This window comes from Symphodus melops, assembly GCF_947650265.1.
Source record: "Symphodus melops genome assembly, chromosome: 4".
Lineage (NCBI taxonomy): Eukaryota > Metazoa > Chordata > Actinopteri > Labriformes > Labridae > Symphodus > Symphodus melops.
The window spans coordinates 12761025-12882920 of record NC_136694.1 but is presented as its reverse complement, the minus strand read 5'-3'; the positions used below and the strand labels follow the sequence as shown (position 1 = coordinate 12882920).

The 121896-nt window shown below is 39.7% G+C and overlaps 6 protein-coding genes and 1 long non-coding RNA gene across 10 annotated transcripts; 6 read left to right on the top strand and 1 right to left on the bottom strand.

Moving 5' to 3' along the window:
• Positions 1 to 1230: 1230 nt before the first annotated feature.
• Positions 1231 to 5752, top strand: LOC306822922 (ubiquitin carboxyl-terminal hydrolase 12-like). Of its 2 annotated transcripts, none has more exons than XM_079342223.1 (14): positions 1231 to 1404; positions 1541 to 1593; positions 2063 to 2138; positions 2256 to 2339; positions 2443 to 2720; positions 2846 to 2968; positions 3090 to 3213; positions 3311 to 3462; positions 3713 to 3815; positions 4154 to 4230; positions 4808 to 4916; positions 5020 to 5080; positions 5223 to 5380; positions 5667 to 5752. In XM_079342223.1, exons 1-14 carry the CDS (start codon positions 1384 to 1386, stop codon positions 5670 to 5672), a joined length of 1425 nt encoding a protein of 474 aa, XP_079198349.1. In that variant the 5' UTR covers positions 1231 to 1383; the 3' UTR covers positions 5673 to 5752. The 2 variants fall into 2 exon arrangements, with proteins under 2 accessions (XP_079198349.1, XP_079198348.1); XM_079342222.1 differs by having other exon boundaries at positions 1232 to 1404; positions 2253 to 2339.
• A 2717-nt stretch (positions 5753 to 8469) lies between these two features.
• On the top strand, positions 8470 to 17329 carry LOC306822957. The gene is made up of 2 exons (XR_013778973.1): positions 8470 to 10200; positions 14552 to 17329. It is a non-coding gene; the product is annotated as an uncharacterized lncRNA (long non-coding RNA).
• A 40-nt stretch (positions 17330 to 17369) lies between these two features.
• Positions 17370 to 34218, bottom strand: dnai1.2 (dynein, axonemal, intermediate chain 1, paralog 2). Its single transcript, XM_079342445.1, has 20 exons — positions 34037 to 34218; positions 33840 to 33905; positions 33599 to 33688; positions 33322 to 33402; positions 33006 to 33111; positions 32671 to 32726; positions 32392 to 32538; positions 32112 to 32171; positions 31887 to 32015; positions 31586 to 31670; positions 31363 to 31480; positions 31133 to 31176; positions 30712 to 30959; positions 30346 to 30435; positions 29891 to 29975; positions 29655 to 29734; positions 26513 to 26661; positions 24715 to 24814; positions 21123 to 21302; positions 17370 to 17538 (listed from the first exon to the last, which is right to left on the bottom strand). Exons 1-20 carry the CDS (start codon positions 34058 to 34060, stop codon positions 17437 to 17439), a joined length of 2040 nt encoding a protein of 679 aa, XP_079198571.1. The 5' UTR covers positions 34061 to 34218; the 3' UTR covers positions 17370 to 17436.
• A 188-nt stretch (positions 34219 to 34406) lies between these two features.
• Positions 34407 to 46097, top strand: fam219aa (family with sequence similarity 219 member Aa). 2 transcript variants are annotated; one of them, XM_079340675.1, is made up of 6 exons: positions 34407 to 34973; positions 39515 to 39611; positions 40049 to 40142; positions 40785 to 40865; positions 43553 to 43628; positions 44151 to 46097. In XM_079340675.1, exons 1-6 carry the CDS (start codon positions 34914 to 34916, stop codon positions 44307 to 44309), a joined length of 567 nt encoding a protein of 188 aa, XP_079196801.1. In that variant the 5' UTR covers positions 34407 to 34913; the 3' UTR covers positions 44310 to 46097. The 2 variants fall into 2 exon arrangements, with proteins under 2 accessions (XP_079196801.1, XP_079196802.1); XM_079340676.1 differs by having other exon boundaries at positions 34413 to 34973; positions 43553 to 43607.
• A 1403-nt stretch (positions 46098 to 47500) lies between these two features.
• LOC306822941 (BOS complex subunit ncln) lies at positions 47501 to 53699 on the top strand. 2 transcript variants are annotated; one of them, XM_079342254.1, is made up of 16 exons: positions 47501 to 47651; positions 47900 to 48083; positions 49143 to 49333; positions 49503 to 49647; positions 49749 to 49846; positions 49969 to 50046; positions 50206 to 50309; positions 51460 to 51548; positions 51641 to 51780; positions 51856 to 52034; positions 52121 to 52208; positions 52299 to 52337; positions 52655 to 52827; positions 52927 to 52980; positions 53062 to 53140; positions 53291 to 53699. In XM_079342254.1, the coding sequence occupies exons 2-16, from the start codon at positions 47939 to 47941 to the stop codon at positions 53345 to 53347; spliced, it is 1659 nt and encodes a 552-aa protein (XP_079198380.1). In that variant the 5' UTR covers positions 47501 to 47651; positions 47900 to 47938; the 3' UTR covers positions 53348 to 53699. The 2 variants fall into 2 exon arrangements, with proteins under 2 accessions (XP_079198380.1, XP_079198379.1); XM_079342253.1 differs by lacking the exon at positions 47501 to 47651 and adding an exon at positions 47703 to 47774.
• Positions 53700 to 54264: 565 nt separating this feature from the next.
• LOC306823077 (uncharacterized protein) lies at positions 54265 to 56952 on the top strand (the record flags this gene model as incomplete). The annotated part of the gene is made up of 4 exons (XM_079342443.1): positions 54265 to 54712; positions 55635 to 55948; positions 56652 to 56765; positions 56862 to 56952. The coding sequence occupies exons 1-4, from the start codon at positions 54593 to 54595 to the stop codon at positions 56950 to 56952; spliced, it is 639 nt and encodes a 212-aa protein (XP_079198569.1). The 5' UTR covers positions 54265 to 54592.
• A 744-nt stretch (positions 56953 to 57696) lies between these two features.
• On the top strand, positions 57697 to 64473 carry myorg (myogenesis regulating glycosidase). The gene is made up of 3 exons (XM_079342036.1): positions 57697 to 57822; positions 60425 to 60793; positions 60915 to 64473. The coding sequence occupies exons 2-3, from the start codon at positions 60531 to 60533 to the stop codon at positions 62704 to 62706; spliced, it is 2055 nt and encodes a 684-aa protein (XP_079198162.1). The 5' UTR covers positions 57697 to 57822; positions 60425 to 60530; the 3' UTR covers positions 62707 to 64473.
• Positions 64474 to 121896: the final 57423 nt, after the last annotated feature.

The following is a 121896-nucleotide window of genomic DNA, read 5'->3' as shown; positions in this document are numbered from 1 at the left end:
GGCTGGGGCCATGATACACTACTGACTCCCAACATGCCCTGCTGCTTCTGCATCACTCACTGTTTGCTTCTTGGAGGGTTGTACAGGAAGGTTCAGTGCTGTCATGCAGAAGATTAGAATTGCTTATTTTTTTCTATTTCTACTTTTGTTTATCTCTGTGTGTGTCAGGCTGTATAGACCCTCTGATGTGTGACCTGCTGTCCTTAGCCAAACTGCTGACACCAGGTCAGGTGATGGAGGAGCTGACAGAAAGGCTGATTCAGGAACAAGGCAGGATGCCTCTGGACCTTGGGGCCCTGAGCAGAGGGGCCCACAATCATGACCTACCAAGTACTATTCCTCTTCCTGTGATGCACTTTAGTGTTACTGTTACGTTTTATACTGAAGATTTTCTGCTGGCTTTTTATTCATCATCTACCAATCTGTTAACTTTACAGAACTCTGGATCAGTTTCTTGAATATGCTTAAGTTGACCAATATTATGCTCATCCCTTTTTTGAACTCACCTATAATTTAATTTAGTTATAATACTGGATGCCAAAACTAATGTATATCATTTTCTGCCCATCTCATTGCGTGGAGAGAGGTGAAAGGACATATATTGTATACTCGTATACTCTTTTCTTTCTCTGCCCTCCCCTCCTCACACTCTCACACTAATAATGGGACTGTACAAGATGATAGGTTGGCAGTCTTTTGGAGTTGATAAATGAGGGCTGTACAACAAGTCATCATTTACTGTACAATACTGATACATCAGATGATAAAATTCTTGATTAATTGTTTATTTCTTTTGTCAAGAAATAAATCAAAATTTCAAAATAAAATGGTCTCGCTCATTTGATGAAGTAAAGAACTTCCACGTGTTTTAGCCATGTGAACATTAGCTAAATAGTTATGAAAATAAAAGTATGATCTTGCCCCACCAGAAAACCAAGGTACCCAAACGATGAAGTTTAAAGTATAGGCTTAATAAATGTTCTCAAATGTTAAATGGAGGAGCAAAATACTGGTTAATAAGGAAACTCATAGATATAACCAGACTCAATGTGTTCTGTGCCTAATGAAATTGATATTGTGATTAAGGTGTCCAAGTGATTTCACATTTATGTAAATCCATACATATTTAAGTGAAGTATCAGTTTGATAACATATGTGTCACTATAATTTGAAAATATACATGTTTGGAATCAGAAGTGCGTCCCTGTTTGCTCACAATGGCAACATTCCATGATAGTGTCTGTGAGCTGCAACTGATGAGAATTCCCTTTAATCAACCCTCAACAGTTCATATCATTTAAGGACACCGTCGGGATAGACACAGTTTACTGCTCACGTCAGTTTAAGTTTTAGTTCAATCAAATATCTACAAAAGTTTCAAAGATGGGCCTCTGTTGTGGAAAGGTAAGTTTTGTAGATAAATTCCACTACACCTTAACATCACTTCTAAAAAACAAGATTTGAACACAACTTTACAGTTCAATGTAGAAACAGGTTTTGAAGAAAGTTTAAATCAGATTTGGTTCATTCTTTTGTACAGAGTTCAGTACCTGTTGTGGAGGTAAAAAGACCAATCAACAGCTCTCAGAACAGGTAAGGACATCAGTACCCAAACACTCATTATACATTTATCTGAAGATTTCATCATCTTCATGGCCTGGTTGATATCTTCATGGGTTATTTTGATGAAAAAAGGAAATACAAAGAGCTGTGGTATGACCACCTTTATGTAACAAATAAATCAAAAGACATTGGGAAGCATATTGGCCATGAATCAATTGTTGCTTGTTATTCCAGACCAACTTTATCTTCAACACACAAAAAACAACAACTTGAATTTATCAAAAATGGTTGAAAAGTGAAAAATGTGTTGAAAAAAAAGTGACCACAATGCAGTGGATGTAGTTGATCTCAGCACTTGGTAGAAGTTAAAGAAATGCAAATCTGAAATGAAATGGGACCAGACAGTTATCAATTCCTGATTATGATCTAAACATTTTTTTTCCAATGCATTCAGGCACAACTAAAAAAACGTGTTTCTCTCTCTCTCTTTTTAAACCAGTGGCAAGCTACCTGAAGCCCCACAAGCCTCCCTCTCAAAGAAAGAAAAGACGTCTCAGCTCTTTGGACACGTTTCAGTATGTAACATGAAATTGTTTTTTTAAGAATAATGTTTGAGCCATTATTTTGTAAATGTCTTAAACAGATATTCAAGGTAGGTGATTCTCATTTTAATATTTTTTTGTTCCCAGAAGAAGAACACAGTGGACGATGAAATCGCTGCTGGCCAAACGACAACTCCTAAAAAGTTCAAGACGCCTTTTGGGATTTTTAGCAAGGTACATTTGACACAAAGTGCAGCATTAAAGATGAACCAAACATCCGTCGGTTGATTAGTATATCTTTACATGATTTAACCAGAGTATTTCTTTTCTCCAACAGAAAAGAAATCAGGTCCATCCACATAAAATTGACATTGCCCCTAAAAAGCCTTTGCACCAAGAAAAAAAAAATCAGGTCCAGCCAATTGATAAGACCGTCACCGCAAAGAAACCCTGCCTGGCCACCCCACACCAGGATGTGGCAATGAAGATGAAGTCCTCTATAAAAGAGGAAAAAAAGGAGGCTGAGGGTAATCACATCATTCAAGCCATAAAAATTCGTATTGAAGAAGCCATGATGACAAAGTTCTTAAGACATGAACAGTTCAAGTGTCTTGGGTAAGTACATCTAAGCAATCAGGTTCACACAAGATCCAAGTTTTAAGATGAACATGAATCCATCAATGTATATTCAAAAGTTCTGACTATACAGACATGTTTGTATTTTTCTGTCTGTTTGTCAGGCTCCCCAACCCAGCACAGTTTTGCTATATGAACTCCTGCCTGCAAAGTCTTCTGACACTCGAGGACTTTGTCAGCTGTCAGGAGCAGGTTTGGGGTTCAATCCCAGAAGCAGCACTGCTAAGGTACAGCAACCATCACATGCAACCAACCATTTTTTTTTTTTAAAATAATTTGTCTTTTAAATTCCTTGGCATTTGAAATACAGATACAATGCCTCTGAACTATTTTCTTTTCTTTGTTTAGATCCTTTATGGGTGTAAAGAAGGCCTACACTTCCCCGGACCTTAAAAAAAAGATACCACTTGTCTCTGCCTTCAAAGGCGCAGTATCAGTCCGCGCTCGAGAGTTCAAAGACCTCAACCAGAAAGTAAGCAAACTGGTTAGATTTGATTTACGTTTATTATCACTTGTTTCTGGTCTGTGTGTACTAACTCCTCTGTTTGATGGTATTTGGGTATCTGCAGGACGCACATGAGTTCCTGACCTCCATCTTCCAACAAATAATGGATTTGGCTCCACAGCTGCACATGAAGGCAGCCAGCATGCATAAAAGCTACAAATGTCCAGTGGAAAGCCAAATGATGTTCAAGATGGCGAACACCAGGGTCTGCAGAGGGTACGACTTCCCAGATACACACCACACAGGGTGTAATCTTTTTAAGGGACAGTTCCCTGTATTAAAAAACAATAACCTCCAAACTCAAAACAAGCACTAGTATCAGGCCATGTGGATAGTAAGAACAGATGTTGTTCTGAGGTTGTGATGAACTGATGTTTTATAATGAAAGGCCAACAGAGACATCCACATTAGGTCTTTAGATAAAATCTGTTGCTCTATTTTAACACATTATTTGTATAACTGGCAGATGTGCTGCAGGATCTAACATAGAGGAAGTATTCACGAACCTGTCCCTTGACCTGATCCCTGGATGCAGGACCATCGATGAGTTGCTCTTAAGCTACCTGAAGGTAATATTTATATTCATACAATATGGTACATCACAAAACGACGTTTGACAGCACAACACGTCACTGCACAACGCAACGTGAAACATATATACCTTTATGATACGCATTAGACCTTAAAAAAAGGTCAAGTTGTAACCTGCATTGGGCCACCTGCTTGGACTACTATAGTCTTCATACATGGGGCATGTGCACTAACCACTAGGATACCGCTGCCCAATGAAGCTCAGTTTGAACTGCTCAAACAATTCCAAATGTCACTGATATCCTCATGGCTTGGTGCTGTCAATTTTAAAATCCAATACAAAATGAAAATATGTTGGGTTTTTTCTGTTTTACAGGAAACAGATTTGGAGTTCAGATGCGAGTGTGGTTCTATTTTATCAGGTCGGCGCTCTTCATTCGCAACCCTGCCAAGGTAAATGACAAAGTTCATAAAAAAAAGGGCCACATTGATACACCAAGTTTCAAACTAGGGTCCACTAAACCTAAAGACTAAGACTGTGTCTGAAACCACATACTAATCTAACACTTGCTTCATACACAATAGTGCATACTAACCAGGTGCATTGTTATGATCTTACTTTCAAAAGTCCTCTTTGTGCCAAATCATTTCATTCATCCCAAATTTGACCGAGATAGCTTAACCGAGAATTTAACATTCAGGACTTGAACAGCTGTGCTCTTTTTTGGATATTAGTTGACCACATTTAAAATGTGTAATAAATGTGTTGATTTTTATTAGAATGTCGCTTGCTGAGCATAGAGCTGCAATGTATTGTGGGGCAGTTGAAGGTGATGAGTAAGCCCCAGTATCATACTTAGAAATGAATCACTATTAAGTCAAGTGTATATTCTGGGATTTTATACATGCACAAATAAGCATTTTACGTTTTCAGAACAAACTAAAGATTAGCTTTAGCGTGACAGGTTTTTAACAATGTTCAGTCACCTGGTGCTTAAATATATTTGTCTTTCTTTCTTGCTTTCTATAGAGTGCTGGTCCTGCACCTGAAGCGCTTCAGGTATACTCCATTTTACACACTTCAAAAAGTCTGTGACCCAATCCACCTCAACAGAGATCTGGTTGTTTCAACAAACCAGGTAAGTAAAAACTAAATGACAAGACTGTAACAACTTCTTGAGAATAGTGTTGATATAAGTCAATGTGCAGACTGTGTGAACAAACTTTAACTAACCTTTTCAGGATGGTTACTGCTACAGCCTGGTTTGCATGATCAACCACATTGGCAACAAAGTAGGAAGAGGTGAGATAATTCATCATTTTCAGCAAACCCAAAATTCTACTGCTACAACTTCGTCACCAGTTTTTCACTCTTGTCAATTAATCTACATACCTTCAGCTGAATCTTTAGACAGCCCCATTAACAATGCTGTCTCATCTGCTAGGACACTACATCTGTGATGGGATGGACCCAGAGCTGAATGTGGAAGATCCAACTGACCGCTGGTTCACCTATGACGATGCAAGGGTCACCAAAACCAGCGGTGCCTCTGTGTGCAACCGGCGGCAAAGAAGCGCATACATCATGTTTTACAAAAGACAAGTAAGAGCTTGATACCATCATGTTTTTGAAATGTATTTTTTCATATTGTACTGTATTAATCTCCAAGGGTTTACACTCTCTTATTTAGAAATATGCTACTCAACCACACCAACTTCAATACTTTGGTATGGTCAATTGACTTGAACCGGGGACCTTCCAGTTCCCAACCAAGTCTCTGCAGACTTTACTATGCAGCCCCAAATCTATTCTTAGCATTGCACCAAGAACAATAAAGGTTGGCTTACACATACTTTAATAGTAAGTTGACCAAATGATTTATTCGCAGGACTAGGAGAAGGGCTGCTCCATTGGGACTCTCGCTGGAAGAGGACAAAGGACCTAAAACATCAAACACCAAAGTCCAAAAGAGAAAAGAAAAGAGTTTCTTTTCTTGCAGGAACCAGGAGGAGAAAAATTTGCAGATAAACTATATTATAAGAATTGGACAGGGTCACCCCGTGCAGAGGATCGGTTGTAAACCCTGCAACCAGCAAAAGATCGGATTAACCATCCCCAGCGGCTTGGTCAGGATCATCCCCAGCGGCAGATGGATGAGGACCAAGCTCAAGCAAAGGATCGCTCAGGATCTTACCGAGCGGTGGAATGGGGATGACCATGCCCAGGCATCACAGCAAAAAAGGTTTCTCTATGAATCTTTGGTTTGATAGAGGCCTTTCTGTGTGGAGTGTTCTCCCTGTGCATACATGTTCCCTCTGGGTGCGCCGGCTTCCTTCCAAAGTCCTAATACATGCACATCAGGATTATTGGGGACTCTAAAGTGCCCATAGATGTACAAGATATTTATTTGTAAATGTGAAAGAATGTTGTATAAAAGTAAATACATTTGTAATAAAATGTAACAACCAAAATAAAGACATGATAAATCAATCATCTGTTGTTGAAGTTACAGCTTCTGTATGAGTGTAGTTGCAATAATATATGCTCGACTTATTATTGCTATTGTTCGCTTATAACAGCTATTCGTAACTTAAAATCAAAAAGGTACAATGTGCACCAATAAAAACAATTATATATAATAGTCTTAATTAATGTGATTATTTCATTCTAAAAAGAATGATTTAAAACTGTATATTTTACCCATTTCTGTAAAAATACAAAATTTAATAAAAACATAAACCATGTCCGTAAGTGAAATAAAAAGTATGTTTAACGTGTAAAATTATTAAAAATGTGGTTTGCACATGAAATCGACAATGCATGTCTTTACACATAAAGATGGACACATTACCTTATCATTAAGCCTTTTATGTCCACTGTGCTGGTGCTAAGTCTAAACATGGACATATCCTGTATTCTGGTTCTACGCTTTCCTACAGTGAATTACTATATCACAATATATATTATATTGTGGTTTTTTGAATTGTTGGTACTGTTGTTCTTTTCTGAATGAAGTGGGCATGAGGATTTCTAAGAAAATATGCCCAATATCTCTCAAACCATCCTCTATAGCTCTTTTCGACCAAAGATAGGGGACTTGAAGGTTCTTATGGCCCTTAGTTGTCAGCAATTCCACCGCTGCCTGAGGTGCTGGGAATATAATTCAAATCAGGCTTGGCTAAGACTCACCCTTGACACCCTTGGTTTGGGTTGGCCTACAAGTCATATCAGTGGAATTGTAAATCAGATTTGCACTTTTCACTATCAAATATAATATGTTAATTCTTAAATGGTTGCCAGGTATCAACTTGAAAAAGTGTAACTATTTGTTTACCTCTTCCCTTTATTGAATTGACAGGAACTCTCTCAAACTTTTACAGGAAATTTCCCAAACTTGCAAAGGATTTTAAGGGATTAATTTTATTTTTTTTTAGAAAATGTCACTGGCATTTACAGAAATACATACCGGTAATTTATTGAAAGAACAACACATCCTACTTTCATGCTGGTGAATGGGTGAATGTATTGAGCTGTCTGTTCTGTTAAGGCTTTACTGGAGCTTTAGGTTCAGTGCCAATATATTCACTCCCTCAAAGTGAAACTGAGAAACTTGTGAAAAACTGTGAAAACTGTGACGGATTCTGATCCGTGTTTCACTAATTTTTTTTCAATCATTCAGCTAAATCGATACGATTAAAAACTTTGCAAGGACATTGCTAATAACACTTCTGTCTTGGCTGCTCACTTACCATGCCAGGATGGAGATATAGAACATCTTTTCATGTGAGGACTATTTGACAAAGAGACCAACTGAACTGTCTTTAGATCATTGTAATAAAAGTTCTGGCCTGTAGAGGGGCCTCAAGTAAAAGTTTTCCTGATACAATCCCTGTCTTGCTGCACGAAAAACAACAGAAAACAAATGATGGTTTCAGTACAAAAAATACATGAATGTTTTATGATGTTTTATGACTGTGAATAACAAATGTTGGTATTATGTTGGGTGTCTGTCTTTGTGCTGTGTTGCAGGTGCCTACATAGATGTATATAAACATATCTATGGGTGCCTAACCTTGATTGAGGAAACGCTGACAGAGCATGCTGGCTTCGGATTGGTGGGACGCGGTGCGCGTATTGGATGATCATTATGAATGAGGGCCTGCCCTCAATGATTCCTAGAGAATAAATAAATGTAAATGAACGAATGAATGACCTGAGGACGCCTGATTTTAAAAAGAGAGCTGCTACTTCTTCAAATCCAATGACAAACGTGTTTGCTTTAGGGATAAATTGTTTGTTTCTAAACTGAGAGAATTATTGTTGATGTTGTGCAGTTCTCATTTTGTAGGGGAGAGAAGCCTTTTTCTTTTCATTAATCTTTTCTCTTGTTTTTTTTTTTTTTTCTGCTCGGGAGTTAGGCAAAATGCCTGTATTTCCTTTTCTTTATTTTCGGCAAGGTAGTTTGGATTTGACTCAGATTTTCTGTTTAAAATTTTGCCGACGCTCATCTTGAAGTTTAGCTCATGTTGTGTTTATTGCTAAATAAAAGAGCACATTGTGGACAGCAAGGTAACTGTTTTGTGATTAATCATTGGGATTGAGGAAGGAGGGGGTCACGGCTGGTTTCCCCTGGTCGTAACATGGTCTTCATAAAGAAGGCAGAACGTAAGCATAACAATAGCCTTGTCCTATATTAGCTCTTTTATAGGATAAATACAGTATAGGATAAATTAACTCTACCCTTGAATCTGGAACTTCTCTCAAAAACAAAACAAAACAAAAAAAACTTTTTTATTCAAACATCTATGTTATAGGTATATGCATTTTTTTTTAGCATTTAAAGTGTACTTTAAGAAATATTGGAAAACATGTCTTTCAAACTGCATTAATCATCACCATAGATTTGACTTTTTTTTCTGTCTGACACATTTCAGACACCAGCAGTAAGAGTAAGTCAAAATAAATCCTCAAAGTCATCCTCATTAGACAGTGTCATTAGATTCCCTAAAGAGCACCAATCCTTATTATTTACCCGATTATATTACAATAATAAATTATAATTATTCAAAATCATACCTTTATCACCATAACACCATGATCACCACTGGGGTTTTATTTAGATGAAATCTAACTATTTGTATAAAATCTGAATATAATTACTTTGTGGAGAGTTATGAAATTACTTATTAAAGTATTTTTTAGCTTTCTGCACACCAGCCAGATGTGAGTTCATGGACTAAGGCATGGATTAAACTCTTAAACTGACATACTCACAAGAGCTGTGGACATTGTGGATGGATATTTAACACAGAGAACTTACTGCTCTTTACATTTGCCCTCATGTAACCTGGAAGTAAGCTTAAGAAGATCCAATGAGAGGAATCATAACTGATCATACATCCATAGCACATAGCACAAAAAAAAAAAAAAAAAAAAAAAGACAAAAGGCCTCCCAGTGAAGACATTTATGTGGGTCTACTTTATGTATATCGAAACTGTCCAATGGTGAAATACCAATTGCACCTGCTGTGTCAGCTACTTCCAGTCCTGAGGACATCTCTGCACTGGAAACATTGTGAGCAGCTCATTTAATGGCGTGACTCACTGGAAAACCTGCCTCAGGGCTGACTTTGCTGCTTATTTTGATGTGGAACAGGCCTTTAAATTAAGGTATTGATAAGAGTACGTTTAGATCAGATAATTGAATTACTGTGTTTTAATGAGTTAATCAGTTTTGGATAGGATGATTTCCAAATACATAGTTTTTTCAGATGGAAGTTGCATCAGAATGAAATAACAAGTCAAAGATAACCAGAGACGAGCAGCGATAACTTCAAATGTTTAAATTGTGTATAATTTTGAGAATTTTTTTTCCCTTTCTTATGATTTCTGATTACAGTTCCTCTCATAACACCGGCTTCTCTCTATCCATTGTGTTGAACACCGAAAATGATCTGCACTGCAGCTTGATGTGAAAGTCTGTCTTACAGGCAGCTTAGCTTGTTGTCTCTAACAACCTCCATCCCAGCCAACCTCCCTGGTCTGCAGCAGAAGCCCTTTGTAATTACATCCAAACCTGTTCCCCTCTTTCTATACGCTTGATATCACTGCTGACATCCAGCAGCACAGCTCCTCCTCCTCCCCTCTCTCTCTCTCTCTCTCTCTCTCTCTCTCTCTCTCTCTCTGTGCTTATTGGAGAGTTCTCTCACAAGCGAGTGTGCAGTCCTGCCTCGTCTGGTGCTGTGCACTGGAGCAGATTGAGGAGAGGAAGAGGGGGAGACGAAGAAAAGAGCAGAGAAGGGGAAAGAGGGTTGTAGACAGATGAAGAAGAAACTGCTATCCATGTTGACTGGAATATAGGATGACTGGGATGAACTGAGGGATAATTATTAAGGAGAAAAACTGCTGGCTAAGTCTGCTAGGTAAGTGAACAAGTAGTATAAATCTAATACTTTCCATTGGTATGTGAGAGCACACACAATTTTAAAACATTTGAGTGAGTGCTTATGTTAACAATAAGAGGGAAGTGAACAATGTCTTTCACCAACAGGACACGAATATGTCTCATTTAGCAATGAGACCTAAGGAGATCTGTTAGTGTGATTGGGAGAACTTTTAAATGTAATGAAAATAACTCGACTTGAGAGGGAAAGAACGGAGACACATGTCCACTGAGGGTTATGGCAGCACCAAAGCTAAATCAAATCCTCTGTGATTCTATCAAATCCACCTGTCACACTCTGTGGACAGAAGGCTTTACGATTAAGGATTTAGGGGTTTGAAGTTCACTGAAGCAGGAGTCTAATAGAGATCAGACTTTTCTGAAAAGTTCTTAGGTCTGTGAGTGGTTGTGCCGTCTCTTGCGTTCGGATATTTCAGACACTGCATGTAGATCCATTTGTGTGAAGCTGCAAAGTGCAAACAAGAATATTCAGCAAATATTTTACGGATTGACTGACAGAAGAGAAGTATTAAAACACAGGAGATTTGTCTCTCACAAGAAGTGGCTATTACCATTTAAATTCGAATGAGGTGCAAGAGGCCAATGATCTACAATGCAGCTGAAAACAGACAAGACATGAGGCGCATGTCTTTAGAAAGAGCAGTTCAAATAGCTTACACTGTATTGACTCTGGCTCATTTGAAAGAGAGGGCAGGTCTTATCAAATTTCAGTATCAATTTAGTGGGGATTATAGGGACAGTTCATTTTGTATTATGAGGACCCCTATGCATGGACGTGATACTTCAGATGCCTTTGTTGATTCTTTCCTATCCAAACAAAAACAATTCTTTTGGGGGAAACACCCTGTATTCTCACTGCAATTTTAAATGTGGTGTTTTATGTCTGGTGTGACCTTGTAGCAGGAAACACAGGCAAACACAATGTGGAAACAATCTACAATGTTCTTGCTGATTGTCTCCAAGGATACACCGAGGTACTAAGTTCATTCAATTTAGAAGTAACTAAAAAATGAAGAGATGTGCTTGATTAAATGACAATTTCTAGTATTCACTTAGAGAAAAATACAGCCAGACAAAAGGCAAATGTAGCCAACAGCAGGGAAATTAATGGTAGTTTGAAGGTACAGCTGGCTCATTTAAGTCTTAAAGTGTATTTGCATGAATTCAAAACAGGAACATACAGTCACAGACAGAATCTGTGCAGTCTGAATAGGAACTTGTGTAAAGCAGAACACCAAAGTACTTTCATTACACAGAGATGAAAATACTGTTGAAAAACAACTTTGTTCATATTATTATTAACATATTACATTTACTCAAATGTCTACAACTAGCAGAGGACACATTATGCAAACACTCAAAACGTATTTTTAACGGGCTCAGCACAATATGTCAATCAACGTTTGGATTTGAATTAGAAAAGGGGGTCACCATACCTTTAACATATTTCTAGAAATAAAACCTCCTATACTCTGGCCCTGCGACAGTTTGACTTGCTGAAAGGCCTTACTGTTCGATTTGTGTGAAAGTTTGACAGTACACCGAGGCCACGCCCTTCTGTGTAGAATTGTGCGGAGGACAACAGGAGGTCGTAAACACGTCTAACACACTGACACTGAGTTGGAAGTTATTAAATGAACAGGGTCTCAAGGAAGTACGCTCGGATAAAAAGTCTGAACATGCAAAATTGGGTCTTTAGTTATAGATTCAAAAGATGATGGTGGACTTCCTGTTGGGTTTTAAAAATGGGCACCCTGGCATTTCATTTGAAGCCTGAAGTAGTGAATGTGCATAAAAATTGTCATGCGTGTTGGAGTACAAACATTTATGAGGAGGTTATGAAAATTTCAAGGGGGTTGCCACTGAGCCATTTAACCACGCCCACTCATTATACCCATATGACAAGTTTTACTTTCCTACTGGGATCATGAGTGTGACTTTTGGTGAGTCTAGGACTATATTTTACTTTTAAAAAATCCTAGCGGACTTCATGTTGTCATTACAGCTCAATGAATTTTTGTAGGTCTTGGCACAATTAACATGTAAAAGAAATGCCATTTATTGTAAAAAACAAACAAAAAAAACAACAACAACAATCGCTTGCATTCAATGGGGGATGCCCTTGAGCCATTTTGCGAACTTTTTTAATGAAAATATCAATTTTGGTGAGTTTTCCCTCATAAAACAAAATTGGATCTGCTGGATTCTAATAGGAAATGATCCCTTCATCACACTTTTTAAAGGCGTAACTGATGGTGAATGCATGCTTAATGAAATGGAGCATAATTTGGTGTTTAGTGTACAAGTCTGTGTCTTAGTGAGTGTCTTAATGAGGTAAGGACGTCTATGTTCATATTTCATAACACAGATCATATCTGTCGGCAAATCCTAAGACGATGTATCCTGAAAAAAACTCAGCGAGTATCATAATTGTTTTTAGTTAATTCAAAAGTCTCTAAGTACTCTCAAGGTGAACACTGTTGACTCACTTGTTTACTACTTACATTGTGAGTGATTCAAATGTAAATTTATGGATATGCTAATTTAACAAATGGGACAATAATGGAAGGGAATTATAAATCTGGTTTGCGATATTGTGCGACCGTATTAGCATACGAGCTGTCTGCACTGCAGATGTTAATTTAAAGTGTTGTGAAGAAAGATGAGCCCTTCGAATATGTAGACCTGGGAGGAAAAGTGGGACAGTGCGTGCAGGAAGAAAAAGGAATGCCAAGTGTGGGTGTAGATAAGGCTTTGAATTCACCAGGGGTGCAGGTGGAAACAGGATGGGATTTAAAAGAATCACTTGTCATAGCTGATCAGTTTGAGTGAATAACAACCACAGACATTGATCTTGTCTCCTTACAATCATTGTGTGCTGACAGATGTGTTAATGGAGTTGACAGTCAACATCAGCATCTTTAAGGGAAGGTGTGACTGGCAGTGTTGATTGTGTGAAAAAGGCGCTCATGAAAACTGTTTTTGTTTTCGACTGCCTTGTGGTGGAAGTGTGAATTTTAAAAAGCTAACCGCAGTGGATCTCTTTGAGTCAGATGGCTTTATAATCAATACATACTACAATACTTTCACAACTAATTCAACTTTACCTAGGTAGGTCAACCATCATGGCTGGATTCATCTTTGCCGAAAAGATGTGTGCTGAGATAGATAGATAGAGAGAGAGATAGATAGATAGATAGATAGATAGATAGATAGATAGATAGATAGATAGATAGATAGATAGATAGATAGATAGATAGATAGATAGATAGATAGATAGATAGATAGATAGATAGAGAGAGAGAGAGAGAGAGAGAGAGAGAGAGATAGAGATACTTTATTGATCCCGAGGGAAATTCAAGTGAGATGCGCTTCTAAAGCAGCTCCAATATTATTTGTTATCAATACAATCAATCTTGAAATTATAAATCAAGGTTTTTATTAAAGAGTATCAAACGTGCTTCTTTTTCCCTAATAGTGCAGGTAGAGTGAGTTGTGGCGTTATAAGTGATTATATACTGGGAACACTACTGATAGAGGATATTTGTCAAGTTATCAACCATTATGCTCTCACTGACATCCTAAATAACCAAAGTATCAAAAATGGCTTACCATACTCTGACAGTACATGTGAAGTGAGTAGGGATCTGATAGTTCTGATAGAGCATTATTTGATAAGGGACACACAGGCCTTGTTCACATTGCACCTCCAAATCAGATTTTTAGCACAACCAGATTGTATGTAGTTAGTTTTTTGGCAGTCTGGACACAAAAAGCTGCTTAAGATCTGATTTTTACAAATCTGATTCAAACCACATACGGAGGTGGTTTCCAATGCGTTTTAAATATGATTCATTTAGATCTGACTCAATCTGAATGTCTCGGTCGCTTCAGAGTATCTTCTGCATCACTCGCAACGCGACACCATCAACAATAACAACAACGTAGATCCAGCAAGCCGGAAGTCAACTTTGGTCAGTGACAGTAAACAGAATAAAAACAAACATAGTAAAACAAGCCCGTGGACGGACCGCTCCACGAGATTGTTTGAGTCAGAAATGTGGACGGGCAGATCAGAACTGGTCACTTGCAATTTCTAATGTGGACAGCCAGTCAGTTAGATCAGATTCTGATTTTGTGGAAAAAATCAGATTTGGGTGGCAGTCTGAACAAAGGCATAGAGACTCTGTAATAGATGCTCTGAGGGTAGCATTTTATTTTGACAAAGTAGCAGGTCAACAGAACAGCCCCTTCCCATCTCATACTCTGACTTTGTTTCTAATCGTTCTCTTTGTGTTTCTCTCTTGCAGATACTGATAGGAATTCACTGGAATCGTAGGCAGGTGTCTACAGACTACATTGAAATAAACATTGCCAGTAAATACTTTGTACTTATCTGTTAGATGGAAAAAGAAACAGGGCCTTGAGGTGGACAGATTCATCTGTACAGTGAGAGGTGCTGCTGTTGACTGAATATTCAGCACAACATGATGTGCAATGTGCCACTATTCTTTTTAACAGTCACAAAGGAAACATAGTTAGTGATCCACCAATTACAATCATACGGATGAACCAGGATGCTGGTGATGTTCAGTCCTGCTCATTCCCTGAACAATGGAAACAATGATACCAACTTAGAAACTATTTTTTAAGTTAACCAACACAGGAAACTGCAGCCCAGTGCACATTATGGAATCTGGAAAAAACGTGACAGGATTGTCCACAGCTGCATTGGTGGCCATCGCGTGCAACACATTTGTTGCCATCCTCATCCTTCTCCTCTGTCTAATCCTCTTCCGAGCCTGCAGGGTCCCCTCCAGCCCGGAGAGGCAGCCTGTGCTGACTCCAAGTGAAGCTGGAACCCAGCACATGAACGAGCACAAGTACCTGTTAACCTCCTGACTGCAGAAGGATGAGTCAAATGTAGCAACTAGATGCACTCCTCCACAGGGGACTGAGGGGAGTACAGGGACCAACAGCGAGTAATATCAGGATTGTTCTTTATTGTTCCGAGACACAACTGCTGATCCGATGGCAGCGGCTCCTAAAATAGCAAGCTCGAAGAGTGAGGGAACTATTTTTAAGCAGCCGTCACTTGACAGATATAGTCCCTGGTTTGAAAAAGTCTACGGAGAAATGCCGATGAAAAAGGACACAGCAACAAGGATGGATGCTGGATACAAAGAGAAAGAGAATGAAATGTTCAGTACACAAAGAGCGACGGGTATGTTGTCGGAGGTTTCTAAAAATATCCTCTTATTTCAGACTCACCTGAAAAAAAAAAAAAAAAAAAAGAAGACAACCAGTCTACTGCTGAAAACAGGCTCTGCGGAGTGTGTGTCATTGTCACTCGTAAACACCAGCGATGTGCGAGGCACAGCTCTCTCTGAGGGTGTTACATAAGGACTAGAGAGGCTTAGTTCAGATTTGTGTCCACTTCAACTCGACCCTCGCACCGACATCTGCTTGTGGCCGGTGGTGCTGGCCCACTCACTCTGCAATGAATCACAGGATGCTCACATGCAGAGGGGTTTATCTTATTGAATAGAGATTGAAATGTTTACCCTACTTGCAAACACAGCTTATCAATACTGAAGAATTTAACCTGTATACTCTTGTGCAACCTCAGACTCAACAAGGCATGCTGTAGAGGAAAGGTAAATTATGATGTGTGTATTAAACGTTATATAAAACCTTGTAGACTTTAGGTTCTTTTCTCAGTAACACTGAAGAGATAAGTAAGAAAAGCGCTGACTTTCGAAAAAAGGCAAGTTTTAAGTGAGTGTTGAACTTTAAAATGTCCAGTTGTGACACCAAAATCGCATTATGACAGTTTACAACGCACAATGCAACATCTTTTCCCACACTAATATGACTATGCTCGGAATCTGAAAACAATGACACATACGGAAAACTGTACCAACACTGCACCAATTTACATTAGATTGTTCCTTTTTTATATAAAAAACCCCCCCTATGATAATCAGAAAGATTTACACTTCTCACGCAACCATTCTCCAGATCCTTAGTGTTTGAAAAAGGGTTGGAAATGTTGCATCCGCTCAGTTTAGGCAGTTTCAAATGAAAGGAATAGGAGAAAAGAGGAAGTCCAGGAAGACATTTCAGTAAAATAATGACTAAAATAAAGGTAAACAAGAAAAAGAATCCCATGGAGGTAATTGGCTTTCACCTAATAAAGATACACATGATTAATATTATGCAAACGTGTGAAGAATAATTCAGCTGGGCTTTAACCCTTAGACTTACAGACTACAGACCCAAATGTGAAACATGCAGCAATGACTCTGTAAAAGTTCAAATGAAACAAACAAAACAGTGGAACAAAAGCTTCTTTGGCCAACTCTACAGTGTACACTCTATCTCTGCATTAATGAGGTAACCTTTACATCTGTGGTCCCACTAATAACCTGTTTAAACAATGTGATTGAGCCACCCTCTTTAACTTGTGAAGAAGTAATGATGAACCCCATCTAGGGGGGGTACTGCATGTGTCTGCAGAGACTATGAAGGGCAGAGGGAGTCTCCAATGTACAGAGAGGATGAAAGAAAGCTTCAGAACACTGTGGCAGTATTTGCTTCCAGCAGGGCATCAAAGCTCTGGGTGGTTGCTTTTGCTAAAGGACTAGTTCATTAAGACAGAGGTAGGTAAAAAAAAAAAAAAATAGGTGAAATAAAGATGAACAACGCCCCGACTCACAGCAAAGTTCTCCCTGTAGATGGGATCTTTAGAGGCTCCAACATCCTCTCTGGACCGATGCCCAGATTGACGTGTGCCAGTTTATTGTCTGACTGTGGTCATTAAAAGCTCCGCCTATTACTCTTCTTTATGTCCCCATTCACTCACAGTTACACTCCCCCTTCACAGTTCAGCTTAGCCAACTTGTACAATACATTTCAGAAGGGTTTGATTATTCCCTGCAGAAAACTTCAGTCAAGTCAGTGAAATTCTGATGTTGCCTGTTTAATATGTATCAACTACTGCAGTATAAGTAAATGCATTATTAATTGACTATAAATAATTAAAGACGGATCAGAGGAAGATGCTTTAATAAACATGTACAAATGCTTTTCTTGTTATGTTTTATTACTGCAGAGCCAAACGAGCGTTTTAGTGAATGAGAATAAAAGTGTTCACCAGGTCTCTGAGTCCAGGGAGGAGGACACAGAGGCAGCTTTAAACCGTGCTTTGATCTGGTTCCCTCAGCAGACTGAGGAGCTTCTCCATCTTGGCCACTTCCATTTCTGGACCGTTAGACTGCACCTCGCCCTTCTTCATCTACACACACACACACACACACACACACACACACACACACACACACACACACACACACACACACACACACACACACACACACACACACACACACACACACACACACACACACACACACACACACGCAGAGATAATCAGAAAACCACAGGCTGAACTGAACAGTAGTAATAGTGATAGTGAGTGAGTATGGTCGATATCAGCAGAGGGTTATATTACTCTCCTAAGAACATTTCTGGTTGCCATATTTTGTAATCTGCTTTAATGAAACAAAGCCACATCCTAAAAGTCCCCAGTGACAGAGCAATTCCAAATGTTGGGGTATGATTTCATTAGCAGCATATTATCCTGCTGCAGGAGTTTATTGTTCTTCTGTCAGCTCATTTACATGACAGGCTTTTCATGAGATTAATTTAAAGCCAGATGCAATGTTTTATAATTTAACCGAGCTCAACTGATTTCGGCAATCTTCACTGTTTTACTGTTAGGGATGAGGTTACATACATTACAGCTTCAGCATGCTACTGTTACAAACATTGATCATGAGATACATGTACTGTACAGATGAGGCAGGTTGCTCATCATGATACGCATTGTTAGATCTAATGGTCCATTGATCGAGAACAGAAAGTGAGAGGAAGGTGGAGTGAGTTGAGCAACTTAGATGATTGCATAAACAGCAGAAATATCAAGAAAACGTAACTACTGTCTACATAAACAAAAACGTTTTTCTCACTGAGATATTTGACAAAATACCTGAAGGATGTAAAAGGAATTGATTTATGATTGAAGACCTCTCTGAGGATGCATCGAGACACTTAGAATGTTCTTTAAACCTGAAATCCGATCCGACTAATGCACCTATTTCCTATTTGTCTAAAACGTATCCAATCAGTGAGATCATCGGTGGATCTGGTTTTCGACGTGACGTATTTCTGACATGAAAGAAAGATCAGGTGAAAACCATGGGTGGAAACGATTTTCTACCCTACATTTTTAAGAGGGCTTCATGTTTTTTTCAGTAACAAGTCTGAAGACTTGAGAGAATCGACTAAGAGCTACTGTAGGTCAGAATCTGGAATGAAGCAAATGTTCTTAAATCTGCATGATACAAATCCTGCAAAACACCTTTTCAACAAAGTGTTTACATATGGTTTCCTGATAACGCTCCCTTTTCAAACGAGAGCTGACTTGTAACTCTAACTTGGAATCTTATTATATTTATATACGTGTATTTTGATACGAGTGTGAAGCTGTTTTGAAGCCGAGGGAGCTGATCCAGACTGACAGCTGTGTTCCCTCAACGGCTGAGTGTCAAATTTCAATGCAACATAATATCTCCACCATGATGAATGACTCAACAACACTTCTTCCCTTCTTCCACAGCGGAGACACCGGATGACTGGTCTTATCACGAAGGAATCAAACTTCAGAACTAATCAATATTGTGAAAATTGATGAAATCTTAAAATGTCAACGTGTGTCTCTATGTATGCTTTAGACTCCACACTTCAGCGTTGTTTCAGGCACACATTCATACAAATGTAATGTTATGACAAATGTTGTGTTCTGGGAGACTGTAGTGATTAATAGACCCTCAGAAAATATTGCATAATGCTGTTTTTATAGTGCAACCGCCTCTTGTTTGTAGTGGGCAACAGAGAATGAGGCAAATGAAATGAAAACAGACAGATGAACACATCCATGCAGAACACGGTTGAACAGAGCAGCGTGTTGTGTTGAACTCCAACAGGCCGAAAACTCCTCAGTCCTGATATACATGATGTTTGTTTCTCAACATCATAACGCCTAAAGAATCAAAGTGTGGCACAGGTGAGTCAAATGAGACACAGCTACTTGTTACAACTCAGACCCTCCATGTTTGACGTGTGCAGGGTAACAGCTTACACTCAGTACTGTGCAGCAGTAGTGAACGGAGCGCTCAGGTGCACTGGGGAAATGACTGGAAAAAAACCCATCTCCGAACATTACAGCGATTAGGGTGAGTTATAAAACACAGTTGAAATGGTTTGTCTGGAAGCTTCAAACAATCAACAAAAGGATATTCGGAGAACCAGAGAACAAGGAAGGAGTCAAGAAGTTGGACTGCCTTTTAAATGCCCTTTCATTTAGCTGAAAATGAAAATGTTGTATTGTTCCAATTTAGACTGCTAGGCCACTGTGCCGGTGTTTTTAGATATTTCAATGAGCAAAAACATACCCAGAGCGCTGCTTGTGGTGGGCTGCTGTGGCCATATTAAAAGATATATCACTGATAATATCTGATGTGGGCGTTTGTGCCTCGTGCTTATTTGCCACAATGGGTCCCTAAACACTCTAAGCACTGTCAGTGTTGCTGAACTGTGCAATTATTTCCAAATTGTATGCTTAAGGGCTCCATTCTGAGGTCTCTAATGAGCTGGCACAGGATGTATGTGTTGTTATGCTGTACTCGCCTGTGCACAACTTCTCTATGAGAGTGGGTGAAGAAAAATCCCCGTGCGTTCGCTGTGTTGCAACCCAGCGCAACATTACAAGTTGTGATGCAGAACAACACGACACAAAAGAAAAACATGCGGAAAATTCATACCACTCTACTAATGACACCGTCCAGTTTACCTGCGGCATTGTGACGCGCACAAAGGGAACCTGGAGAGGCTGAGAAGCTGATCGTAAACGGGCCCAGATTAAAGTGACGTGACTCAGTGTGCCATTTGGTGTCCTCCAGTGTTTAGCTGGACCGCTGTGAATACTCTGCAGCTCATTAACCAGTGTCATCAGTGGCAACCGAGTCTTCAGTGACTCATCCATTGTGTGAATGGACTGAAGTGGATTTTGATTCACTGTTAAGCTACAACCCTCTCTGAGCGTGAAATAGTTTTCTCGCTTGTTCCCCCGTTAGATCTTGTCATATTACCTGTTCGACAGCAAGAACAGCACATATATATACAACACCCTTAAAACCAGAGGGGCTGTAGTTGGCCACCATACGTTTCTGTTGAATCCTAATTTTCAGGTCAATTTTCAGCGAGAATTTATCCTCTGCTTTCAAGTAATATGTCTCCAATGTGCTTATTCAATTACCAAGAATACTCCACTGCCCTAAGGTTATTTGTTACCTGACCCAAATGAGAAAGACAGAGAGAAAGACCGGTGATTAATGTTCCTGATAATGAGGACATTGTTACTTGGTAACATTAGCTTGAGGTCAACTCTCTGCAAACAATAAATCATCTGATCTGTTTCAACTGACATGGAACAAGTGGCAGCAATGAACAAAAGAAGAAGGCAGGCATGCATTAACATTAGTTACAGATAAGATGTGTATAAGGGGAAAGAATACAAAGAGGCACAGTGCTTTAAACTGAATAGAGACTTGAGACCTCATTTGTAAAGTCAATAAATATTTGTATGTGGCATAAAGTCGATTTATAGAGACAAAGAAGTTGGAGAAAAACCATGGAGTGGATAAACAGCTACGTTTGGAAAGGCCTTCTTAATCTTTTTGTTCTTAAACACGGACTTTAAAAAGGTGTGGTGAAAGAGTAAACTCGAGTGCACCCGGGGCAATTCAACAAGACTTTTACCTTCTGTTTCTTTCGGAGGTTGGGGGAGAGTTTGTAACTGGTGGCGCAGCCTTGGTCGTCGCCCAGGATGATGATAGGATAGATGGGATTAAACTCAATGTGGGTCAGCATCCGTTTCTCCGTCACTTGCACCGTGCAGATGGACTCAAGCTTGTTGATGCGGAGGTCAAAAACATACACCTGAAAAAACAAAGTGAGCATAAAGAAACGAATGAAGCTTTCGATGTATCTGTGCGTCTTTTTTCACTGCTGGCCGTCTTTTGGAATTGACGTCTCAGAAGTTTTTCAAGTGGAAAATGTATCTTATCTTCCTCTTATTTAGACTGATGGATGTGATAAAGTCAATCTGATTTAAGAAGCTGCCTTTTCAAACCTGGTATGTTGTTGTCTTTCATGTGAGAAGGGGAATGATGGAGCACAAGCCTCTGCAGGGATGTGAGCGTGACCATCTGGTGAAAGGATGGGGAACTGAAGGAGTGTGTATTCCTATCAGTTTGCGCATAGACATGTTTTTCTGTGTGCTGGCAGCCCAAACACAAAATCATAGGTGTTGTTATCCAGAAGGAATAGGATCACATAGATACTTCTATGAGCCTTGGCTTATTTAGAAAAATCTGTCGACCATAAATGAATCCACTTCGAATCCCCGTCCTCTCCTTTTTAGCAGAACGGAGACCATGCCTGCGCTGAGAGTTCACGCCAGCAACACATTCAGCACTCACAACAGATCATCATATTTTAAGAGCCTGTGACTTCTGTAACCCTTCATCACAACACCCTTTAACTGCAGTGTTTTGTGTCGAAGCTAATTTCATTTTGACAACCTTTGTTTCCTAAGCAACAACTAGAGGGAACACGTTTGTCATTCATCAAACAAATGGGACACTACATCTTGTTTTCTTTATTCACTTTGATCTACAGAATGAGTTCAACGTGTTGAGGCAGTGTTAGATCTTTGCGTTGATGTTGGGTAGGGTTGTTAAGATCCAGCATGAGCTGACGCAGGTATACTAACTGCTGCGGGTCGCTGCTCGTGAGGTCGACCGCTCGGAGCACAGAGCAACGTTTAGCGTTATTTAGCATTTATTAAGTTTTTCTACTTTTTTTTTAATGTATATATTTGTTGCTTTTCAGTTCTCCCCCTTTAATGCCACACACGCCAAGTGTGTTTTTCTAACTTCCTTGAATTGCCCCCCGTGGACAAATAAAGTTTTTTGAATTGAATTGAATTGAATTGAAATACATAGCAGTCCATTTGGAGGAGGTTGAACGATGCTGCACTGACAGCATATGGATTTGGAGAGTAATCGCTGAGGGATAGGCCTGGACCGCTCATTATTTTTTCACTTTTTTTCCCTCTCAAGAGTCAGGTCGGATGGAGAGGCAAGGATACAGAAAAAGTAGGGATATTTGTCTTCACTGCACAGTGTCATTCTTACGCCTTAAACTGGCAGGCCAGTCACTGTGTACACAAGCACGTACAAACACAGAAGACAGAAACACGTGGGTGGCAGTGTCTCTGACATTTGTCAGCGTGGCCTCAGCAGGTTGTCATCAACAGTAAATACACGTCAAGGAGCTCAGAACTCAAGCTGAGTCACTGAAGCTCATCAGACTCATCACCGAAGACAAAAAATGTACTGCAATGAGTCTGCTGTCCTCGGGCAGATTAGAACCATTTAAATCATGCACTGGGATGGCTTCAGACAATGTTGGATTCCTGATTATATTCTGCCATACTGTATGTCAAAATTTGACAGCAATCACATATCAAGGGAAGATTAGTCTGTCCTCAGACAGCATGTAGAAGAGTTATTTAGAGGATCTTGTTTACTCATCCACGTCAGTTTACAGCTGACATTTCCACGACCTAAGATTCCCTTTCTTCTATCTACAAAGTCCAGACCGGGTCACCTGAGCACATCATGGAAATCTCCCTGAAATGATAAATTAATTTTTGAGTTCACACACTGACCCGGATTGGCTCCAGTTTAATATTCTTGTCCTTCCTGCTGCTCAGAAAAGGGAGGATATTGTGCGTGTGCAATGTATGCCAACTGACGAGCTTTTAATGAGTTTTTTTAATGACTGAAAGCTGCTTTGATCCAGTTTCAGAGAGTACATTATCGAAGCAACAAAAAGGACTGGGAGGTAGTATGCTGTCCAGCAACGTCTTTTAATTAGATTTTTTTTTTTTCATGAAAAATGTTTATAATTACACAAATGGATGTTTTTATTCTTGGTTTTTAAATCAGCCATATGCATTACCAATGATTTATTTCAACATGTAACATTTAAAAACTGCTTTTCTTTTATTGCTGTGAATACCATTATTTCATCTGTTCCATATCTAATCAACACTGACATTCGGTTGTGAAAGGATTTGCATAATTACGACTATACAACAGCATGTTTTGTTCCCGTGGCGACTAAATCCTGCTTTTTATAACACACGATAACATAAGGTGTCTCTCAAATTGCTCATTTCCTCTTTGTCACTCTCACTTGACTTCCCTCGGCATACTGGACAGGAAATGTGTCAGACATAACACTCTGGATTTTTATAGCGTGGCACAGTCTGGTGCGGCATCAAACAGATGGGGACAGCTTGAAGTCACTCTAAGAAAATATGTGGAGATAAGCAATGTGGCATCCTCTGTAATTACTTCTGGCTGCAATCAATAACCACTGGCAGGGCAGGAAGCTGGCCAACTTAGTTAGAAGAAGGCGTGTTTGAACAAACTCAATTGCCGGAGGCAGTTTTTCCCTACGGGTCTCGTCAGATTAAACTACAACTATATTATGAGAATAATAATGACGTTGGGGACAGACAGTGCTGCAGTTTGTAATGTTAAATGATCTGTTTGGCTTGAAAGAGTCATGTTATCTTCGGTACAGTGCAGATATAATATGGTGGCGATAACTGTAGCATTCAGAAAAAAAACAAAAAAAAGGATCCAATAGGTTTGCATAAAGGTCGGAGAAAATCAGCCAACAGGACTAAAAGCTATGAAAATAACTAAATCCACCACATCCTGTAAATGTGTCTTTTTATCTCTGATTTATAAGGTGACCTCGAGTGTTTTGAAACACACCTTTAAATAAAATGCATGAGCATGATTTAAGAATAATAACACTTGACATTGCATTTTGACACAGCTCCACATGAACATGTTCCCTCTTGGTTGGGGAAAAAAAAAAGACATTAACATTCAACTCATACTGTCAAATGCAACATCCTACAAGTCCTGCAGTAAATCCAATCTTTGCTAAGATTGTTTTTGATGATGCTGTGTTGGATTTTCTTTGACTCTTTCACATTAATTCAGCTTTACAGTCTGTGATGTGACATTGGCTCACATTTTTGTGTCCATTACATCAGTCACATGACCAGAGTCACACGGAAAAAGGAATACGGCTTTCTTCAACTGTGACTGTTAGACGCTTGAATAAAAAACAAAACAGTTGGAATATTTTGAATCAATCTGGTAATAAAGAGACTGTAGATTGAACCAGTTTATTTTGAAGACCAGAGAGGGCGAAACTAAGTGAAGCTGCAGGCTGTAAAATCTAAGTTTATAGGGACACTTACTGTTCCTTCTGTGATGATAGCAGCAAATACAGTGGAGGAGTATGGAGCCCAGGCTACATCAGCGACAGGTGCTTTCAGGTCAAAGGTGAACATTGGAGTACTAAAAAACAGAACACAGACATCTCAGGTTGGACAGGGATTTTGTAATTTATAATAATCTTGTTTAAAATGCAACTTCAAATCATCAGCCTACATTTAATTTAGAGTCAGAAATCATGACTAAAACTGTTCACTTGATCTATTTTCATTATAAATAATACAGTGACAGATACAGTCTTTACACTGTCATCTATGGCAATCTGTTACAATCTGTCCTGGCACAATGCATCACCAGAGCCTGGCAGAGACAACAGGTGGAGATAAAGCAGAAGGCTCTTGCACACCGTTTCCTCACATTATTAACTTTTGAAACCTCACCGGACGCAAGGTGAAGAAAAGAAATATGAAAGCAGACACTTACAGGTCTTCTTTGAATAACAATACTCAATAAGGATTGAGTGTGTGTGCGTGTGCGTGTGCGTGTGTGTAAGAGACAGAGAGACAGGGTGAACAAAGAATTATTTTCAGTTGGTTGAAATTTGCACTGACGGAAAAATCTACATCTGTGTTATTTTTTCATGTAGTATATTTTCACAAAATAAGCTGAAGTTAGCACAAATATATTAAAGTGGTAATTACTTAATGTGCTAAACTGGCCTCCACAAGTAGCAGGACTTTCATAAACAAACCAGTTTGTATGTTTCTCAACTGTGTGCCCACGTCGTTGTGGATTTGTGAGAAGTAACACGCCCTCTGGTGGCCATTTAAATGTCAGAAAGCTGACCAGGAGGGAGTGTTTCACAGAACATTCTGTACAGTCACTCACTGAGACCGAGGAGCAAATGTACCGAGCTAAACTTTGTGTGATTAAGTCTCTTCCATCACTACGAGCTCCTCGACTCCATGAGAACTGTTGAGTTTTGCAGTTGGGTGTGTGTAGTGTAAAGCCCTCACTAATTTCTCACTGTGTGGTAAAGTTTGAGGAAGTTTTCTCGTCAAACTCTCTGGAAACATTTATGTCTGGTATGCAGGGCATATAATTGATCATTCTTGATAACTCAGTGTCTCATAATGCGTGGATGATTACTATCATTACTCAGTTAAATTGCCCTTGATGACAAGAAGTGGGAGGCACTATCAGTTAGGAAAATGATGTTGGGTCCATAATGATTATAGGAAGACAATAATGACAAAGGACCACATTTAATATAATGAGAGAATACAGGAATGCTTATTATCGAGAGCCTTCGTGTATATAAGTATATATATATATATATATATATATATATACATACATACATACACATACATACACCTAAACGAAGAGCAAAGCAGAATGTCCTCGAATAAATAACATAAATAGTGTCAAATTAGTTTGAGCTCTTCTGTAACTTGTCCTAGTCCTTACCTTGTCCCGGTGCTGTCGAGCTTCACTGGGACAATTAAAGACGGGATGGAGAGCTTTTCTACAGAGGTGTCACTCTCTTCTTTAATAGAGAGTCGACCACTTTGGATGTCTACGACAGCAACAAGTACATTGAAGATGCCTCTCAATAATAAGATCAACGTGCTACCTTAAGTCATGAATTTGCTGTGCAGTCAGTATATCTTGAGTTATAAAATGAAAATCACGTTGAGCTGGATATAACCACACAGGCTGACATCTGATGATAAAGAAAGGGAGAACTAACAGTGTGAATGACTGCAGTGACGCGCTCACTCTTTGTGCTCACTGTTCCACTCTCTAAAGCCGTCTTACTTGATGGTGTGATCCCAGATCTTGACTGTCCAGTCTGAACTGCAGGAGATGAAAACGTCCGGGTGGAAGTGGTTCCATTTTACAGTTTCCACTGTCATGCTGTGGGCATCGTAGGTCTCCAGGAACTGGCTTGAGTGAGTCTTGGAGCACTGGGAAAGAAAAGACAGCGTTGTGATTTGGAAACAAAATTATGTTTTAGTATTAAAAACACAGTTGGTGACATAACAGTGAAAGATGCACATGTAACTTAACTCTGAGGAGGAGTGATATTTCTAATAATAGCACAGGATCATTTGTAGGGCTGGGAATCTGTAGATGTCTCACAATTTGATTCAATTTCGAATTTTGGGGTCACGATTAGATTCAGAACAAATTTTGGGGAATTTTTCTACATTTCTTGCTGCTCTACTTGTCCATTAAGTTAAACAGCAATATCTAGTGATGGCCACTACCACAGTGTACAAACTATTAATTGCTTCTGTCTCCTCATTCCCAGAGGATTTGAGTGGTCCAACCTGGAACACCTGGGCCTGCCGCTCTCACCACACACACTGACTTCCACTACATGCTTCTTTGTGCTGCGGTCATTGTTGGCGTTTTGCGAATGAATCATTGTCATTTGCAACTTAAACTGTTGTCCTTTATCATTTTTGCCATGGCCATTGAGCCAGTTATGACAATATAAAATAATAATAATTATGTTAAAAGTTAACAATCAATTTTAAATCTTAGAAGAGAAGAACCTCGATTTTTACACAAATTGATATTGTCCCACCTCTCATCATTTGTGTGCTGCTTACCTTCTCATAAATTACTTCTTTCAAGTTGTCAGTTCTTCACTCAAAAAGATAAATAAGACCGTAGCTGACTCTGTTTAATCAGATCGAGACACAGTACACTCAAGTGTTATTGTTGTTGCTCAGAGAAAAGTGAGGACAAATTAAACATCACCACGCCCTGTCTTCTAGGACGCCATCAACACAATCTCAGCAAGCTGAGCAGAAGTCTTCATGACCAGTAAACAGATGGCTTGAGTTGACGTTCTAACGTGTACTTTGACATCTAAAGCTGGAAAAGTCTTGCTGAGCTGTTTCTGACTGAAGAAAGCTAAACGACAATATGGCTGAAAGTATTATTTCTAAAAAAGAGTAATGTTATATCTCCTATGGTTCAGTGTGGAATTACCCTGTACAGTTTGCCAGCAAGTGACAGGAAATGGTTTTAAAAGCACCAATACGCCAGCAGAAATAGATTGAAGGGATAAGTTAAGTGGACATTTCAGGATAAAACATCGAGTTGGCTTGTGGGGACAGCTGTTGCTCTCTTACATCTCTGACAGTGTGATTGTTGACCTGTAGCTATAGGTGAAGATTATTAATCGCTCATCTCCCGGCGCTTCTGTGGCTCTTGACTTTGAGGTGACAGACAGAACAAATTTGATCACAAATACAGTATGTCTACCCATATATGTGTATATATCTGTAAGGTGACTTTTTGTTTTCTTGTAAAGTGTTTGTGTTGCCAATCAGGCAGAACTTACTAATCTTTTCCACAACCATGAAATAAAGTAGAACATCAGTCTTCTGCATGACTGATGGTCTTACCTTTAGCCACTATGATGCAATCAAAATCATTTCAAAAGTTGTTTTAGGCTAAAAGTGTATTACATCAGGCTATACTGAGGTGGAGCATCACAGAGCAGGTATTAACAGATGTTGGTCTTAGTTTTAATGGGTTTGTCCTTGGGGTCAAATGTCAATAGGGATGAAAATATGAAGTAGAAAAATAATGCCGGAGCCCCTGTCAGTGTTTGACGTTAACTACAGAGAGTCAATCGATAGCCACAAAAAATTGCTTAATTGCAACCACAAGTTACATTTGGGTGGATTACATTGCCTCGACTGCCCGGTTTTACACGAAATAAGTTTTTATTACTTTTCATGAAGCCCTCTTTTTTTGACTCAATAGACACCTTAGAATACTGGAGAGGTTCCTTGTTCCATTCCTGAGCTTTGCCAAGGTACCTGTGAGCAAGGCATCAAATCCAAACTGCTCGGGCCTCTTTAATGCTCAGCACTAGTGCATGTCCACAGGATCCTGTGTGTACTTCAGCCTATGCATGTGTACAGTAACATGTGTCAACAACAGAGAGTACAATTTCATTTCTCCTCCAAGGATTAATAAATATCTTCTCTCTTCTTAGATAAAATCTTACATTTTGGTCAATATCCAAAGTAGCTATTTTTGTATTACAGGTTCCTATTTTGGGACACCAAAATTCTGCATGCTCTTGCAATCGAATGTACAGTAGAGACTTGTTAGCTCATGAGGTCAGTGGTTAAACATAGTATCTGTCCTGCTGGGGCTTCAACTGTACTTTGTCAGTGTGTTCGGATCATTGTGTGCACCAGTCTAAATGGGTGCTCGACATTGGGTGTTTTTATTTGGTCTTCCATGCTAATCAGGGAAGCATGAACCTGAGGTCCCAAAATCTCATCACCAAACTATTTTATCTCCTTACGTTCATTAGAGACAGACATGCCTCAAGCACTTGGTTTACTCTCATAAAAACACGCCACCTTTAATGACGTGTGCCGGACAGTTAGCTGTTTTAAAACGTTCTTGTTATTAAATTACTGTTACAATGGGGCACAGCAAACAAATGATTCATTTGTGTCTTTCCGCCTGTGGAAACAAGAGCTTGAAAGAAAAAGCTGAGAGGAGGGGGGAAGCAAGCCAAACACAAACATCTGTCTGATTCTGTGGAGAGAGAAAGCCTCTGCTTCAGGAGACCCATTAAACCCTTAATGTCAGCCTGAGGTGCTCCAATCAGGCCACACGGTCAGACAAAAGCACATGTGCACTTTCTGGAATACACACTAACAAACTCAGCAGGATATCTATGAATGCATCAACACATCATTATGCTTCAGTTTTTACAGGATAGATATTGGGGGTGACAGTGTTAAGCTAAACAAGGAGCCTAATGTTGCTTTGGTTAAGTATGGTATGAATGTTTTTTTTTAAACATCTGCTGTGTTCTGCTTTCCCACTGAAACTACAACTGTCTGAGTTACATAAACAACATGGCTGATGAAAGTGTAGGAGTGACCTTCTGCCTATGAAAAACCTTTTATCATACCTTGTGTATTTTCCCCTCCTCTGTACCAACAAGGAAGAGATGGTCAATCTGTTTATGGAAGTCAAAAGCTGTTCCACAGGCTGTGGATCAAACACAAATTATACATACAGTATAATCTTAAAGACTGAGGAAAAAGGAACTGAAATCAGAGTGTGATTATTATTAGGTGGATTACTTTGCAATAATAAGTGATATTTCATACACTTTGTCAATGCAGTGAGAATAAAAGGAATTACCGAGGATTTCCTGCAGTGCACTTTGTTTGTCCTCCAAACATGCGTTCCGTGACAGTCTGATAATGTTGGTAAAAAACAGCTCATTCTGCAAGCATGCAAACATACTTTGTAAAGTCATTGAAATACACACATTTAATTTATAAATGGAAACACAGGCATACGTCAACAACCAATTGCAAATATCAATAGACATACAAATTAGTACACAAATAAAAACAAAAGTTGCATGACTTGCATGTTTGACATTAAGCCCCCATAAATTGAAATTTATGGGGGCTTAATGTCAAACATTTTCCCAGTTTTAATTCACCACTCCTGTGTTAAATGTGCATCTGCCATTATCTGCCTAAAGTTGATAAGGCCATATCTGTGTATTTTTACATCAATATAACTAATACAACCCAAGTGTAAACGTAAAAGCAGGAAAACATGCGTTTAATATGATCTTTGATTACCTTGATGAGTGTCCAGGACACAACTCTGCCATCAGAGGACACAGAATAGAAATTGTGGTTATTGTCCATGTCGTCTTTCTGCCAGCAAACCTGAACGAAGAAATAAATGAATAAATCTACTGAGGGAAAAAGGTGAGAAAATATCATTTTGGAAAAAGACACAATTATGGGAAAGCTTTCTTTTTCTTCCATCACATTATTTTGTATGAGGAGTTATTAAAGCTCAGCACAGTTGAAGTCTATTTCTACTTCCCATGACCTGATTTGTGATAGCTTTCAAAATAGCAACAGTTCAATGAGAGTGTAAGTGAAGTTAGACGCACAGCCTGAACGCTAATCACCTTCTACCTTTCGCTTAACTCTCACCTGCCACACAGGGTCTGTGTGCTTGCCAGTCTTGGCTGTGCTCTCATACACTGGCTCTTGCCTCTCCTTTTTCAAGTTATAGACAGCCACACAGCCATCATAGAAGCCTGCTACCACTAGGTGAGAATGCTGCTCATGGATGTCTAGACACAGGACGCCTGATCTGGTGCGGTAGATGTACTCGGGGAAGGAAGAGTTCTTCAATGAATAGAAGAGAAGCATGCCATTCCTCTGCTTGGTGAAGTTGTCTGGTCAGGAGGAGATTGCAAAAAAGGCAAAAAACAAACAAACAAAACAAGGTCAGATACAGAGTTTGCTACACAGATTAACAATTAAAAATCTGATCAAATAAGATCAGAGCAAAAATTAGATATTTTACCCAAAGAGCTTACTGATGAATCCTTTGTATTAATGTACTTACATGATCCCAGTCCCACTCCAAAAAGGTCTGGATATTTTGCATTCCTATTGAGGACAGATGCATGAATCAGCAGAGCTTTGAAATACAACTAATGATAAAGTCAAAAGTTAATGTCTTTACCATTAACACACAAGATAGTGTGGTAGTCGCAGTATGTGTCTTCTCTCAGAATAACCATCAACTTTATTCTAATCCATGGGACTGTTGGCTGAGCTGTTACACAAACTTACCAGCAGAGGGAAGTGACAGAAAGTTCCCTGGTTTTGCTATATTGGAACATCCACAGAGGGAGAATAGTCCCCTCTTGACCCCTTGACTCATCAGATTCATCTTCAAAGTATTTGAAATCTGAAAGTACAAAGAAGTAAATGAGGGAGGAAATAGGAGTGTTTATTCCCCCAAAAATGAGATTTATATTTTGAACTGTATCTTTCTATTTTCACTAGCATTTACCTTGTGCTATCTCATCAAATGTATTCTGGTTTACCATTCGTTCAATGATCTTGGCTACCTTGCCCACTTTGCTGACGTCATCATTCTATAACACAGAATGACATGACAACATTTCGTATGGAAAGAGTACAGCAACCTCTAAGCAGTTAAGAAGATACATTTTATGATTGTTACTGTTATTTCTTGTACTATTGGAATAACCTGTGTTTGTGTACATGCAACTCAAAAATGTACTTTCTGTTTTTGTCTATTCCAAAGGAGCCAAACATGAGGGAGAGAAGTAATGGAGTAATCCATTTACCTGAGCCTCCGTCTGCAGCATCTTTTTCTTGCTTTTGTCACTGTCTTTCTTTAACTGGATGGTTTTCTGCTTCTCTTTATTTTTTTCTTGTTTCTGCAGCTCGTCCACATATGCATCATAGATCTCCCACTGCAAAAGGAGTAGAAATATCACAGTTTGTCCTTGCGAGTGCATGTATTCAGTGATACTCAGCTGTGTTTGGAAAAAAGTCAGAGAACACAGTACCTGATTAGCGTTGGCAGAGAAGGTGCAGCGTGGAGGAGGTTCAGTCTGACAGCTTCTTATCTACAGGTAAATGACATTGACTCAAGTTAAAAATTAAAGGGAATATGGCTATTAATATACACACACCATTATTAGTATGTGCCATATCATCTAACCATCCAATATTTAAACGTTCCCTGATAAAAGGTCAGACATTTGAGATTTTCTGTTAAAGTTGTTTGATGTGGTATGGGACAAGATGCGTCTTTGGCACGAGACTGTTAATTCTTCTTCTTATTACCATTTGTGGGTTATTGAGGGTCTGGGAAGCCCTTTCACTGAAGTTGAACTGGTTTGTAACTTTTGGCTCCTTCTTGTCAGCAGCACTGTCTGGCCTGTCCTCATCTCCAGCTTCCTCTGCTTCCCCTCCATCTTCTACAGGTGTAACCTGTGGAAAACAAACATGGGGGATTTCTTTAGCTCTTGTAAGAAAATATTAAAAAAGGGTCACGCATCTGTAAGAAATGAATATATCTTTCAACATAGAAGGCACTCTGATTTAAATAAAGAATATATTTACAGGGGTATCTGGTTTCTCCTCATCAAGATGTTCCTCAGTGCTGGCTTTCACAGTCACTGGAAAGTAACAAAAATTAAATCATGAAATGAGCATCGAAAATAAAAAGATTCTTTTTTTTTTTTTTTTTTTTTTTGTGACAATTCTGGACACTGCTTGTTTTTCAGGACATATGCTGACAGTGACACCTTGTGGCACCCAGTATGCACTACAGCAGAGAAGAAAACATTACTTTGACAACATACTATGAAACATTGTGTGCAGTTTTTACTGCAGGGAATAGCATTTTAACTTTAAATACAATGTTACTGTGACCTGAAAAATGTTTAAGTAAGCACCCTCAAGTCTTTGAGCTTCAGTTGAGTCTTGATAAACGAGGCTGCCCTCCATCTCAAAGAGAACAGCCGTCTGATCCACAACACTGGTAGGCTTGTATGAACGTTCCTAGGGAAAACAAGGAGACTTATATGAGGAATGCAGCAGAGAGTTTTGGTATGTTATTGTAAGGAAAACAACCTGAAAACTAATATAATAAACTTGTTACCTGGTATCAAACTAACTTTCGAAACAATAAAGCAATAGCTGGGAATAGTTTAGAAACGTTTAAAGAGACAATATAATGTAAAGCAATCACCCTGTATAAAGGGTTCTTACCTTGAAGCTGTAACGGACAATATTTTGGGGGGCATGTGGGTTGTTTGTAGTCAATATCATTGTGATTTCCTCCTTCAGCTCCTAAAGATATCAGTAAAGCAAAGCGCATTAAAACACAATGTGTCAATGTAATTTAATAGGTAGTGATGCAAACACTGAGTAAAATATGATAATGAACATTTCAAGTTGGAAAATGAAATTGAGTGACAGTGGAAAAGTCTGAGCCAATTCCCTCAAGACGCTTTATGTGGATTTCTTAAATCTGAGATATACTTACAGCTTCAGTTAGCTGCAGTTGTTCTGGAGGTTTTAAAAGGGTTTTCCCGTCATCCCATCCCTCTCCAGTATCCACACCCTCTTCCTCATCCTGTAATGTCAGATACAGACAAGATTTATGTTTGTTCATTTGAAACTATAATCTACTGTAATAGTAAATGTTTCTCATTCCAACAGCAGCCACATTGAGATATTCAGAACTTAATGAACTTATTTCTGGTATTTTGTTGTTATACACCCACCTTTTTCTTACTTGCAGCTTTGGTTGACCTCGCACCAGTTAACTTTACCTTCTGAACAGTTGAGGCCTGTATCCAAACACAAGTAAACCAGGTCATCGGTCAGATGTTACACACACATAATGATCAACACACTTAAAGTTAATCAAAAGTGCTAGGTACTGTAGCTAGTGCTAAGTGCTAAGTAAACTGACATTTACCTTTCTCACATTATTTTTACGCATTGTTATCTTCAAGAGCGCGGTTTTATGATCTGACTGAATGAAAGTAGAGCGTCTAAAAGAAAACAGAAAACAGTTTTAGCTAAACGTAACTCCTGACTAGCTTGCTTGCTGCTGTATATAGGTTGCCATGACAACCAGCAGTCTCGGTCGTCACAAGTATAGGTACAAAAAAGTTAAGATAATGATCACACGGATCACAGTCAATATTAATAATTGTTCCTTGACGTTCCCTGCAAAACTAGAGAACATTGTTTTTGTTGGGTTTTTTTAGCCACCATTCATTGATTTTAAGAAGGAATTATTTGTGTATATGAAGAAGAACGGAGTATTTGTCCCGAACAACGTCTGTAATTAATTGACCAATTGTTATTAAATGTGTAATTATTCCTTTGCTAGAAAGCATGTTTCGTTGTATTCATACATAGTTGGATAGTTTTTTTTTGTATTATTATGCGGGGTCAAAGGGGTATACTACTATATAACAAACACTTATGGAAGGACACTGGTACATATGATATAAGTTTAAAAAAATAATGCAATCAAACGAATGTAAAAGTAAAAACTTCAAATTACATATTCACAATCAGAGAATGGATTTCCTCCACTACGCATTTCAACATGATCTCCTCTCTGATTGGACGAACGTCTCATCATTATTCAACAGACCCGGAAGTAAGGCGGTACTGCTGTTTTGCTGTCGAGTCACCTCTGTCAGGATGGAGGAAAACGAGCTGCTATCATGCTGAACAACGACGGACACCGACAACCGAGCATCACAAAACCGAACAATTAGTTAGTTAATTAGTTATCGTTTGTTTAGTCTCCTGTACCGTTTCTGTACCACTTCGCCAAAATGATGGAAGAAATCGACCGGTTTCAAGTACCTCCAGTCAACGGAGAGACGCAGCCTTTGGTAAGAGAGGAAAGGCACAGAAAAACAACAGCTTAAGCAAACATTTATTTTAAGATCAGTTTTTCTCGTTTTGAGGGGGTTTATATTGACAGCTGTGTCACATGATCTAACGTGAGAGCTGGCTAATATCTCCGGTCTGCACAGACTGGGTTGGGTGCAGATTGATTATCTTAAGATGAAAGCTGCTGACGGTCTGTGCTTGTTCATAGACCGGCAGCATCAATCGGAACAGATGAGTATTATATATACATATATATTAACGTTATTGTATTACAGTAGTTGGACTAATTAGTGGACTTAAATTCAAATTTTATTTATTTTCTATTAACACGCCTGTGAACGCTTGTTTACTCCATTAGCTGACACAGCTCTGTTTTTACATTTCGTCATTTGGTGACGTGTTAATTTGGGTCGGGCCGGCTGTGATTGCGTTAATATGAGGAGATAACGGTCCATACCAACATGGTACACTGCAGCCCTAAAGATAGCCGGTCTGTACAGGCCCACAATAAGAATAAATAGCCTCTCTTTTAATGGATCATCACAAGACCTGCCAATGAGATTAGATATAATACAACAGAGGCCATTCATTTTCGGATCCAATGCTATATATTCTCTACATTTCATTTTGAGTGTTGTTGTATTACCATGCATTATTGTAATCAGCAGGCCTGTTTCTCAACACATCAAACAAACAGTCTCAAACAGCGGTCCCTCCCCTATTTTAGGGTTTCCCTTTGGGATTCAAGCAAAAATCAAAAAGCTCCAAGTTCTACTGATCGTTAAAATACTCGAGCTTCCTCGGCCCCACTTCCCCCTAGGCTAAACTAAGACAGGAATCACAGAAGTCACATGCAATCTCCTGTATAGAAAGTGTCTTTTATGTGCAGCTTCAATTGCCTCCCCTTATGAACATTTGATCAATCTGCGCTCATGTTTCAATCACTGACAATTCTGCTGTGGTGCTTCGTTTGTGGCTACATGATAAAACTCTTGGAGCTGTATATTTTATTCATCGCCTCGTATTATTATCATGCCAGAGCGATACAACTCTGTGCCTCTCATTAATGTCACCTCGTATCTTTTGCAGTCCCCCATCCAGCATGAGTACCATACTTTATTGTGTCAGGATCACAGTGGCTGTGGCACACATGGCTGTGCATTTGAATGCTAATAGCGCCATTGTGATTCCTAAACCGCTTGAATGCACATGGCACCTGCCTAATTGTTAAGGTTTGGATTTCTCACAATAAAGCTGCTTTATAAAGGGTTTTTGTTCTTTTTAGACATTTGAATTGCTAAATTCAGTTCCATAATTGGTTACATGTTTTAAGCTTTATACTGTGATCACAGCTGTTTGTTTACTCTGTGATGAATATATTTATAATAAACTGAAATCATTATTGATTGAAACATGATATCCCTTAAACAACAGCGACAATTTTAAGAGACAACTGAATACTAAAACTCCTTATTTCAGAGTTACTGGCATTGAGATTGAGAGACAGCGCCTTCTCTCCTTGCTATGATGATAGATAAGATATAATTGGGTTCAACTGTTTAAATGGTCACCTGATGTACCAGTCTACTATTGGCCAGCGTCAGACTATGATGTGTAATCCTACCAATGGCCTGGTGTCTGTGCTGTGTCAGCGAGCTTGTGGCTCTTTATCATCAGAGGAAGTATAGGGACTCCTAACAGAAGCACATGGCTGATGAAACTAAGAGGTCATGTCATTTATATGTGTGTTTGCGTAACCTTGAGTCAGTGCTTGTAGCTGTTTGTGAATTCATACTGAAGGCCAGGGCCTCAGCGGTCACGTATGGCTGTGTTTTATGGTGATAATTCAAAATCAAAGTGCCACCCCTGATGTCAAAGGTCCTCTCTTCATCATTTGTCAGTGGCTGTCAACGTGTACACACACACACACACACACACACACACACACACACACACACACACACACACACACACACACACACACACACACACACACGAGGGAATGATGGGCTTTAACTGTAAACTTTATGGTCAGGTTGACATTTGACAACTTTAATTTATGGTTGTTTGTGCCTTTTCAACAGAATAAGGACATAGAGAGCTCACATAAATGTGGCTTTGGCTTTATTTCCACTTGTTATTCCTCGTATGTGTAAATGTACTTAGCAATACAAAGTGATTGGGATTCTGAAGGACTAGGCCTGCATGACGGGAGAAACATAATCGGCTGTGCATTAACGTTGGTTATAATATTGTGGTAATGTTGTGATGTGCGATCAATAAACACATATGTTTAACACAATACCTCAGATTGCTACATGTCCCTCCTGAATACAAAAGTTCAAAAAGTCGGCCACATTGAAGGTAGCTGCTAGCGTTAGCTTCATCTGACCACATCACAATAGTATGAAATCATGGCTGTTATGCTCAGGCTTTTACTCAAAAGGTAAAATGTTTGCATGCTGAGAAGAGACAACGTAGCTTTTTTTTTTTTTTACATAAAATACTACTACTTCTACTTTGTGTTTATTTCTGTTGCTCCTATCAAAATGACATTGTAATTTATTGCTTTGCCTGAATACAGAGTTATTTTGTGTGTTGGAGCTTCTGACCGAACCTAAGACTGACTTATTGTGAGCTGTAATCCTTTAAAAAGGAGTTTGAACTCGTTTATTTTGGGGCTCCTGCTTCTCGCTTCCAGCAACTGTGCTGTCGAATGTTCAAGTCGTGCATTCTGTCACAGACAGCTTAATACCGAGTCCCTTTTCAGAAGTCACTGTCAGCGCTGCTGAAACATTTCAAAGGGATTTGTCTGACCCTACATCGTCACGGTATCTTTTCATGGTGGAAGAGAAATGTGGATATTAAAAAAAGAAAACAAGAATAAAAGCAGAAAGAACCAGTTGGGTAAGCCTAATGATCCAAGGGGAAGGAGCCTGTCAGAGAACCGAGCGCGCTCATGTTTGTGCTTGTTTCATTGGGGATACCTCATCTGTGTGCTGTGCTTTCACTGCTCCTTCAGTAACACTGTGCATAATGTATTCACTGTTTCAGCTCTCATTAATTATTCCACCTAAGTGAACAGTGCTTCGACACCAGATGAGGATGAGAACGCCTATGTAGGTGTATTCTGCCATATGTGACCACTCAGCCTGTCATTTCTTGTTATTGTTGGGCACAGCATGGAAGGAGACACATTCAAAACACATGAACACCAAGATGTTGTGTTTCGGGCATACTGTTTTCCGAACAAGTTTTGTCGTAAGCTTGTTTTTTAAACGACACACTACACCACATGCAAACACATGCATATGCAAACTAAGCAGCTCTGTTAAATACTCGTGATTTTTTTCATATGGCCTCAAGAGTAGCTTTATCTGTCTCATGGTATTGGGCTTAATTGTTGCAGCGTTTCAGGTTTGGATGAAATAAATTCAGTCGTATCTGTGTAGGGACCCATTTATTTTATAATCACATCATGCACTCTTCAAAGACACGTTTTTTTTTCATAGCCTTTTTTGAAGCCAACCTGACGAAGCCAGTCATGTTTTTTTTAAGGTTTCCAACACTTTTCAAAATGTGTACAAGTCACACTCTTAATCTCAGTTTATAGCAGTGGGACGTGCAGTCTTAGCTTCAACTCTTAAAGTTCTAAAATGCTTGATCCTTTGAATGTAGCAGCCATTTCTCTGGACAGATTATCAAGCTTTTGAAAGCAAGTACCCCTGGAGGCCTTCTCCCATGTGGCCTGTAGAGTCCCTCAGAGGGCAACAAGGAGAAGCTTGTAGAATCAACATAATGTAGAGCTCTGTCAGTCGAGCAGGCCCAGCTCCCCGCTCTCTCAAACCGAGGGAAACCAAGAGGCTCCAACAGCAAGCCCCTCTGTTCTCCCGTGGCCTCCTCCCAATGCCATCACTGCTCGCTCATAAAAGAGACATAGGCAGAACACTCGAGCCCATTGATACTGCAAAGCAGGCAGCTATAGTCACACATAGGCTTGGGAAATGTCGCCATGGTATTAAACGCAAGCAGGTCCTAAAAAAAGGAGCAGATTTTCAGGGCTGTGCTAGCCGAGTGATGAAAAAAGTGTGTGGTTCTGTGTGCTGAGTAGATTGTGCCCTCAATGCCGTGTTGAATTTTAGGTGCTCAACAGAAGTATAGTAAACATGGATTGAATATCAGACAACTGATTTATGCTTATTTATTTTTTCTTTTGGTTAAAAAGAAAACATGCTCTTCATTTGAATGTATAAAAGGGATCAGTAATGATATAAAATCATGTCATTTTTTTATTCTGACTTGATCTAAACATGACTGATTGTGTGAGATATTGCCTTATATAAATCAGAGGCTCCTGACTTGAAACAAAATCTAAATCTTATTGTTGCAGACTTTTTTCGTGTCATATCCTTTTGGATTGGATTGTGTGGTTTAAGGGTGAAGCCTGTGGTCACTGATCGTGAGTGTTGTCATATTAAGGTTAACATGCTCTCTACTCTGCTTTTCTTTTTTTCTTTTTTCTTCTTTTTTTTTTCTCCAGGACCCGGCAGCATCCTCCACCTCAGAGGCCGACCCTGACAACAAGGGAGAGACTGTGGCCATGAACTACAAGCCCTCACCACTGCAAGTCCAGATAGGTATTACAACGATCACGTTCTGGGGCGTGTACCATGTACAGAGGTTTAAGTCCGCCAGAGCAGACAACCCAGGGTTCAAACCTGACCTGAGGCTCCTTTTCCTGCATGTCATTTCTCTCTCTGTCTCTCTGTCTCTCTGTCTCTCTGTCTGTCTCTGTCTTCATTGGCATTTCATTCCAAAATATATCTTTTGTATCAAAACATAATAATTGGGTGGCTGTTAGGCTAGTGGTGGGTGCATGCACCCCATGTAAAGAGGCTGTAGACATCCAAGCAGACAGCCCGGGTTCGAATCCGACCTATGGCTCCTCATCACATCTCTAAAATAACGGCATAAAAATCCACAAAAATAAACCTTTAAAATTCACACAACAATGACTATCTATCTGTACACATCTGCAACACTACTGATGACATCACATCTTGTACTTGCTCAGAGAAACAGAGAGACCTCGCCAGGAAGGGTTCAGTGAAGAACGGCACTGTGGGAAGTCCTGTCAATCAACAACCCAAGAAGAATGCCAGGACAAGGTAACTGCTTCCACTTCTTTTTTTTCTTTTTTTCTCCCAAAGTGACCAAGGTCCATAGCAAATTTGACTCTTACTCCTAATGAGCAACATAAGCAATATGTGTCGCCTAATGTAAAATACTACTGACCAGGCAAAATGTAAAACATGAGGACTTCATGTCTTGTTCCAGAAAGAATGATTATTTTGGATGCCATCTGCGTTCACAATGCAGCTTTTCTTTCTGAGATGGATTTTTTTTTGGTTTGTTTTCTAAGTGTGAACGATGATAAAGGAGTCAGAGCAGTGAGCACAAGCACAGTGCAGCACACAGTATTGACAACTGGCTCATCTGTCTAATCCCACTTCCTGGTGGATTAGTGGAAATATAAGAGAGACAGGCGGCGGCCTGGTGTGGACCCCCGAGTCTCTGAGGGGCAAAGATAATCTGGAAAGGCCTGCACTCTGAAGGCTAAAGATTAGCCCCAATTTTTTGGGTCATTGTCGCCTGTAAGAGGAGCGCCGTACTTTGGGACAAATATCCTGTTTAGCATGAAGCTATTTTACATCGCACTTCATGCATCTTTTGAAATGTTTGGAAGTATCGTTCCTGGTGTTACATGCATTACAATACTTGGTGATGGATGCTTGTTTCCTGTGCTTTAGGTTGGTGGTGCCAAACAAGGGATACTCCTCTTTAGACCAGAGCCCAGATGAGAAGCCCCTGGTAGCGCTGGACACAGACAGGTATGAATATTATTCAGATACTTCGCGTCAAAATCTGTTACACCTATGAAAAACATACAGACAGGAAACAACATTTCAGGCTGACCTAAGTGGCGGGTTGATAGTGTTGTCATTTTGCATCGCATGTGGAGTGATTAAACATGAAAAACATAAATCAACTTGAGAGAGGTCTTACCAGAAGGGAGACCTAAAAAAAAAAAAAAGCCTCTCCCTGGGCGCAGGATTAGAGAATAGCAGGGTGAGGATTTGAAGAGGGAAAAGCGGCTCAGAGGGAGGGCCTCTGTCCCAGCAGGTCTGGATTTGACACAGATGAGCCCCACTCTTTGTGCCCTGTGTTTGCGACAACAAGAGGGAACCCATCTCACGTCAAAATGAGCACTCAGCTCACAGAAGCCAACCGAGCTTATATCATCATTCATTGCATCATACACACCCTCCGACCAGCCTCTGACTCGTACACACAAACAAACAAGCACACAGCCGTTTTGTTTATTGTCCGCGGTTTAGATCCACGTCTACAGCCTTTGCACAATTGCTCTGTTCTGTTTGCACACAGAGTATGAAAGACAGATTACTCATTCGGGTGAAAAAGATTGCTAGTTTGCTGCAAAAGCATTTTATTGCTAATCTTTTGATTTAAATAATCTATAAAATAACTTGTATGAGTTAAACTAAGAACGCTAGGAACTGAAACTATAGCACTCACACTAATAAAGTTGTCCTGTTGTCATGCTTAACCATGATTGTCCCGCTCTCCCCATTCCCCCACTGCTCCAGGACTAACTAGGCCTGAGCATGGTTAGTTTGGTACATAAAGTCGTAATTGGGGCGGCAGTAGCTCAGTCTGTAGGGACTTGGGTTGGGAACCGGAGGGTCGCCGGTTCAAGTCCCGGCACGGACCAAGTCCGGAAACTGGTCTGGTAGCTGGAGAGGTGCCAGTCCATTTCCTGAGCACTGCCGAGGTGCCCCTGAGCAAGGCACCGAACCCCAAAAACTGCTCTGGAGCGCTCGCTGTGGGCAGCCCCCTCACTCTGAGACCTCTCCATTAATGCATGTCACTAGAACCCTGTTTGTGCATGAGTGTGTATCTCGGCCTATGTGTGTGTTAGACAGAGTGTAAAAAACTGAATTTCCCCTCGTGGGATTAATAAAGTGTAAATTATTATTATTATTATTAATACATCACATTCATGCCTTTAAGTAATTATGAAGCGTGCTTAGTTCACAAGACAGACTGAGTAGATAAAAATAAGGACGCGCCGTCGAGTCCACGTCCGCAAGTAGGCAGCTGTGGCTCAGTGGTAGAGTCGTCGTCTCTTAACCGGAAGTTTGATGGTTCGATCCTCTGCTGCTGCAGCCACATGTCCGATGTCTTCTCAGGCAAGACACTGAACCCCGAATTGCACTCGACGCTTTGTTGGTGGCATTTGAATACGTATGAATGGGGTTAGTAGCTTCTGATGGTCTGACTACATAGCCACCACTGCCATCAGTGTGTGAATGGGTAGATGTGACACACAGTGTAAAAGCGCTTTGAGTAGTCAGGACTCAAGTCCATTTACCATTTTACAGCAGGACGACAACACAGACAGCATGATAGCGACTTGACTGACCTTATGGCTTATTGTGAGTCATGTTCGTCAGAGACAGCCAGAACACTTTGGATTTCTCCAAAGGATGAAGACTGGCCACTCTGTCTAACCGCATGCCAAAGCCCACCTCTTCAAAGCAGGCTAGGGCCAAGGAAGTGTACCGGGCTTGATCAAAGATCGGCGTACTCACACTAGGCAAACGGACTACACGCTACAGACTGCCTTGTGTCAGTGTGCGCCCTGAGAGATCTTGTCCAGCACAAACAAGAGAGTCTTCGGTTGGCAAACATGATCAACATAATGTAAGCAGAAAAACTGAGATGATCAGTCTGTCCTAGACTTATTAATTACATAAGCCTGACAGAGACAACTAATGTTAACCAGAAAATCTGCATGATATTCTGGGTCCATACTCTTTTTCATGTGCTTCTTGGAGTCTCAGTAGGAGCCTATCCAAGTTTTGAAGTAGTTTTTCTGACATCAGTGTTTCCATGAGCTTCAAATTAGAAAGTGGAAACAACACGGTTGCTATGAAGACAATGTTTAATTGCTCAGAATTAAGCTTGTTTACTTTATACATACAACAAATATTATTACTACCTTTATATCTAAAGACATGCAAAAAATTATAAGTGTAATAAGTTTATAGCCATCAAAATAAAATGGACTGTGGTCTTTAAGTGTAAAATGACGTCAGGTTTGTCAGCTGGCCGGTTTGTTCACCAACATTTTCTCCGACTTTCCAAATAGTTACACCGACTTAGAGAGATGTCCATGCTAACTTTCTCAATCACCAATAAAATGAAGTAAGCGAAGAACAGCTCCTTAGAGGGTTGCATTATGGGAAACGTAGGCTCTCGGAAAAATTGGGAGGAGAAAGTGGGGAGTAACGTTCAGTAAAGGGCAGGGGTCAGAACGCGACATAACTGCTCGGCTGTCCGTTGCCTCAGCTACTTTAACTTGAACCAGGAAAAATGGAGCACCTTATTCCTAGACTTCCCCTTTAACGATTCAGAATTTCTTTTTGAAGCATGTTACTTACATACCCATATGTTGAGAGTCTGTGTGTAACAGCCGGTGTCTCCTGTCTTTCAGCGATGATGACTTCGACATGTCCAGATACTCCTCATCAGGATACTCCTCAGCCGAGGTGAGATGTCTGAGGGACCAGGTATCTATAAACACGTTATACTGTTTCACAGCCTCATTTTGGTGAATCCACAAACATCAACACTTGATCACCAACTTCCATTGTCACACCACCCGCACCAGGTATTTGTGTGCACCCATTTAAAAATGTTAAGTCGGACTTTGATTAGTATTTATGTTCACAGTCATTTGTAATCAGCTATCCATGATTGTCATCCAAACTCCTGATCATTTCTTCCTCCCAGAGTGGAAGTTTCTGTGTTTGACTTTTCTCTTTACCCATTCACACCTGAATGTGCTCTAAGATTCTTCCTCCTGATTATATAAATTATATACATTTGATATATTTACAAGTTATGCTCAACTATCATTTTCTATTTAATTTGAAGTCATTATTCTCCACTTTTTGAAACTCTTTGTGTTTAAAAAAGTTCTTTTTAAGGAAACATAATTTCCACTCTAACTTACAAAGTTACAAGTTAATCTTCTCATAAGTTGTCCTGATGCTCTACTGATACTGTTTTCTGCTCTTCTCCTCCTGCAGCAGATAAACCAGGACCTGAACATCCAGCTCCTGAAGGACGGGTACCGCCTGGATGAGATCCCGGATGATGAGGACTTGGATCTGATCCCACCAAAAGCAGTCAACCCAACCTGCATGTGCTGCCAGGCTGCTCCCTCAACAGCCTGTCAAATCCAGTAGCACCATTCCCACCCCTTCAAAATAAATGTACTCCCTGCTATCTGCACCGAGGCCAACCACTGGCCAGAGTGGCTGCACGCAGGAAAAACTATCTTCTGGCTCTGGCACAAAGGGAAAACAAGGATATAGAAGCTAAAATAACAAATGGTAAATGGGTAAAGTTTTGAGTAATGAGTTAAAATGTACAGTACCTGTGCACGTTCCTCCTATGGTTGGATGTGTGCATCGTTCTTCTGCATGGTTGGATCAACAGGGACTCGACTGATGGCAGAAACATTACCTCGATGGGAAACGTGTTACTTTTGATCCTCTTGTTTTGGACTTCCATCTAATGCTTGTAGATATTTGGTTTACATGGACCTTTTTAAGGATTCTGAAACGTTATGGGAGATCAAAAACAAAATGGGACGACAAAAAAAAAAGAAAAGAAAAAAAAAAGAGACAACAACGTGACACTAATGTGACATCGCATGGTCCATGGAATCTACGGATGCTCCCATGAGATGGACGAGAAGGGAAGTTTTGTAGTGGCCATTTTTTTTTGTCTTTCCTTTCAGCCAGTCTGCTTCGTCTTCCTGTGTAAACGTGTCAAACTTGAAAATAATCTGTGTGTGTCTAAATATGTCCAGGAAAGTAGTGCTCAAATATCAAGCTGCTGTGAAAACATTAATGCATAGACTAAGACATCATTCCAGAGGTTTTCTTTTGTGTGTAAAGTTTGTATGTTACACAAAGGTTGTACTGCTTAGTTGTTTTTTATTCAGTTAATAAGGAACTGACACAAACTAGTTTTGCATGTTGCCTGTCCTAATGAATAGCCTGTGCAGATAATTTACTGCTTCTGATTTAGACCTGTAAACATTCTGTGCCGATGAATCATAATGCGAGGCATCCTTTAAAAAAAAAAACCCATCTTAGTTATATTTTAGTTCTCCACTGTAAAACCAGTAGATCTAAAGAATCAGTTGTTGGAACTGTTAGTGTTAATGTCCATGTTAACCACCGACTGGAGTGGATGTTTGAGAGGGTCAGAAGCGCAGTCATCACCGGAAAATAAATATTATTTATATTCTTAAAGGCACAGTTGAAATCGTATAGCAATCAAGAAATAAGGCAACTACATTAAAGGTCACATATTTTCTTCAATACATTTTTCAATCTCTAATATCTGTCCATAGCTTGTCTACAAACCCTCCTATGGTGAGAGAAGTTCATCCTCTCTATCTTTTGACTGCTTCACCCTTTAGAAAATGAGCTCAAGCAAGCCGTTTGAAGATATTTCCTTCATGACATCACAAGGGGCAGTAACTCCTCCCCCAGGTGGGGACCCTCCCACAGCTAGGTGTTTGGTCTGCTGTCTGACCCTGCCTTCTTTTCCATAAACAATTCAGCATGGGGAAAGAAAGCCAGAGCCACCAAGGCCTTCCAGAGGGGTTTGGTCAAACACAGCTAATTAGCATTTAAAGCTACAGACGCAGAAACAGCCTGTTCTGAGCAGGGCTGAAATAGAGGGGTTTATAGACATGATGAAATAAAGTATCAGAGTGGATTTTTGGCGAGAAACTCCACACATGTTTTTATGGAGCTCTCAGATTTATTTGAAACTTGTAAAATTTGTGACCTTGAAGAGCTCAGCAATTTTGATTCTGCATTTGGTTTGCAATTTTGAAGAATGTCTTTAATTTAAACTCCATATCATTATGGAATTTTTTTTTTTTCAGGTAGGAAAGAGAGTATATAATATAATGTACCGCCCATTTTAAAGTTTGGATGTTAGTTTGTTTTGTATTGTTGCCCATTTGCTTTTTTTTAATTTTGGAACAAGAACTGTATATGTAGCACCGGAAGTAGTCCTCGCTGTTAGGAATGCAAACTGGTTATTTGTCATGTTTACATCACTCCAAAGACATCTCCAGAGCTCAGCGTCTTTCTAGTAAATGTCAAAAGTCACTTGCATGTAATTTTGCAATGCAACAAATCCTACCCCCCCCCCAATACGTTCTGCACATTCTAATACTACACCTGATTCATTTCCTTGTGAGAAAATTATCTGTGACTACAGTTCTGAATGTGTGTGTGCACTTTACACTGTGATGTGAGTTATTCTCTCCTGGTTACATTCAGAATATTCTTTTGATTCGCCAACTAGGGATTTGAGAGGAGGATGTGAAGTACCGCTACCATCCTTGTAGGTGTTCTGCTGTGTTTTTGTAATAATTTGCATCATTGTTTCATAATATATGTCTGCTGATTTAGTTTGCACATTTACGACTTTGAGGTTTTCATTTTTTTTAAATTGATTTCTGGATAGACAAAGGACAAAACCCCTTTTATGTCATTCACTGAATGGATCAAAAAAAGGAAAGTTAAGTATTTACTCTGAATATTACTGTATGTAGAGTAAACACTAATTCCTCCTGACAAACTTATGAACCTTTCTATACCTAGTACAGGCTTAATGTTTCTATAGCATTATAGTTACAAAAGTAAGCAAGCTTCAAACACAAACAATATTTGCAAATAAGGTGCCATGTATGTCGATAAAGAAATGACCTGCACTCAGTAGGGACGAGACAAAGTGGTCAGCTCATGTCATGCTAATGCAGCTACTAGCTGAGCTGTTGGACCAGTAGCTGTGTAACATGGAAGGACTGCGGTGCTGATCTGATTTTAACATCCTTCTAACAGACTGATCTTCTATTGAATGCACTACTTTTGGCCAATGTCTTTGCACATAGCGAATTCAAAGTAATGCATTGTAACAGAAGCTATTTATTTTCAGGTATGTGCTTTTAATTTATTTTTTAAAGAATGGGAAATAATCCTTACACAGACTTATGTTTTTTTTTTGTTCTGTCAGGTGCTTCTTATGATTGTGAACTGGTCCCAATTATATTTTAACAGTGTTAAAAGTTCTGTGTATAGTGCAACATATCAAAAATAAATACTAGATATCAGAAACAAGAGTGCCACATGTTTATTTCTATATTTTAATTATTTCAACACACGCTTTTGTGTGTGATAGAAACACAGTGATTTGTAAGTTGTAACAACTTTTCCACCTCAGTCGGACTGTTTCAAGCTGTTTTCTCTGCGGGTGGTAAAGAGAGTAACACTGCATCCAAGAAAGAGAGGATAAGGAGGAAGGGATGTACGGATAAATAGATAGAAGAGTAGTGAGGGTGGGGGGTTGGGTGTTAGTAATTAGCCTTAAGTTGATCCTTTGGGAGCAGATGGTGAATGGTGGCTTACCTTTAGGAGACGTCTCATAGCCCAGGAACGAGTTTGTGTCCACGTTGCAAGTTGAGGAAGACTTGGTGAGAAGACTGGACGTCCTGGGAGGTAGGTGAGGGACATGTCTGTGCCTTAAAATGTGCTTGTAGGACAGCTTCTTTGTTATAAAACATTTTAATATGCCTCCTTTTGGAAGTCAAGCGTTGGACGATGGTAGCATGAGGCAAAATGGTTGGACTGTCTGCGTTTTTCAAGGATATCTCTGATGGGTTTTGCATTTTACGCATCTATAAATGACCACTTAATAGTTGGATTATATGATACATGTTTACTAACTGTAAGATCTTACCTTGTAGACTGAAACGGTAACAAATCCTGGGTCAGACCGTGACAGCATGTTGCAGAGAGAGCCATGTGTAGCTGCTGTTCTGCTGCTGCTCTGCGTCCACGGTCTTCATGGCTCGGCTCTTCCTGCTGTGTCCTCCTACGAGTTCAGAGCTTACAGAATGCAACAGTACAGCCTGGCACAACATATGCACGGTAAGTTCAACTGTTTTAATGCGAAGTCATTAAATTCATTTGCTCAAGCTATGTATGCACATGCATGTACACTTTAGGGACTTACTTTAGTGCTCATAATGGAGTACTCTTAGTCAGCTACATTTAATCGAGTGAGTTTTACTACATTTACCTGACAGCCATCATTAACCACTGACTGTTTGGATTAGGACTGTACAGAAAGCAAAATCAAATTATACAAGAATCTATATATTGTTCACGACTAAACCAGTATTTCCCAACGTTGTAACCTTACAAAAAGAAGCAGCATCCACTTCCTTGTCATGGCTTAGATGTTGATGAGTTGTATAAAAAAGAGCTCCTTCTATAATGGTTCTATTTATTTATTTTTTATGTACATTTGGATCACTTTGTTTCATGCATAAAAGATCAAAACAAATATTCCTGTTTCTTTTGGTAATCAATTTGGTTTACAAGTCGTCCAGTATTCCAAAATGAATCTCTTAGCAGTGAAGAAGGAGAGTCTAGTTTTTATTACTGCAGTGCAGTCCCATATCTTAATGAACAAGCTGGTAAACAGGGAAAGTTTTTTTTTAATTTGTTATCAATATTACAATTGTAATGGTTTTATTTAAATAAGTTTTTATTTAGGCAAGTCAGAGTGATAAAACAATTGTCACCCCCAAAAAACTTTTAAATAAGTGAGACAAACAAATTCACAATATGCGGCATCTACTGTATTTGTATCCTTAATGATCTAAGTTCAATCATCTTTATAATGTATTAGGTCTTTAATTTTACAAAAGGTCATCTTTTACTTTTGGTACTCTGAAAACATTTGTGTTAAAAAACAATCTTTGCTTTTTTTTTTACTTTAGAACTGCTGCAACAAAATTCAAGACATGACAGTGAATTGTAAAAACTAAAAAAACATGTCAGCGGACAGTTTAAATGAAAAGAGCTTGTCTGATTTCCCTCTAGATGTATACAAGTATAGGACTTGAGGATATGTGTTAAATGACGATTACAGTGAAATCTTATTTTAAAATTGTCCCCCCTTTTTCTGTTTTTGTGGCTGAGGTTGCCGTGGAGCCATCGTGGTTGCAGAGGCACGCTCAGCTGACGAGCCGGTGCTGACCCGTCGCTGCGTCATCATGAAGGTGACGGACTTCACCACCGAAAAATTCAAGGAGGCTCAGAGACAAAATGCTGCTGCCATTCTGCTCCTGCTGCCCAAAAATATCTCCAGTATCCCCCATGACAGCATCCAGGTAATACATTCTCCAGAAACACCTCTGTGCTGTGGGGCCAGCTGTGAGAAAACAAGTACTTTAAAATGTATTTCCTCATCCACCAGATATTTCTCAGTACATATTTTCTGTATATTATTAAACTTCATTCCTGATGTCCGTGTGTCAAATTGTGTTTTTCCCCTCTAAGTTCTTCATGGTGAGTGAGACTGCAGTGTTGCTGAAGGAGACCCTCATGCCTGTGTACGTGGCACCTGAGGACGAACAGCTGCTTTGCATGTATGAGGAGGTCAAGCAGGCCGCAGCTACCCGGACCTCATCTGTATTTATCAGAGGTAAAAAAGTTCAAAGCTTTTTAAAAAAGTGTGTGTTTGAGAGTATGAACCTTAGAAAACAGCACGATTTACCTGAAGTTTGTGTGTTTGCACTTTGTCAGTCCTTCGCAGTATGGTCACTGCCACTGCCTTTCAAATCCTTGTGAGCAACAACACCCCCATAAAGGCCTCCATTGACAACGCTATAGTCACACTGGAGGTGAGGGTCAAGACTTTCTGTCCTGGGAGGAAAACTAAAAACCTTTGAATTAATCATTTTAAATATGTCTTGCTTTAGCTTTGGATTCTTCCTCAGTTCTGCACTGCTGATGTTTATTTCAGGGAGTTCTTTCTGGAGCGGCCGAGGATCCACCCACCATTGTCATCACAGCCCACTATGACTCCTACGGGCTGGCACCGGTGAGTCACTTCAGAATGATCAAACCCCTCATTAAGACATTTATATGACAAGTTCCAACCCTGTTTTATTGTTTATTTCTCCTCACTTTTACTTAAATTATAACCTCTGCAGTGTAATACTGTGCTCATAAACAGTGTGTGATTCTGTGTGTAACACAGTGGCTGTCTTATGGAGCAGACTCTAACGGCAGTGGGGTCACTATCCTGCTGGAATTGATGCGTCTGTTTCAGAAGCTTTACAGCAGTCCAAGCACCAGACCACCGTGAGTTACAAACACTGATATCCAAGTGTAAATATCAACACGCTTCTCTGTGTGTATAGACACTTTCACTGCACATATTATTTATGTCTGTGTTCTACAGAGGATTATTCTATATTGCAAAAGATGTTTGATAGTATTCTACTTAAGTCATGTATTATATTTAAAAGAATAGATTTCAGCAGTATTGGGTCATGCGTTGGGTCAAATTAAAACACCTAGGTTTAATATGATGTCAGATTGTTTTTTTAAAACAGGGCACCCGTGGAATAGTGATTTGTGTCCCATGTATGGAGACCGTAGCCCTTAGTGGCGATTATAGAGTCTGTTGGGGCCCTTGACAAAAATCGTTTTGGGGCCCCTCCAACTAGTGTTCATTCACCGCCATGTCTGCCAGTGTCTGGACGATGACTTGACGGATAATTCCTCTTTAAATTTGATTTGTTGTCTTTCATTGACAAACTTTGGTTTTCACAATGATAATGCATGCAGCTTGAAGCAGGGCAACAAGAGTGAGAGCTCTCAGATGGGCGGTGCTTAGGCAGGTTTCCTTCTGTCATTACAAAATTTGCATATTTTAGGGCACTGCTTTGGTTTCAATGTGTCAACCCTCAAGGGCCCCCTACTGGGGCCCCCAAGCAGTTGCCTATTGACAAGCGGCGCCTCTGGTAGTCCTCCAGGGGGGCCTGCGTTCAAGTTTGACCTGTGGCTCCTTTCCTGCATGTCCCCTCTCTCTCTTTCTGTCCCTCATTTTAACTCTATCCACTGTCCTATTTCTAAATAAAGGCACACATTGAAAGCCTGAAACTTTATTTTTAAAAATGTTTTACCTCACTATTTGAGTAAATAGTGTGTACTTTTCCTTTTTACATGTTAAAATTACGCAGGAAAGCTAGTAGTACAAGGATTGAAAGCTGTGAGACAAAATATTAAATGAAATGTAGTAACAGTAAGGAAACTAAAGAAAGAAATAATGAACCTAATGGCTGTGTTCTTTATAAACAGAGCTGCACTCTGCTTTGCTATTAGCAATATATAGATTTACAACTCCTCGAGTTTATCTTAAAATCCACCCAGTATTTGGTCAGTAATTTAAACAGCAGTTCTTTGTAACAGGATTTGACCATTTTTATATTTCCTTGTGGTCTTTCAGATATCATTTAATGTTCTCTTTAACTGGAGGAGGGAAATACAATTTTCTTGGCACAAAGAGATGGATTGAAGAGAATCTGGACCATGCTGGTGAGTTGAAATATTCAGAATGGTAATGCTACAGTGCCTACATCTGCCAAGCCCAGTTTAAGGTACTTCATCCAGACTTTTTTTCTCTCCAGAGTCCAGCCTGCTCCATGACAATGTGGCGTTTGTTCTGTGTTTGGACACACTGGCCAACAGTGATGAACTGTACATGCATGTGTCCCGCCCTCCTAAGCCTGACACTCCCATACATGCTTTCATTCAACAGCTGGAGGAGGTAACTCGCTTTGTTGCTGTATGAAGTTGACCTATTTCTGTTTTCATAGCCTTCAATCTGTGATCCCTCCTTCAGGTGGTGTCCTCCAGATTCCCCTGGGTAAAGGTGGGATTGGTCCACAAGAAGATCAATCTTGTGGAGTCCACAGTAGCCTGGGAGCACGAGCGCTACAGCCTTCGTAGGATACCAAGCTTCACTCTATCTCACCTGGAAGACCCCAAATCTGAACTCAGAGGCTCCGTACTAGACACCATGTATGCTCCAAGTGCTGTTACTATGACACTGCATGAAAATATAATATAAAGAAACAGACCTCAGTTGTCTTTTTGCTTTCTCACAGGTCACAAGTGGACTTGAGGAAACTTAAACGTAATGGCATCATCATAGCAGAAGCACTGGCGCGTTATATGTACAACCTCTCTGACAAGGTGATCACATTCATGGAAACAGAATAAACATGTCCTTCATTTTATCTGCAGTATGATGTGTGATTAACTTTTATTATTATCCTCCACAAGGGCTCACCAAAAGATATTCAGATTTTTAAGGGCCAGATGGTAAGTTCAGTGTTTTTTTGTTCATTGTACATAGACAAGTACTGACCTCTGGTGGTTGATTATAGGTACTGTGTGGTGTTTTCAAAAGCCTGGGGTTGATCAATAATCTCAGTTTTTAAATGATTTTATTTTAAAAATGATAATGTAAAAAAAAAGGAGATAATATTTAAAATTAGGCGACATAAAAATAAACAATTAATCTGAATTGAATAGAAATGCAAAGGATTTGAAGGGCTGAAAACACATGTTTTCAGCCCTTCAAATCTCTCTGTTTTATATCTCTTGATACTTGATCCACATCTAAATTCCTGTTGCAGGACTTCTACGACAGTCGCATTTCTAATCTGATGTCTGTCCTGACCTCAGTCCCTCGGGCAACCCAGTTGCTGGATAAAGAGCCTGGTCATGTTTTGCTTGTTAACTCACTGGAGCAGGAGTTTAAACATTACCTAAAGCAAGTTCATAGACACACCTTCAAACAAGACAAGAGGTAATATGTAGTGGTAGTAAAGAAAAATCTACACTTTTGAGGATGTGGCATAAAGCATAACAAAATCCAAGCACTGCTTATCTATTTTTCTTCAAACAGGGACCCTGACATTACATTTTATGATCAAATGAACCAGCCGATTGTGATGTACAGGTAAATATATGGGTTCACATTCTTTTCCTGCATTTTTTAACTGCAACAAAACAATTGGATACTGATGCACTTTCCTTCCAGAGTAAAGCCTGCAGCCTTTGATCTCTTCCTTGGTGGCTGTATTGCAGCCTACTTGGGGATTGTTTATTATGCCATTCAGGTTTGTTAACCAAACCAAACTTCAATGTAGATCACTATGATGCCTCATTCTTTTTTTTCTTTTTTTTTTTTTAGCAGAGATATACTGTATATATAACACTTGGCATGCTGTGTTTCTTTTCTCATAGAATCTGTCTGATCTTTCTTGCAGAACTTCGGATATTTCTACGCAAAGCTCAAAGCAGCAGTGAAATCCAAGCAGCAGTAAATAAGACTGTGAATGCTGAGAGTGTGGGACAAAGGCTTTGGAGTGCGAATCTTGGAACCCTGCTTCAATGGCAAAACATGAAAGCAACCCAATAAGAGCCTTTTTTTTTTCTTTTTGAACCTTTTATTCTACATACATTCACTGTGCTGTGAACAAGTTATTAAATGAATATGCTTGAACGTGTTGTCTGGAGAAGATGTAAAATAAAAAAATGAATAAAAAAGGACTTCTGGAGTTGCATGTTTATAAAAGTACACCAAAGATAAAAACAAAGATTAAAGATTTAAACTGATTTGAGCCTCTATGAAGGACATTCCTGCTCCTGCCACATCGTTATTTTGATTCCTCTCATCCTCCACTCTGCATTTGTTGACATGGATTTGACTGAGCTTAACATGGCTGTCAAACACGGCCCGGGCTCTGCGGCGAGATGAACAGCCAGTTCCTGTCACAGATAACTCAGGGAGAGCAGTGGAGACACAAAGGCACCCTGCAGCGCTTGGTGAATTATTGATGCTCATGTGGCATGCTGACAGTGAATAGAGGTGACCCTGGGTGCTGCTGCTTGTACTGGTGGGAGATTCTTGGAAATCTCATCACTTCCCTGATGCAGTCCTACAGATCTGATAAGCCTGATTCTGTTTTAACTATAAAGCCTCTAAACTGCTGAGGGGCTGAGTGTCTGTTTCAGATCAGTGCCTGCTGGTTTGTGAGGGGCCCTAGGGGAGGGAAGTAGGTCATGGAGAGTGACCCCAGGTATGTGTGTCTCTGCATGGGGCCTGGGGTTTAGTGGGATTAGTGGCTGAGTGCTCAGGTAGCACAAAGAGTGGTTCTGGTTCAGCATGGATGCTCTTAACCTGTCGATGCTGCTAACATTATGGATTCAACACAATAGCTACAAGTTGAACGTGTTATTTTTTTTTTTTTTACCCTTTTTTTTGTCCTTTGACCTGTATAAGAATTAAGAAGTATTGGGCGTCTGATGCATGCAAATAAGATATTGCTTTTGGCAATCCACAAACACAGATGGCACAGATGCTGGCAAAATGAGTGGCATGCTCAACCCAGCAAATAATTTCATGTTGTAAAAAGAAACACACATAGAAGGCAATTTACAAAAAGGTGCAAGAGCAACCTTGGGGGTAGAGGGAGGAGCCAACAGGTGAAAGGCGAGGTGAAAGATGCTCCTGACTTTCAGGTGAGCAGAAGCAAAGCAGTGGAAAATAAGCAAGACTTTGAGTGAAGATGGCTCCTCAGCTTTACCTCACTATGTACAAGGAGCAGTTTGCATCTCCAGGCAGAACCAAGCGAGAACAGCTTCGACCCACTTCTGCCCACCGCAGGAACAACCCCCAACCGCGGCCGGTAAGAGACACAGCCACATGGACCTTATAAAAGATTTAATAGGACAAAATAGCAATTTATGGTTGTGCATTGAGATTTTTTTCTTTAGAAGATGATTTGCAAATTATTAACATTTTAAGAGGGTAGTTGTTCAATTTAGCAATTTATGTAATTTAATATTTGAGGAGGTCAGATTAAAATGACACAAAATCATTAGGCTCCAAGTATGCGTTTGTCCCCTCCGTCTTAAAGTCCCCCCTGTATTACACATGTGCAAACATCAATATTAATAACGACAATCATAAAAAGAAAAATATCAAATAAGGTAATGAATAAAGAGAACAGACAAGGCAAAAGAGAAAAACAGACAAAAGAAGAAGAAGAATTTAACATCTGCTGGTAGTGCATTTAAGGTCAAACAGGACTAATTGGGTCACGTATTATTGGCACACTCTTTATTGTTCTTCATCGTGAGCAACTAAGGTGTCTTACTCTAATTGGGGGCTTGTTGTTTACATTTCCCTGTGCTTCGTGAAAGCTGTATCCCATCTATTATTCAGTACTTCCCCTGTGCCTGTTTATTTATCAAGACATGGAGTAAACAGAGCTAAGGAGGGAGTACATTCATTCTCCTGTAGAGGGAATAAGCAGTGATGGAATAAACCAGGGGAAATTTACAGATGTCACAAACCTGTCTCACATTTTTAGTTTCAAGTGTATTATTTTAACAACATTGTATTTCAATATTGTGAAATATACTAATAGAGAAAAGTCACAGACTAAGACCAGAGTGCTTTATCAATCGGAACACAATGAAGAGCCAATTTTGGAGAAAGTGAACAAGAGAAATAAGCAGGAGAGTATGCATGCTTTATTCAAAGGATGTTCTTCTTTTTTCTTCTATTTCTAATGATATGTGCACATCTTTTCTTTAACTTTCCAGGACTTTCTGTTTCCCCGGAGTCTTCAGCCACACTACAGATCCCATCGCACACCACCACAACCCTCTCCCCCTGCAGACACTGGCCGTCCTCTCTTCCCCCCTCTTAGACATTTATCATTCCACAGTCCAGTTACAACTTGTCCGAATGACTATCCTAACACAGTGGACACAGACCACAAACCAAATCACATGCCCCCTGTTGGACAACCATCCTCAGTGCCTGTTCTGCCCTCTACTGACAGAGAACAGTCACTACAGCCGACTGAGCCTCCTGTTGACTCTGAATTCAACACAGCTTTGAAGAACCCTGCAAGGTAGCATATGATTCATTTTACCTGTGATGCAAAGATATCTCTATACACAATTTGTCTAACTGAAATTACCTGCATTCAGATTGATTATCAGAGAAATTAACCCTTGACACACTGATTTAAGTGAACTCAAACTCTTTATATAGCAGATAAAAACCCCACTGATTTGGCTAATAAATGTTTTTGCATTCACAATATCACACGGTTGCCATTTGTCCTTCGGACATTCACTCGGGTTTGTATGATCTGAAGTTGGAGTTGATGTTGCACTATTTTACTGCTTGAAAATCACAGAAAATCACATTTCTGATGAAAACATTGTGTTTCAAACTACTGTAATGATAAATTGCTGTTGGATAACAGAGCTGTCAGCATCAAGCCACCTATCTTTCTTTAAGTTTTATTACGTCTGCTCCAAGGTTAGAAGGTTAGCCTGAATAGGCTAAGTTAAATTTAAAAAAAATCTGTGCTGAATGTTTACATTTCATTCAAATTTAACTTGAGCTTCCCTATCTTGTCTATGTCCAATGGTTAAATGATAATGATTTACTGTATTTATAACGTTATGAATACGTACAACATGGAATGTAGGATTACTTTTTTAAAGCATTGTGTACCCCTCAAGCTAAGAAGACATAATACAAAAATGTCTGCGGTGGGAATTTAGTCAATCTTTTAAAAATATGACTGCCTTTATTTTTGACAGGCTACATGCAAGTATTGGAACAAGACCCAAAACCACCATCCCTCGAGCACCTCAGCACCTCTTTCTGCAGACACAGTACCGAAGATCTAGATCCAGTAGCATGCTGGATTATACGTAGGTGTATATGAGATAGTAGTCTTGGTGAAAAGATTTCTTGCAGTGCTATAGAAAAAAGTAGGTCTAATTGTTCCTCTGATACTCCCTCAACAGTGGATGCTACAGCTGCTTCCATGTGGTGAGGCCCTACCAGGCGGGACACTACATCATACACCCAGAGTTTGTGTCTGAGTACCTGCGTTAGGACCATTATTTGAGCAACGGCTTACAAAGTGGGGACAGGGGACCCGCAGTGGTCCTTCAGCGGGCTCAGGAGGTTCCATATCAAAATGAGCGATTGTTAACTCCACCATTGTTTAATTCTCTGCTAATTAACCCATTGAGACAAAGTGTAAGAATGAATAATTGGCTGCTCTTTCCCTACTATTATCTCCCACACAGCATGGGCAGTTTTACATTTCAGTACTATATCAGAAGCAAACATCGTGCCAGAAGGTGCTTGTGAGGATGACATCCAAAGAGGTACCATGGTCCTAATGTGTACATGTCTCTGACATTAAATATACATACAACCTACTATGAGTGTGATCATTTGCTATAGCCGAAGTCTCCTTGCATCTTTGGAGTGGCAAAAAGAAACAATTACACAATCATGACACTTTTCTGAGATGATTGTAGTTTTATTTATTCACATGTAAGTACTTTCTTGGTATCTAATGGACTAAATAAAGGATTCTATCACTAGTGTTGACAATGTCACTAGCAAAAGTAGACCTTTAAAACTTGGTGTCTTTTTTCCTTTTTTGGGTGGGGGGTATTTTTTTTTTTTTTTTTTGAAACATGGTTTTGGTTCATTTTCCTTTCACTAAACAACCTAGGCTATATTACTTCAGGTTTCTCAAAGATTGAGAAAACTCAAATAACATTTGACGAGATTTCTGTCTTTTAGAATGACAACAAAGTGAGCTGTTCCACTGGACTACATTTCCCATGTTGCGATGGGCGTATACAAGGCGAATACGTAACACGATGCCTCTATGCCTCTCGGTGTTGTTGTGTTAACTGTAGTTTTTAAGTAGTGCTTGGAGCTGCTGAATGGGGCTGCCGCTATACGGTAGGAAAAACATCTTTATCATAAGAAGTTGAGGTAATAAAACAGGATACGAAAGGAAAATGTTAGGACACTGAGTTGACACGCATTCCCGGTTATTTTCCCTCCGTTAACTTTCTCGAGCCACCCACCAGCGCACAGCTTTCCATACACTGGACACAAATGTTTCCACAGCTCTCCTATGGTAGAGCTGTGTCTACGGAAAAGTGTTCTATGCTGTTTGATTATAAACAACTTCTTGAGTGCATTAATCGTCCCTTTGATGTTTTTGTAAAGTATAAAATTCAACTCTTAAACGGTCGTTTCAAAAAGAAAAGAAAACACATTCAAAGAAAATACCATTACTGTGAAAATACCTTCAAAGTGAAATAACTATTTCAATTCTATCTGAGTAAATGACTATGATAGTATTCAGCCACACAAATGACACAGTCACACACGCGCGTGCACGTTTGATAGCAGGGCGAGCGGAGGCAGTCTCAAGTCTTTCTCATTGCTCTGTTCTGACTGTATCAGCACTTCTCTGTTTATTTTTCACCACGTGTCAGAACAGATAGTAAATCGGGCTGAAATGGCAAATATGAACCCACCATGTTGACCAATAAACAAAGAAATGACTGAAATGTTGGTTTTACACTTTTTCAAAGAGAAAACCATGTTAGGATAGTTCAAGAGTTTGTTTCAGAAGAAAACATCTAGTACATGAAAACATGTATTTACTCATGATAAGGTATTGTAATAGGAGCTGTAACAAATGAATCATCAGACATTTCACTTTATTGTTGCAGTGACATTTCTCTGTAATATGCCCACACTAATGAATTAGACCTATATAGGCTACTGGTGGACTTACACTCATGCCTAACTTTATATATATATATATATATATATATATATATATATATATATATATATATATATATATACAGCCTACTTGTGAATATGAATAACTGATTATTCAGTCAAAGACAATTGATAAACAAATTGTTACTACTATTAGTGTTATATTAAGATCAAGATCATTATAAGCCACATTTCAAGCTCAATTGACCATTACTCTCTGTTTCAGTTCTTTTGGTCATATAAGCCTATGACACACTGGTTAACTTCAGGCTTTTGGTTGACAATTTGTTGAAAAACAAGAACAGCAATCAGCACATGATTAAACAATGATGAACATAATATGAGTTATAGCCTATAATTGGAAATCTTGACATGGATTTTTATGTGTCATATTCTTAAAGTTGCAGTTTAAGTTGGTTTTCTAATAAATTGTAAAGGCTAACTTTAAATGTAGGGCTGTAGGATGAATAACAGTTGCCATCTGAATACACAACTTTGAGTTAAGGTTTGTCTCTGGGGAACATTTTGACATGTGATAGATTAAGCTCAAACCATTTTTAATTGAGACGTTGTGCTAGCAAACTGATGTTTTGAATATTGCATTTCTGAAGGTTGAGTTATTTTATCAGTCTTACATTATCCATTAATTATTTTCAATAGGCCTACTGTAAAGGGCCAATTTCCCTTCCTAGGTCCAGCAACACAAGTGGACCTCTAAGGAACCAACCATTGTTAATTAATGACAGGTTTATGTTATCACTCCTGTTGTTGAGGGAAATCTATATTAAGACTGGTTGAACACCGAATTAGTCAATTAGATTGCTAATTAATAGTGAACATTTTTTATAATCGACCCTTGCTGCCATGCTCGACGATAGGGGTCAATAGCTGTTAGCAGTAGTCAGCAAACAGGGAATCTAGACAGGACTGGTCTTCTCTCGGTTGGCTGTGCTCTTTAATCTAATCTTTTCCGTTTAGCTAACATGAAAATAACTAACACCAGCCAGTTCATTACCTGTAGAAGTGTTTGCTATGTCCCTGCTCTTAGGGATAGATAAGTTCAGACGCAATGAAAAATTACATTGTGTGTTTTATTGGATTTATTACCCAGATTATCACAAATGCGTGTTCTTTCTTTTAAAGCTGTAATGAACCAAGTTGTTCTTTACTTTGGTAAGTCTGTCTTGATGGACTTCAAAGTTTAGTATTCTTTCCTCTCCTCCCCAGCACTGGCAAAGCTGTGAGGCCAAAATCCGCTTTCCTGCACCGTTACTTCCTTACATACAAATGAGTTTTCTCTCAAGTGAGCTCATAACCACTGGGAACATCTACTTTATCCTATTGTGTGTAATTGGCAGTAGATTTGTTTTGTTAACTCTCAGACATATCTTTAAGGTTTACATCCTGACAGCATAATACCTCTAAGCACCAGTGAATGACTTGTGCAGAAATGCAGAGCATGTCAGACAGACCTGAAATGTAAAGGAGGCTTTGAACTGACAAGAAAAGATAGGCTGAGAAACAGGGTGATATCTCACCTGCTGATCTGACTGCAGCTGTTTTACAGGATGTGCCTGATACTTAACTGATTTTAAAGTCAATATTTCATGACTGATCATGACTGATCCGCAATATCAAGTGGTTGTGCTGTACAGAGGCTCCAGCACCATACAGCCTTTTCTTAATAAAAACTATATTTTGAAGGGAGAAAATATTGCCTGAAGCCTAAGATAATGTCTCTTATCTCTCTCTTTCATGACAGGCATGCAAACAGACGGAGGGGCCAGAGTGCAACAGGTTCCCTGGAAAACATTTCTCTGATCCGTAGAACAGCAACTCTCAGATATTCCCACTGAACAGCGCAAGTCATGTACCAAGTAGTACCAGGAGGAGCAGGAGGCACAATTACAGATGTTATCCCCAAGCAGAAACACAGCAAGGATACTCGACCCTTGGTCGGAGCTGGCGTAATCGGCCTGGTGCTTGTGATTGCAGCTGTAACTGCATGGTGTTATTACATAGCCTCTCTTCGCAAAGCTGAGCTGCTTAAGACGCAGCTGCTGGATCTGAATAAAGATGGCTACATTATCCGCAACCAGGGAGGATCCATTGTTTTCAGAATGGATTTCAGGTTGGTAACGTTAACGATCCTACATTTTAAATGATATCAGTAATTGTAATGGAAAGTCATGCCAGCTATTTTACTGCTAAAATAAATGCTTTGTGATTTTTTTGTATCCTAATCTTGGCAGGTCAGGTACTTTGGATTTGGATTCATGTTCCAAAGAAGGAGAAATGTTAAGTTGTGGACGCACAGATGATAGAAAGCTTAACTTCTTCATTGAGACAGTACGACCTAAGGACACGGTACAGTGCTACCGTGTGCGTTGGGAGGAGCTGGTTCCTGACATTCCTGTCGAACATGCCATGACATACAAGTTTGCACACTGGTACGGTGGTGCAGTGTCAGCAATTCAGCACTGGCCTATTTCTGTCTCTGGCCAACAAGCTCCCAAACCCTTTGTTACAAGTGACATCTACTCAAACCGCAATGAATTTGGTGGGATTTTGGAGAGTTATTGGTTGTCATCCAATGCCACAGCCATCAAAATTAATAATTCTGTGCCTTTCCACCTTGGCTGGAATGACACAGAGAAGACAATGTCCTTCCAGGCGAGATACAATGACAGCCCCTTCAAGCCGAACCCAGGGGAGAAACCGTGTGCTGAACTTAGCTACAGAGTGTGCGTGGGCTTAGATGTGTCATCAATACACAAATACATGGTCCGCAGATACTTCAACAAGCCAAACAAGGTGCCTGCAAAAGTCATGTTTCAACACCCTATCTGGTCTACTTGGGCACTACATAAGACTGACATTGACCAAGAGAAACTCTTGGCGTATGCGGCCAACATACGCAAGAATAACTTTAACTGCAGCCACTTAGAACTGGATGATCGCTACACTCCCAAATATGGAGATTTTGAGTTTGATACAACAAAGTTCCCCAATGCCTCAGCCATGTTCCAAAAGCTCAAATCGGATGGGATTTTGGTGTCACTCTGGATTCACCCGTTTGTCAACTACGACTCAGAAAACTTCCATACATGTGTTGAGAGGGGTCTGTTTGTTAGGGAACCAACAGGCCGACTGCCAGCCCTGGTGCGCTGGTGGAATGGCATTGGTGGCATTTTGGACTTCACAAATCCAGAAGCCCGTGATTGGTTTTCCTACCAGTTGCGTACTCTGCGTACCAAATATGGTGTCTCATCTTTTAAATTTGATGCAGGGGAGACCAATTACCTACCCTGGAAATTTAGCACCAGAACACCAATTCGGGACCCAAGTTTCTTCACAAGACGTTACACAGAAATGGCTATTCCCTACAATGATCGAGCTGAGCTACGCAGTGGCTACCAGTCTCAGAACATATCCTGCTTCTTCAGACCAATCGACAGAGATTCAGTGTGGGGCTATGAGCTGGGTCTCAAATCTCTTATCCCCACAGTGCTCACCATCAGCATCCTTGGCTATCAGTTCATTTTACCCGACATGATTGGAGGGAATGCTTATCTTAACCGCACAGATGGAAATCGTGTGCTACCTGATCGAGAACTCTATATCCGCTGGTTGGAGCTGTCAGCCTTCATGCCCTCCATGCAGTTTTCTATTCCCCCTTGGGAATACGACAATGAGGTGGTTGAAATTGCTCGAAAATACACAGCCCTCCATGAGAGTATTGTGGCACCACGGGTCCTGGAGCTAGCCGGCGAGGTGCTGGACACTGGGGACCCAATCATACGTCCCCTGTGGTGGATTGCCACAGGTGATGAGACAGCCTATAAAATTGACTCCCAGTTCCTGATTGGGGATGACCTCATGGTAGCCCCAGTTTTAGAGCCGGGAAAGCAGGAGCGTGACATCTACCTTCCTGCTGGCAGCTGGAGAAGCTACAAGGGAGAGAGATTTGATATCAAAGAGCCTCTGCACCTCACAGACTATCCTGTGGATCTGGATGAAATCGCTTACTTTATTTGGTTGTAACAGGAAGGTAATGCATAGATAAACAGACTTAATTAGCCTTATGTAGCTTTTATGCATTAATTTGGTGGTTATGAAAAGCTTTTTTTTTAAATATTAAGTCTTCAAACTAATGTAAAAATCAGACACCATGAGAAAAATGTGAAACTTCATGAGTAATAAGTGCTCAAAATCTAACCTTTACTTTTATTGATCTTTAAACTGATGAACTGTATTCTTTAAATCTCTTTTATCCCTTTTAGTTTTAACTGGAAATGCAGCAGAGTCTTTTGAAACAACACTGTGTACCTCTCGCTAACTAATAGCCATAACAGCCAAAAGTGACAATTATGGGTTCATGATTAGTGGTCAAACATAATATCACAGTAGCATAGATAGAACAAGGTCATTGAGTCAACTAACTGACTCATCAGAACAGTTACACAGCAATTTTATCTGCTTCAAGTTTCCTTACAGTTAACTACCATGAGATACTGATTCTAGAGTAAAACCCCAGCATATCTTTAGATGAATAAGGTAGTGTTTTAATAGTTATGAATTGTATTAGTACAAGGTAGATGTGAGGTTAAGTGTTTAGCTTTAAAGCCTGTGCAAGCACAGGTATCAAACATTTGTCAAAAAGGGAATATGCAAACTGTGAATGAAGTTAGCAATAAAAGCCATTGAATGCCATAACTGTTGTATTTTTGAAGAACTTTGCACTTTGGAATTAAAGCCAAGCATACTTTAGCACAGGAGGTCAATTGAAGGGTTGTCATTATCGGCATTATACAGATAGTACGCTATGCAAAACCCTCTACATCCATAAATAATTCTCAGTTTGACAGAAAAATCTTTCTCTCCTTTGACACTAATGACATCTCTTCTCTTCTGCTGGGAGATACTTTTCAGGAAATCGGGTTTTATGCTTCACTTATCAGGATGAATGCTTGAAGTTTAATCATTACAAACAGTATGCACTCTCATTTGTGTAACTGAGTGTCATGTAACTACTCCTAGCCTTGGAGAGGATTCCTTTTATTGGGCAATAAATATTTCATGCTCTTCCTCAGGTAACAGCCTTTTTTTCTGTCTGTAGTGTGTCGTGCTTTAAAGAGTCTGGTTATTGTGCTTGTAGTGTTTTGCTGACATTAAGGTAAACAGCCAATAACACGATCACCTTGAACACATTTACTGCTACTTTTAGAAAGAGATTTCTGGGTGTTTTTAAATCTGACACAGTACAATAAAAATGATAGTAGTTTGGGTAATTTTCTACCTAGTTGTTATGCAGTGTGAAAGCCTCTATATAATGGATTTTGCAGCATTTAATTAGCCAATTTAATGTTTTACTTAATTTTGTGTAACAGTGATACCTGCCATATTTTTTAAATGACTCTCATGGGCTGTGTCGTGAGTTGCCATCCATTTATTGTAATGTTATCTTATGTTGACTTAACCCTTTAAGGTGTTCGTAAACTATTTTTTTATGGTCAACTAAATGCAACTAATCATATTGTCCCATTGTTTAGCAACTGCAACTTGTTATCTCATGGCGAAAGTGATGATTGTCTCATGAATGTTTTTGTAAGGCCTCAGTCGAGGGTCGTTTGGTTTGTTGTTGACATTGGCGCCCCCTGTGTTTTGTTTGAACAATAAATCGTAACCTGCCTTCTTTCAACAGTCAAATGTATCAGTTCTTTCAAAATTGCTGTTGAAAATGTAAAAAAAAAAAAAAAAGGCTATTTCATCAGCTGTCCGCGTGACAATATAAGAATGGTGAACATTGTCTCTGATGGTCTTGTTTGAATTTTTGAGTCAACAAGAGACATCAAAGAGCCACGAGTTGAAAACTCCTGAAATATTAATGTCATAATATTTTAATATTAAGCAATAATAATATTGATGACTTGTCCGGCTTTTAAAAAATAGTTACTGTCTTTCAGACCGTTTAATTCTAGCATGTACGCAAGCTCTTTGACTTGTGGCTTCCATGTTGACCTCGTGGTTTTCTGCTAGTGCCTCTTGACATAGTTTCATCACAACAACACTTCCTATTTATAGCAGTTCACACTCAGCATCTGGGCCAGGCCAGCCTCTGAGGCTATTTCTGTGTTAGACTGGCTTTCATTTACGACTGGACTAAGGGATCATATCTCAGACTGAATGTTACTTTGCTCTTAAAACTCAAGTGTGTGCTATTTGTACCTTAAATTACTGCAACTGAACACAGTAAAGTGTGGAACTAATTACAGCAGGTATTTGTATTATTTTGTCTGAATGTATAAATAGAAATTAAATGTGTTTGTGAGCATTTCTGTGTGTTTCATATGCATGTAACCCACAATCATCTGTGCTTCAAAGCACTGTTACCAACTTTTACATAATTGGAAATCCACTAACATTACTCTGAAATGTTCCTGATTTACATAGACCTACAAATAATTTAAAAAAAGCAAAGCCGGATGGACATTAAATTCAGGTCAGTAGCTGACTGTGCATCCACCTTTTACAACCTGTAACCTTGTATAAGTCTGCAAAACAAGAAAACTATTCTGCTTATCAATTCAACATTGAAGAGACACCCTTGGGGGACTTTTCAAACTTTTGATGCCAGACTCATCATGGGGCAATAATGACAAAGGGATGACACAATTGTGCAGGTTATTTGGAGGCTGTGTTCAGATCAATAAATCATCTGCTGGTTCATGATGTGAGGCCAGAGAGCATGTGATATCAGAGTGTAGGAATAGACAGCAAGAATAAAACAGATGCAATTACAACAACATGAGATAATAGCAACAGTATAAGAACCAGAATTAATTTTTTTTTCTCTCTCTCTTCAAATTAAGCTGTCTGGCTGAGCAACTTCAAACAACCACAGTCGATCTTTCATATGTTGGAGGAATTTATTTCATTTCACAACTGTGGGATATGCTTCAGAAATGCTTCACTTCATTTGCCAATGCCTCGTCTCTCTTCAGAATTGATCTGAACTTGCTGCCTGTGTGGGGAGGACATACATTCATTGATTAGCTGTCTGTGTGTTGCATGGATCAATGTTATTTGCCAGTTTGCTTTCTGCAATCATATTGTTTGGCTCTGCCCGTCTTATCATGGACTGGATAAATCATTTATGAACGCGCTTTAAAGGGACATTTCTTTTTACAGGCAGGGGGATAGAAAAACCTGAATAAATAAAGGGACCACGTTTAAAAACAAAGGAGCCTAATTCTTATGAACAGGTTTTACTGTGTCCAGTTTTTTAAGATAGGTTTCTTCAAATCAGATAAAATACACATTTAAAGCAGCACAAGTGATGAAAGGCATTTACTAGAAAACAGCATTTTAAGCAATGTTTAAAAGAGTTAAGTAGGTTAGAGTTAAACTGCTTATTGAAATTTAAACAGATACTTGAAACCTAACAAATCTGAGTGGTTTTGGTGATGTTGTGCTGCATACATCCACAAGGGTGCAGTGTAGCTTCATTGCCAAAATCTCTGTCTGACATGACAGTTGACCATGGTCCAGATGTTAAGTGTGTACATGCACACGCACGCACGCGCGCGCACGCACGCGCGCGCACACACACACACACACACACTCACACACGCGCACACACACACACACTCACACACACACACACACACACACACACACACACACACACACACACACACACTAACATGCACACACAAACGAAACGGGACACAAAACTGGCAGAGCATGCCCCCCCTCCTCTTCCTTCTCCACCTGTGAGCCCACCTGTGTGTCCATCTGCAGAGGAGAGGCGCCAGTTGTTCTGGTTAGGAGCCAGTGTGTCTCAAGTACCTTCCCATATTCTCCTTCTATAAGCCTGTCTGCTGCCTGTCCTCCACAGTCAGGCATATATATTACAGAGAGAAAGGGAGAGAAGTGGTGCTCGAACAACAAACAAAATAAACAGCGCTGGCTCACTGGAATAAACTGTGAGAATAGATTTAAAAAAACAGAACTTTTGCTCAAGCTTATTGTTAAGGCTAGCTCAATCTTGCCTTTGAGCAACCGCTAATAATTGCTGCTATAAGCTCGACTGCCAAGGAACCTAATGCTGACCGTCTGTCTCCCCCTCTCTCTGTATGGATACATTTGCCTTTAATGCAGGTTCCAGACATCATAATGCCTGCTGCCATGGACCTGCTTGACTCCAACTGCTTATTAATTCAAAATAATATCGTTGTTGTTGGTAGTATTAACATCTCCCTGCTATTGTTTAGCAATGTAATTTGTATGTTCATCTGTCTCTGTACATCCCTTTTGACTCTACTTTGCCCTCTCTCGTTTCTAGCTCAATTTCAAGGCCCATTAAGGCAGATGGCTGTTCACCAGGAATTTGGTTCTGCTCAAGTTTTTTTTCTTGCCCCTGTTGCCAAGTGATTGATGATGGCATTCATTTGGTCACTCTCTAATTGGCAAAACACAGATTAAAATCTTGGCCTCTTCTTTTTGTAAAGTGTCTTCAGGTAACTTTTTTTCGTGATGTGGGGCTTAATGAATAACAGTTCATCTTTATATTGAGAAACTAGTCTGTAAAGGACTTATTTGAGCACAGTATGTTTCTGTGGCCGTTGTTGCTGAACTTTCACAACACACAAATGACGTCTTATTTAGTACAGTTAAATACAGCTAAACATTTGTGATAAGTTAAATTATTATGTGAAAATAAAAAACTACAAATAACTTTTTAAAAACCTCCCACTTCTCGAAAAGAACAATATGATTCTTAATAGATGAACACTGAATCCATCACCATAAATGTTGTTTGATCACAATTATCCACCAAAACAAATAGGAAACAAACCATGATAAATAAGCTTCAGCTTTATTTAAAAAAAAAAAAAAGAAGGTCTCTTGCTTCTTGCAGCTAAGTGTGGGTTGAGCGTTTATTGCAAAAGAACCACTGGGGAAATAAAAACCCCATGGCCATCTTGGGCCTGGAGTGAGAATCTTTGTCCTCAACCCAAGATATTCTCTCTGTAACTAGAATGACCCTGCATCTGGTGCTGCCATGGCTTGTCTGACAGGAATATGTCTGTCCTCGCTAGGTAACAAATGAACCCAACACCCTAGAGACCGCTCTCGCATCTGTTTATGTTTTTCACCTGTCGGTTCACTGCACTGCTTCAGACTTACAGTCCTCTGCAGCCAAATGTGTGTGTTTCAGAGCACACGTCTGGCATTACAGTGACAGAGATAGGTGGTGTTGACTGGGAGGAACTTTAGTGACTGGACGGCAGTAATGCACGCCATGTTTGTGTCTTACAATTAGATTTTTCTCGAACACGCAATGTGATTTACCAAGACAGGCAAAAATTGCGGTGATTGGGACGGTGTCTGAATTTAACACCTTTGAAAGGAACGTGCAAATCCAAGAGCCCCAGTGTTATGCACTGCAGGCTGCAGTTAGGAGGAGACATAGGCACAATAAAAGACATGTTAACATGTTTAAATAAATGGTATGCATTTATTTTTTATCTTGCTTCAATAATAGTTTAAAAGAAACGGCATGATTAAAATATAACTGAACATTCACAGCCTCTGCATTCTAAAGCATTTCAACATTGACACTTATGTCTTCCTATTTCCCTCTTCTCGCCAACATTATATTTTAAACAACCATGCTTGTACCCCCAACTTCAGTACCTGTTGCCATGGCATTTATGTCCGATCAGACACAGCGCTGACCAGCTTCTGGTGCGCAACGATGGCAAGAGTGGCACACACACTGAGCACCAGTGCCACAGAGGACTCGCACCTCCTGAGCAATGTATGACAATTCATTCAAAAGAGGGAGGGAAGAAAAGAGAGGCCGTGTCTAATACCAACGTTTTCTTATAAGATTCTTTTCCTTTTGTTATATTCAGATTTATATTGGACATTCATTTGCCTCTCACTAATACCTATTTTGCGCTTGCAGTCATTTTGCTTTCTGTCCAAACTCTCTGTGACGTAAACCAGTAGAACACACAAAAGCCTGACAGAAATACTACCGCTTCAACAAGGTTTGCACCTGACGTCATTCACACAAATGTTCTTAGTAAATCACCCGCAAAACGCCCACAAGCCAAACGTGCAAACTTTTGCGGTGAACACGCAATTTAGTACTCTTTAATTGAGATCTTAGTAAATCAGGCCCTTAATGTGAGGTTTTGCTGTTTGTTTTCTCCCTATTTCTTTTCTGAGTGTGAACAATATATGTTTTTAGATTACTTATAACAAGTGAAACAAGTTAATTAAAGGCAGGGTTGGTAATTTTTGAAAACTATCATGATTTTGAAAGTAGCATCCTCTCTGTTCTCCGTCTTCACTCACCCCCTTTCCTCTGTGCTCCCTCAAAAGCCACGCCCCTCACTTACATAAACTAGTGCCATTGGTATAGAAGCAGATTACAGGTGTGGGTTTGTGCGTGCATGGGGTGGAGAAGCTTGATTGGTTTTATTAAAAACGAACTGTCATCCAAACATTAGTCGAAGTTTTTACAGGCTTACAGCAGCTACAGATGACGGATTTTCTTCGTTCCTTTTTCAGAGAACATAAGATCTTAATTACTGTCGGGACATAAAGACAATTTCAACCAAAAACTTGACAAGTGTATCTGGAGAAAATTACCTACCCTGCCTTTAATAGTAGGCCTACACCTAACATTTAACAAATTAAACTTTGTGACATTTTTGTAGACAAAATAATAACTTGTTTGTTAATCATCATCTTTATATATTTTGTAATTTCTAGTAGAACTAGACTTTTCACCTGAATGCAATTGTAATCTTGTTTCACACAAGTACAAACACTCTGTTTCTAGCAAATATAGTTTAATGCTCAGGAGAATACCAACAGCTATGCAGCCACACCTTAATACCAAAATTAGTTGGTAAGGACAACAGGAAGGTAGCTTCCTCTGTGAGTTTCTGGGGGTTAAGAGGTTGAACAAAATGTCAGGCGCTGAGCAGCAGATGCATAATTGAAACATTGCGTTGCTGTTGCAGCCATGCACAAGGTTGTTTGATTGATACCATTTTAGAACACTCCTGTCCCCTCGTGCTCTTGGGGTTTACCTGGGGACGAACCGAGAGAGAGGGAAAGGTGCTTAGGTGGCTCATCTGGGTTTTGGAGGAAAATTGGTGCCATCCATCAAACAGCGCATTTAACAAACGCTAACGCAGGGCCGGCCAACAAAGGATTCATATATAGGGCAGCAAACCTGGAAACATGTGAGATGCAGAGACTGCTGAGGGTCTATCAATCAACCAGTCAGCTCCTTTATTTAACAAGCGAGGGCCACAGACCCTAAGGGCCACACTCTATATTCTGGCTGGTTGGGCTTGCAGTCTCTTCCCGTAAAAATTGAGAAAAAAAGGGGAACAGAGGGATGAATGTAGGAAGGAAAAAGGGGCAGGAAGGGATTGGGGTTGGGGGTTGTGATAGAGGTGCAGCAGGGTTTGGCCTGTGTCCCCTGGCGTGCCGGTGCGCTTCATCTTCTCAGTGCAAGGGCCTGGAACTGCTGCTTGATAGGATTTTCAGCCCCGTGGCCTCTGCTGTCCCAGCATCCATCTGGAGGGCTGCCGTGTGCCCAGTGGAGAGCCAGCCACTCAGCGACACAGCCATAAAGAACAACCCGTAGGCCAGCCAATGCCACTGATCTGAGGCTCGCAGCTCCGTTCAGCGGACAGGCCAACACTCAGTGGCACACATTCCTGTCAGGGACACAGGCTGATCCCTGAGCTACTGTGAACTCAGTGGAACAGATGACACGCTCTGTGAGGCAGCACACATCCAACCACTGACTCCTTCAAAGCTTCCAGAAATTGGAATGGAACAAGGACTTCACTATTCAGCATCCTTAATGGTGTGGAGAGGACGATCTCTCCGCTCTCATTTGTTCTGTCTGTGCGTGTGTGTGTCAAAGCCATGGAAAATGCACATATCATTATTTCTGCATGGCCTGGCTTTTACAGTGCATTCAGAGAATCAAGGACAAGTAGAAGTAATAGGGGCTCCTAGTAGAGGATGCAAATATACCTATATGCAGTGGACATATAGATTCCTGTATGCAATACGGCTGTTCTCAGGTTGACTAATATTAAACCTTGCCAGCATCCTTTTGCTTTTTCAGTTAAGTATGTTTTTATGTAAAAGTTCAATTTAATACCAAAATGAACAGCATCCAGAAAATATAGTATATATAGGCAATTTATAATTGAAAATCAAGAGCAAATATGCACAATCATTACTGCCCCTCATTATTGCATCCAATTTATGTGTGCCCAGGGGGAAGAAGTGGAAAATAATGGATCTCTATGGTGAAAGATACCATACTAAAGGTATTGGAGGGCGCATGTGCTTGAGATCAGGTCTGATATATCTGATACATGTGTGGAAAGTTTGAATTGAAAATGTTTTTGTTTCTCCTCAAGGCTACACAGCATCATTAGCATATATTTTCCCTTGTGACGACTGTAAATTCAGTGAATGCAGCCCTGCGGTGGGTAAGGTGGGCAGACGGCAGACTGTATAAATAAACAGAGTCTGTCTGAGGGCAGCACTGTGGCCCCCACCTGCCCACCATCAATCAATATTACAGCGGCCACTGGCAGCCCAATCGCCTTTTTATAGGCCTGTGAAATGATCAAACATCTGCTCATAACCATGCTTCATATATAGATGGATCATATATATAATATCAGATTCTGTATGATATCATGCAGCACAACAGGATACAACAATGACATTTATGCAAAAGTGTGCACAGCGGCAGTTTCTGGGTTATAAGCAGCCTTGAGGCAGTTCCCTCAATATCAAATCCAGTCAGCATTTTGAATCTATAAAGCCAAAATAGATGACACTCATCTTAACTCAACTTTATTCATAAAGAACCTTTCATATAAAAAGGAAGCCCAAAGTGCTTCAGAACCAAGAGATGGAAAATTCAAACAAAAATGACAAGGACTGACACAATTTTGAATAACAATAAAAAAAAAATACAACAATAAAAGTAAGATATTAATTAATATAAATCAGTCTAATGTTAATCAAGACAAAATAAACATGAGGCATTAAGCTACAGTGATGTAAAAACAGTTACAGTTAAAAAAATGTCCCTGAGGCGGTGAGATTACTTCCAAATTGAAGCCAAAATTAAAAAAAAGTTATAATTTTACTTTCAAAATAGCCAAGATAGCTTGTTTGCCATTTTACTCTTTCCCAATTATTACATGCTGTTTGGTGTTTGTCTTGGTTGAGTAAGCACCCTGTACTTCCTTGTTTACTGCTTCAAATCCGACCATTGTGTACATGATAAAAGTTGAGGCCAGTAACTAGTTTGGCAGCAGTAGTAGACAAAGGTTGTGGGGGTCCCAGTCCACAGAGAGGGGGAATGAATCCAACTGGTCCAAGGTTAATGGTGGCTTGAAACAAAATGGATTCAGTGCCAGGGGCGTGCTGACAGGTGATTTGACATGAGTGAAGGTGGGCCATCAATCTCCCGTTGGCCCCTTTGACCCTCCCCAACCCAGCAGCAGCAGCTAGGGGGCGCCAAGTGTCATGGCACCCTGACCTGTGCAGGTCTCCAGATAGCCCACCTGCTGTCTGCCTAAAGCTCCCCCTACGGCGAGAGAAGAGACTCCCATCACTTCATGCTTGGCTGGCATAATGAAACTGTGATTAGAAGATAGTGAACTGTGACAGGCAGGAGAGGACTCAAAAGTCTTCGACCGAATTCAAACCGCTCGCTGCAGGTTTCCTTTTACAGCGCGCTTTTCTCTTGAATTGCTTTGACAATTTAATGGTGCAAAAATGATAATCTGCCAGCCGGGCTCTAATACGCTTTCATACTCTCTGTGGCTGTTGTGACCTATACTACAGAGAAAAGAGAACATGAGGAGAGACATCAGCTAAAGTTTGCTGTAATAAAAATACCCCCAAAAAACCGAGTTTGTGTAATATGATCGTTATTATGTGTATGTGTGCCCCCCGAATCGTCCAACCTCCCAAGGGGAGGCTTGGCGCGAGGTTTGAACCCAACATACATTCCCTGTCACAAATCCCTGGGGCAGCCAGGCTTGTAGGCACAAAAGCAAATATTTCCGTTCCTGATCATGGCCAATCCCTTTAAACATCCCCACCCACTGACCCACCCCCTCTCTCCACCCCCCACTCTCCCTCTGAACCGACCCTAGCACCTCAAGCCAGCCATTTGTCACAAAGTAATTATAGAATTATCGATTGGCAAGCAATTAACACCTTTCTTCTCTTTTTTTCCAGCCTCCTCTTTGCCCCCGCCCCTCCACCCCATCCTTTAATTTGAACTCGGGGAGAGAAAGAATAAAAGGCGGAGGTTGAGGGATGGGGTGGTGGGGGGTTTGGCGTGGGAGTAACACATTTAATCCTGCTGGCATTTCCTAGTTCCCCTCAAATTAATAGGGCGACAGGGACAAAACGGCTTTTCCCTCTCTTGCTCTGTTTCCTCAGTTATTTCTCTTCTTGTCTCGCCTGCTGATCTATCTTTAACAGACAGGGAGCTGCAGAGAGAACAGCCGAACACTCTATTCAGGCTGCGATGAATGAATATGCCATTAAGCCTTTTTTTTTTTTTTTTTTAAATACACCTTGTATGCTTGATAACAACCACATACCCCTCAGTTTGATAGCTTGAACAATGTTCTCAATGAACTCTCTGTAGCACTTTGAAACGTGTTTCAAATGGAAACTGCTTAACAAATAAAATGTATCCTTACTATTTTCATTATTATAAAAGAAAACAACGTTACTAATACAGATTATTATCTTATTTCGTATTGGTCCGCTTTGATTTTTACATCTTCTTTCTGTCCACTTTTTTAAGCTGCCAATATTGGTCCAGATGGACATGCAGAGGGAACAGTGCTAGCAGCTCCGGCTGGCAGGTGTCTGAGTCAGGATGGATGTCATGGAACATCACCTTAGTAACATATGGAGAGGGACAGGGGAGACGATTCCCCTTCTGGCAAGTATGATAACACATCTTCTCTTTCTGTGTATCTGCCTCTTCCTCCCTGCATCTCCCTCTCTCCTCTCAATTTCATATTCTCCTCCTCATGTCCACTGAAAGGGATTTAATGTCATTGAAATTCATGTTCTTTTCCCTTTTATTTCTCTTTTTTTAATACCAGGATATTTTGTCGCATCTGAAATGGAGCATAATATGTATTCTTAAACTATGGCTCACATCCCAAAGTGGGTCATGGCTCTACTTTTAGTGTCATCCCACAAAGTAAAAGTACCAATAAATATTAATGAGTCTGCATCCTAGGATGAGAGACTAAATTTCTAATTTGGGTTTCTGCAGTGGAAAGAACCCCTGAGTTACAGGATTTAATTTTCCTCTGCCTTCTCAAGTAGAGGGGGGCGAATCTACTTCTAAATTGCAATTCATGTCATGACACCAGCATTGAATAGTTTTCTTTTTTCTCTGGGGGGAGCAGATGAGATAGAGCTGCTGTTGTCATCGATCACATCTGTGGTGAAAAATTAATCATGTAGATGTAGACAAAAAAAGCAACAGGGTTAAAACCGAAAGTTCTCACTAACATGACAACAATGTGACCAAATAAGGAAATAAGAGTATTTCAGTTCATAAAATATGTAAAATAAATGCTGGAGGGTTGGCAATGTTATAAAACACAATTCGATTGAATATGTTAATAGTCTGAATATTGGTTGGCAAATGTAACAAACCCCATCCACCGCAGGGTCTCTTTCTCCAAATGCCGCTAACCTAATTTGAGTAGCATTCATTTGACAGCAATTTAGGAACAATTTGAAGCCATTGAGGGACCATTTTCTTTCATGCTGTAGTGTTGATCAATATTTCCCCTCAGGATGTTATTCAAACACACATACAGCAATATTCCTTCCTGAAAAACACTGTGATATTGACCTGTTTTTCCTGCCCTGCAGCCCTTCTTATTTTCTCAAAGAAGTGGTAACCCAGGAGACCAACATTGTTGTGGCCCTCTGCTCGATGCAGCTTTTTCTGGCTTTCATGGCTCAAAACACCACAGCTCTCTGTCACTTCTTTCTTCCAAAAAAAACCTCTCTCTGTTCTGCAATATATTCTGTGCTCTTGACATTTAGGAGAGTTTTAAAGGCAGTTTGAGAACATTTATTTGTGAGTGTTATTTGAGTTTATCTGTCACCTGCCTTAAAAAAAAAGAAACAGTTTCATCATTTAAAAATGACTGATGGCTAAACAACTAATATTGCAATTGTACAGGAAATACATTACAGCTAGTCCAAAGAAATTGACAAAAGCAATCTTGCTTACTGAAAAAGTTTGCTAAAAAAATTGTCTAAAAGGGAGCATATCATGAGAATCCACTTCTCAAGTGTTGTTGAACATTTATTTGGGTAACTTGAGTGTCTAATGCCTGGTTCACACGGCAGGATAATTACGCCGATTTTGGCCCCAATTCTCCCCTTCCGATAATCTTAAGGACGCCCCGATCATCATAAAATAATCTTATAAGATCACCCTGCCGTGTGTGGTGTGTTCAGACTGCTCTCGTCTGGTCGGAAGAATGTCGGGACCGCTCCGATCTCAAATCGGGGATATTAAACATGTTGGATTGTTTTGGCCCGATCTCTCATCGTTTGTGGCGTTTCCCCCCCGAGGAGAAAACGAGCATGAGCCTGTTGACTGTGACGCATAGCCAATCAGAAAGCGAGGTGAGGAAAACACCGGGAGCAAAACAACAACTACTCACTTCCATGTCATCATGTAGCAAGTACAGTTCATGCTCCCGTTGTCTCCGCTCCTTTGAACGACGCCTCTTTTTAAAACGTGTTTTTCCAGATAAAAACATCACAAACGATCCCTATTACATCCTCTTCGTCCGTTTGTTGACTCTGGAATCACGTTTGATCTCGAGAGGTTTTGCGAGATTTCCCGTCTGATCGAGGGACGTTCGCGAGTGAAATCGGTTCGTGTGTGGTGTGTTGATGTTGCCGTGTGGCCGCACACCACACACTGTACGACCAAAACTGTAAAACCTCCGATTATTTATCGCCATGTGTGTGGTCTCTCAAGTTTGGGAAATCGGCCGACAATTTTAAAATCCTGAACCAGCCTTAACACTCCACAACATTTTAAATAAATCCATCATGTCCTTTGTTTGTGGTCTGGTAAATACTCTGCTGCATTACATTTTCTATTTGTCAGTTGCATCAACATTTAGGCAATTATTTTCATTACCGTGGCCCTTTTTTAGCGTGTCTTGTCTTACCTCAACAGAACCCCTTCCGACCATATTTTAAGATCAGACACAATCTACACATCTGTCAGACCACCAAAAAACAAATGTCTTTCTGATTAATTTTTCTTACTGTGTCAAGGTCTGCTGTACTCTTCAGTACACCTTGACACTTCAATTGACCAATCAGGAACTTCCTTCACTGCTCCTAAGCTACATAAGCCAATTGCTGGCATAATACATGATACAAATGTGTCAGTTGAAAAAAGGGATATTTACATCGACTGTCAGGAGCATCAGGAGGTCAGCTGACTTGAGTTGTGCAAAGTGAAATCCAGTAATAAAGTCACATTACAGAAACCAAACCTACAGGTGAAAGTTAATAATTTTCCAAAATAAGGTCCATGTTAAAAATCAATAAAAAATGTAGCACTTTTAAAAGGTTAACGGACATGTCTCCAGCTCCGCCAAAACCACATACTTTATTACTATTCATGTAATGTTTTACAGAATCCTAACTATTTCATTTTGTGTTTGCGAGAACTGCCTGGATGTACACTAAATTGGCCAAACTTTAGGTAGTACACTGATCATACTAAATCTCCTCAAAATGCATTGTGGCTCTCAGACTACCAAATGGCATCGCTCAGCAACTACAATTGTATGCCTCTGACTAGCCAGATACTTTTCTCAGAACTAAATGGAAAGCAAAACTGCACCAAATGGAGAGAATATTTGACTAATAGCTATATATGTGCTCACGTTTACAGCACGACCAAAACTAAATACTAATGTTGCTCATGTGTTCTGGCTGGAAACTAGGAATAGCCATGTCAACTGTGACATTTCACAGGTGTAAAAAAACAAATAAGGTGCTTCATTTAAGAGTCCCAGTTGTGCCAATCATATTAGGATTTGGAACATTGCCATCATTTTTGTAAATAATTAACCTGTACTAATGTCATGTTGTGTGCCACAATCTGTTACAGTAAGTGCAATCAGCGTTAAGCTTTTAGTTCTTATCTGGTCCGTCAACTCTTTCTTGCATTTTAAACAATGGGAATCATTATTTATAAAAAATAGAGTGTTAATAAGTATTTCATATAGTTTCTTTTTAAAAGTTCTACTTTCTTTAGTAGTTTGTTTACTTTTGGCTCCTGCCATTTGAAGACAGACAGGAAGTGTACTCAGCTTGTTTGAGCCTGCAGGCTGTGATGAATGGATCAATACCAAAAGTATTGACCCTGTAATACCTGTGTCATTTAGCAAAGTATAGATTTTCAAAAAGAGCGAGATCCATGTAAAGAATATTACAAAATGCAATATCTCCCTGTTTTCAACATAAAAACTGATCTCATTTATTTTTCTTTTTACTGCTAAATTGCTACAAAATCAAATAATTACCTGCAGATAAAGAGGAGATAGGCTCTTGTATAGCATTTATATCTCGCCCTGATGCCCCAATTCACCAAATTGCCTTCAACTCAAGGCATGAAAAGAGTCCCCAGTCCTTAGTCGTTATACAATAATATTATTACATATTCAGTTGTACATTTAGAGCGACCATAGCACATTTAATTAAGGTCCCATTCAGAGGTGTCCCAGGCCTTTAAAAGCTTGTTTTTTTTATCCTCACCATTATTTCACAGTAAAATTGTTGAGGTTAAAAGATTATTTTAAAATTACATCCTAACTTTGATCATTTATTTGTTTCTGCATGGGGGTGTATAAGTTTAGTTGTATCTGATACATTGAATTGCGAGTTGGGAATCAACCAAAAGCAGCCTGTGCAGATTTTAAAATACAATAGTACCGCTCAGTCAGACAACCTAGTCTAACAATACTGATTTAATGTCAAACATCAAATAAGCATTCATCAAATGTAAGAGTGATGATATCCGTCACTCAGTTGATTCTTCTGTGACAGCCAATGTGTTATACTTAACCTATGTGTCATCAATCAGCTGGAGCCATGGTTCTAATTCTCCCGTTCTTTTATGCAAATGTGTAATTATCAAAATGTGTAATACCTCTACCTTTTTAAGAATACTATGTGACACTGATCTGAACTTTGTTTTTCTTATGTTCAAAATTTGATTGCTGACATCCAGTTAACTGGTGTATATTTTTTAAGTCCAAAACAGCAGAAACACATCTTTAGCCCTGCCATAATATTTAGGCTGTGTGGATTTTGGCATCTATAGTTGATGAGGTAGTAGTCTACATGTTATTACATCATACTATGTTCGCAAAAAAAAAAATCAAAAAAAATCTTGTTCCTCATTTTTGAAAGGCAAACTAACTTTGTTAGACCCATTGGCAGCTGTGACAGGATAAAATACAAAACAAGGAAATTAAATAAAATACAACTGAAAGGTCTTCTTGCCCCCTGTCAGGCTTTCTTTTGTAGATCATATAGAGGCATCAGTGTTAATTGTGCAATAATATGTCCATCCTTATATGTACTGTGCATGAAAGTGTTCATACAGTTTATACAGACTTACATCTTTAAGTTACTGGCTCTTTTAACTATTTTATGCATACATTTTTTTGTATCTAATTTAGTTCTGCACTGTTATTTTTCCTCTGCTATCCTGCTTTGCTGCTGTAACACTGGACATTTCTCTGTCTGTGAGATGAATAAAGGATTATCTTATCTCATGTGCGGCTTAGATGATATGATCACTGAAAAGGAAGTTGAACCCACAAGCATTACATGCCAATGCTTCTCATTTAGATTCATTTTGATTAAGTTTTACTCCTACAGCCATTCTTGGCATGGTATGACCAGTCGCTAAGCACACATCAGTCAATGTTAGAATACTATAGATAAACGTTACAGTTTATAAAATGTAACAGTCGCAATGGTTGCTCAAGTAAAGGACTTGCTGTCGGTTCTCTATGAGACAGTGACAAAGCGCTAATCAAAAACAGCTCAGCAGTAATTAGCTACATCGCAAGGGCTAAGCATCAATGGCCATCAGTCTGTCACTGTTCTGTGTAGGTTTGCATAATGAGTTGTTGATTTGTTTTACATCATGAACAAAGGGAGTCTACTGTATTAGGACATTGACCAAACAGGTTGGTTTAAATACCATTTATCCTTTTTCAGTTTAATGACTTAATGAGCTATCGTCCTGTGAATTTGTTTAATGAGGATAATAAAAGGATTGTGAGCAACAGGTTGGCCTTCAGGATCATTGGATCGAAAACAGAGTCGTGGGAGAGTCGGGTGGAGAGGGGGGCTCGCTGGCAGACAGATCGGAGGACCCCAGCGCTGGTTTGTTCCCAGTCAAGCCAGGACCTGTGAGTACAAGGTGGACACCCTTCATCAGCTACCATTCCCACCTCTTCACTTGCCTTCCAGGCTCTCATTTTCCACATGATTAGTTTGCCACCTGTCCTCCGGCTGGCCCTTGCCCTCTGGGCTGATCGCGTCACAGCACTATTTAGTGCTGGCAGGATTTTCACGAAGACGTGCTTCATCACTGAGGGACTTATGAGACAGAAGGGCCAAAAAATTTGTAAACATTTTTTCTTTGCACTTATTTTGTAGAATCTATAGATATACAAGTCCAGCTTTTGGAAATAGGGAAACAAAAGAATATTCACGATGATCTTAGAAAAAATTAAGACAGTTCAGCTTTAGATGACAGTCATGTCACTGCAGTTCTTTTAAGAATCAGCGGAAGGCACTGTTGACTACAGAATTTTTGCTCGTTGCATTGCTACAGAGCTGACTGCTACATTCATAGCTCATGTTTCTGATCAGATCACAAATATCAGCGTCATCATCAACATTTGGTAAGATTACATTTGATAAGTTTTTCTGAAGAATGAATACAAATATTTGATAAATGATGTGTTTAATCGAAGAAATAAAGCTCAAACATTGTCCACACCTCATTGTACCATGCATTATCTCTTATTAAGTTGATTATTCTTATTATTTCATATTGGAAAATCCTCTTGCCCTCGTACAGAAAACAAACACCTGAATTCAGATTCTGATAAAGGTGTATTTTTGTGCAAAATGAAACAGGCTGATTTTATTCCTCTCCTATGAATACATTTTCCACCTGTTTGAACCTGTTGTGTGATGCACAGTGGCATGGCGCGGCACACCGTGTTATCCCTCGGTAATTCAGGCCGCTGGTAATACATTTATGCTCTGTCAGAGCAAAGTATTGGCCCTGACCCATGTTGGCCTTGCCTCTGATGTTGGTGGCTTTAGACAGCAGGGACAAAGAGAGGGTTACTAAAGAGGGATTGAGGTCATGGTGTGAAAAGAGAAACCTTCTGAACTTTCGGAATTATGACAAGTCAGTGTATTTTTAAATCTAGAGTCTCCATGTTTGCTTTTGGGCCTGCAGGACAGAAATGGATGCACTTTCATTTGTAGAGTGGTCGACACAGGGATATTAGTGAATATTCCAAAGGATATCTTGGGGAATCTGCATTCTAAAAAAACACCAATACACTTTAAACTATATTCCTATGGAAGAGGCAGAGTTTCCCTTTTTTAGACATTAAGGTCGTACTTCAGAGCCTGCACTTGTAACATATTTGGCGTTACAAAAGGTTGTTACATCAAGACAAGACAAACTTATTGGATCAGACTATTCAAAGTAGATCCAGGCCTAATTGAACTAAAGTGAGTTTAGTAGCAGGGAAAAAGATAAGGAAAAAAAGAAAGAAAGAAAGGGAGGGAAGAAGGGTGTCACAGACCAAAGTTTTTCAAGTCTTTGTCCCTCCTCAATTTGCATGCCTAATGAAGCTGAGCAGGAGTTAATAGCGGGTGTAATGACTTCTGACTGGCTGGGCTGTGGGCTGCTGGGACACAAAGGTTTCGACTGGCTGACTGAAGCAGGGTGGGTAGAAACAGGTAAGGAAACACTCCATGGGTGACAGAGCAGAGGACGTTGGACTGTAGGAAAATTCAATCTGTGTGTAAGTAGGCAGGTTTTGGTCACATGTAATAATCATTATATGTTGTGAGCAAATCGACACTGATAGAAGATTTCTTACAGGAAATAAATTGTTCATCTTCTTCATCACATCACAGCACGCTTTACAGAACACTAAATGACTTGAGTACCCGATATATAATGGAGAAGATATACATACATATTTTTCCTATAGTTGTAAAACAATGCATCAGAAGACACTAAAGGTGACTTAGTAGCTGATTCTTCAAGGTAAATAATTGTGTCCATTGAGATTTTGTTTGATTGCTTAGATAGCCTAAAATGATTCAATTCTTGCACTTTCTTCCACCTCTAACATCACCACATATAGAAGGTACTTGTTGGTTCTTGACCTTCATGACAGAGATTTGTCCACTAAATAACACATTATTTACACAGTATTTAAACAGCGTTTATTGATCACATCAAGGTTGCTTGTATCTTTTTGAATGTGAAAATGTAGTTTACTTTTTAGTAGTTTACTCTCTGGCCGTCTTTCATAGTCACAAAGTAAAGTCTCATTTAAAAAGTAGTGCACAGGCTTACAGTAGACTTATACATAAGATTTACGCCAAGATGATAAAAACAACCCATAAACCAACAATTCTAAACATTTTTGCTCCAATAATCTCTCACACTCAAACACACACACACACACACACACACACACACACACACACACACACACACACACACTTAAAATGTATTTTTTGTGAAAAGAAGGTAGCCACTCTGCATACCCATATATCATGTATTGTGTGCTGCACCCAGTGGCTTGAAATGTGCCCAACATGAAATGCTCAGTGAAAGGGTAAACAAAAGCAGCCCTGTACACACACTGGCTGATGTGCATCAAACAATGGTTAAGTCTTTAGTCAATTCCTGACCTCCCATAAGGATACATTTACATAACTGCACCTTATTGTTCAACATTTTCAAAATATAAGGTTTTTTTTTTAACTGATTGCAACAATTTTGGCCTAATACGATGACAGTTAGCAGAGACCCACATTTTCAGCTGAGCTTTTACTTATCTCCACTTTCTTAAATATGAAATCAGTTCTTTAACCTTGGGAAGAGGGAACATAAACATATTAACACTATAATGGAAAGCCTGAGTTTCTCCAACTCTAATTTGAAGGATTTCTTCCTTTTTACCCAAAGATCACATAAAAATGAATGCTTAAGATGTGGCAAACAACAAATATTTATTTTAATTTATTTTAATTAAAAAGCAAAATTTTTTAGCTGTGTTACATCTCAAATCAAGTTTGTTGAGTTTCTGCTCTAACAAGAATTTAATAGAAGCACTTTTATAACTGAGTCAGATCTGGCAGTGCAGAAAGCAAATAATTCCACAGCTGCCTTAATCTTTTTCCTTCTTTCGCATCTTCAAGCGTATGTGGTTTGCTGCTTTTTTGGCGCATTTCACAGAAAATTCAGGTTGGCACCCGTCATCCACACTGTCCACTGTGTGCCAACACTTCTGCTGGCTGTAGGACACACACACACACACACACACACACACACACACACACACACACACACACACACACACACACACACACCTATACACGGCAGACATGGCAGTCAGTCCTGATGGCCACAGATGTAGCAGTGACCAGCCCATCTCCACCAGGTGTTGCTTTATAGCTGTGTCACTTTGTCACCTTTGAGCCTGAACCCATCTGCCACACTCAGCGGGTGAAAATAATCTAAAATAAACTCCTTTTTACGGCATGTGCACATGCACAAAATTCACCAAAACGTACATGTCACAGAGGACCATGTTTGATGTAAGGTTGCATATCCTTCTAACTTCCTTAATGCCCCTCCTACTTTACTCTAAGAAAAGTGAAAAAATACTGAAATGAACAGAAATCTTTAAAGTATTCAATATTCCCATCAGAATTTGTCTTTACATACTCCTATGACTAAACTATCCATGATGTGTAGTATCCTGGTTTTATTTAGGACTGTATGTGCAAATAGAACTTTGACAGCCGAAGAAAAGACTAAACCCCGCCATGAGATCTTTGACCAGGACCGAGATTTGGAGCACATGCTCGAAAGCCCCATTTCCACCGAGCGGTTCGTCTCGGTACGGCACCCATTTTGGATGTGTTTCCATACACTAATCCTGGGAAAGATTCCCAAATAACCGACCCCTACCGTCCTACTTTTTGGGACCCTTCCGTTGGGGTGCCAAGAATATCGAGCCGACCCGAAAAGGTGGAACGAACCACTGCAGTCCGCTGATTGATCGAAAGAATCGTCACATTCCCGTGTGACGTCGGCAAACAAAACCCTGCAGTCTTTAAACCATTGACTGTAATACACAGGCTATTGTTTACGTCCTTATTGCTCCTAGCGTCACACAGCCTTCTCTGAAACAAAGCTTGATTGAGTTTTTGTAATAAAGAGTCACATGCCAGTGACAGAGTAGATGAATTGCTGGATGTCTTCCATTGTTGGTTTTGTTTGTGTATATTCATCTTTCACTTTTATTAAGCTTTGCTGCAAAAAAATGCCCTAAATTCAAAACAATTTCAGTTCAAACAGTTTTACATTTTACAGACTTTAAAAAGTGGTTGATAACTTTTTTCTGTAATTCTTTAGAAACTTCTTCTCATTCTTTAAATCCCAGGCAGGCACCACAAGTTTTTTTCCCAAACATTATTAAAGCTTTGCAAGTTTTATAATTATAATTGTATAATCATAATTAATCACCCTCTCCTCCAGTATCACAATAATGTTGTTTACTTGCAAAACTGAACCCGAGATCTGAGTCACATGCGTCCCATCCTAATAACATTGTTTGGGCTCAGTGATCCGTCATCCCACCAACAGGTAATACGATAGTAGAGGAAACAGGCAGCACAATTAGATTTGTGTTGAACAGTGGGGCGTGTTTTTCTCCTCCGCATGCTTGAATTTTTAATAAGACTTCTATTTTGGAAAAACACCTGCCAGTGTTCCAGAGTCTGCCAAAGAGCAAAAGGTCGACCCCTGAAAGCGATCAAGAGATGGAGATGTTCATCACTGACTCATGCATATTTATACTTTATTTAATTATAGGTAATGAGAGGGTGTATTTGATCTGCACAATGCTCTTAATCAAGAGCCCGGAATGAGTTTCTAGTCTACCAAAGGCAGACATCTTCCATGTGCTTATGGTAATTTGATATTTGAGATGTAGACTTAAAGCTTATATGAGGCTAACTGCTCAAAGGCTTTTTAGAAACCACATGAAGATCAAGCTTTATGCCAGTTTTTGCAATTCACATTCTGTACATATATGAAGCCAGTTTATATTTTTGTGATAATCTGTCATGATTTGCATTCAAAGAGAAAAAGGGCATTAAATCGGCTTAGCTAGGGTTTAAAATATTTCAATTTAATGCCAATTAAATATTACTCCTGTATCTTAATATATCATAACATCCTGATTATTTACAGTAAAAGATTCCAAGATAAATTATTTTGTTTTGACACAGAGACAACTTACTGGAAATGAGACATAAACCATCAGAATTAAAATGTTAACTGGAACTATACTTAGCCGAGGCAGTTTGGTCAAAGTTTTGACTAAAGAACTTTTGTTGCTTTTTTCCTTAAAAATAGCAATAAACTATAAATGGCATAACATTCTGTGCTGATATGCCGACATATCATACACACAATGCTATCAAACTCAAGGAGCGCAACTTCTTGGGGAATATAACATTCTAGATACAAATTTGCATTGCAAATGTGCACATGCTATCCTTTACCCCAAATCTCCAATATTCCGGTGCGTGAGGGAAGTCAGGGAAAAATAGAACCGAGTATACTACAAATGTTTCATAGGCCAATAGTTATTTCTATATGTTTATAAAGAAAGTAGGCAGATTATCTTCATCTCAAAATACCTGTGCACTGCCTAGGCACTACATCATAAGGGCTAATTTAGCTAATTTTGAAGTTCCCATGACATTTAATGAAAGAACCAAAACAAATGTATTGTGCGGAAATATTATCTTTTTGTCAGAAAGAAGAATAAAAACAGCAATCCTGAGACAGTTTTTTTCTGAAGGCATTACAAGTTAGACAAACAACTACTAAATCAAGTTAGCTAATGTTTGTTTGCTAGCTAACCTGACATAACTACTGACACTAACAAAAAACAGGAATTAATGTAAGATAGCTTGCTTTGGTATAAGTGTTAAGTGTATTAGGTCAAAAGTATATTTGATGAGCACACTCACAATCACAAATGACAATGACAAGAACACTGGGCTAACAATGAAAACACTTTCAGTATTACTATTTATTTAACAGGGCCTGGATCAGGATATTCATTTTTAAACCTTTTTAATTATGTTGGATCAGGTCAGGCAACTGATTACATTTTTTATTTTTATTTTTTTACAGGTAATTATAAAAGTAATAAGGACGTGGAAGCTCAACAAGTAAATTTCTTTGTTGTTTTAATGTTCAATTATTTAGTTTAAGAAAATTCAATGACCTTCTCAGCTCTTGAAAAACTGGCATTACCTAAAAAAGTTTAAAACCTAATGGCAGAATGTAAACTACATTAACCCCTGTTCCTCTGGTAATTTCTCTGAAAAGTCTTAATGGTTTTTAGAACTGTGAGTATCAAAGCATCCATTAGCTGAGTAAATGCTACATTACCATTATATTTAATGACACCAAGTAATATAAAATCTAGATCAAAATACATTGATTATTGGTTTGCTTGATTTCATTTGGCTTTTGAACCCTTTGGCACACCATTCACGAGATGAAGGACATGATTCTGTCCCATCTGTGCAAGCTGCATCCTCTTTCTCTATATTCTTTTATCTCTTACCTGCTCTCACTGTTAGAAGTGTTCCTGCATCTAGCCCCGCTTGCAACCTGTCTCTGTCTCTTTCTTCCCCAGCATCTGTCCATGTGTCCGTCTGCCAGCCCTACCTCCACCTCCCCCCTCATCCACCGTCATGAGGAGATGAATGGTGCTCTGTCACCCGCCAGGCTCTTCAGAGGGCCAGCGCTCCGTATGAGGAAAGTGCCAGTCATTAACGGGAGGGGGGGGAGGGAGAGCGGCAGGATGAAAAATGAGTTCATTTACGGGCAAGTCCTGTGAGCCGCGTAGCGTCGGCAGCAGCAGCAGCAACCCCCCTTCACCTTCCCCTCCCTTCTTCCTCCCATCACTTTCCGCAGGTGCCCAGTGGGGGTGAGCAGTTGGGGGGGGGGGGGAGTGGATGAATGAGGGGGGCCTAAAGTTACTCAGCAGATTTTCAGCCCTGTAAAAAAGGTGGCCACTGCCTGTGAGAAGAATCAGACACAAGATTAAAGACGGTGACTTGGAGTGGGAAGAGTCCGGGCGCAGAGGAAACGAGGGGAAGCATTAGCAGGTGGGGGGATTAGATGGAGAGTCATTATTCAGACTGGAAGGGCCAGGATGAGTTTTAGCCAAAGATTCTCTGGTCACAGCTAAGTACTACATAAAATCCCACATGCTAGGTCAAACTGTCTTAAGCAGGAGTTTTGGTACTTTTACCTGTTGTGACTGTAAAAGCTAAGGTACAAATTCCATGTATTTCTTGTGTTATATAAAAAAATGATTTGAGTTGCAAGATTTTTCACATAATAACCTTTTGATTATAATGATGCTGAGACTTGGAGAGGGCACACTTCTTTTGGTCAGCATTTTGTCTCTTAGCTCTGTGAATCAGCAGAGGCACCCAGATACGACAAAACACCCTCAGGGTCCAAGTCAAAAAGAAGAAGAGAGGAAGCATTTGAGAGCGAAACAGAGGGTGAATTTTGGCATTGAGTTTATGGTAATGGGTGAAAAGGCACGATTGAGGTATGGTTGTTGTGCTCCTGCTCCTGAAACTTTGCCACAGCATCAGTAACTGCACTGAATTAAATGTGTTTGCAAATGCACCATAGACTCAAGGTATTAGACAGATTCTTTATAGACTCTTTACAAAAAAAAAATCACGTAGACATGTAAAAACTTAAATACAGTTTCTTGAATAGAATAAAATTTACAAATGAGACAGTGACAGTATTACCTTTTTTCAGAATGAGTAGGCAATGATTGAAGGTAACACTTTAAGAGATTAATGACTAAAAAATGCAACATTGGCTGCCTCTATGAATTAAAATGTGTCTTATTCATAGACTGTAGATATGCAAGGAAGAAACTTCAGTAACGTTACTCATTGGTTACTGGTGGGGCTTTTGAAACCTGTCAATGGTGATCCGTCTGAATCTAACTTTGGATCAACCAAGCCAAAAGCAAAGGGTGCAGTGATAGGAGGCTGTGTCAATCGTTGATGCAGAGCCCCACCCATTTCACTCAAGGCTACCAGGTCAGCGAAAAGCTAAGAAGCTGTTGCTTACTGGCTGATCCTAGAATTTAGCTGCTCCCACTGAGATTAGACTATAACTTTAAACAGGTGTTAACTGTAGATTTTGATTTTCCTTCTGTAAACATAGTATGGATCACTGGTGACAGTTATGTTTGCTGAGGTGCTCTGAGAGCTGCAGAGACCATGATTCAATGATTGGTCGCTGGCTTGATTCAGGCTTTGTATCCTTTCTCACGTGGGTTGTGGCTGTGAGGTACATCAAATTCTTTATCAATTGCATGTGCAGGAACTAAACTGTGGCTGCACCCTTTCTTATTTTATGTCCTATCATGTTGTGATAGTACGAATTTCTGTGAATACGTTCAGTTTGGTTACACTTTGTAGAGGTGACTTTGCTGTTTGCAGACTACGATCTATTCTGAGAAGCTATGACCATATTTGAAGAGAAGCATGTCATATGAAGTATTCCAAAAGCATCATGTATGGCCTCAGTTGACAGTAGAATAAAGAATTGTTCTTCAAATAGAGGTTTGACATTGAAAGAGTAAAGGTGATGTGATTCTCCAGACCATGTATAAAAATATCAAAAGTGGGAAGGAATTTATGACACCTGTTGTACTGTATATAATGGCTCCACACTGATCATTAAATTGTCTATCTTTCAGCCTGCACAGAGTCTCAGTGTTGTCTGTTAGATTAGAACCACGCCTTTGAAGGAAGGAAGTGATGGGAATCTTCCTCATAGACTGCAAAAAACATGAGGACAAAAACATGAGTTGCAATATCATTTTCAATTTTACCAGCTCCTCTTTTCAAGAAGGGGGACCGGAGGGTGTGTTCCAACTACCGGGGAATCACACTCCTCAGCCTCCCTGGGAAAGTCTATTCCAGGGTTCTGGAGAGGAGGATCCGGCTGATTGTCGAACCTCGGATTCAAGAGGAACAATGCGGTTTTCGTCCTGGCCGTGGAACACTGGACCAGCTCTACACTCTCCAGCGGGTGCTCGAGGGTTCATGGGAGTTTGCCCAACCAGTCCACATGTGCTTTGTGGATCTGGAGAAGGCATTCGACCGTGTCCCTCGCGGCGCCCTGTGGGGGGTGCTCCGGGAGTATGGGGTTCGGGGCCCTTTGCTAAGGGCGGTCCGGTCCTTGTACAACCGGAGCAGGAGTATGGTTCGCATTGCCGGCAGTAAGTCGGACCTATTCCCGGTGCGCGTTGGCCTCCGGCAGGGCTGCCCTTTGTCACCGGTTCTGTTCATTACTTTTATGGACAGAATTTCTAGGCGCAGCCAGGGGCCGGAGGGGGTCCGGTTCGGGGACCACAGGATCTCGTCTCTGCTTTTTGCAGATGATGTGGTCTTGTTGGCTCCATCGAACCCGGACCTCCAGCGTGCACTGGGGCGGTTCGCTAACGAGTGTGAGGCGGCTGGGATGAGGATCAGCCCCACTAAATCTGAGGCCATGGTTCTCGACCGGAAAAAGGTAGTTTGCCCTCTTCGGGTCGGTGAGGAGTCCTTGCCCCAGGTGGAGGAGTTTAAGTATCTCGGGGTCTTGTTCACGAGTGGGGGGAAGATGGAGCGCGAGATCGACAGACGGATCGGTGCGGCGTCTGCAGTCATGCGGTCGCTGTATCGGTCCGTCGTGGTGAAGAAGGAGCTAAGCCAAAAGGCGAAGCTCTCGATTTACCGGTCGATCTTCGTTCCTACCCTCACCTATGGTCATGAGCTTTGGGTCATGACCGAAAGAACGAGATCTCGGATACAAGCGGCCGAAATGGGCTTCCTCCGTAGGGTGGCTGGGCGCACCCTTAGAGATAGGGTGAGGAGCTCGGTCACCAGGGAGGAGCTCGGAGTTGAGCCGTTACTCCTCCACATCGAGAGGAGTCAGTTGAGGTGGTTCGGGCATCTGGTCCGGATGCCCCCTGGACGCCTCCCTAGGGAGGTGTTCCGGGCATGTCCCTCCGGGAGGAGGCCTCGGGGTAGACCCAGGACACGCTGGAGAGACTCTGTCTCTCGGCTGGCTTGGGAACGCCTTGGGGTCCCACCGGAAGAGCTGGAGGAGGTGTCTGGGGTGAGGGAAGTCTGGGTGTCTCTGCTTAGACTGCTGCCCCCGTGACCCGGCCCCGGATAAGAGGCAGAAAATGGATGGATGGATGGAATTTTACCAGCTCTGATTTCAACGTAGCCGTGAATTTTTTAAAGCTATGAGTGAAGCGACATTAAATCCAGGATCTGCTGAGATGCTACTTTACCATTTTCTTACACTTTGGGGATGAGGCAAAGCCAAGATAAACGTCTGTCTGACATAGTCATAGGCCTTTAGAGAATAGAAGTGCAGTGTTGTAGCGGATTGAACGGAGTATATCTTGTTTTGTATTCTCTGAGAGATCTCTCTGGGACTATCATTAAGGTCAGGAAGAAGAAACACACATTCAGATAAAATTACAAGTTTCTTCTCAAGCAATTTAAGTAAACCTTTCATGGAAGAAATGTTGCCTTACCTCTGCATCAGAAGCCTTTCTTTGAATTGTTCTTGGAGACTTTGATTGATTTATTGTTGCTACCAAGACCAACACTCTTCTTCCATCATGACATTGCTCTGATCAGCAACATGATTTTGGCACGGCTGGCATTGTCTACATCTGCAAACTCCTCACCACTACAACAACATGTTGTTGTCCCTTTCCTCCTCATTCCAACTTACAAAGCATTTCCCTCCTGGCTGTTTTTCTTTGTCTTCGGATAAAGAAAATGGTCGGCACAGCAGTGTTCTTCAGATATGTCCTCAACTCCTAAAAAGAAAAAAAAAATACACTTTTGTTTTAGACAGAAAATATCAGTTATTCTCTGAATAGACTGATATTTGCAAGTTCTGTATTCAACTTTGTGTTAGAGTGTTTTTATAAATTCACCACTGTACAGCCAAGACAACAAGTACTGTATTCAATATATATTTTTTCTATTAAAAGATAAGTAAACCATTTTAAAAGCCTTTTGCAATCATGAAATAATGTCCAGCTCTCTCACTCATATTTCACTTAAAATTGCTACAGATTTGGTGTAAGGAAAAATTAAAACAGTTATCCTTCTGTGATCGACTGATTAAACGGTAAGATCTTCATTTTGCATTATAGATGCATAAAACCCTGTATATTACTGTAATATGTGTTATAACATTCATGTGAACAGTTACATCATATTCACCTCACCCAACTTCTTACTGGGGGCACCATGGGGGGGCATTGAATGTGTCTATTCTTGTGTAGTTCTTGGGACTGTTTTCTTCACTTGCCTTTGTTTAACATAAGAAGCAGACAATACAGAAGACAAAAGCAGCCAGGCTTGAGAGTGGAAATGTGAACGTCATGAAGCGCCTAAAGAGTAATGCAGTTTATATGAGGCATAATAGGTCATCCACAAGTATTAAAAACACAGCTCAAAGCACAAACATTTTGTAAAAATATCAGTAAGAAAGAAGAACTCACTTTCCTCCAAAGAATTAATACAAAGGTATGTTAAATACTGGTGTACCAGCACATTTGTAGCACTGAATATAAACTTACTTTATTTCTGTTCTGTAGGCCTATGTATGAAAAACTATTTGTTACCATATTAATTTTCCCTGAAGTCAAATAAAAACCCTCTGAAATTGATCTGTAGCCTACTAACTTCTAAACCGTTCACAAAATTCTTAAGGCGCTCATTTTTATGTTCAAATTTCAACAGACAGCAGACCTCTATCTGTCCACCTCTTAGGTATTGTAATTTTTATCATGTGTTTGAGTCATTATAATGATGCATATAGCTTGTTATACTATTGGCTTCGCTGTCATAAATGGGGGTCTTGCTTCGCTGAACCAATGCCAACAGATTAGTCAGCTAACAAGCTAATTTTAGCAAACATAGATACTGATATCTGCCCATGACTTAAGACAATAAATATAACACTAATATATATCATTCCTTAAAAAAACTGAGTATCAGTCTTGGATGGTCTGGTAGTACAATTAAGTACACAGCAAGCCATAGTGTTAGTTTGGTATTTGCACAAATTAACACTCCAAATAAAGAAAACAAAACAAATTTGACAGTTTTAGGTCGATGCATTACTCTTATCCTCAAGAATATCAACTGAAACAAGTGAGTTTGAAAAGAATTCCCCCCCTCGCAATGTGTGCTGACAAAAAATGAACTTTTCGGACCATTTTCGAAGCAGTTTATTCTTGCTTCCAAAATGCAAATTTTCACGTGTTGTACACAATTTCAAGAGCTCATGGAGCCAGCCTCAAGTAGAAACTTGAGGAACTGCAGTGTTTTGCACCTCCGAATTTACTTCATTTTTCAACACCTGAATTTGCTGCTTGGTATGATTGTAGACTGAGCCTAGGTTTGACCTGACAGAATATCCTAGTAATAACAAAATATAGAAGAGCCTCATTAAAAAAAAATGTCACAGCTCATAGCCCACCTTGTCTACATAAAGTTAAACAAGTGAAAGAATATACCCTGTTGAGTGTCCCAGAGATATAGAAACAAATATAGTATAATGTTTGTAATAAATTTGTCTGTGAGCTCGTACAAAATCCAGATTGCCCCCATATTTACTGAATAACTTATAATTCTGTTCTTACCGTCTACAAATAGGGACACATGTTTATTTGTTAGGGTGACTATTTCATCACAATTTATGCCCAGCAGAAGTATTCTGTGACTGTCAGCTCAGCATATAAAAGGCAGGTCGCACATTCATGGACCCCTTGTAAACTCAAGACTTGGGGAGACACAATTACGACTGGCTGAGCATCACAGTCTTTAAGGACAACATAAACAAGGAAGATAGAGGCAGAAATTTTGTTGATTTCAACGTTGCAAAGTGGATTTCTTTTTTTTTTTGCTTGATTGTCTGACAATAAATGTTGCATTTAAGTCTCAGGTAGGGTATATGTGTGTGCAGCAGTAGCACAACATAAAAAGGAGGGCAGAGCTGTGGAAATAAATGCCACAACATCATTGATTGAAGTGTAACAGCCTGCGGTTTAATGATCACCAACTCTGCAACCTAGGTAGCATGAAAAATTTCATTGATGTAATTAAGTGGTGCTAGTACTGATGTGATCATGAGCCTAACCCTTATAAATTTATTCCCCACATGCTGAACTCATAGAAGATATAATAAACTTTCTTCATGCAATGAATTGAAACTAAATTAAGACACCATACACAGCTGCTCAACTGATGCTACAGTGCTAATTAGCTTTGGGAGTATTTGGTCATATACCCAAGTATTGGAGAAGTTAAAAGTTTGACCTTAATATACCAGATTAAAAGTAAAAAAAAACAACAAATGACCTGAATCCGTGGGACCCATTCCCCGAAAAAGAGGACTTTCCGAACAACATTTCATGGTAATCCATCTGATAACTACTGAGACTATAGAGAGTATAAATGGCGGTGATGTCGGTCACCATACTGGAATGGCTCACTCCAACTAAATTCCATCAAAATGATAAGCCGACAAAGAAGTTAACCCAAAGAAGGCAGGATTACTATCCAACTTGCTAAACCACAAAGCAGACATAGTTTAAGGTCATTCACTGCCTTTTGCTAAAAGTGTAACCCTTGCCTGACAATCAACTATAGCATGGGAGAAAAAATTATGTCAGAGGCAATTTCTTTGACATTTGTCCACCACATTGTCAGCATTGCCACCATCATCATTCCTCACACCAACAATAAATAAGCAGCACCAAATCCTCTACAGAGACAGTTGCAACACAGGTAAGTCTAGTCAGGAGTACGCAACAGGGGCCCCGGGCCGAGCCCTCGACACCCGGTTGCAGGACGACCCAGGACACACCAGACAGGCGGACACAGGCGCCAAGGACCGAGCCCCCTTCAGTCGTGAGACGATCAACCCTTCCCCTCAACGAGAGGCTTAATTCTTAAACACTAAGGTTGCTGATTATTGTATTTCCTCTTGACCGGTGATCAGCAAACCCTTTCCATCAAAAGAGCTATTTTTACCTTGCTCAAAATAACCTGTTATCAGTGTAGGGCGTATGGGCGTATTGAGTGAGTGGTTAGGCAACCAAAAGGAAGGGCATGGTAAATGGAGCATAGCATGGAAATTGACAATCTAACAGTATGCTCATTTTGAATGAAGCTACATTCAAAAACATTCCGGATTAAAAGCATTCTGGGGAGCAGCTCTCCCGGTAGAGTCGCTGGTTGTTTTGTGCGGATATCTTGTTGATCTTGTTCTGGAAATCATCTAAATTCCCCATAGTGACTGAGAGGATTGATGATTTAAAACTCCTCTGATTGTTCGCTAGCCTAGTCTTTAGTTTAGCGCTGGCTTTGCAACCCAAATATCTCCACCTGAGCTCTGCTGGTATGTGAGAGATATTAGGTCTGTTTGGTTGATACTTGGTTTCTGTTCAAATTTCGTCATATCCATATCCATAGATATATATATATTCTTAACACCCTACTCCTGCATAACGGTATCAGAAATAACACAAAAATTAGTGAAACTGGAGATGCTGCCATCTCTCACAGCGCTCAACCCAAGGAGAGAGCATAAACAGAATTTCTCTGCTGGGATCCATTCTGTGTCCCATCATTATTTTTGTTGAGGTTGTGGTCACTGCACATTCCCTTTCCAACCTTTATTGTATGGTATTGTATATTTACTTTTTCTTTAGTCACAAGGAGCAAGAGATGAAGTAAACTTTTATATTTTATGCTGAAGGCAGAATGTAAATATTGTTACTAAAGTACAGACAAAGTATAAAAGTACAGAGGTGGATATGAGTTCATAGTTCTTCTGGACAGCTGTGGAACACAAGGAGAACTTTTGCATCATTGCTTTACATCAATTTGACATTGCTCAAGTTTAGATGCAAGCCAAACTTATATCACTCTCTAAAAAAATATGAAGGGCATGTTGATCCATATCAAATGAAGGGCTGCTGTGTGATTTCAAGACTAATTTTTGTATCCGTTCTGCAGACAGTGAAGAAATGGGCAAAAAGAGATAAATGGAGAAAGACTTATTCCACTCTGAGAAATGAGGAGCTTTTTCAGTAAAGCTGCTGAGGTGAGGAAACATCGCAGGTGTGTTGTGCTTTGTGTGTGGCGGTGTTCCTCCGTAATTTAATTTCATACATCATAAATGCCACTTTGACACTTAGTCAGGCGTGTGGCGACATGAAAGCAGAGGCTATAAATTAATTCAAAGCCGTTTTCTTTTTTCTCTCTGTCCAACTTCTTCCTGAATTACTCTGTTCGGCTGGAGAAAGCAGAGGTGTTGCAGCGTTGATTAATGTTTTCCTTTGAGTCTTGAGCATTGTAGTTTGTATTTTGTAGGAGTATACGAATTTACAGATTAAGACAAAGACAAAACTGAAGCTTCGAGGGGATCGCTCTGTTTTTCAGCAGGCTTGTATGAGGTCTTTTACAATAGTGAGTCCATCTTTTCAGTTAATTTGGATCAGCACTGCTGTTGTACATGTGGTTTGGATTAAACTAACTTTTAACAGTGATGGTTGTCCAATAGAAGGTTCTGCCTCACGACAAATATTTGAAATAGCTCAAAATATAAACATACGTGTACATTTTTGTTCAAAGGGAAGGATCAATCTTTTGTTTTAAGAGTGAAATGTATAATTTGCAATGAAAAGTGATGACTTAGAATTGCTCTACATTTATTTATTGTTGACGTGTTCCCTTGTGCCCAAAATGTTAGCTTCTGAGACCCCCTTGACTCTTACCATAAGTCGTGCATACAGTATGGTGTTATATGCTAAATTTACAGTATGTAAATCTAGCCCCCAGGAGGCTTAAAAAACAAACAATTACAAAAGATATCGATACTTCAACTTCATTTACCGAAGACAGCTATGGTTAGCTGACTGTAAACATCAGCACTCCACACGCAACTCCATGCACCAATTTATTTTTGAAGAGGGCAATGGGAACAGAAAAATATAACAGGTATGGACTCCATTGTAATCTGGTCTTATAAAGAGCATCTCAATATTGTTAGGAATCTCATTCAATACTATTTAAGAAAAAAAAAAAAACAGTTTCCCGTATTAAAAACCAAAGATAAGAAAAACTAGCCTTGATCCATCTGCCGAAGTCAAAAATCTCTGATTGAACTATATCTGGAACTTGTGGATACTGTGTGTACAATGTCTTTGTCTCTCTTTGCATCTCCTTTCATCAGCATCATGCTGCCATGATGCACAAGCCATTGCACTTGAATTGGCTACACCACTGTGAATGATTGTGAACGCTTCATGTTGCTTGACTAATAGCACCAAGCTTTTTGACAATGGTCTTAAGTGCATCATAGATCTTTAGTTTATCACCCCTGTGTTTTGGACTAATTTTTGCCAATCACCAGCCAATACACCTCCTCTGCAGGAGCAGCAAACCTGTGTTTATGAGTGAATTTCCCCCCAGGGCTCTGCCATTAGGTGCTGCTGATTTCCTCCAGCACTGTTTAATTTCAGGCTCCAATTGGAAGTACACATTAAAAGTTAATGGGTAAGGTTGCTATTGATTTTAAGATAAATAACACATAACAATAGAAGCCAGCTTTTGATTTTCATTTACCTTTTCATTACTACAGTATATACACCTCGCTTCTCCGATCGCAGCCTTTTTTAACCAGATGGTTTCTCAGCCATTCCCACATCCCAACACATCTTCTATCAACTTAAAGTATCTATTCTTTGCTTATTTCACTGGTGTATCAGCAAGATAGACCCGCTGTGAAGAAAATGTGCCCCTGAGCATTGAGGCCACATGTGCGCTGGGGCCGATGCAGCTGCGTCTCAGCTTTAGCTGCTGGCTGCTCCACGCCTGCACCCAGTGGTCTGTCAGACAGGGAAGCAGCTGAAACAGTGGGATAAATGATTATTTATGATCTGCCACCTCTCATCCTCTCAGCCATCCCCAGGCTCCATTTATTACTGCTGCAGGCTGTGCGTGGAGAAAACATACACTCACGCACAGATGTTAAATACTGTAGCATTTGCATACAAGCACACCCATTTTCTTACTACTATTATTTCCAGTTAAAAGAAGCATTGTTCAGCTTGCTGTCACATATTTTTTGTCCATCACAGTGCTCAAATCATCAATCTTCACCCCAGGAGAGAAACAAATGCATCGTCACATTTGCCACTTTTAAAATTAGATTCTCATGTTTCTACTTTGCATCAAGTGGTACACGGCTGAGTCTCTGTGGTATTTGTCTCTCTCTCTCCATGCATCATGTTTTCCATCGTGCCAAACTTCCAGCAGCTGGACCTAATAAATCCCGGGAAAACCCAGAGAGCTCAAGGTAGCTTAAATAATTGATCAGACTGAGTATGCAGCCTGGCAGCCAGCTTGCCGAATATACAAGGAAATCACAATAAGATAGGGAACACAATATGTCCATGTTTGCTTGTGTGTGCGTCCAGGACTTTGTGTTTATTCTTTGTGAGGCCTTACCACAAAATCAATAACGTAGGAGGATTTTTGTAATACATATTTTAAAGCAGCATGTAGGCATGAAAGAAGACACAAACACATACAAAGAGAAGCAGCCACGCTCCTGTTCTCTTCCTTACAGCACACACGCACGCTTCTCTGTCGAATGATTTTTTTTCTCCTACCTCTCCTCTTAACAGAAAATGAGCGACTGAAAACAGCGGCAGTCCCAGAGAGGAGCTTTGATGTCTCAGAGTATTGGGCTGTGAGACCTACAGTACAAAGACTTTCTCATGTTTTAAAACCTACCTGTGACGTTTCGTCTATAAAGAGGAGAGTTAGGGCGTCCTTTAAATGGAATATACATCACATACATCAAGAACTTGTTAAGCGAATGTATATAGAAGTCCCATCGCTGATGTGATATGTTATAGCAAGTCCATTTACTGTAGCTGAAAATACATTGTTGCACACTGGACACTGCAATTGTCCACTGGGCATTGGAGACCGTTGAGCCTAAAGGTGGACCCTCAACATAATAACTCACGTTAACTGTCCACAGCAGACCATTTAACAGCAGGACGGAGCGCATGCTGTATACGGATGAAGAATCAATATATTGGATGATTATATACGAATGGGAGGATCTGTCTGAAAAATGATGCTCCATTAGGGCTCCATCATCAGTGAGGTCTAAGATATTTACGGTATGTGTGTTCGGTAGGTGAGAACCCTGACTCACCTTCTGCCTACATGCTGCTCTTCTTCAGGTGTTCCACAAAATTCATTTGAATCTGCCTGTTTTGATTGAAAAGTTGAGTGGACAATCCTTTACTAATATTGACTCAGTAAAATTGAATATTTTTTCATCCTTCAGGTCTTGTCACACTCAAGGGGGCTCTAAAACCTTTTCTTGTGCATGATTTAATTAAAAATGGTGACCACTAGTGCAGTTGCAGGCCATTTCAGTGTAAGGCAAAATTATTCACTATACAGCACATTTTGAGCTGCCAATATACGATGGATTTTAAGGTTAAGTGCAATTAATGAAGTGTGTGCTCTGTTGAAAATAAGCAGGAGGATGAGTAGCTGGTGTTTGAAATGTTGGTGAAGAAAAAGGTGTTATTCACTTTTTAATTTTAAGTTTGACATCTTATGTACCCGGCCCGCGTACAGAGGTAAAATAATTAGTCAGGACCTTGGTCGACATGAATACGCATGTATGCTGTTTTTGTTGTGAGGACCCAATGCTTCTTAGGAAAAATGCAGCAAAAAATACAGCATCGTGAAGAATAAAGTTGCCAAACGGAGGACAGAGTCCTGGTCTGTTAATGGGTGCAACATATACTTTTTATGAGACATTACATACAATGTGAGTTCTAAATGTGTCAAAAAAATGCTGTCAATGTAAATTATTTCGAGCTCAGCAGAATTGCCAAATTGAAATTGTTGGCTGGATATAATTTGGTTTCCGTAAAAATAAGGCCCATTCCTTCACATTTGTAGAAATCTTTACAGTCCTGCTGAGCACGGCAACATATTGTTTGAAATTGTGACTCAGGTAATGTCCACTTAGTACTCTGTCTCCTTCTCCATAAAGGTTAGTGATGTCAAGGCAGTTGGTAATTGGTCAAGACACACATGTATGCCAATTTAGCCCAATGTCCCTGTAAAATATGTCCACTTAATGCATCAGTGTTATAAAAAGTAAGATTTGCAGGTATAATGCAGGTGTGACAGAACTCTTAGGCATTAACAGATGTACAGCTAAAGTTTCCTAAATCAAAGTGATGTTATTAGAAAGCTGACATAATTGCCCATTTATGATGTGCCTCAGAACCTCTCCACACTTGCACTCTCCTGTTGTGAACACCTGGCAGTGAGTGATACAGTAAAGCAATCAGCTGCAGGAGAAAAGCCTCATTGTTACCTTTCCTTGTTTATATCCTCTTTTCCCACCAGGACGAGCCATCAATAATTACACACAAAATCCCTCTAGCTTAAAATCTTTCTCACTCTCTTCTCCTGCTCCTCTTTCTGGTCTCTTTGATTTTCTCTTCTCTGCATGTCAACACAGTCAGGTCCCTTGGCACTGAAAGAGGTATCCGCTGTCGCATCCTCCCTCCCTATGCCCTGTCCCATTACAATGACAATAACAGATAAGAATATTTATTATGTTGGCTCACCACTCCCCGTTCCTCCAAGCATCTCTCAGGGGAGCAGCTCCTCACTATCACCCTCAAAAGCCTTATTCAGTTAACAAAAAAAAACAAAACACATCCACTCCTGGCCTTGATGCTTCCTTTATCAGCCCAATGAAAGGAGCATGAAGGCGTCTCATCTCCTCCGCTCCTTTTCTTCTCTCCCAACTCTCCCTCCCCACTTTTAATTTTCATTTCTGTTTTCCCACTCATTTCAGAGAAAAAGGGGAAGGAAAAGAGGGAGAAAGGGAGAAGGGGGTGAGCAAATGAGAGTGGGACGCTGGCTTGTGATAACTGCCATGCAGAATGGACATCTCCCTTGTTTATTGGCTTTTGAAATTCAATCCATTGTCTGGGACGGGAAGTGATAAAGGGAGTGGAAATACAGACGCTCTTATCATGCCCAGCTCAGTGAAAGGAACTTTTTTTCCCTCCTCCAGATGCCTGCGTTTGTTGTGGGGTACGTTTGTTGTGCATGCATCGCCACATCCGAATAATAGATTCTGAAAAATGCATTCATTCAGCTGATTATTCGGACCCAGCTATGCCACTTAATATTGTGCTGCATCATTGTGTGTAGTCATCAAATTTGGAGGAGGCGCACAATTGAGAATGGTCACACTTGTCTCTTCGGCTTTTCCCTGGACATGTCATATTTAATAGTAGAAAATGCTCTGGTATAAAATAAACTCAGTGTGCAGAGCCGTGTGAGTGTTGAAGCCACCCTCTTTACCACACTGACCTATCCATGCTTTCCCTTTTTTTGGGCCTTTTTGCCTTTATTAGGGACTGTATAGAACAGCTGAAGAGAGACAGGAAATATTGGGAGGAGAGAGTGGAGGATGACATGCAGCAAGGAGCCGAGTTGGATTGGAACCAGCCACTGATATGAGGACTACAGTATAATGTATAGCCTCCATAGATGCAACAAACTGCCAGGTCATCTTCCCCGTTCCTTTACTAAATATCAGATGCATGTAAATGAATGCTGCAGACATCTGAGGTTACTTTTAAAATTAACAATGATTTGGATCTGTCCTTAATAGATGGCAAATTTGTTTTGAAAAGTTAGAGACATGCTCATTGAGTTTTTATTTTGAAACAGTTTCCTTTGCATTTAAGGCAACACTAAAGGAGTAACAAAAAATGATCTCAGAAATGTTAGTTCATCTTAAATGACCTGTTTAGGTAATGGCTCTTATTTTAAGCTGCCAGTGACATCAAAGCATCACTAATGCGGTTAAACCACCTCAAATTAGAAGACCTTTATTAATATGTCTCAAAGCTCTTGGCTGCTACAACAACAACATAAAGACTGGCTCTCTGTTAGGTTTTGTAGGGGGGTCATTTTTTCCTTCTGCTGTCGAGTCCAAACTAGTAAGAAAAACGTCACATTTTGAAGAGTAATATATTTAAACTGACGACCCATGAGGCTGGGGAATGCATGTAAGCTGGTAAACTAAACTTGCAGTAGAGAGAGTACTGCTAGCTTACAGCCACTGCATGGCTGTGTGAGATGCTACATTTTTATCTACGTATCCACATGCTGTTTTATGAGTTCATTTTGAAAAACAGAAGGAGTGAATACAATTTCTTTGTTGGCTGATATTTTTCCAAACAGCTTAAACTATTTGCAGAGGAAGTGTTAATAATAAAATCTGGTACTTAAACTGTTATTGATTTGAACAGATTTAATGACTTTAGTAGCCTAAATATATAATCATAACAACATTTACTGTATTTGATTATCTGCATTTTCCTTTGCCATGTACAAAAAGTAAGCCCCTATTCATTTTCCAACTACAGTCTTGTCATGTGCTTCTTCATAGTTCACCTTCTTCTACCAAACCAATACACTGTTGGAAGTTGCCCTTCTGTAATACAACAAATGGCAATTTCCATCTGACCTTATAATCAATTGATCTTCTATCCTGTCTTTAGCAACACAAATGTAAGCATAATAGTTCCCATTATAAACCATACATAATACAATGTTTTGAGGGATGAATTTGAGTTTACTGACAATAACGTACCAACTGTGACCATACAGACATATTCTGTCATAGTTAACCGATTTTTTTAATTCCATCCTTAAAGATATATTAAATGGACTTTCTTTAATTGATAAGGAATAATAAATCCTAAAATACAAAAGTACAGATGAATAAACATTGATGAATAATACAAAATTAATTATTACTGTATGCTTCAGTTTTATCCATACAGCAAACGCATCTAGACAGTAAACAAAATAATCTCAAATATCCGAGGAACAGCTGCAGATTTAGAGCTTAAAACATATCTTTGGGGTGTACAGAATGCCATTACTATGCAGAAATAAATAATAAACCATTCACCTATGGGGATTAGTAACAAAAGAACAATACAGCTTACAATATTCATGAATACTTTTAAATAGACGATTAAAGAACTGTGTGTGAGTATCGTATGAATGAAAACGTTCAGTTTGCACGACATATAGGGAACGAAAGAGACAGTCAAAAAGACAATCTTCAAGAGAGCTCCTAACAGTTTAAATCAAATGGGATTTCAAGTAAAGACTTGATTTATTACCCAGAAGCCCCTGCTGTTTTTTTGGAACACAATAGTGAAATTATGTTTTTCTCTTCCCAGTGGCTTTAGTTCCATTGATACAAAGTTTGTTAATGTTTAGCGCTGATTCATAATTTAGTATCATGGCCCAGCTACAGTCTGAAGTTTACTGTATTGGTCCCAGCAGTCTCAGAGGATTCCCAGCATGCCGTGCCACTCTTGTGCGTGATCATTAGATTCCCTGGCTGTTAGAAAATCATTTATCTGGAGCTCTGTGTGTCTGCTGTTCTTTAGATAAATGACCTTAACCAAGAAGTCAAGAGAAAAGTATTTTCATAAAAACAGGGGGTCACAAAGATGTGTTGAAAAAACTGTTTCTTTTAAGCTTCGCAAACAGCCTGCTTACCTGCTATTCCTCTTTTGTCTGCTGTGGGGCTCTGTCGCACAGGAAATCACACCTTTCACTCTCTCTCTCTCTCTCTGTCTCTCTGTCTCTCTCAGTCTCTCTTTGTCATACATCCCACTGATCCTTTCTCGGCTTACAGGGACACTTTTAGCTTCTTCTTCCTCACGCAGGTCCTTGACATGTCAGACTCGGCACTGCTCAAAGATCAGGCTGACCGCATGTCAGACTATGAAACATGATATATGACAGTATTGATGTAAAAATACTTTGAGGCTTTAATTTATCTTAAGACTTTTTTTCAGACACTTTCACTGATGAAAAACAATTGATGCCACCACAGTGATAAAGTGTAGTAGGTTTCATAACCTTAATAATAATTAAAATAATTGCTTAAGCACTCAAACAAACAACACACACAACAACATAAGTGCAGTACTAAGAACAGTTGATGAGTTTTTTAATTGGATGTTTAAGAGGAGATTTGTACCAAAATCCCTGGACAACCTTGGGCACAAGGTGTAGCGTCACGCTACCATAGAAAATGGTACAGTGTTAAGAAGACTTAAGTATTAATTACCCTATTAACTACACAGAATTCACTGTCTGTATCGGGTCAGCCTCTTGTGTTGGAGAAGCCTGTGGAATTAACACAGGCCTGCATTAATCCCCGCTTATTTTCCACATCAGCACTGGCGCATCTGAAAACATGGTCCGTTCAGACGTTAATTACATAAAGTTCAGCCATATGTGTGTGTCCGTATGTGTGTGTGCTAGAAAGGCCATTTGTTTTCTAGATGACATCAGCTGTGGAACACATTAATCAATTAGTCTTAGGTGATAAACACACAGAGTGCACCATCACGTTTCACATGGGATTCCCGGGTTTCAAGGTTGTTGTCCACTGACAAGTGTACACTCTGTACACACAAACACACACTGTAATGTAACCCAGACACACAAACACACAGATCTAATTAAAACCATTGTTGTGAATAGATCTGATTCCATTTCAATGTGGTTAACCGTCTTTCATGGATAAGTAATGAGCTATATGGCAGACAGAGGGAGAACACTTTAACGTCTCATCTCTGCTGCTGGATTGCTCCAGGTGTTACTATGGTGATTGGTACGATATCGCTATGGCAGCTGGAGTGAGGATAACTTAAAGGATTTGGAAAGTGATGAATCACAATTAAATTATTGAACTGTCCGATCATATAACTTAACTTATGCTTTACTTTATCATCTATATATTTGGAGGGGGTGTTAACATCATGTAGTGTTACCTTTTCATGTACACTAAAACACTAATATCGTTAACAAAATCCCATATCCTTAGAATGTATATAAAATATTGTCTCCAAACAATAAAGTCTTGCATTTTCAGTGTTCCATCATTACAGCTGAAATAAGTTAAAGGCAGGGTTGGTAATTTTCGAATACTAGCATGATTTTGAAAGTAGCATCCTCTCTGTTCTCCGTCTTCACTCACCCACTCCCCTAAAAAGCCACGCCCATCACTTACATGCACTAGCACCATTGGTCCAGAAGCAGATTACAGGTCATGCCTTGAGTGTGGGCTTATGCATGCATGGGGTGGAGAGGCTTGATGGGTTCATAAAAAACGAACCGTCATCCGACATTGGTCAAAGTTTTTACAGGCTTACAGCTGCTACAGATGACGGATTTTCTTAGTTCCTTTTTTAGACCACATACGATTTTAATTACTGTCAGGACATAAAGACAATTTCAACCAAAAGCTAAAACAGTGTATCTGGAGGAAATTTCCTATACCCTACCTTTAAAGAGAGACAGTAACACATCCACCTTACAAAGTTTTTAGATATCACAGCAAGCATTGCTTTTAAAAGATTTGCTCCAAACTGACTCTGTTATGATGTCTCCAAGATGTCTTAACTTGTTTGGCTTCATGCTGTCAGAGGCCCAGTCCAGGTGGGTATTTTTAAAACAGAGGTTGTCCTCTCCCGTTTAAAAAAAAAAAAGAATCCCGTCCACACACGCAAAGTTCTCAACAACATCTTCGTCATTATGTTACAAATGTCACGGCTGTCATGAGCATATATGTCAAAAACAATGTCCTTCACATGTTAAAATGTTCCCGCCATTCTTCTGTAATGACAAACAAAGTTTAGGCACCTCTTCTCGTCATCATAGTGGGAGAGTAACTGTGTATGTGTAAGCATGTAAAAAGTCCAGTTATAATAGAGTTATTTATGAAACACAGATTTCATCAAATTGAAATACTGAGATCAAATCATTTATGAGGGTCAGAAGAAGGTGTGAAAAAGAGGATATGGAGACACAACACTGCTTACATGTACTACACTGGGTATGTTGTATAAAAAATACAACCTATTGAAGATGGACTAGAATGAGAGCATCAAAAGCAACTCTTTCACTGCTATGTTCTATGCAGCTTAAGTAACTTAAAACAGCTATTGTTACCTCATTAAGGTGTTAACGGTGTAAAAAACTGAACGGCCCCTTAGGACGAGGTAGCTTTTAACCGCTGCAACAGCCTGAAGACCTGAGAAGACCTGTGGGTTTCATATCTTTCCATTTGAACTCACTTGATATTAAGAATGATCGTAATGATTTTAATCCATATTTTTAATACATTCATGTAGTAAAGTATTCTTGTTTTATTTGATCTAATTTAATTTTCTCTGCTTTCTAGGTTCAAGTTTTGGCTATAAGCTAGCATGATTCATATTGGCATTGTTTAAACTTTAATTGCACAAATCTGCATTATCTAAAAGTAGGGACACAAATACAGTTTGAATTATTGATTGATTCATACATTCATTGGAATATTGGATTATGGGATGTTGTTATTGTTGTGCCTGAACGAACAAAAGACAGGGCTGCTAAATAAAGAAAATAAGAAGGGAAAGGAGGGAGAGTGATTGAGTTTGCCCTATTAAGGAAGAAGAGTGTTTCTTATTGGGCAGAGGCACCCTGGGGATGGATCCTGCTGGGACTGATTGGAGTGAATTTTCCGCCAAGCCATCGACAGCACAGTCGTTGAAAATAGGAAAATAAAGCGGGACAATCTCCCTCTGTCTATCTGTCTGTCTGTTAGAGGAGATAAAAAGTGTGTGACTCAGCCTGTGTTTGTGTGTGTGTCTCTTCCTTTAACATATTTTCCTCTCTGTGCCTGTCGGAGCAGCGGGGCCACTTTGATCAGAGTGTTATCTGCACCGCTGCGGCCTAATCCTTGTATTTGCTCCGAGTCTTAGCTGGATCACCGCGCTCAAATCAAAGCACTACAGAGTCAGACCGCGAGACAACGGAGACATGCAGGAACACACACTTTCAGACCCTCACGGTTTACTGTATGCATACAGACTCTAAAAACCTGCTTAAATACACCTACAAGGGGTCAAATGCTGCCTCACGTGGTCATCAAACTCAAGATAAATGCTTACTTTAATACAAAATAGAGAGATTCAAATGGATAAATCTTCTCAGTACAATGCCTCTGAAACTTTTGTTTTCCACATAAATACTTGATATGAGGTTGAATCGAAAGATGGGTTTAGTCTACCTGACTACTGCTAAATACAAAACTACTGTGTATCGTACACACACAAATAAAAATGACATTTTGTCCCTTCAACAAACAAAACTGTTCCCTTCGATTTGCACTCTTTGCATGCTAAGGACACTTGAAAGTCATTAAACCATCTCCAACAAAAATTTGCTTTAAATAATAAAGTTGCAAAATATTTATAGCCGTAGGACTTAATTTAAGTGTCATTGACCATTTTACACTAGTAGCTATTTGAATGATGACTTTTTTATTGCTTTAAAAGGCATCAACCTGTTATACAACCTTGAATTTTTTTGAACTTCATACCAACTAGTTTTGTCCTCTGGCTTGTAATGATAGAATAAATTGAGGCATAAATAAAAGAAACAAAGAAGGAAATCAAGGGTACAATATTCAGCAGCATAGATTAAATAGCAACGACTATAAACAAACTCATTTTGTAAATAGTCTATAAATGTCGTAGACATGTGGCAGTGCAGATTATTATATCAAACAAATAAGCAAAATCCTTTCTGGAATGCCCTTTATTTAGTAGATAATACCCATACCCTTCTGTTTGACCTCCCAAAGGAAGCAATACACACAGGGAGATAGAAAAACAAAACAGGAGGAAGCAGAGTGAGTGAGATAATGAAATAACTTATGGAGATGTGCCTCCCTCTTGGGGATAGAGAACGACTGAGCTAGGCAGGTATAGAGAGACAGAGAGGGAGAGAGGTAATTGCTCTGGGCTCATACTAACTTGAGTTCAGGTCGGACTGAGGGCAGGAGATGTTTTATAAGACCTCCTCCTGTTGGACATAACTTAGTGAAAATACAGACAAGGTGGAGACCATTACTTACAAGACACCAGGGTGAAGTTAGGGATTTTCTGCTTCAGTTAAATATTCAATTTGAGGCAGAGTCTTCTTCTAATTACAAGTTCCATCTTTATGCGTTAAAGCGGTGAAGTGGCCAACTCAAACCTCACATTTGACAAAGCAACTTTAAGTACTTGCTAACCTTTGCTACAGAGCTGACATCTTAGATTCCACACTTCCATAACTTAAAATAATACAAAGTTCTTGAAGAACATTGAAAGCTGATACACAGGATGCTGGACTAAATAAACTGACAGTGAAAGGGCCACAAAAATGTTCATTTTGATGAATGATTTAATGACAGGTTAATCCAGTTCTCTTACCCCCCAGTGTTTAACCTAGAGTCTGTTCCGTCCTGACCAGCAGCTTGACATATGTGAGATAGAGTCAAATCTACAGGTTTTCACGATATTGTAACTAATGTCTTTGAGTTTGTATAATACTTCAGATTATGCCTTATAAATGGCTTATATTTGTTGTTGGTTTTGGACTTTAGTATGGGATTTGTTGACGATAAAACCATTAGAAAATAATATTTTATCTCAAGGTTTATCCTGAAATAAAGAGTCACAAGGCCACAGGAGGTTTATGTAAGGAAAACCAGAATATGTTTAATTTAAAACAAAAACAGCGACCAAGCTGTGTTTTTCTGGTAAAAAAAACAGCAGTGCAATTAATATGAAATAACACAGTGATTGAATTAGAATAGTTATTCCAGTCACCCCTGTCGGGAGAAATCCCAAGTGCTTCCTGGAGATGATGAGAGCAATGCTGAAGCAAACTTTGATGCTGAGATTTCTGATCCCTGTGAGACTTCCATGTTAATAAATGAGATCTCCTGCAAAGCAATACTGCTTTAACCCTATGTATTATGTATGAGGTAGAGGAGAACAGCACTAAAAAGGAGGAATCATCTAGGCACACATAAGTGCCAGAATCCAATCTCGGCTCCATTAGTGCAGGACAAATCCTATACAGTGAGAAGGGGTCTTCATATGTTTCCATGAGGGAGCTCAGGAAGCCATTATGGAAATGAAAGGGGACAAATCACACGATACAGATCACTGGGCAAAGGAGGAACAAAACCGTGGTGCAGTATACTTTGGATGGAGAGGTCTTACAAAAGAAGTCTGAAACCTGCACGGCTCAGTCTGCAGACTTCTAATAAACTCTGTTCCAGCAAGTGGGACAGTGTGCGAATTCCATTAGTTCACATTTGTGTCATCTTCTCTACAAATTATGCTGTTTTGTTGTTCTGCAGATCAGAGATTACCAAACCATCCTTACTTTTTCATCGCTCTGGCATCTTCCACATGACGTACTAAGGTGTAAAGCAGCACGGCATCTTATTTGATCACGTGTCAACTCATTATCGCCACCTTCCATCTTTTACCGAGCCAAGAAAACTCATTCTAAGTTCGCAAAGAGTCACAACTACTGCAGAAGGTTATGGCTGAAGACAATTTGTCTGTGTTTTCCAATGAGTTAGCATCCCCTTCGAGCGTATGCTCCATCACTGTAGATACAGATCCTTACAAACAATCTCCCAAATGCTAATTGAGGTAATTAAAGCCGCAGCATCCAGAGGAAACAGGTGCAGGTGGCAGACATTATTCATGTCCCCTTGCCCTTGGAGGTAACCCTCTCAATCTACTGAGGTAAACAAGACAGACAAGGGTGCACTTTTCTCTGTTTTCTTTGTTAAGGTGAGCACACAAGCAGACTATATTTCCCACTGGTGTTCGAGTGTCATTGTAACTGTGTACGACAACAACAGATAAGTAATCGTATCTTCCTCCCACCTCCGTGCCAATATCTTTTCAAACACTCACTTTTTTCCTTATCAGACTCTTTCATCAACATTTACACAGATGTTCTGGAGGAAATGTACTTTCTCCGGTTTCTTCACTGTAGTCATGACTCTAAATATACGAGCAGCAGAACCAGGCACATTCAGTTCCCAAGGAAACACAATGACATCATTAAGACAATGACAAGCAGCTTAGACATGTTCTCTCTGGTGCTCTCTTGAAAAGAAACGTTGGGCTAATTTTCAAAGCTATCACTACCTCCCCTCCATGGCTCGTCTCAAGAAATGTCCCCCAATTTGTCAGGACTTTTATTTTTGTAAACGCAAATGCCCTCATCCTAAATGTCAGCGTTAGGTGGTGACAGCAGTGGGTCTGACATCATTATGGAGGCCTTGTTTGTATCAGACAGTGATTAGATTAATACTCATTAGAGAATATTTGTGTCCGCACACTTCCTGCCCCTCGGCAACTGGATCCATGGCAATTAAAAATGGGAAAGTGTCATCCTCCATCAGGGTGTTGGGCCTTGAAGAAAACACACAGACACCCTGTGATTTCTAATAAACACATGAGCAGAGAATAGAGACTCCTTGATTAAACACATTAGATAAAATATAGTCACCGAATGAAACCAACGGCACAAACTTCTTTTTCCTTGCTTATTTCTTAATACCACTTTGCATCTCTGCCTCCACAAAAGATTATATGCAAAATTACCAGAAATTGCTACAGGAGTCTAGACTCCTGAATAATTTTAATAATCATGCCTGTTACAATTTCACCCGTCTGGTGTTGTAGGTAGTAATGCAGAATTCATCAAGCATTTATTTCCTTTCTATGCTGCTTCTTTTCATGCAGTCATTTCTTTGGCATGAAAATGCCTTTCATTTCCTGCTTTCTCCAAAACCACATTGCTGTTATAACAACTAAACATGAAAATGGGAGGTAATTATTATTTTTTTTCATTCTTCTCTTTTGCTTTTTGGTCTGTGAAATGCCAAGCAAATAAATTGAGAAACACAGTTTTTAAAAAAACAATTTTGTTATGATAGAATCTTTCACTGCAGCCTTTAGGTCAGTATACAATGTGTCTTCAAAAATGCTTCAAGTACACTACTGTATGTAAATGGATCTTGAAACTATGCATGCTCTATGTGTGCAGTTGATCCTCATTATGTCGTGTTTTCCATCTCCTGAGATGCCTGTGAAAAATAATGATCTTGATGACCGCAGCATAATTAGGGCTGGGAAAGTCACCACTGCCTCCGCAACGCTGATGCTAACTCTATCATTATAATTGAATATATTCAGACCCCTTTTTGAATCATTTTAGCTGGCGTTTGGTGCTCCATTAGCTATGGGTTATGATCATTACGATAAAAGGAGGTTACTCTAACACGCCCGTGTTCTGAGTGTTTGGCCTAAAGGGAGGAACTTCAGAGAATCGTTGTTCACTCAAAGACCAAGGAAAACTTTATGCTCGGTCTGAGGCGACTTTAATTATGCCCATCATAAAGTCCCCCCCTTTTCTTTGCTACAGAGGAGACAAAACTCTGATCTCATCTGTCTGGAAAAGAAGGCCTCAGATGTTTGTCATGAGATGGCTGCTGGCTGCTGCTTTATGTGAATCAGCTGGTCTCAGTCTGTCTGTCGTTCTGACTGTCAGTCTCCCCTCGCTGCCTAATTATCCTTCATGCCAGAATCTCTACTGTGCATTCTCCTAAGATTTCTCCTTCTCTATCTCTCAACATCTGGGATGAGAAAAACTAAAAGAAAAGAAAAAAAGCCCTGGTGAGAGGGGGTTAGGGTCTTTGAGAGAAGATGGTTAAATCTAAACAAGAATGACATTCTGAATGGTATTTAGTCAGGTACAAATATGAGGAATTGAATATTAAGAGGAGATAGCAGAATCTACCGCCTTGGTCATTGTGCTGTCATGGCATGTCATGGTCGGTTTATGACAGTCAATTATAGATTGCCAGAAAAGGATCCCATTGAAAAACAAGAGAAACAAGCTAGTTATCCAGAGATAAAGGCAAAAATTATGACATTTATAGGGGAAAAAAAGACTTGCAATAAAAATGGAAAACAAAGAGGAGGAGAACTCAAGAAAATGAGCAAAAATCACATGATAGACATGATAACATGGATTAAATAAATCGTATTGATCCATTGGCTCCCCATAGGACTTCTGTACAAAACCAAACAATGACTCTCTTTGTGGAATATAAGGCCTTGAGTTGGGCTTAATTTAAATAAAACTTCAAAGGCTTTTCTTTGAAGGGGCAAATAGCTGTTTTTGGTATTGATAGAAAATACTTTTTGGCTTCCATCAGGGGCTATTGTGCAGTCAGTTCGTGAAACAGCTTGGTTTATAAGTGGCAGAAGTATTTATTGTCGTAATTCTGTAAAGTGCTATCATTGGCACCTCTCAGATCAATATGCTTTTAACATGATGTTCATATTCACCTGAGTGCAGGAGGCTTTAACAGAGGTGTTACTGAAGTCAAATGGCCCAAAAAAGACACTTGTGATCAACTGCAACTGTTTTGAAAGTACCATCAAATCCTCCACAAAGATGGCTCGGTCAAAGTGATATCTAAAGAGTGACCTCTAACCAGGCAATTTCAGACACATGAATAATTAAAGGAAAATTTAAGAGGAAAGAAACTCAACATGAGCAGGCACTGCATGCATTAAGCAGACCTACTGCAGACTGATGGCTATTTTTCAAAATGATTTTGGTGCAAGTCAAATAAGGGTTGTGCTGCTGTAGGGCCTGTTAAACCTTTAAAAATAAATCAAAAGGACACCTGGAAATTCATAAAAGACATGCAAGGGGTTAAACCTAAACTGAACTGCACTTCAGAGAAAACAGCGTCTCTTAAAGTTGGTGAAGTGCAGACTTAAATGTGTCATTACACAGTCATTTCATAAAAAAACCGGCCCCTTTCTATTCAAATCGACATTACTGCAAAAAAGTGTCTTCTTCACAAACCCTGGTGCCAATAGCCAGACACGATTTAAGTGAAGCAAAAACCTGCCGCAGTATTTATAACATGTCACAGCCAAAGTTTCCAGTGTTCAGGAAAACGTCCGGCTATGACTGGAAATAAATGAAAGCCTGTCAATATAACTTTGACATTACTATTATTCATATCACCAGAAGTTAAATCAGTCCAGCTGTCAGTGAATCGACACTTGATCCATATCTGTGAATACTGTCTGGAGCTATTGTGCACAACAATGCAAGGTTGTCTTTTCTTGAGTAGCAGCAGGTGCTTGCGCCTTTCAGAAAGAAAGCTTTGTTTTAAATGGTGGAACTGATTTGACCTTTTTTCAAATGTATTATCGAAATAAATCCCCTCCCCTTTTAGCTCATCATCTCGTCATGGTGCAGACTGCTAGTAAATGTGTGACTGCTTTTTTACTGTATTGAGCAGGACTATATATTAGGGGTATGTTTGCACCTGAATATCATTAGTAAAGAAGATAGATACCAGGAGCATATGGTGCACAATTGTTGGAGGTATTAGCTGGCACAATCTATGTCTATTGAATCAGGATTATAATGTTTTAGGAAACCTTTGTCTCTTCCTCTTCATTTGTTCACGTCTTAAGACAGTGATTCCTTTTTTTGCAAGATTGAATAAGGTTGAAAGTCAAAGGGGCTCAGGTTGTTGTCAATAGTCATTAGAATTGGACACTAGCTGAGAGTTAAGACCCTGTCCAGCTGTCAGGCTTAATAATACTCAGATGCACACATTCACATATTTTTTTTGCAGATCAAAATTGCCTCTGCTTCTGGTAGAAAAAGAAAGTTTCCTTTTGACCGTGCTGAATGTCAACAATATTGTCTATAAAGCTTTGTTGTTTTTTGCTTCCCATGTGACAGGGATGCTGTCAGCTGGCACATGAAATGTCGCTAAAAGCTTAGATTGTCAGTGTGTTGCGGAGAAACACAATGTGGGGGAAAAAATACAAAAAGGCTGGGTGACAAATGGTACAAATAAAAGGCATCACATTTTTTTGGACGTGCAATAGGAGTAGGTTGAAGAAAAAACGTTCTGTTGTTGGTTGTTTTGTTGTTCTTCCAATTTAGTTCTGGACTGAAATATGTCAAGAAATACTGGAGGGATGGCCTTGAAGGACTCATTTCTGACAAATAAATCCAAGATAAATCCAAATGACTGCAGTGATCCTATTACTTTTCCTCAGCAACAGATGTGTCTGCATTTACATGAAATGTCTCAACAACTATTGGATAACAACTATTCTCAACAACTATTTCTTTTTAATTCAAGTACAGATATATTTTTCATGTATCCTTCATGACAAGGCCATAGAAGATGCAAAGAACACACCTGGAACTTTGCGTGGCTGCATAAATCAGGACACAAAACCAAGCATGGAATACGCGCAAAGGCTCCTCCCAACCTGTGAAAAGAGAGGTTTCTCAGGTTGACCTCCAGCCTCTAGGCTGACGAAGGGAGGCAGTAGTGTCTACCAGTGAGTCATAGAAAGCACCTGCTCACCAAAGAACGGACTGGCCGGAAGAATCGAGAATGGATTAGGACAACCATGTAACTTGATCCTTTTCAGAAATGTTCGATTGTGTTGGAGGACTATGCTTGACAACGGTAGGAGTGAGCAGTCCAGTAGATGGTGCCCTGGCTTCCATAAAAGCCAGGTGGCCTCTTAGGAGCGAGGACCCCAATCGGACCCCAGCTGGAAAAGAAATGGAAGGAAGATCTGCTCTTTGAAACACCAGTTGTATCTGCGGTGAGATTGTGGTGCTGGATTGACAACGATGGAATTTGTAGCCAAAGAGTGGCAACCATTTTTATCCCAACCCCCTCCGACTTAACCCTTTAGAGCAGGGGGTGCAGGGAAGTAACGGAAAGGAAGGTGATGAGCAAAAGCTTGGGCCAAGTCATCCCACACCCAAAGGAGGATTGCACTTCATCAGGGAGACAACTGGCCGACTCTCTAGAAGCTAACCCATCAACCTCTGCCTTGCCCAAGCATTGCTAGGTCTCCTTGATCAACTGTAATTTAAGTCTTCTCTCCCCAGGGTGAGGCCCCCCTCTCAACATGACCAACATGAAAAGGCCACATGCATGTGTCTGAGAGAGCAGACAAGGTGGCAAGCCTTCTGCCAGAGTATGGTAGCCAGCTTTCATGTAACTGGCCAACTGGGAGCCCAATCATATGGCAGCAAGTACAGTATTAACTTGGTATAGGGGAATCAAAGCTGCCAAGCTGGATTCACATTGTGACTGACATGCCACCATAAACAATGTTGAATAAAACAGAAGAAGGAAAAAAGCAATTTTGGGTTCTTACCTAATGCCTAAACTTACACAGGTAAATAGAAACAATTCTGAAACACCTACTACTGTCTACTGGGTACAAATAACTGTTTACATTTTCAAAATCACAATGAAGATTGCACACACATTGCACCCTGACAACATAAAGATCAAACAATGAGTGATTGCACAGGTGCCTTATAGATGAGCTGTGGGCATGATCATGCAAGCCTGTGAGACATAAAACCCAAAAGGCCCTTTTTAGAGCCAATGAGACATTTTAGAGATACATTATGTCCATTCAAAGCTTTGGTGGAAAAATGGTGTTGAGACAGGATGGACTCAAAACCCTCTGTTGTAGTAACAAACAGCTCACTCTAAAGGTAAACTTCTGAACAATATTTGTTTTAGAAACTGCACACTGGTCCTTTCCATCCCTGTCAGAGTTACGAAAGTATAGAAGGGAAAGTTTAGAGGGCAGAAGTGAACTCGACTTGTCTAATCAGACCTGCAGACATCAGGCAGTGATAAGGATCTTTGCACCAGCTCTGAGGAGGGTCTACTGGGCATAACAAGACCTTTCTCCTGCTTCAGCAGATATAATTAGCTTTGGGTTGGGGATGAACTGGCAAACTGTGTTCCTTTAAAGTCTTTTCTTCTCTTGTCCTTCTCCTTCTCTTCCTCCCACACCTTTTTTTCCTTCCACTTTTTCCTCTGAATTGCTGCCAAGCTCTGTTTGCCTCAGTAATTAGGAGCCAGAGCGCACTTTCACGACTCCATTATGAAAACAGCAAACGCTCCAGTGGTTTATTGATAAAGCATTACACTCTGCTGCAATACTGTATGGAGATGTACAGGGCAGCCTGCAGCCTTTTCGTCAGGTGGACCCACGTACAAGCTCCCCCACTGCCAGATGAAATATCATAATGATATAATAGTGCTATCACACACCCACTATCATAAAGGTAAATATATAAAAAAACAAATGCAAGACAGTAATGTTGGAATACAGCACTGAGCTGTATTAGTGAAATTTAATGCAAAATAACAACAGCGACAACAACATGAGCTGTTCCATGCTCTGTCAAATAGAGAAAATGACCAGAGGAAAAAATATAGCCAATCTAATCTGCAGCAGAAAGAGACAGTTGAAGAGGTAATTTCGCTTGGCAATATGCGAGGAGGGCAATTTAAATGTGTTGTTGGTGCTCGAATCACCGTTCCCAGGGTGCCGTGATATTTAAAAGTGAGACGGGTGACCCTACACATTTGCGAGGTGTCATCATGCATCAATCGGTGTGGTGTATATCAAAGCTACCCGTAATGGTGTGTGCTTTGGGATTTATATTTCCAATTAAATCTGCAAATGATATGATTATCCGCTGCACCGTGCCAGGGCCATTTTGGAAACGGATTGTGGTGTTCATTTTGTGTTTCTGCTAAGATAATAGTCCCGGTGGCAAACCTGTTTGTGCATGAGAATATTAATGTTTCTGGCCTTGTTGCACACTTAAATGTTTGTTCACTGGCATATTTACAGCTAACACACAAACAGCAAACACACACACAACATGCCATTCCAACAGGAACACATCATTAACTTTAGATAAATTCTTAACTTTGGCATCTTTTCTATAAATTAACCTTGTATCGACTGTATAAGTTCTTAGCTGAGATCAGGCACCTGCTTCTGACTTTAATTGCCTGTGAAAATGATATCAGACCAAGGATCTGCCAGATAAACCTACATGTCAATCTGTAAGACACGAGCTTCACCCAGGCCTCGACTAGTCTCTGAAATACTGGTCAATACTGTTCTCCGAAACAATCCCATGCATGCAGACACACATTCATCCACGCACACATACGCACACACACGCACACACACATACACACACACCAGCACTCACTGGATGTGAATTATTGATTTGAACATGTCAGCTAAGAGACAGTGCAGACCGCCACTGTGGGAAAAGGAAGAATATTTTGCTGTTGCTTTATGTGCTCGACTGCCAAGAAATTGCTCGCCAGGAAGTTTCCACTATGCCCAAAGACATTGAAGAGCTACGAGAGTTTAAGGATGCAGGGTGAACCGAAGAGTCATGATGGAGGAAAGATACTGCAAGACTCATGAGACTGGAAGAGTTGGAAAAGAAAGAGAGAAAAGAGACAAAAAGAAAAAAAAGAAGAGAGAAAAGTAAAAACTTTCCCTCACAGGCTATTTGTATATGTATCTCTGGGGTGCTATTTTAGCATCCAATATTTTATCCTCAGTAAAATGTTGTGGGAGTATTTACTAAGTTGCCATTTCCTTCCCCCTCCTTATTATTGTTTAGCATCGCACCACAAGAGTAGAAACAGTTTTGGTTATAATTTGGTAAGGCTAAGAAATGCTCTGAAAGAGGAAAATTGTATAAACCTTTTAAGACACATTTTTCATTGGGCTATTTCATTCCAAAATGTAATATCCATATCTGAATAAACACACCCAAAAAGCCCGAAAACAAATCTAAACCTATTGAACTCTTGCATCAGAGTAAACCTCGTTATGTGGCTCACAGTTCAGTCTACACTGATATGAGCCTTCTCCTCCAAAAATGGCCTTGCATATTTATTTTAATACGACTGGTGATTCTTATGTCTTGCCTATAAGGCAAGGAAAGGCTTGTTTATTTATATAGCACATTTCAGCAACAAGGCAATTCAAAGTGTTTCACACAAGACATCAAAAGCATCGTGACAGAAAGAAAAAAAAAAAAGAATTTTAAAAAATCACTGAAACTCAACAATTCTCAATCACAGAGAATGAGAAATGAATTAAGAAAAAGAAGAAGCTAAAGTATAACAATAGTTTAAAACAAGCATGACATTTTAGAAAAATAAATGTTTGGAAATTGTTGAATTTAAGGCAGCTGTAAACAGGTGAAATCTGAAAAAAAGGAGTTTCAGCAGCCTTTCTGTAAGTTTGTTCCACATACAAGGAGCATAGAAACATTATGCTGCTTCTCCGTATTTGGTTCTGAGGGACAGAGAGCAGGCATGTCCCAGGTGACCTGAGCAGTCTGGATGGTTCGTAGATAATCAGAGGGTCACTCATGTTTTTGGCCCTCAACCATTTAGTGCTTTATAAACCAGCAGCAGTAATTTAAAACAATCTTTGACAGACTGGGAGCCAGTGTAAAGACTGGAGTGATGTGATCAATTTTCTTTTGGTGAAGACTCTACAGCAGCAGCAGCGTTCTGAATCAGCTGCAATTGTCTGACTGATGTTTTAGGCAGACCGGAGTAAGACAGAGGAAAAACATTACATTTATGTCCCTGAATATATCTTGAGGCCTGGCTCAGTGTGCTCGAGTTTTAGGCCAATCTAAACATGGTTTGCCCCTCTTGACAATCCTGACAGGAATTCGGTTTGGGCCATAAACTGTGTAAAACATTGATGTAATCTCAGTGAAGTCATCAACTGGTTTCTGAAGAGTATTCATAAAGCACAACAATGAACCAAAATACAGATGAATAAAAGGTCACTAAAATATATATATACCAGGGGTTTCCTAAGTGTAATAAAAAGCATTAATTGTACAGAAAAACTTAAGTGAACTCAAAGATTAAAACTAGACTAAATAAAATGAAAAAGACACACTTCAATACAACTAGTGCAAATAGAGGTTGGTATGTTTGAAGTGTGATTTCTAAAGTGTCCAAAAGGTGAAAGTGCACTGACTTTAAAGATGTACCTTGTTTTAGGAGTCAGGTGCAGAAAAAGAAAATGTCTACTTATCAAATTCTGATCTGACTTGAGGAACTCTTAACATTAACTGTTCATTAACTGTCTGACATTGCCTAAAATGAGAATTGAAGAAGCTCTGTTAAGTGTTGTAGTAATTTATGAACGACGGCTTTTTGAATACAATTTTCTGAAACAATATAAATCGTGACTGCTTTATCAATGCTAAGTGTTAGGCAAGATCATTGATGTAGATGCTGAATAACAACGGCCCTATGATGGAGCCTTGGGGCACACCTATTTTACAAGCTTTTGGTGATACGGACATACTGAGTGCAATTTGACAAGTATGAGTTTATCCAGTTTAATGTATGTGTGGACAGTTTGTAATTGGACAGGAGTACCTGGTGGTTGACAGTATCAAAAGCCTTACGGAGATCTAGAAATATGGCTCCAACCACTCCTCCTTTGTCCAGATTTGATTTCAATGTCTCAATAAAATAACAGCACACTGTTTCAGTGGAGTGGAGCAGACGAAAGACAGAGAGAATCAACTTTTCTCACAATCAAGGGCTTTTGCCCTCTAATTGGAGTAGTCCAATTAGATTGTTAATTAGAATTTTTTACGTCAGTTTTACATCAATCAAAATGCCCTGATATTTATATCCAGAGACTCTCTCAGTCATTAGCCTGTTCCTAAAAACTTTCTTCATATATTTTTAGTGTATTGCTGAAGATTTGAAGAATAGCATCAATTTCAGCCAGCAATGAGTAATGGTCATGTAGGATATTATGTAAACAGAGAAACTAATAGTAAAGTTGCATGCAAGAGAACAAAAACTCTAAACTGAAAGACGGTAATGAGTGCACTTTAGTTTTTTTTTTTCCTGTCGACATTTTTATGGCATCAATATCCAGGGACTGTGTTGAAGTCTCACTGATGAGGTGCTGATGAGAAAAAGACAGATTCAGAACTTTTTGGAGAGCATGTCAACACACCTCTTGTTTTTCAGTGGACGTGATTTATCAAGAAGGAGATTTGAATGCACGTGACTTAATGAGAAAATCTGGGAGAGAAACAGCTTGCCATCTTTCATGATGATAATCTCCTGCGTACTAATGCACATCTCAATATCCCAGGCAACACGAGTCAGATTGTAGTTTCTGACAAGTATGGATTGCATAACAGCATCTGGCTAATCCTCAGCCTACAGGCGCATGAGCATTTCTCCCCACTAATTAGATTTATTTGATGCTTTCATTGGACTCGTCTTTTGCATTACCATTAGGTTCTGTGGTGAAAGATGTTGTTAAAATTTCCTTCTTAGTGTGGTAGGTTTCTCTTGATTACCATGGTCACAAATGACAGATTAGCAAAATAACTAGAAAAAGAAGGTATGTAGAGGGGGAGAGACCGAGCTAAGAAGACGATGAAGTTGTGAATCGTTGGTATGTGGAACCTTTTCATGTTCTCTAATAAAACAAGGCACCTAATTTATACCATCTGTGTTGCTGTGATTCACTTGTCAGTGTCGGGTATGGCTATTCTTAAATATAATAGAGGTATAAGGTCAGTATAGTGCAGGTCTTGGCACAGTGACATGTCTTTATTGTTTTGGACTTACTCCAACAGTTTGAATTTAAACCTTTCAGCTTTAAAAAGAGTTTGAGGTTGTTTACATCAATAATAGATGAAAAGTTTAGGACTCGTAGCCCTTTATATCCTTCAGGTAATATCACCAAGAAGAGCCTCCATTTCAATATTATTCATCAGTTGTGGATATAGACCTTACTAAAATACAGTATAGCGTCAGCACTTCAACCAAAACTAATCTCCTCAATTTTTCAGGAGTTTGGAGCAAAAGCAATCCTGCTCTGCCACTTACAGACTGCATACCACAGTAACTACAGTTTAAAAGCAAATTGTAGTGTATGGTACAGCAGTTTATCTGCACTTCAGAATAGAAAGTCACTTTCCAAGGTCAGCATTGTTAGAGAGAAAATTAGTGGTACACAGCACACAATACATTAGAGCCTTGGAATCAGTGTAAATACCATGAATGCGTAATGGTGGAGTGATATCATTCCATTGCTGAGCATGCATTGGTAGTACTCGGTGTCACTGTAAATATCAAAGCAGAGGGGACCAAACAGCACTCTGTGTTTTAGAGTGAAAGCTTTTGCTGTGTTTTTTTTAACACTTTATACCCCTCTTCTGCAACACTGTAAAGCTGTGTATAAAACTGGACTTAATCTCAGTGCTGTCACCCATTGGTGTCTGAAGCGCACTTTCGAAGTCCATCAATGGAGGTCGCCATATTGGAAATGCTGTCTCAAACTAACTTTTGGCCAACCCTGTAGAAGGCCAAGAGCTGCAGCGGAGACAGGACTTAAGCCTTCTGACAAACAGCTACAACAGACCCACCTGTCAGTCAGACAAGCCACTCCCCGAAATATTTGTAAACTAGTCATCATAAAGAGGTGGCACCATTCACCTCCTCAAGTACAGGCCACTGTATTTGTGAACGCAACCTTGCTCAAACAAGGAAGGGCTGCTACCAGATGTCCTGATTATTCACCTCGTTTCAAACATGTCTATGAAAGGATCTCTCTGGGGTAACAAGAGGAGTATAATGCTTGCTTGAAATTTGGGCAGGTGAAAACATACACAAACAACTGAAAACTATTCACAAAAACTAGGGGGATTTTTGGAAATATTTGTTTGTATCTACACGTGCATGGATACAGATTGACTGAACAGTATCGTGATAAGCTGAAGAAAATGCAGCGGGGTATGCAACGGAAGTCTGGCAACTTCAGAGCTGACAAATACACGTTTTCCTGGTATGAACCAGTGGACAGCTTTAGTGGACACACTGACAAGTCAGCCAAATGTGATTGAATTGGGACGCAGCTCCCCATTGACAACATCTATCTCACCTACAATATCAGACAGCGTGGTGTCTGATATTCTACCAGAGAGCCTGCCAGACAGCAGTAAAATAACTTTAAGCAATAACTTTATACAATAACAGTAGTACCATAACATCGAGGCACCTTTAGTTGGATCCTGTGTTGACACTTGGATATTATTTTGGATCGAGGATTATTCAGTCACATTAGCTTACAACAGAGAAAGCATCATATTCTCATTGTGTCTGCGTGCTCGGGCCAGAGCCAATTTGAAGACAATTAGCCATAAATCAATAAGGTTACAAACAACTTCTTGCAGTGTAACATACCCCTTCATGTGAGATTTGTTATACATAACAATACAATAAGCTGTTATGTTCTTCCAAAGAAACAAAAACTAAAAATTTTTTAAACTTTTGACACATTATTGTACAAATATACACAATAACTAGTTCAATGTCAAATGAAATCATAAACTTACGGTATAGGAAAATGAAAAGTATGTGTTAAAAACTTTCCAAATGACTGCAACAATGTAGGTGTCTGCTGCTCTTTACAAATGCAGATGAACTTATATATACATGGAACTTGTATTCTGCTTCAAACCTTTCTTACATTAAATTACAACATAGAATAATGGTTTGTTTTTTGTTGTTCTTTCGTATTACCAGTATTCGGATAGGAATTGTAGTTCATTTCTCCACTACATTTAATGCCTTATCCCCAATTTACACATACTCTGTGTGCGCTGCAGTTCGTAAGCGCCATATGCACTAAGTTGTAGTTTGCTGCCACTGTAGTGAATTATTTTCTACAGTGAGCGCAGCGCTCTTCTCCAGTCTCAAAATGCTATTTTTGACAGAGTATGCTGCAGGCACGCATAAAGCAGGAATGAATATGATAACTTGGACAGGAAGTCAGACCAGTAAACACTCGTGTCTAGTCAACTTCAAAATAAAACATAATACATAACAGACTCTTGATCATATTTCTTTTATCACCTAATAGACAAATCAACTTCAGAAAGATGCATGTTCGTCTCTTAATTTCTGAGTGATCTTGTATTGCCTTTGTGCTGTGCGCCAACAATGTAGCCTGTGGGTGTTGATGGATGAGTGAGCATGGAGTAGCAACAGAGAGCGGTAGTAGCAATGCACACATAAGCAGTGAAGGTTCTTGGTTTCTTTCAGATCACCTTCTTTCAGATCAAAGAGCGAGAGCTGAGGCTCAGCCTCCTTCATGCTACAGACCACACACCATTCAGTCAGGTCAGCGACGCGGCTAACAATGCAGAACTCATGGTTCATAAAATCACAACGGATGTGGTATATAAAAAAAAAAGATGGCAACACTACCAGTGAACGTAATATTAATGTATGTGTGAAAACGGAAAAACATTTTTTTTCATTGCATGGTGTTGGTCAACACAGAAAATATGTCACAAGAGTTAGAACACTTTTTGACATTAAAATGAGATACGATTGCACTGCAAAGTTTTAGGGTAAACCAAAATATTTAATATTTAATGTGCAACTCCATTAAATATAATATCTCCACCTTTAGACACATTAGGAATAGCTTGACTACTGAAGCATCTTTCATGTATTTCAATGCCATGATCTCTTCACACATCACCTACTGTTTGTCCTGTTGGTCTCATGCCAATGAGACCACAATCAAACCACTCAGATCTGTCTACAATCAGGCATTAAAGGTGCTTGATAGAAAAGCCCTTCGCCATCATCACTGCAATATTCTCAATAAATATAACATA

Excerpts from the sequence above, each read along its gene's own strand:
- LOC306822922 (XM_079342222.1), top strand. The coding sequence starts at position 1,384 with ATGGGCCTCTGTTGTGGAAAG. Across the intron at positions 2,139-2,252 it reads AGCTCTTTGGACACGTTTCA|AAGAAGAACACAGTGGACGA; the intron begins GTATGTAACATG and ends TTTTGTTCCCAG. Across the intron at positions 2,340-2,442 it reads CTTTTGGGATTTTTAGCAAG|AAAAGAAATCAGGTCCATCC; the intron begins GTACATTTGACA and ends TTTCTCCAACAG.
- dnai1.2 (XM_079342445.1), bottom strand. The coding sequence starts at position 34,060 with ATGCGTAAAAATAATGTGAGAAAG. Across the intron at positions 32,016-32,111 it reads TCTCTGCCAACGCTAATCAG|TGGGAGATCTATGATGCATA; the intron begins GTACTGTGTTCT and ends CTCCTTTTGCAG. Across the intron at positions 31,671-31,886 it reads TGCTGCAGACGGAGGCTCAG|AATGATGACGTCAGCAAAGT; the intron begins GTAAATGGATTA and ends TCTGTGTTATAG.
- fam219aa (XM_079340675.1), top strand. The coding sequence starts at position 34,914 with ATGATGGAAGAAATCGACCGGTTTCAAGTACCTCCAGTCAACGGAGAG. Across the intron at positions 40,143-40,784 it reads AAGAAGAATGCCAGGACAAG|GTTGGTGGTGCCAAACAAGG; the intron begins GTAACTGCTTCC and ends CCTGTGCTTTAG. Across the intron at positions 40,866-43,552 it reads GTAGCGCTGGACACAGACAG|CGATGATGACTTCGACATGT; the intron begins GTATGAATATTA and ends CCTGTCTTTCAG.
- LOC306822941 (XM_079342253.1), top strand. Across the intron at positions 50,310-51,459 it reads AGTCCAAGCACCAGACCACC|ATATCATTTAATGTTCTCTT; the intron begins GTGAGTTACAAA and ends GTGGTCTTTCAG. Across the intron at positions 52,338-52,654 it reads AGATTTTTAAGGGCCAGATG|GACTTCTACGACAGTCGCAT; the intron begins GTAAGTTCAGTG and ends TTCCTGTTGCAG.
- myorg (XM_079342036.1), top strand. The coding sequence starts at position 60,531 with ATGTACCAAGTAGTACCAGGAGGAGCAGGAGGCACAATTACAGATGTT. Across the intron at positions 60,794-60,914 it reads GTTTTCAGAATGGATTTCAG|GTCAGGTACTTTGGATTTGG; the intron begins GTTGGTAACGTT and ends TAATCTTGGCAG.